The 144,179-nt window shown below is 41.8% G+C and overlaps 3 protein-coding genes across 6 annotated transcripts; 1 reads left to right on the forward strand and 2 right to left on the reverse strand.

The window, feature by feature from the left end:
* Nucleotides 1-16,633: 16,633 nt before the first annotated feature.
* Nucleotides 16,634-17,978, reverse strand: LOC122426895 (uncharacterized protein FLJ30774-like). Its single transcript, XM_043446176.1, has 2 exons — nucleotides 17,581-17,978; nucleotides 16,634-17,343 (listed from the first exon to the last, which is right to left on the reverse strand). Exons 1-2 carry the CDS (start codon nucleotides 17,939-17,941, stop codon nucleotides 17,135-17,137), a joined length of 570 nt encoding a protein of 189 aa, XP_043302111.1. The 5' UTR covers nucleotides 17,942-17,978; the 3' UTR covers nucleotides 16,634-17,134.
* A 165-nt stretch (nucleotides 17,979-18,143) lies between these two features.
* On the forward strand, nucleotides 18,144-118,813 carry KLF7 (Kruppel like factor 7). Of its 4 annotated transcripts, XM_043446173.1 has the most exons (5): nucleotides 18,144-18,268; nucleotides 18,481-18,720; nucleotides 59,001-59,634; nucleotides 104,598-104,721; nucleotides 112,598-118,813. In XM_043446173.1, the coding sequence occupies exons 2-5, from the start codon at nucleotides 18,619-18,621 to the stop codon at nucleotides 112,647-112,649; spliced, it is 912 nt and encodes a 303-aa protein (XP_043302108.1). In that variant the 5' UTR covers nucleotides 18,144-18,268; nucleotides 18,481-18,618; the 3' UTR covers nucleotides 112,650-118,813. The 4 variants fall into 4 exon arrangements, with proteins under 4 accessions (XP_043302108.1, XP_043302110.1, XP_043302107.1 ...); XM_043446175.1 differs by having other exon boundaries at nucleotides 18,154-18,720; nucleotides 59,001-59,429; XM_043446172.1 differs by having other exon boundaries at nucleotides 18,158-18,720.
* An 18,532-nt stretch (nucleotides 118,814-137,345) lies between these two features.
* Nucleotides 137,346-138,043, reverse strand: LOC122426329 (ubiquitin-conjugating enzyme E2 variant 1). The gene has a single exon (XM_043445164.1). The coding sequence runs from the start codon at nucleotides 138,010-138,012 to the stop codon at nucleotides 137,569-137,571; it is 444 nt and encodes a 147-aa protein (XP_043301099.1). The 5' UTR covers nucleotides 138,013-138,043; the 3' UTR covers nucleotides 137,346-137,568.
* Nucleotides 138,044-144,179: the final 6,136 nt, after the last annotated feature.

The following is a 144,179-nucleotide window of genomic DNA, read 5'->3' on the forward strand; positions in this document are numbered from 1 at the left end:
TTATTCTCTCTGGGACTCATCTATGGACTTCCCAGGTGGCTCCATTGTAGAGAATCTGCCTGCCAGTGCAGGAGAGAGGAGACGAGGATCCCTGGATCGGGAAGATCCCCTGGAGGGGGAAAGGGCAACCCACTCCAGTATTCTTGCCTGGGAAATCCCATGGACAGAGAGCCTGGCGGGCTACAGTCCATCGGGTTGCATAGAGTCAGACATGACCGAATGACTGAGCACACACGCTAAGCATGGACTCATCTACCAAGTGGGTTGTGGATACCTAGACTGCAGAAATTCTCAGTGTCTATTATACATAATATATGTAAAATATCTATACAGTTTGGTCACACACTTATTTGGAGTTATTGTTGTAAAAAATTAAATGCTTGGGTAGAAAGAAAATATCTTTTTCTGTGATTGTGTCCTTATCAGGATTATGATGAAAAGTATAACTAGTCAACTGAAATTAATAAAAACGTATAGGTTAGAAGCAAAAAGCAGATGTGTAGCAACTGAAATGAATGCAAGGGGATAACAGTGTCCATTAGAGATCATTCTTACTGATAGGCAGGGCTGGGACGAGGGTAAGGCAGGAGGAACGCCCAGGGCAAACATGAAGATGTGCTGATCCTATGCTGCCCCATGGTGCACGTGAGCGCCTCCTTCAATTTTTCTCCCAAGCTTCCCCTCCTGCCTGTCTAGTGCCTGCTCCCCTTCAGAGACATCCTTCCTGCCTTGGTAACCGCACCTTGCTCTTGCCCCAGTGTTTTCTTTCACACTTAAGAGTATCTGGACACACGACAGGCACTACTATCAGACTTCTTTAACTTCCCCAAGAATTCCAAAAGAGATCATTACCAGATGCCCACCTGTGAAAGGGGACAGAGGTGCATTTAAGACTCTACATTTTAACTGCAGAGGTGATCTCATGTTCAGTCATCAAAGAAGTATAAGGAGGGACTTGCTGAAACTTCCACTGTTGAGGGTTACAAGTCGTGACCTTGTTTCCTCACAATGCAGCCTTCGTATCAATGCAAGAATAGCAAGCAGGATCTTTATTGGCTTGTCAAGAACACCACTGGGGCCTGGAAGACCCAGTTACCTTCAAGAACTAGCAACAAAAGCCAGTTGACTGGCAGTGGGTGGACAGCCCCCAACATACATATTTTTCTTAAACATTGTTTTCTAGAATGTCTGCAGAGGTGCGGTACTTTCATTATTCAATTCGGTCCATCTCATTTTCAATCTAAATCATTTGTACACATAGCTTGATAATAACTAGCACTTTTACTCTGGATTAATTGGTATTATTTGGTAAAATCACGTAAAGCTAGTTCTTTGAGAGTGTGATATATTAGGATGTGTTTGGCTATAAATAACAGAAAACCTGCTACAGGGACTTTTAGCATAAGGGTTAATTTGTCTCTTAGCCTGTTAAAAGATGAAGAGTCAGGAATTTCCTAATGTTGGTTCAACTCCTTAGCTCTCCTGGTTTTTCCCTGTTTATCCCAATCAGACTGCGCAGCTCCAGCTGCTGAGACTGTATGTATACAAGGCAGAAGGATGGCACACCGTGGCTGTCCTGTTTTACGAGGAAAGCAAAGTCTCCCCTGGAAGCCCATGGTCTCCCATGTTAGGGTTGAATTGCACACCCCTAAAAAGGGTATGCTGGAATTGTTGTTGCTAAGTCACTAAGTCATGTCTGACTCTTCGCAGCCCCATGGACTGCATCACGCCAGGTTTCTCTGTCTTCCACTATCTTCCGGACTTTGCTCAAATTCATGTCCATTGATTCAGTGATGCTATCTAAACATCTCATCCTCTGCCACCCTCTTCTCCTTTTGCCTTCAATCTTTCCCAGAATCAGGGTCTTTTCCAACACCCCAGAATGTTTCCTGAATATCTCAGAATGTGACCTGATTTGGAGAGGGTGTTTACAGAGGTAATCAAATTAAAATGGGGTCATTAGGGTGGGCCCTAACCCAATGTGACTGATGTCTTTATGAACAGAGCACATTGGGATACCAAGATGTACATACAGGAAGAACACCATGGGAACAGGAAGGCAGCCAGCTCCAAACTGAGGAGAGAAACCTGGAGCAGATCCTTCCCTCATAGCACGTGGAAGGCACCAACCTTGCCAACACCTTCATTTCAGACTTCCAACCTCCAAAGCAGTGAGATGATACCTTTCTGTTGTTTGAGCACCCAGTGGGCAGTGCTTTGTTATGGCAGCTCCAGCATACTAATCCATTCCACACGACTTCTGTTTACATCTTCTTGGCCAGAAGTGTGTCCCTGGCCACCCCTAACTTCAAGGGAGGCCGGGCAAGTATGTACGCGGCTGAACATACTCCACCTGAAGCATTAGGAGTCTGGGGGCAAATTTTCAAAGGAAGTTGAGCATTGGGTAGATAAGCCAGAGCACTTTTCATAGGGGAGAGTGTTCTCTTGGTAGGTGATGCTGGGGTGGGTAGTTCTCCCTCCGCCACAGCTCAGAGATTTGAGAGAATACTTTGGAGATCTGATTAAGTAGTGGCAAGAATAGAAGGGGTCGGCATACTGGCAGTGATGTTGCTGCTACTCACTGTAGGTTTCACACAAGTTGCTTTACCATCTAAGCTTCAGCTCTTTTATCTGACAAATGGGAATCGTAATTTATGCTCTGAGCATTTTAATGCTAGTTACATCATAGAACAGTTGTGAGGTCCAAATAAAATAGCAGATATGAAAGTGCCTTTGAATTAACATATAGTACATCGTAAATTGTTTGTTCAATATAAAAGGATAATTAAGGAGGAGATATTTCAGCTTCTGTGTCTTGGAAATAAAGGAAAGTTGGAGCAAAAACAGACTTCTTAGAAGTTAGAGGAAGTGAAAGGGGAATGGCAGTTTCTCTAAATCTAATTCTTACCAAAAAGAAGGCACCACCTGATGAAGTGACACCACGGGAAACAACCCGATTATCTCAGGGTAAATAGAAGTCAGGCAGGTGGGTACAGCCAGATAGAACCAGCTGCAGGATTCAGGCAGCCATTTTTAACAAGTGCAGAAAAAGGGAAGTCAAGAGTCCTTGACGTGTAACAGTGCTTCTCAGACTTTACATGCACACAAGTCATCCAGGGATTTGGTTAAAAACAGTCCATGGGGTCACATGACTCCACCAAGGAAAAAACTGTAAGGAATCTAAAGATACTGCTTTGACTGTCTTAGGGTAGCTTCAATAAGTTCAGCTTCTAAAAACAATGTGTAAAAGTTGGAAGAAGAAACGTATAATCAAGGACAATTATAAGCAAATGGTATAGACTTGTCTAGATGGCATTAGGACAGAGTGAACTATTATTTAAAAGTTATTTTAATGTTATTTAAAAATTAGTTAAATTTTACAAAGCAATGTTAGTGTACCCAGGAGGTAGACCCATAGCCAAGAATCCTGTTTCCCTTAATACCATGTGTGTCCTGATAACAATACATTTGGGGGTTTACCAACTCCCCTCCTGGGTCAGACTGTATTTTAAATCTTGACACCATTTCTAAGCAAAATTCTAGAATTAATTATTAAACCAAAAATTTGTGTGGACCCAAAAAGAGAAGCCACAATCCCCAGAATCCAGCATCTATGCCCCAAGATGGAGTCAGACCAAACAGTCCAATGTCCTCATTGAAGTGATGACCTAGCCAGAGGCAGAGGGACTGCAGACATTTATGCAAAGCAGCCAATGAAATTGTTCATGGTATCCTCACGGACAAGATGAGAGATGTGTGTGATAACCAGTCTACTGACATTATAGGTCCCCTAAGTGGGCTTAACTTAGAGGGTAGTCTTTAAATTGTTCAGCATTGTAATCTTGTCTGTTTTAAATTGCCCTGGTAAGATTTAAAGGGGCAAACCATAGGGTAATGACTAAGCATGCAGACTTTGGGTTCAGATTTGGCCTATCAGTCAGGAGCTGTGTGGCCTAGAGTTGCCTACTTAATCTCCCCGAGCCTCAGTTTTTTTGTGTGTGTTTTTTTTTTTTTTTTGTATAATGGATATACAATTAGTACCTAATTCAGGGTATTATTATGAGGATGAAATAATACAAGTAAAGCACCCAGAACAGTGCTGAGCATGAGGGAAGCTTCATATATGTTAGCTGTTATTATTGGGCCTAACCAATTTGTAGGTGACATGGAATTGAGAGGGACAGCAAATGTGTTAGATTACGAAATCAAGAACATTTTAGATTTAGATTTTTGGACAGAAAGGAAAGTTGAGCTGAATACAACAAAATTTCCAGTGAGTATTCCATCATTACCATTTTGCTGTATTTGTTTTGTTACATATATATCTAAATATCATCTTTAAGTAGCTCAAGGTACATTAAAATTTTATTGTGATATTGTCTTTAACCTATAGGATGTTCAGTAGCTTATTTCTTAATTTCCAAACACATGGGGTCTTTCAGTTATCTTTAGCTATTGATTTCTGGCTTAATTCCAACTATGGTAAAATACTCTATTCTGCATAGTTTCCCTCTTTGGAGTTTGCTGAGATTTGTATATGGCACAACATATGGCCCATTTTGGTAAATGTTCCACATGCACTTGAAAATATGTTTTCTATAGGCATTAACTGCCATATTCTCTATTTGACAATTAGGTAGACATCTTGTTGATAAAATTCTTTCTCTCTTTACTTTTTTTTTGTCTGTTTGTTCTATCAGTTACCAAATAAACTGAAAAATAAAAAAAATTTAAAAATTAAACTCAGTATGATTATAAAATTTTCTACTTTTATCCTTCTATTTTAATTTATCATTTTCAGGCAAAATTAATAGTTTTAGAAGTGTTCTCTCTTTTTGGTGGACTCATAAGCTACCCTTTTTATGTCTAATTTATTAACTTAGAGTCTAATTTATCTAATAATCTTAGGACTGATTTGTTTTGGTTACATATGTGAGATTTATCATTTTTCTTTCTTTCACACTCAACCTTTCTTTTTCCTTTAAGTATCTCTTTAAGCAGCATATAATTCTGGTTGAAGAATTTCAAATGGTCAATATTATACCACTTCTGATCTACAAAAGTAGAAATTTCATTGTACTTGAGTTTTGCTTTTTGTTTGACACTGCCTTTTAATTGGGCATTTTAGCTGTTTTCAGTTACTGAAATAAACTGATGTATTTGGGCCTAAAGTATACTGATATACTTGGGCCTAAAGCTACCATCTTACTATTTGCTTTCTATTTGTACCAACTATTCTATTTTTTTCTCTCCTTTCCTAGATTAATAATTTTACTCCTCCTCCTTTATTAGCTTGTTATCTGATATCCTTAAATTACTCTTTCGGCAGTTACCTTAGAAATTACAACATTTCTCTTTGATTTGTTAAAGTCTGATATAATTTGAACTTTTTACATGTCTTGGGACCATGCAAAGATATGAGAATATTTTAACTCTACTTAACTTCCCTACTTTTGTGCTATTTTAATTCCACATAATTTAAAATCTCATAGACCTTATTATTATTGTTTTACAGGGTCACTCACCTACAGCCAGACATCCTGGAGTGTAAAGTTAAGTGGGCTTTAGGAAGCATTACTATGAACAAATCTAGTGGAGGTGATGCAATTTCAGCTGAGCTATTTCAAATCCTAAAAGATGATGCTGTTAAAGTGCTGCACTTATATGCCAGTAAATTTGGAAAACTCAGCAGTGGTCACAGGACTGGAAAAGGTCAGTTTTCATTCCAATCCCAAAGAAAGGCAATGCCAAAGAATATTCAAATTACTGTACAATTGCACTCATTTCACATGCTAGCAAGATTACACTCAAAATCCTTCAAGCTACGTTTCAGCAGTCTGTGAACCGAGAACTTCCAGATGTTCAAGCTGGATTGAGAAAAGGCAGAGGAACCAGAGATCAACTTGCCAACATGCACTGGATCATAGCAAAAGCAAGGAAATTCCAGAAAAGCATCTACTTCTGCTTCATTGACTACGCTAAAGCCTTTGACTGTGTGGATCACAAAAAACTGTGGAAAATTCTTAAATAGATAGGAATACCAGACCACCTTACCTACCTCCTGAGAAACCTGTATGCAGGGCAAGATGCAACAGTTAGAAGCAGACATGGAACAATGAACTGGTTTCAAATTGGGAAAGGAGTATGTCAAGGCTACATATTGCTGCCCTGCTTATTTAACTTATATGCAGAGTATATTATGTGAAATGCCAGGATGGATGAATCACAAGCTGGAATCAAGATTTCTGGGAGAAATACTAACAACCTCAGATATGCAGATGATATCACTTTAATGGCAGAAAGTGAAGAGGAACTAAAGAGCCTCTTGATGAAGGTGAAAGAGGAGAGTGAAAAAGCTGACTTAAAACTCAACATTCAAAAAACAAAGATCAAGGCATCTGGTCCCATTACTTCTTAGCAAATAGATGGGGGAAAAGTGGAAACAGTGACAGATTTTATTTTCTTGGGCTCCAAAATCACTGCAGATGGTGACTGCAGCCATGAAATTAAAAAACGCTTGCTCCTTGGAAGAAAAGCAATGACAAACCTAGACAGAATATTCAAAAGCAGAGACATCACTTTGCTGACAAAGGTCCATATAGTCAAAGCTACAGTTTTTCCAACAGTCATGTATGGATGGAGTTGGACCATAAAGAAGGCTGAGGGCTGAAGAACTGATGCGTTCAACCTGTAGTGTTGGAGAAGACTCTTGACAGCAAGGATATAAAACCAGTCAATCCTAAAGGATTGGCTAATATTTGTTGGAAAGACTGATAATGAAGCTAAAGTGCCAATACTTTGGCCACCAGATGTGAAGAGCTGACTCACTGGAGAAGACCCTGATGCTGGGAAAGATCAAAGGCCAGAGGAGAAGGGCACGACAGAGGATGAGATGGATGGATGGATGGCATTGCTGGTCATGAGTTTGAGAAAGCTCCGTGAGATGGTTAAGAACAGGAAAGCCTGGCGTGCTGCAGTTTATTGCAAACAGTCAGATACAACTGGGCAACTGAACAACAACAATATATGTGTGTGTGTGTATATCTTGTCATTTAATTTCTTGATTATATTAATGATAGTTATTTTAAAGTATCAAGGGAACTATGAACAAAATGAAAATACAACCCACAGAATGGGAGAAAATATTTGCAACCTAAGTGACCAAAAAGGGATTAATCTCTAAAATCTACAAACAACTCAAGCCGCTTTTTGTCAAAAAATAAAAAATGAGCAGAAGATCTAAACAGACATTTTGCTAAGAGGCACATGAAAAGATCCTCAGTATCACTAATTATCAAAGAAATGCAAATCAAAACTACAGTGAGGCATCACCTCATATCAGTCACAATGCCCATCATCAAAAAGTCTACAAACAATAAAAGGTGGATAGGGTGTGGAGAAAAGGGAACTCTCCTACACTGTTCGTGAGAATGTAAATTGGTCAACCACTATGGAGAACAGCATAGAGGTTCCTTAAAAAACTTCAAATAGAACTACCATATGATCCAGCAACCCCACTCCTGGGCATATATCTGGAGAAAACTATAATTCAAAAAGATACATGCATCCCAATGTTCATTGCAGCACTATTTACAATAGCCAAGACATGGAAGAAACCTAAATGCCCATTGACAGAGGAATAGATAAAGATGATGTGGCACATACATACAATGGAATATTACTCAGCCATAAAAAGAAAGAAATAATGCCATTTGCAGCAATATGGATGGACTTAGAAATTATCATATTAAGTGAAATAAGTCAGAGAAAGACAAATATATGATATCACTCATATGTGGGATCTAATGTTAAAAATGAGACAAATAAAGTTATTTACAAAATAGAAACAGACTCACAGGTTTTGAAAATAAACCTAAGGGGAAGTATGGGGTGAAAGGGATAAATTAGGAGCTTTGAATTAACATACACACGCTACTATAAATAAAACAGATAATCAACTAGGACCTACTGTATGGCACAGGGAGCGCTACTCAATATTCTGTAATAATCTATATGGGTAAAGAATCTGAAAAAGAATGTATATATGTATACGTATAGCTGAATCACTTTACTATACACCTAACACAATATTGTAACACAATATTGTAACTCAACTATACTCCAATATAATTAAAAAAATAAAGTGTATGTTGGATAACGATGATGTCTGGATCTCTTATGGGTCTATTTCTACTATCCAATTTTTAAAATCCTGGCTTCAGGGAAATTTTACCTTTTTATACCTCTTGTTTTTAAACGCGTGCATGTGTGCATTCTCAGTGGCTAAGTCATGTCCAACTCTTTTGGGACCCCATATACTATGGCCCGCCAGGCTCCTCTGTCTGGGATTCTCCAAGCAAGAATACTAGAGTGGGTTTCCATTCCTCCTCTAGGGGATCTTCCCAACCCAGGGATTGAAATTGGATGTCCTGTATCTCCTACATTGGCAGGTGGATTCTTTACCACTGACCCACCTGGGAAGCTGGATATTAAATTTTTTTTTCTAATGTAGATTAGTTCAAGGTTTTGGATTATCTTTTTGGCAGAGAGGATTTCGTCTTTTCTTCTGAAGGCAGCTTGACTAGGGGCAGACTACTTTACTCCAATCAAGTATTGTGATATATCAAAGCCAGACTTCAGTCCTGGTAAAGTATTGTCTTTTTCTGCCCTCTACATCTTCTCTCCCTTAACCTCCTAGTCAACTCTGAACTGTAATATTCATCCTCCCAGCCTTTGGAATTTTACTGAATCCTCTGTTCACCTTCCTTTGCAGTTGTGTTTTCTGCTAGCTTCAGAGTCTCTCAGCTTTCTCTCTGGTAATTACTTCCACTGGGATAAAACCATGCTGATTTTTTGGTCTATTGCTTTTTGTTTCCTTTCTCTCCAGGATCTAGGCGTGGTGAGTTATTGTTGCACTGTTACTTCATCATGTAATTTTTACCTTTTGTCTAGATTTTCTAGTTGTTCTCGGGATAGAGAAGGGCTGGTATTTCTCCCGATACCAGCTAGTTGACCTTTGCTGGAAGAACACATGACAATTTTTAAGCTCTTGCTAATATACAGCCAGTGCTGAGACGATTGAGTTTAGAAGTGCTCACTGCCAGCAGCAATGCTGAATCCCACTTTTGGTTAGATTTTAGCTCAATAATTCCTTATTATCTTGTCAGCTCATCAAGACTTATATCCTAGTATTTTGGTTGTTTTTACGTAAAAGGAGTCTGGTCCAATAATCTAGTCTGCCATATTACTCATGTTACTTTTTATTTAAATCTCTTTTCACTTAACATCCTAGTTCCAGCAGGATAAGAATCATTGTTTCACTTAACCTTTTAGTCCCTTTCCCCAGCCAGTGCTTGACAAAATAGGTGCTCAATAATTGCTGAGTAAATGAAATGATGAAGCTTTAAATGAGACCCTCTGGGCACATCTTAGTGGGTCCACCAGAAGTGAAACATATGAAGTTCAGTTTTGCCAGCTTAAAAACCAAATGACTATGTTCACAGAGACAAGATTCTGTGCATTAGTTCACACTAGGCAAATTTACAAGGAACTAGTTTATAAATAAATCTTGATCACCACTTAATAGGAGCTACAGCTGGATTGATAATGAAGTGAAGTGAGGTGAAAGTCGCTCAATTGTTTCTGACTCTTTGTGACCCTATGGACTATATAGTCCATGGAATTCTCCAGGCCAGAATACTGGAGTGGGTAGCCTTTCCCTTCTCCAGGGGGTCCTCCCAACCCAGGGATCAAACCTAGGTCTCCCGCATTGCAGGCAGATTCTTTACCAACTGAGCTATCTCCTTCTTTCCTGATACTTTGGTACTTAACTTCTGTCTTTTCTTTAATGCTAATAGTTTTCTGTATTATGTTTCCTGTGTTTTAATATCTTTATTCATACTTCCCCTCTGGAAGTATAAGAAATAATAAAAAGTAGGTAAATAAATAACATTGATACCACATGTTTACTAAGGGCAATCTTATATAAGTTAGTCCACTCAGAAGACCAAATTACAGATCACAAGGTTGCCATGGTAAAGACAAGTCAGAAAGGGGAAATTCAAGGTTGACAAATCACTTACTTTCAAGCTGCTAAAGTAGATCTTTTTCTATTCTGTCTAAGTGATCTTTAAAGGTCATTTAGCATCAAGGCATCCTCTGCCTCAGGTCAGTATACAAGAAACTCAAATTTAACAAATTCCTATTCTCCAGCTTTCTTTCTGCTAAGGCTGTTACTCGTTCCCAGAAAAGTCTGTTATTACATCACTTTGTGAAATGTTACAATAGTCAAGATTACAGTCTCTCTTAAAATGTAACAAATGTAACAGTGGCTGTTTCCTGATAGACCAGGTAGCACTTTGTTTTAAAATATACTTTATCTCTGTATACCATATTTTTTTTCTCTTTCTGAGTTACTTCACTCTGTATATTAACGTGTATATATGGAATCTAGAAAATGGTATTGATGAACCTATTTGCAGAGAAAGAATGGAGATGCAGAGGTAGAGAATGGACTTCTGGGCACAGCTGGGGAGGGAGAGAGTGGGACAAATGGAGAACACAGCATCAACATATATATACGATCATGTGCAAAGTGGATAGCTAGTGAGAAGTTACTGTATATCACAGGGAGCTCAGCCTGGTACTCTGTGATGACCAAGAGGGGTGGGGGTGGGGTGGGGAGGAGGAGAGGGAGGCTCAAGAAGAGAGGATATATGTATAATTACAGCTGATTGGAGTTGCTGTACAGTAGAAACCAACACAAACTGTAAAAATTAAAAAGAAAAAAGTTAAAGGAAACTAGATACCCCTCAAAAAATACATTATCTCTGAATCACCCTGTAAAGTGGGTTCTTTGACAACGTATCTCATACACTTTATGCAGATTTTGGTATTTTAATTAGAGAATTTTGGGAGGAGCCTGAGATCTTCCTTTCTCTTTCAACCACATTTGACATCATTTGAGATAATGCCATTTTCTCCTGCTTAGGCCAACCTAACAGAAGCCAGTGTAAACAATACAATGCCCTAACAATACTGGGGAAAGAGTAATATTGTTTTTAAATTTTACTAAAAGTATTTTGCATGATCTTTTAAAAGTTAGTTTTTTTTTTTTTTTAAAGCTTGTGTTTATTGTAACAGATATTTGATTCTCTATAGGGAGATCAGACAAATGTTCCCTAGGAATTTATAATCTCAAAAGGGTAATAATGTCCATGAACATGGGGAAAGGACAATAACCTTTGAGAGGGGTTTAACATGGACCTACACCAAAGATCAAGAATGGATGCTGCAGAAAAGCGAAGGACACGATAATGCATGGCACAAAGGAGCCAGGTCGAATCTCACATTTTAGGCAAATTGGGTGGAGCGAGAAAGTCTCTCTCAATTATACTGAATTTTGGTCTTCATCAAATGGGATTTCCCTAGTTTCCCAGCAAAGAGGAAGAACATGTCATATATGGGACTAGCTTGAGTGAAACCAAAATGTGGTGACCCTGATGACTGCTTAGAAAAATCTTTGAGCACTGCAAAGCCGTAGGGGGAGATGATGAGAGCTGGGAGACGGTTTGTGAAGTGTCCTGAAATGGACACTGAGGTGTTTCCTACACATACCTCCCCCATTCTGGGCTGCATAAATGGATGGTTAGGGTATCTGCCTTCTTGTTGTTCAGTCAACAACATTAGTTGTTGTTGCTAAGTCGGGTCCGACTCTTTGCAAGCCCATGAACTGCAGCATGCTAGGCTTCTCTGTCCATCACTATCTCTTTGAGTTTGCTCAGACTCATGTCCATTGAGTCAGTGGACATGACTTGCTTACTCCTGAGAAAAGCAGTAACCAGTATTAAAAACTGTGACTCAGCTGGTTCTCCTAACCATTCAAATAAGCATCCTTCTGGTAAAGAAAATTCAGTGAAATTCAAATGAGCAACCAGTCAGCAAGAAACTGCTGCTGACATTATTAATCTTCCAAACTACTCAGATCTATCATCCACATAAAAACTCATCATTGGGCACTTGTGGAATAGGTATCCCTCACTTAAAGGAATGGGCATTGTCAGCAAAGTTTGTGGTCCAGACTTTCTATCAAATCAATCTTATTCTCCCATTGATTTCCGTTACTAAATCTGAGATGCATTCTGCTGTTAAATCCCATTAAGTGTATACCAAACCCTTTGGAAATGGCATGTTTAAAAGAAAAATGATAATATCCTGAAAAACACCGACAGTGATATTTATATATTAATAGTAATGCTGGGCTGTATTCACCATGTCACAATAGAAATTGTTCAGGATGAAACATGACACAATCCTATAAATTGCCTCACATACTGCAAAGGGCAATAATCCCTAAAACATGAGCAACTTAATTTTTCACTAGCTTCACAACTGCCTTGGCATTTCTATCATTACATAGCCAAAGAAATCCTTCTTTTCATTATTTAAAATCTTTTCTCATTTTCTATTGGCCTCTTTTCCAAAATCATTGTCCAGAAACCCCTGAATAGCTTGTGACTCTATTCTCAGATGGGGAAAATTAGCCAGACTCGATCGTAGTGGTTTGCCTGCTGGGATTTACCCATCACTGGAGCATCTCCTGGAAGGAATGTTGTTGAGGGAAGCGGTAGCTCTGTGAGAGCAGGACTAGAGACTTCAAATGCTTTTTTCTCATGTCTGAGATACAGTTCAACTATCTGACATTGGTAAAGTATATGTGCTTACCATTCTATTTTCAACCCATGCACTTTGTATAATATATGTTAAATAACCAAATGTTTTACATAAGATATGCTGAACGACTGAATGTTTTGCATAATATATGTTTAACGACTGATTGAATTTAGATGATGATTTTGCTTTTCATTAGAAAATATTGACACTTCTGAGTGCTGGTAGCTCAGGCTGGAAAAGTGGCTGTAGACATTAATCTTCATAGGCATTACCTAGCAGAGGTCATAATGGCATTACATGTCCAACAGTCTAAGGTCTGGACAGGAGATTCCTGACAGTGATTTCTTGCTGAATTCTTGAATTCCCTACCTATATCATTATGGTAAGTCAATTTTTATTAAGCAATAAATTGACTACTTGAATCAGAGCAACATGCCCATCACTGGTGATGTACCTCAGGTGTCCCCTTTAATTCCTTTAGTATAATCCACTGCAGTGCAGACTCAACATTCAGGGCCGACTTTAACATCTGATTAAAAAAAAGAAATGCCTTTATTAAACTATGACATACCCACAGAATTCTGAAAAGTCAATGGCAAGAGGCTACATGTTAATTTGCCAAGAATTTTTTTTGTTTGTTTCTGTTGTTTGTTTTTTTACTCATCATATCCACAAACCTCAACATGTAAGTGTCAAAACTGGACACACCTAGGGAATCAGACCCATACTAACTAAACTCACAAGGAACACATGTACAACTAAAAGGATGTGTGTGGACAAAAACAACCAGAACTGTCACAGTGACCACCAGACTCTTGTGGTTGTAACCAGCACATTCTTTCCCTGGAGGCAGAACAAGTAGGAAGCCAAATTATGAGCTGAGAGTAAGTAAAGAATAAAAACAAGAAGAGATGTGTATTCTCAAGGAATATTCTGTCCAAAACATGAGAGGCCTGATGAAGCTGCCATTTTTTTTTTTCAATCATGAAATAACTCTCTGGTTGTATGTATGTATGTCACTGTGTGTATGGCCACATACATTTTCTTTCAGATTCAAATTGCCTCTCACAGAGTCTCTTTGGCACTCTTTGGCATCTCTATTTCCATCTCCTTGGCACTCTTGTTTTCTCTGATACAAGCAAAGCCTGCTTCCTAAGTTCACATTTTCTTCCATTATAGTAAGACTGTAAAGAGAAGCAAAAGTCAATACTATATGAAAGTATTATTAATGATATGGCCACTTATACATTACTGCCCCTTCAAACATCTCTTTTAAACACCACACTCCTCGCCCCTCCCCCCATGATGGTAAACATTTATAGTACAATGCAAATACACTCAATTCTATTACAAAGTGAAGGGGCAAGTCTTGCAAAAGGTACAAGATCAATAAAAGTGAGATCTGGCAAAGCTGGCACATGAGGATTTACAGAGTTAAACAAACAAATGAAGGTAAAATCAACTGGGATGACTACATGGGTGCTTCAGAAGAGAATAGTTTGAATATCAAAGGATTAACTGAGACCCTTGGGAAAACTGAAGAAGCTCTCACACATTTTTACAAATGTTTTTGATTATCCTATTTTTGATTATTCTCTAACAGTCAAACATGAAATAAAGCATGTTGTTAGGTGCTTCATATTGTCCAGGAAAAATTAAGCCAACAATCCTCATCTTGATGTACTATTTATTCATTCCACAATTTGCATCTAGTTGTACTTATAAATTTTGTCCAATATAGGATAGAATGTGTTTTAAAAATGTTGAGTTTTATTTTCAAAAAAAGTCTTGGCAAACCTTTTTTCACTAATTGCTCTGAAATTTTGTCTCTGTTTTAAGTAGACTTACTTTAAGGAAGCTTTCTCAGTGCTAATCACACTAGGATAATAAGCACTTCCCGTACTTACGGCACATAACTTTTCTGGTAGTAACAGTCCGACATCTTGATTGTTTCTATTTACATATAAAATTTTTACTATTTTGGTCATCAATATCCTCATAATAAAATAAACATTATTTACTCTTAGGTGTTTCCTATACGATGATTTTCAAAGGGTGATATTTTTAAAAGTATCATCAGTGTCTTCTAAGGCAACACATGTGGGGGACGTAGATTTTGGAGTGAACTTGGAGTCAGACCTATATTTGAATCAGCTTTTGCCACTGAGACATGTGACAATGGGCAAATTATGTGAACTCTCTGAATACCCTTTGATATTTTCATCTGTGAAAATGGAGCAATAATAGCTCCCTCAAAAGACTGTGGTGAAGATCAGACTCGGACACGTTTAAAATGCCAGGTATAGAGAAAGCATTCAGTATGCAATAGTTCTAGCAGTGCTACTTATTTTTGTTTTGTTTCTTGACTGCCAAAGTTCCCTTGTGATCTTAATTTGTTGATTATTTTGTACCTTCCGATCCTTTGCATGTGCTTTGCAATGTGAACCAAGTGTCTCTAAGCTGTTAAAGTTAGCTAAACATGACTAATTTTGAAAACGTGCCTTTAGGAGAGCCTTGTTGGAAAAAATCTCTTAGAATGAATTCTAGAAACTTTGAAAAAAGTCATAATGAGGGTTTTAGGATTTACACTAAAATTTTGGTTGAATTCTTCTATTAGTATGACAATTTACACGAGAAAAACTTCAATGGAAGCCTCCCTTTTCCACACTGAAGAAGTTTTTTATAAACAAATCTTGACTTAAAACCAAGAAACCCAGTCTTTTACCTTGCAGAAAGCCCCATTCAGAACACAATCTTGGAAGTCAGGTGTTCCTAGGTTTGAACCCCTGTTTGACTGCTTCCTGGTTGTGTAACCTTGAGCAACTTAGTATTTCCAAGCTTGGGTATCTTTATCCATAAAGTTAGGGATAATAAAAACACTTACCTTGGGATTGTCATGAAGATGAAAGGTGAAATTGCATATAAAATGTTTACGTGCCCATACAGCTTGGCACATCATGCTTAATAAATATTATTTGCAAAATCTTTGGACTCCTAAATTAACAGGTATGTCATATTTTGTTCAAAATGGTAATAGCATAATACAAAAACAAAAAAATTTCACTTGAGTTTCCAACATCAAACATTAGGTTCTTTGGTCTTCCCTTGCCTTTTGCCTCCTGAGTTTCCTATATTTGGCTTCCTTTTCTTCCCCTATTACTTTTGAACATATCTTCTGCCCCAGTATTTCTGGGTGGTCTCCTCCCTATCCCCACCCAATCAGAATAGCATGTGGGGGGGGGTGGGGGGGTGGAGGGGAGACAGTATTCCAAATAGGTAAGAGGTTTCTATCTTCCTCCTTCCCTAAGACTCTGGTATATCCCCCCATGAGCCTGATTAGTTCAGATTTATGTACTCAGCTAAAGCCATGAGATAATAACAGCTAACATTTAGTATTCATCTAATAGCATCAGATACAGTATGTCAGGTGTGTTACAAACATTATTTTAGGACATCTTAACTGTTCATAAGGATCAGGCAAGTAGATACCACTATTCCTGTTTCTGAGAAAGGTAGCCAGAGGGTCTGAGCCAGTAATTGGCTCAAAGACACACCGCTAGTAAGTGGCACTATCAATGGTCATAAGGATCCAGTTAATGCATTAATTGGGGTGTGATGGCTCTAACTGGTTTTCTGCTTACAGGAAAGGCCCACATAGCCTTCGCATACTGGCCCTTATATGTGCGCTATCATAATATCACCTTATTTATGTAGGACTTTTAACCTTTTTATACCACTTATCTCCAAGCACCACGAATGTGTATACATAACACTAAATGCACCAAGATCCTTGTGCATTTCTTGTACATACACTTGCAGTAAGCGCACCAATTTTATACACATACACTGGATGCTGTAGATTTGACCAAGAGAATTCAGGACATCAAAAAGTAAATAAACTTTCCTCAACTCAACAATTCCTGTTTAATTTCCTCTGGCAAATATTGAATTTCAAATTGTGTTCGTCCTATAAAGTAGAATCTTTCAAATATTGTGATATGGAGTTCCACATTGTCAGAAGGAGACAGTTGAGAAGGGCGATTAAGACGGATTTGTTTCTTCCATTATGAGTTGAATTAAGCTTCTCATTTCTAAGTACCAAATTCTGCAATCATTCCAAAAGTGGAAGTTCAGCTCACAGTGCATTTTGAGGAAGCTTCAACCACACTAACCATTTAAGGTCAAACAAACAACTGGTCAACCCTAGCAACTGGCATAGTGTAGAGCTTTCAGCTAAGAGTCTATACATCTCTATATGTTAGCTGTATCGAAAACACAATCTGGGTTCTCCTCTCACCACCGCAGCTTGGCTGTCTGACACTTTCTCTCCAAGTCACAAGGGGGGCCTCACGTTTAAGACCCCAAACAAGTTGCCTGCTCCTGCTAGCACCTCACATCTACCCGGACTCCCTCTCTTGTCTTTAACACACACTTCTTGTACTATGTCCCCTTCCAATCAACTCTAACTGGGACTCCGACCCTCGCCGGGTCCCCAGCGTGGGGGCTGGGCAGGGGGTGGGGGCGCGGCGGCGCGCGCCGGGGCGCCGGCGGGCTGGGGGCGGGGCCTGGCGCGGGGCGGGCCCCGGGCCGCTGTCTGCGCGCCGCTCCCCTTTGTTCTGTTCCATTGTGTGGCACTTCCTCCTCCGGCGCTTCTTCTCTGCACCCTGGTAGCTGGTGGGGAATTCGTGAAGGGGTTTTTGGTGACTTTCCCCCCCGCCCCGCTCCGGTTTATTTTTTAGGAAGTGTGGAACTCTTCTGCGCTGCCCCTCCCGCGCGGTTCCCCGCCCCCGGGCCTGGGAGGGAGGCGGAGTGGGAAGTGGCTGGCCCTCTTCCCCACGCCGGCTTCCTCGTCCTCCCTCCCTGCTCTTCCTCCAGGAGGCATCCTAACCCCGCATTCTGGACTTTCACCTCCTGACCGGCCGCGTCCACGCCAGAATGGCGATATGCGACCCTCTCCCTTCTGAGGGGCGCCGGCTCCGGCCGCCCGGGGCTCCATCTGGCACCAAAGCGAAGGTCGAAGGCCGGCGTGCGGCCCGAACCCAGCCGCCTCGGCGTCCCGGGAGCCGGCGCGAGTGTCGCCGCGACCCTCCCCGTCCCTCGCGCTCACGCTACCGGGCCGCTGTGCGGCCGCCTCAACCCCCTTATATAGCCCTCTAAAAATAGCTCGCCTCGCACCGCCTTGTAAGGCAGCGGGGAGATTCGCAGCTCGCCAATCGGCGCCCGCCGCCAGGGCCGAGCCCCGCCCCAGGTCCCGCTCCGCGCTCCCCATTGGTCCTGAGTGACTTCATGAGCCCCCTGTTTACCTTACATGGTCACACGCGGCCTAATGGACGCCCTCCTCCGAGATCCCACGGCTGCGCGGAGAGCGGGGCGGAGGGAGGGAGTTTGGGGAGGGGGGAAGAGCAGGAGGAGGAGAAAAGGAGGAGGAGGGGGAGAGACTACAAACTAGCAAGGATGGGGTGGGGGGTGGGGAGGGAAGGAGAGCGGGGGGGAGAGAAGCGATCGCGAGAAAAAAAAATGCAACCTCCCAAAATAAAGAGCAAAGATTGCATTAGGAGCGAACAGCGCTGCAGAAATAGATGGCAGCTTCGTATCAGTGAGTTTGCATCCCCCTTCCTGATCCACGAGCTGGAGTGATTAGAGCCCTGGAAGGGAATTGTTACTCCCGTGGAGAAGTCCCCTTTTCCTGGCAGCCGTCTGCACTGTACACGCTGGATGCTTCTCTCCATCCACCCCACTCAGTCTCTCCTCTCTCAGCTCCTCTCTCCCTCTCTCCTGCATTGATTTTTTTTTTTTTTTCCTTTTTAGTTGACTGAAACAAAACAAAACAAAAGGGCCACTGGATGTCTGCCTTCTTGGGGGGTGAGCCAGACAGACTGACAAACAAACAGACCCAACTGTGTTCGGGGGAGGGTTTCTCCTCCCGTTTTGCCCGGCAGCAGCAACATGGACGTGTTGGCTAGTTATAGTATATTCCAGGAGCTACAACTTGTCCACGACACCGGCTACTTCTCAGCTTTGCCATCCCTGGAGGAGACCTGGCAGCAGGTGAATGATTTAAATTACTTGTGTAAATCGTGTGGTGGCGGCGGACTCGCAGGGGCTGCGTTGGTGTGGGCTTGGGGTTGAATTTTTTTGTTTGTTTGTTTAATTTTTTTACCCCCTTTTTGGCTGTCTGTTGTTGAAAATGTTTTCGGAAACAGTCATATGCTTACCTCTCCACCCACCCCCTAACCCCGTATAGTGTGCCGAGCTGAGCAGCCGGTCCGAGCTGCCTGCGTTTCAGTCACCAACACACATCCTTGTGCACATTTTGTTGGGCTCACTGTCCCCCAACAGAGACCTGCCTAACTTCTGGGGTTCGGAGGAGCCGGGTGGGAAGGTGGTTTGGGGCTTAACGAGCCATCGCAGACAGCTACCGCGTCCCTACATGCTCTAGCTGTACCTACTTGGTACCTTAAATCAGGTTCATCTCTTTCAACTGGTGCTGACGGCCGTCAGATGCGGGGGGGTGGGGGGGCGGTAAGAGCGAAGCGGGGTGTTTTCCTAGTAATTAGCGAGTGTCAATAAAGAATAGGAACTTGATTTTGAGATTAGAAGGTGGGCAGGAGGACGAGGAACCCAGTTATAAAAGGTACTCAAGGATATCTTGGAGGAGGACGGGAAGATACATCTATCTAGTGCTGACCATGCATTGTAGGTTTCCCCAGTGCAAGATCCACGGAAAGAGATCACTCTCTGCGTGTGTCCTTGCTTCCCTCTCTCGGTTGGTGCCCCTCTCCACTTAGCACAACCTCCGACAAAGGGTGGTGTGTGCTTCCATGCCTCTGACTTTGTCTTAGAGGACTAGTTAAGAAACTCCTAAGATGCTGAAGGGCACCAATGCCAAGTTGGCTAGATGTCCCAAGGAGGGGGAAGTGGGGCTGGTGACAAGTTCACTGGGCTTTGTGAAGTGGAATAATGAAAGTGCTGGTCAGTGGAAAGTGCTAGATCTGCTGCAGAAACAGTGGTTTTTCTCAGTAAGGATTGGGAGCTGCTGAGGGGACATTCTTCAGGAAAGATGGTGGATGGGGGGAAGGTGGAGGGACACGAGTATGCTTTAGTATTCTTTCAAAATTCTACAATGTGTATCATGGAAAGTCCAAGAAGACAATTCAGATTTGCACGGTGGAAGTGTGAGCGTGCACAGTCCGTCTTGGAGAAACGTGCTTGCCCTTGGGGAGGGCTGCGAGAGGCTTGATGTGTGGCTGCTCATGTAACTTCTCTGCTTCGTGACAGCAGCTTGTTAAGGCTAATGAACGGCTGGATTTCCTCTGCCAGGATCCAAAGCGGGATTTGCCGGCTTGAGTCTAAGGATGTAACAGTCGCTGCTTTAGCCAGTGAGGTTTGGTTTTCGGTGTAAGGAGGTGATCCTCTGTACCATTGTTACTAATTGCTGTTACTCCCCTGATTCTTCCAGGCTGGAGTTTCTCCGGATACTGGTCTCTGGTGTCTGTGAGTCCACACATGCATTCCTGCCTGAGGATGCTGGCAGATGTGTTTGACTTTGTCTTTCTCTAAAGGCACACACAGCGCACACTTTTTTTTTAGCATAAGGCATTTCTCCAGTGCATCCTTTCCTCCATCCTTGATGAGACTGCCTCATGAAGGGTCTCACTGGAGCTTTTTCCTCCTTTTATTTCACATGCTAATTAAACCAAAAGGTTGCCAGAATTTCATTTTCAGAAATAGTCTTCGTTTCACACTGTCAGCCCACTGGTGTTGAATTGGTTGCCTATTAACAACTGTCTAGACTGGTTAGGGAAGAGAATCTGTTGACTTAGGCAGCCCCTGTTTGTGACTAACTGTTAAGTAGGGTTGGAGGAAAGAAAGTTGGCTTTATTTGTTACAACGTTCCCTCCTGATGAATCACCCAACTTTGTTTTCCTTCAAGTTTTCACAGTAGTAAAGCCTGCTTTTTGGGGAAGGCCTCTCCAGAGGAAACCTGCCTTTCTAGATCTGGTTAGACCATCCATGAGAACATCTAGATCTATGAGGAAACATCATTGGTTTGATAATTAGAGGATGTATCAGATCTATTGTTTCCTCAGACGCCTTCTCTGCTTTTCTCTCCACCTCCCAACTCCGCTCCTCCTCACTTCATCTCACCGCCTTCAAGGAACCTCTAGCTTAGTTTCTATCTGTGGGCAAAGGAATTTCAGCCCACTGCACCTCCTTCCCTATTTCTTGCCTTAATCCTGTCCTACTGCCTGTTACCCTCACCTTCAGATCGTTTACCATGCTCTTTCAGAAGCATGCTCATCATCCATACTGAAATGTAACTTGTGAGAACACAGTCCTAAGTGAGCTGTCACTCCAAGGAGCTTGCTTCTCTGGACTCCTTAGTCACAAATGCTTTCTGTAAAGATGACTGGGACCCCCAAGTTCATACTGGTGACATACCTCCAACTTCTATCTCTTCCTCTCTCCCTACGCCCTCCCCTGTGCCGCTTCTGAGTATAAAGGAGGGGAATGTGGTTACATGCAACTGTTGGTTCCAAATCAACCATCAGATGGTGAAATTGTAAGTCTCCTTTGCTCAAATCAGCTCAGGAAGGTTGCTACAAAGAACCCCAGGCCGGAGGAAGTTTCCTGATGCTCTGGGGTAATCAGATTTTAGAGGTCAAATGAGGAGCAATTATTAGATGTACTTCTGAAAGTGAACAGTGTACCTTGAGGAGATGAGCGAAATGCAGAGATTCCAATAATCTGATTTGGTTCGTAAGAAAGACTGGCTTGGATGATAAACCCAAGAACATCTGTGCATTTGAAAATTAAGGATGGAGGTTTTATTTTAAACTTTTGCCTGAGATAATTGTCCTGCCTAACAGTCAGTGAGCTTGTCATGGATCTCCTGTCACAGGGATCATCATTTTGACATTGGGTTTTGGGACAATCATGTCTTAGCCACATCCAGTGCCAACTCTGAAAATCGTTGCCGGTATAATTTTTAAATCCAGATGGACATCCTACAGTAACAGCTCTCCATTCCTGGGCTCTGACTGCATACTTAAGCACTTGGCTCAAGTAACATCATCCCTGCCTGTCATATAACTGTAAATTACGCTGTGCTTATGTGGTCTATTATTTTATGGAATTCAGCTGACGCACAACTCCTAAGGCCACCAGCCTTAAGCCCTTCAGAAACTTGCAGGAAATTTTCCAAGAGCTGTCTGAGCAAAAGTAAAAAAAAAGTCAAAGGTAGGACAGAAGCTAGCGTAGTGTATAGGGTACCACCTGATGATGGATAATGGGGGACCCATTCATGAGCTCTGTCGCCATCAGAAATCATGATTTTTCTGGATGCGCTGCTGATTTGGAAGATGAAGAAGGATTTAATACAGTATTGATGGTTATTTTTCTTTGGGAAGCTACAAACACTTTTAGAATTTGGATATATTCTTCACACCTGGACTGCTATTTCATGAGTGCAGGTCAAGTAATGATGTTCTAAGTCTTATTTACACTTAGCCTTGCTTCATGCCATTGAGGAGCATGGTGTGTTTACTGGAAAACTCTTATGGAATTATGTTTGTTGTTAATGCTGATTCATAATTGGCAGATGGGGTCAGTTGCAGGCCTCCCTTGTGCTCAGAGAAAATTTTCCACTGCTACTGGAAACAAATAAATAAATCATAGAACATTCCTCCCTCCTCCCCCACTCTCCCATTGTTTTAAACTAATGGCATACTTGGCTACTGTAAGAACTGCAGCGTCCCCATAACACTGCAGTTTCATCTTGGTGACAGGCACCCTGAACCACTTTTTGCAAGGGCCTTTGGTATGAAGCATCTCTAGGGGACAACCTACAAAAATGGTTGCCTTCCAAGAACAGCCTCATGGTGCAAGGGATAGGGTTTGGTCTGTGAGCTACACTGCTTCTCCTGCACAGGGATCGTGCCTTTGCACTGCCTTCTACAGGCCTGAGCAGCCAGGTGCTGGCTCAGCCAGAAGGACAAAGCAAACTGCAGGGTCCCTGCACCCGCAGGTTTGCCTCTGTCCCCAGTTTGCAGAAAACCTTGTCGTGAATTAGAATTTCTTGGCAACAGCACCACCCAGGGAAATCTGTAGACACAAAGGAGCCTTGCTAACCACACTGAAAGGATAAAATAGCTGGCTTTTTATTTATTTATTTATTGTATGTGATTTGTGCATTCTTTAGTTACCATGAGCCTATTTTTTTAAAAATTTGAAACAGTGACTTGGCAGATGAAAAAAAACAATTGGAACTGCCCCTGTTACCCAGATTTCCTTTATAAGGATGCAGTCACTAAATAAATGTAGCTTTACAAATGAAAGCACATGTGAATGCCATCAATCACACACTTAGCCTTTCTTTAACAGATTTATTTCCATGTTCTTCTAAATAGATACATCTCTGTGTAGATTTAGGGTCTCTCAAACATGATCATTAAGTCTACCTATTTCAGTTTGGTATTTTAAAGTGAATGAGTGTTACAATGCAGATTTTTTTTTTTTTTTAACTACATCTGTCTTTAGTTGCGGGAGAGGGGGTAAAGGAAGTGCTGACTTCTTTGTTCTCCTTGTAACCCCCACCCCCACTCCCTACCCTGAGGAGAATGCGATGTTGGGGTCCAGTCCATTTAAAGGGCAGAGCAGAAGATGCACTGTGACACCTCACCCTGAAATGATTTATGTATGGGTATGTCAGAGACCTTCAGTGTTCAAAATGCGCTCTTCCTCCCTCTCAGCCCATTCTAAATATAAATGCCAGTGGGGGCTATTTGCCTCTCCACTTAAATGGAAATAGTTTAGAAAGGGTCCTAATGGAGCTTTTAGTTGCCATTCTCTTATAAATCTTCAGATTCTTCTCCCATCAGAGAATTCCCGCATTTTAACTTTCTGAGTACGAGAAGGCAATGCAGAGTTCTTTAATCAGCCTATGCTTATTGGGGAGGGAAGGCAGTTTCCTCCAGCCAGCCCCAAATGACTCATGTTGATAGGGTAGCTGGCCACATGGGGTGGCAGACACCCCCTATCTCTGCAGTTTGGCAGTAGCATGCCAGGAGTTTTCAGTCACCTTCACTGGCCTCCATGATTGGCAAATGCAGAGAATGCCTCTGTGATTCTGGTTCACTCAGTCTATCAGTTAGCATGTATGTTGGGACAGAGATTTGCTGAAAGTTTAGGACAGCTCCCCAACGTAACCTGAGCAGTGCCAGAGGGTGAGCGGTGGAGATGTATCTCTCTACAAATAAACGCCTGTTTTCCCAGATCAGCTGAGTGCTTCCTTTGCATGAACAGGTAGAAATATTTTAACCCAGGTTGCCAGATCTTACCAAGAACAGTGATTAGGAAGCTCTACAAGCACTAAAGGTGTTAAAGTCAGTGGAACAAGAAACAGCAGCTAATCATTAATGTTACACGCAACATCTGCAAGTTAAGAAATACTCCTCTGCCTGGATACATTGTGTGCTTATTTTAGAACATCACAGGCCCACAGGAGAAACTCTCCTCATTCAATTTAAGTGTTCCCCAAATCAGGTCCTGCATTACTAGAACAGGTTTTTGCCTAAAATTGGTCATCATCGTGTTCCTCTCCCTTCTTGTTCTTTCACTTTTGTTTTCTGCTGGAAATTTGGAGAATCCTTTCTCCTGCCTTGGTACCTTTTTGTTTTCCTCACTTGGTATTGTGTTGTGACCCTGAGAACTTGGTCCTGCTGAGTGTATTGTGTCTGCTGCACTCTCCATTAGAGCAGCTTCCAGCTGTCCCCATCCACCACGTGCGTGACATACAGAGGGACAGCTGAGGGTCCGCAGCAGCTTCGAGATCCGTCTAGGATCAGCCTGCTTGACATGGGAGTGACTTATGATTTCATAGTGATTCACACTGCTGACTGAGCTGGTCGAGGCGCTCAGTCACACCTCGTGGGCTTTTCTCTATTTATATGAAAATATGGAAAGTATTTCACAGTCAGTACTTCATTCCTTTACTTTGGTTATGTGCAAAATACTGTTTGGGTGATATGAATTTGAATTGGCTATAGGCTCTGCCCTGTCTGAGCTTGACTCCAGTAGGGGAGAGTGAGCGTGTTCAAAATTAAGTCATGCACTATTAGAACACCATTGCCAAAAAAAGAGATTTTAAGTCCAGTATTTGAGTACTGACCCATGCCTCTCTATATAGCCTCACCTTGTTACAATCTTGTTTATAGAACATACTTGAGATTTACTAAGTTCTGTTGTGCTTTTGTTTTTTAGCTAATGGGGTAATGGGGCTGGTGGCCCTTTGAGGGCAGATGAGTAGACAGTGTGAATACACATGTCCGTAATGGCCAGGAAACAGCATCCGTGTCTGTGTCATTCGGAAATGATTATAGGTCATTAAAATAATTAATGTAGAGCCCTATGCAATATCTATTTCTGAATATGGGTTTATTGACATTTCCTAAGGGTCATATTGAAAGTCAGGCCCCCGGCCTGGTATCAAAGCTAGATGCAGATAATCTTAGAATTTCAAATCCTGAAAGAAGGCTCTTGGTTTCTTTAAAACACCAGGCTAGGACCAAGTGCTTGTTGAAGCCAAATGAAACACTGAACCTTCCAAGGTCCCCCAGCTGTTGTTAACATGGATGGCGGTCCTAGGCCCCAGACTCTTTCAGATGTCCACATGATCCATTTGTTTGCTTTTCATCATGTTGTTCTGAATATATTTTGAGTTACTTCTCATCTTTCCTCCTCTTTCCTTCCCTGTCTCCCCTTAAAAGGAGGCAAGAAAATCCTGTTTTTACTTTGAACAGTACTTGTAGATGGAATTTGGGGATTGTCTGGGCCCTAAACCAAGCTATTGAATATCTTGGAGACAGCTTATGTGTGTCATTTTATCTCTTTTCCACTTTTAATAATGTGTGGTAACCTGGAAAATGTACGCTGTATTAAAAAGACAAAACAAAAGCCCCCAATTACAACTCCAGCCCTATGACAAAAAGTGCTGTCACTTAAATGATAACAAATGGAGTGAGAGTAAGGAGGTGCATTGAGATGGATGTGGTAGGGAGCTGGATGGATGGTGGAACTGGGGTTTTATGTGGAAAGCGTCAAGTGCAAAATGGTGAAATGCTTTGTCTCTGACAACTTGCCAACTAAGAGACTGCGTGAAACTGTAGCAGTTATCATGTGCCAATTCAGGAAAAGCTTTTCTGAAGTGTTTTAAGATTTCTTGAGAGGGTTGGATGGGCAGTGAAGTTGTAATGTTTTACAAATTTAAACAAAAAATATTGCACATTGTGATAAGCAGTTGGGAAGAGAGTCACTTCTTTGTGTTTTTAAAAAAGTCCTGTGGGGCTGGAAGGATGAAGCTGGCCTAATTTTCAGTGACCCTAGTGAGGAAAGGAAACTCGGTGTGCTCTTCACGCTACTTCCCTGCAACTTTTGGCCGTTCTCCACCCAATCTCTGGTAGTGATGATGGTGAAAATTCTCTGTTGGAACTTGCCTCACAGACTGGCTTCACCTCTAAGATCTTAGAAACTGAAGTTTGCTTCCCAAATGGAGACTTCTTTATTTTGTCAAAGCTGTAATCTACATGTCCAACTCCGGTATCTTCCTGAGTTCAGGCTCACAGTTTGGAATTGGAAACATGGGGCTGACACTAAAAACTTCTGGGATTGTCCCATGATGACCTCAGCTGAATGTATTCCCAAAGTGTGAGCTCATCCAGTCTGTCCTCCTTTTCCTGGCTTCCCTGTTTCTTTTACTAATCTCCTCTCTTCTGGGATCCAGGTTTGAAGGTTCTATCGTCTTTGGCTCCTCTCTTTCCCTTGACTGTAATTGCTTGAAAAATCCCCTTGATTTGATTCTTACAGTACTGCACCTAGTCTGCTTTCTTCTTGCTCTGCCATTGCCCCAGGACAGCCTGGCCACCTCGCCTGGATTGACTTTCTACCTCAATCACCATGTTTGAAATTGTCAGTGTTTCCCTCTTTTGCATATGATGAAGCCAAGCTTCTCAGAGTCACAATAGTCCTAGACTGAGCCTAGGTAGTAGTCACAAGTCTCCCCCCTGTTACCATGTGAGCTGCCATACAAATGGGATGATTGTACTTCTTCTGCTTCTGTCTTCATTTATGTCATTTCCTTCAGCCTTTTCCCTTCTTTTTCCTTTTCCCCCGTGAGTCTCTTTGTCCAAATTCTACCCATCCTTTGACTTTCAGATGGTTGCCACATTGTCCAGGAAACTCCCTCCCTTTCCCTTTGCCAACAGTAATTGCTACTGTTTCTACACTCTTGTGTAGAACTTTCTACTTCCTCATGATGCTTTTCAGTTCTGTCCTGTAATATAGTTTTTCTTTTTTCCCCATTACCCTGTTCTTCCAGTTAGATTGTATGATTTGGAGCAAAGTCCATGCCTTGGTTATAATTCTGAGAATAAACTTTTAATACATAACCCTTCAGGTTCTTAGAAAGCCATGCACATGGTAGATATTCAGTGGATATTTAGGACTTAAGATATGACTGTGACTTAAGATTTGCCTATGTGTGCAGTGATGATTCACAACTGTGGTTGTACCCCAGAATACCAATTATATCAGTATTCCTTTGGGTGGAACCCAGGCATCCGTGGTTTTTTGTTTTTTTATAATCTTCTGGGTGATTCCAATATGCAGCCAAGGCTTTGAGCTATTAATCTATGGAAGGTAGATATCAGATATATCAGAATTGTAGTTGGCTACTCCTTATATGGAAATATTTTTTTTCTTGTATAACTTGAAAGCTACGTGTAAAAGAGGTTTATAATAAAGCAGGGTAGTGGTGGGTATACTTTATCCAGCTCCTTGGTTAATAGCAACTGTCCAAGTGTTGTTTGATCTTTCTTGTTTTGCTTTCCCTTACCATAAAGTGTTGAGTACAGTCTCATTTAGCTTACATTTCCTCTGACCCACTAGAGGTTTGCTTAACCTGGTCAAATTCCATTTCTGGTACCTTTGTGGTGGTGGGCACTAAACTCCAGCCGTGCCGTGCTTCAAATAATTCATTCTCGGCAGGCTCTCGACCATGATTTTCCACTTACCTCAGCCCGCTCTGTGGTTTTAAAGGGATGGATGCATGCATGAACATCTGTTGGATGATGCCAGATAGGTATTAGGTTCAACAGATTTCTTCCTGACTTTACTGTTTGCAAGTCGACTCTGTTTATAAAGAATTTCAAAGGACCTATGTTTCTAGTAAGAGGAGCAAAAATAAACTGTAGAAGAATTGCCACTGAGGACATTCAGGCAAGGAGGCCGCCTCCTCGTCCATAGAAGGCTTTAGCTCTTGTGGTAATGACTGTGGGCATGTGGTGATGTTCACAAAGAAACCTTAGAAAGGCCTCGATTTCAAACTGTGATGTTTGCAAAAATGTATGTACTGTAGCTGCATCCTTTCATCTATAAACTGTCTTTGATGGGGGTATGGTTGGCAAGAGAGAACATCAGGAGAGGAGCGCAGAGCTCAGGGTTGAAGGATATCTTTTGGAAAGCTCAACCCAGCTGTGAAAACGGCAATTAGCCGTGGAGCAATCGCTCGGCAAGGGAGTGCCTGCCTGCTCCTGACCCTGCGTTCACGCTCACCTTCCAGAGCTCAGGTTGCGGGAATTCAATGGACTGGTCACAGTGCTGGCTCTTATTTTTGGAGAGGCGGCAGATTTGCTTGGCATACAAAGGAGTGGAAATAGATGGCCCCATCCCTCCCTTTTGAGCTCTTAGTGTTTGTTCCTAGGGCCGCTGTAGACCCTGTTCAGAGAGCACAGCTCCTGTCTATGGGGTGAAGGATGTCTTCTGCAAGGAGCCCCCTGTGCAGAGCTGATTCTCCCGTGAGCTCCCTCAGACGCTGCTTGCTCAGTGTCACACTGAGTCTTTGGCTTTGCCTTCTGCTTTCCAAGATGACCCGGCCCTCCCCTGTGCATTTACCTCCCTGTATTAAGTTTCTTTCTTTAATATGGACCAAGAGATGGTTTCCTCTGTGATGGGGTTGTTCATGTTGGCTTGTAAGAGTCTAACAGACATCTGTATTGAGCTTTTGCTCTCAAGGACTCAGGGTGTTTTGATCAGGATCTCTTGTCGCTGGCACCTTCTTTCTGTAACTAAGGAACAGGCAGATATTACAGAATTTCCCATTCAGAGGTGAGAAGAATGGGGCAGAGGAAGATGAAGCAAGTTGTCTTCGTGCGGCTGCAAAGCAGATGAGTTGCAAAACCCGTGGTGGAACATTCTTTCCTCTTCCTTCTTTCAACTTGGCCATTCTATCTATCACCATAGCAAGCATCGTAATAATACCTATGCTAAATTGCTTCACTTGTGTCTGACTCTTTGTGACCCTGTGGACTGTAGCCCACCAGCCTCCTCTGTCCATGGGATTCTCCAGGCAAAGAGTACTGGAGAGGGTTGCCATGCCCTCCTCCAGGAATAATATCAAATAGGTATCAGATACTTCCTAGAGATGATCTCATCTGAGCACGTTATATACATCATTTCATTTAACCCTCACGTCAACCTGGTGAGACACATGTTCTGCTTAATCCTCCTTTTACAGATGGATACATTGAGGTGAGAGGTGACTTGCCAAAAGTCACACAACTTGGAAGACTGGCTGAGCCAGATTGGGCTCAGAATGAGAGCAAGCAGTATGCTCAGGACTCTGAATTTCTACATTTATACCGACTCCTTCTTAGGAAAGAGACACCAAGGCAGAATCCAAAGGTCATGGCTTGGGACTCAATGGAACTGTATGGATTTGAAAGCTTTCTGGCCTGTCTTCTTTCTGGGACTTGCTTTTCTCATCTGAAAAAGAACTGGATTGTTCTAGGGCTCCTTAAAGGCTCAGATGGTAAAGAATCTACCTGCAGTGCAGGAGATCCAGGTTTGATCCCTGGATCAGAAAGATCCGTCATAGAAGGGGATGGCAACCCACTCCAGTATTCTTGCCTGGAGAATCCCAGGGACAGAGGAACCTGGTGGGCCACAGTCCGTGGAGTCACAAAGAGTCGGACATGACTGAGTGACTAACACTTGTGCTAAGGTTTCTTAAGGTCTTAGTGTTTGTATTAGTCAAATTACATGAGGTGTTGAAATCAGGCAGAGTTGGAGCCTTGAGAAAGTCACCCAACACCTCTGAGTCTATACTGTCGTGGGTGGAATGGAGACAGTAATGCCTAAGTAAGGGCAGACATGTTGGCTCTCTGGCCCAGTGTCTGGCACATAGGATCCACTCAACAAATTTTTTTCCCATTTTCAACCATCCTTCCTTCCATTGAAAACAGTGCAGAGTATCACAATGCTCTTTTTCTAAATAGTATCAGTGGTTTCTCTAATGCCCTAGTCATCTTGAGTGTCTAAGAGAAGGTGAATGATGGAAAGGCATGGTATTTTCTTTATCCATCCCACTAGAGCAGCTTTCATGAAATCATTCGCGCTTACTAGTGGGGAAATATTTGCAATATCCATTGCCCCCCCAAAACTCAGCCTCCTTTGATACCCTTGAAATTTGCTTGGCTTGCTCACGCACATGTCCAACTCCTTCCCTTTCTTTCCAGTCTTACTTATGACTTTTCCTAACTTTTTCCAGCATGTGGATATTTTTCTTTGTGAGCCAGAATTAGGCACATATACTGTAATACAGTGCCAGTTACTACACCTGCCTTTTCTGCCTTACCTGATGACTGAGCTTACAGCAGCTTATGAGAGTGAATCAGGTTTTATGAGATCTATAAATATCTCCGATAGGATTTTTATTTCATTTTCCCCCTTCAAATAAGACATAATGGAAGCACTCACATACACAAGGAATATTCTTTCTGTGATAAAGTGGGTGTTTTTGAATTGGCCTCTGAAAAGCAATAATTTGATGTGGTTGTTCATGTTGGGAGTTTTATGGGGGAGGGGGAAGAATCATGCATATGCTGCTATAAAACTCAAAGATTATTTCCTCATATTGAAGGTTTAGCCCAGTACCTATGGAGAGATTTATGTCAGAGACGCAAGCTGTGTGTGCAGACTGCATCTCCTCTTTCTGAGGAGTGTCTGTGTGTTTCTTAGACACAGAAACCAGGGAAGGAAAGTCCCATTGGCTGGCAGAAGGGGGGGCTCCCAGAAAGAAGATTTCCAGTTCTTTGTCTCATCTGCTTCTAGCTGCCCCACGGGAGGATCTCGTCATCCTTCTCTGGACTTCATGGATTTCCTGGGGAGATTTCACACCACTTAATATATCTCAATGAAATTTTTTCCCTTGGAATTTCACTTTTTTTTTTAAGGAGTCTTAAGCTTACCCAATTTTTTAAAAAATGTACATTCCCCAATACCAAGAATGGAAACGATTTTTCTTACCTTGCTTTTTGAGGAGTATCTAGAAGGAACCTTGAGCAGTAACTTTAAAGAATCCTTTAAAAATAAAACCGTGTGGGTTCTATGTCCCTCGTTTTTACTGCCTGGATGATAGAAGTCAGGAACTCCACCTGCCATCTTACTCAGGACTGTTGTGACAAAGATAATTATGGACTTAACACTGGGTTTTGAAAAACTGAATATCTGACTCTGACTACTTAGGATTTTTGTTTTGTTTTTTTGTACAACCTCTCCTTGCGTACATCTTCCCCCAGTTCTCAGTAGCTTTATGTTTTAACTAGATGATAATATAATTTGGCCTCTGAAAAAATAAACCATGTGAACTTAGTACACCTGACCTAAAGGCATGCAGGATTTTTGACTTAATGTCATTTTCATTTTTTTCCATTTAACATCATCTTGGTGTATAATATAATCCTTGCATTTTGGCTCTGCTACACGCAAAGACTATTGCATGCTTATCATCAAATGATATGACTTCTCTGGTCCTCAGTTTCCTCATGTGTAGACAGTAGGGTAGAGTTAGGAGCAGTCAGATGATCAGATACAAACAGGAAGCTCCTAGGCTAAACTGGCTTCAAGAGCTGTTTTATTTGGCCAGCATACCTATTTCAGTTTTCTTTTTAATTGGAATGCTTTCAGACACATCATGCACTTTTCAATTAACCTTGTCTCCACTATTTCTACCTTGCTTTGTTTCTGATCTCTAGCCAGGTGAGCATGCATTTGAGTTTGTGACCCCCAGACTGTTAGCTCTCCAGTCACCTTCCCCTCCAAAAATGCTGTGATTTGGGGGACAGACTTTATTTCTTCATGAGTCTCAAGCTGGCTTGATTTCTGTTCTTACTCGGAATCCATTTTCATTCCTTTTTAGACTTCTCTGCCTTGTTGAATGTCTTTGTTTGGAATTCTATTTTATAAAGCAGATTCCAAATTGCATCTCAGTTTCTCCAAGTCATCCAGGTTCTGTTGTAGATCATCGAAATCTGGGTTGGAAAGACCATCTGGTGTACCCCTCTCCCCGCCTGGGCTGAGCAGTTGCTGCCTAGCATGTTTATTCCTTATTGGTATTTGCGACATTTTCCAATTTGGAAACTGACTCTAAGTTTCCTGAACTTGCAGCCTCTTCTTGGTGGAAATGGGAGTGAAATGAGACAATACCAAAAAAAAAAAGAAAAAAAAAGAAAGTTTTTCTGGTCAGATAACCCTCATTAACAAATGACTGCCATTGTCTGGGTTTCTTTTGTCACTCATGAGACACAACTGATCAGTGGTGGGGAAAAGTCCTTTTTGTGGAAGAAAAACGTGTATCCATTGTTGAGGTTTCATAGTCTTGATATAGAAGCATATTGTATAGAACCCCATTATCTGCTTTAACTGCTAATTTTTTGTGGAAGTGGATTTTATATGACTTGTTTCATTGAGGAAGTGATGCTTTTTGTGTGAAGAACTCTGGGGCATTATAATAAAGTACTTTCCTGAGAATCAAGTAATTGGCTTTTTTTTTGCCCTTGGCACTCAAATACTGCCAGCAAGGCACTTGGCCTTCATTTTTCTAATGCTTTCAGGATGCTATTCTACATTTGGGGTGTTTAAAAAATTTTATTCTTTTGTATTGGCTCCCTGATATTACTGAAGATATCATTTAGGTTGACCGGCTGGCGATTTTCAAGTCATTTTTTTCCTGTTAAAAAAGCCAGTCATTCCATTGAATTACTTGATGCTGGGCATACCTCCTTTGCTACAATCTCCAGCTGCTTTTTCTTTTTAAAAAACTCTGAGTGTTAAGTAAAGGTCCAGCGTCACTATCTTGTTAGCATATATATTAATTATTAATTTTTAAAAACTTAATTGTTTATCTTACTATATGAATTGACAGCTATTAAAATATTTCTGGAAAGTATCTTTAGAAAGGAAGAAAGAAAGGTAGAAAATAAAAGAAAGAAGAAAAAAGCAGGCAGACTTTTATGTGGCCCTCAAATGTCCTTGCACAGTTCTGTGAAAGAGAAACAGAATGCAGATCATTTGTCTTCCTATCCAAGGTGTGTCTTTTCTTCTAGTTTCTGCATTCATGATCTCTTTTTTTCTGCGCCCTATTCATAGAGTTTAAGATTTTACAGATATTAGAATCTGAGGATTATTAGCTATCTCATCGCAATCTCTTCTCTTTCTCCTCGATTTGCAGATAACCTGCCTGGGCTCTGCTGTAGTTTCAGTCGCAACCCCGTGAACTGCAGCACGCCAGGCTTCCCTGTCCTCCGCTGTCTCCCGGAGTCTGCTGGAAAGCCTGAGCTTTAGAGAGTGCTATTTAAGTCCAAGCCAGTATTGGACCTTCAAGTAATTTGCTTTACTTGAAATACTTTATTTAAAAATTTTTATTGTAGTATAGTTGATTTGCAATGTGGTGTTGGTTTCAGGTGTATAGCAAAGTGGTTCAGATATATATATACATGCATATACACACACATACACACATATACACACATACACACATATACACACACATACACACATGTACATTTTTAGACCCTTTTCCATTATAGATTGTTATACGATACTGAGTATAGTTTCCTGTGCTATGCAGTAGATCCTTGTTGGTTATCTGTTTTATATACAATAGTTTGTATATATTAACCCCAAACTCCTAATTTATCCCATTTCAATATCTCAGAGGCCTTCCCATGGTAACATAATGCATGGTGAAGCATGGCTCAAGGCAGGGCTTCTCAAATGTGAGCTACTCTCTGTGGGCTCAGGAGCACAGCGTTAAATAACAACAGAATCACCTTGGGAGGCCTTATTATTATTCCCCTTTCAGTTTTCTTTCAGTCCTTCTGACTAACTAGGAGGAAGTCTCAGCTTTGTGTCCTTAAGGCTTGTTAATCTTTTCCTTCTCTTCCCCCTTCTTCTCTGTCCTGTCCTCCACCCCTCCCTCTCTTTATTCCTTCCTTTTTTTCATTTTTCTTCCTTTCTTTCTTTTTAATGAAGAGAAAAGAGAAACCAAACCCAGAGTTTTTGACAGTCAAACATCCAGCTAAAAGTTAATATTTATCATTTTGGTTATATTGTTTTTAATTTTATGATTGATTTTTATTGATGATCATTTATAGGAAAAGTATTTTAAAATGTATGCAGCCTTAAATTTTTACTGTAGTATAGCTGGTTTACAGTGTGGTGTTAGTTTCAGGTATATAGCAAAGTGGTTCAGATATATATACACACATACACACACATATGCTTTTTCAGACACTTTTCTATTATAGATTGTTATAAGATGCAATGCCTTCATGAGGCATTGTAAGTAATAGGGAAATGATTATACAGATGAAATGCTGATTTGGTCAAAATGTATGAAAGTGGGATGAAATGAAGTATGAAGAATACTGATGTGGTAGAGAATTCAAGGGACTTGGAGTCAGAAAACTGGAATTTAGTCCTGACTTTGTAAATATAAATCAGGGCAAATAGCTAAACTGCATTTTCCCATCTGCAGTGTGGGGTTTATAATAACAGGATTATTATAATCAAATGATATATGACTGTGAAAGTGCTTTGTAAACTGTCATATGCTACATAATGTTATTGTTTTCTATTCTGTGGTAGCGGAGGCTTTAGTTTCAGACTTAAACTAGCGCTCTCTGTTGACTTTCTTCTTCCTTATGATTTCTATTCAGTGTTCTGAGCACGGATATAGTAGCTTCTTACTTGTTCAAGTGGGGCTCTTGTCCGTTACTTACAGCACTTTGAAAAATCTTCCTACTAGTTTTCTGACAGTGGGGACATAATTTCTAATTTCTTTGTGTGTGTGTGTTAGCTTTTAAATAAATTTTGAGAAAGTAAATTTAGTAAATAGTTTATAGTATGTCAAAGCTTCTAGATTAAGATAATACATTTGGCTTAATTGATTCTTTTCAGATAAATTTTTTAAACTTAAAATATTTTATCACACTCATGAAAGAATTGTGTGTGTGTGTGTGTGTGTGTGTCTGTCTGTCTGTGTGTGTTGATGCCCAGAGATGAAGGGTTTTGTGTAGAAAGGAGAACCCTGGGGGCAGTTTGCACCTGAAAGTAGAAGTCTGTGTGGCTAAAATGACTCATTAATGTCTGTCACATGTGGTTCGATGGTAAGATGGGGACTTGGCCTGGTTAGGAAGTCCTGGACTTACCAGGAGCATTCAGCTGACTTCCAGAAAAGCCTGGCTTAAGCTGCTCGGGGATTGGAGTGACAGAGCAGCACTCAAGTCTCACGGACGTGGACTTTGATCCCGCCCGAGGCAACCCTGGTCAGAGATAACTGTAGATGAGAAGGGAGGTTGATCTCTCTGACATGAGGACCACACTGACTGTGTTGGTCAAGCTCCATGAACTCTTCAACTCAGGATGCTCAGATCTCCATGCTGCTTCAGATGGGTGCCACATTGACAAGAATTTGGGAGCTCAGAGTGTGACGTCCCAAGGCCCTCTCTCATACTGCCTCATCCGGAGCACTGGTGGAAATGAGGGAGTATCTGGATCCCTGTCTAAGAGAGGGCCACTAGGGTTTTAGCCCATCCCTGTTTTAGGGGATGGAGTAGCTCTGTCCTTGTTCAAAGACATGCATTTAAAGCGAAGGCTTGCAGGAGCAGCCCATGTGGTGGCTTGGCACAGGCCTCTCTTACTCTCTCTCATCTGGGCTGGATGGCAGACATGGCCCTCTTCTCACCCTTGAGAGAGTTAAGGGGCTCCTTAAAACTCACAGCTCCCAGTTTGCCCTTCTTCAGACTTTTAAGTGGAAATGGAGATGGAGAGGGACAGGAATCTACTTCTGTAGGGATTTGTCAGGACATACCTTTGGCTCAACCTCCCACATGAGAAATTTGATTCTGGGGTCAGGAATGTGACAAAACACTTGAGTATGCAGCTGGATTTTTGCCATCAATATGATTTGCAGGGAAGTGTGGCCATAAAATGCTTGAGATCATGAATTGGATGGACTCCCCATCTGGAGAGCCATACCTTTCTCTGCAAACTTAAATATTTATGTACTTTTAAAGTTTAGTTCTGATTTTTTAAAAGAGGATAGAAACTTACTCAGCTATTAAGAAAAAAACAAACAAACATAAATTGCTTCAGATCTACTGGTAACATTTTCAAGTTTGCAACAAACAGTTTTATTGGAAAACAATGTTTTGTTCTTTAAAGAAAATCAAACCTGTCCTAAGACATTGCAAGAACTGGCCGATGCTACAACCCTAGACAATGAACATGGCGGAAAGAAGCAGCAGAGGCCGGGGCTGATGTTGGCACATTGTATTTTCAGGTTCTTCCACTGTGGTTTTCCCTGTCGAGTGCTAACTTATTTCATTTTAAAAACGCTTTTTATTTTGAAATAATTGCAGACTCACAGTAAGAAATAATACAGAGTCCTGTGTTCCCCACGAGGGCATCTTACTCCATAGCCATCAGATGACTTAGTTCTTTTTGAGGGACTTGCTCTGAGGGAGTGGGGTGGGTGTGGTAAGTGGGGATACCTTGGAATACAGGGATGATGTTCTTATGGGGCAAAAGGGGCTATGGGCAGAAGGCAGGGGGAGTTGAGAAGGAATCCAGGTCATACCTCCCCAGCTTGTTTGTAGCTGGGGCCTCTCAGCTGTTAAAAAGTCAATTAGCTTTTGTGTAAATGAGAAAAAAAGAAATAAAATTCTCTTTCTCTCTCTCTCTCTCTCTATATATATATATATATACACATACATTCAAATAAAAGGATATACTTATTGACAGTTTGAGGGAGAAGGAGGAGAGGGTGCTGGGAATTAGAAAAGGAGATTTTATTTTTTAAACCTTTTCTGTTCTGTTTAAATGTTTTTGACCTTCACGTGTGTTCATTACTTTCAGTTTTTTAAAGAGCAATCCGGTGATGAAGTGATGGGCCACTTGAATTTTCTTTGTGATTTTTTTTTTTTCTTTCAGTCTTATGTTCTTTTAAAAAGAATACCCAGCCTCTTGAGAGGATCAATAATTTGGACTGCTGACAATTGTCTGTAATTATAGCATGATTGCTCTTCTTTTAGTGGGGCCAATAAATTAACTCCACGTCTCCCCTCCCCAACCCATTTGAGAAAATAGATACAGGAACCAGGCAGATTAGAGGTTAAATATCAGGTTTCAAGTGGATAAAACTGGATTGGGACCCAGTTGGGAAGTGCCGTCTCATCCTGGCGTCCCAGTAGCTGCTGCGGTATCCTCTCCCCACCCCCACCCCATGGCTTGTAGGCTGCTCTTCCAGGGGAAGGAAACGTGTGTTTAACTGAGCTTTAGGTCGCCAGCACCGCACCGCCTACCTGGCCCCTCCAGGCTTCCCCCACAGCAGGGGGCAAAGCCTTCCAGTAAGGGGTTAGGATGACGAGAGAGGAGCATGGGCTATAATGTTCTTTTCTTTTTTCTTTTCTTTAATCTTTTCTCTTACAGTATCTTTCTTGGGCAGGAGTAAGGGACAGTGATAAAAAGAAGCTTGGAAGCTTTACTTGCAGGACATCCTGGGAGATACTTGGAAGAGGGAGCCCCCGTGCCTCTGAGGAGTTCCAGCGGAGGAAGGGAGGAGTCCAGTACAGCACGGGGACAGGCTCCAGCCTAGAAGGAAGACAGGAAGCAGCAATGATGGTTTTATCTTGGTCTGACCCAGGGGAAGGGACTCAAGGGACCGTGTGGTCCTAGGCCCTGCTCCTTGAGGAACACTGGCCAGAAAGGGACTGGGAGCAGCTAGGGAAGAGGAGTGACCCAGGGTGTGTTCAGTTCTAATCTGTCCTGAATTCCCCAACCTCACCCTGCAAGTAAAAAATGGAGAGAATTTGAGGACTGCAGGCAGGTAGCCTCAAGGAAGAGTTGGTGGGGGTAGAGAGATGAAAGCAGAACAATCCCGTGTCTCCAAAAAGGCTGGCGTGGAGACTGCTTTGTCCCTTACCTGTCCACCTGTCCACCTGCCTCTTCTTGGCCACTTCACATCAGAATAGAACTCATCCTAGTCCCTGAAGTCAGCTGGCTCTTGCCGGATCAGAGTCTGTCGTCCACCAACAAGGGGTGAAGGGGTCGGAACAGTCATACTCCTCTGTAATTAGCCATTGGGATGCTTGAGAAGGAAGTAGGGAATGCTCAGCGTTTGTAGTTACACTTCAGTTTTCTTCTGTGATTTTCGTTTGGTTCTCTTTCTTTGTGATTGACTCAGTTTCTATCTGATTTCTCAGATAACAACTATTATCTCATGAATAGTTGATAGTTGCTCTTCTTGTGAAGCCAGGAACCACCTATGTTGCTATCCTGGTGACATCACTCCCTTGGTTCCTTTTCTTTAATTGATTAATTTAATTCATCCCTCTCTCCTTCTCTTCCTTCCTCTCTTCCTTTCTTGAAGGCTTTTGATATGCCAAGCATTGTACTTGGTGCTGAGAATGTATTAATGACCCAAACAGATACTGTCCTTGCTAAGAGTCTAAAGGTGGACCCACAAGCTAAATAAATGTGGATGTATGCATTGTGATTGGCATATAAGGAAAAGAACGGGGTGTCAGGAGAGAACATTTCTTCAGTGACTTTCCTGGTCACATCTGAAATAGTTAAGGAATTTTCCTGCTCATCTCATAGCTTTTTTATATACTCCCCAAAATGTTCTTCTCAAAACTTTTTCCTGGAAGTGTGTAGTTGACACTCAAAAAAGAAATCTAAAATGGAACAAACATTTTGGGTTTAGTATACTTATGATCTTTATTTCATTTATTGCATGTATTTCATTTATTATGAGTCTCCTCTTGAGTGTGTAAATTCTCTTCTGTGTGTGTAGCTGGAGTTTTAATCTTGCTAAACGAAAAAGCTGTCACACTCCATATACTATATGTATTGTCAGTGTTTGAGTAAGTGTATTATCGTTCGAAGGTTTTTTTTTTAAACCTTATCTTCTTTTCCAATAGATTTATTTTATTCCTTTCATAGGAAAAAGTGAGGGAAGTAAAGAAAAGGAAAAGCTAATGGTCTTTTCATGTCACATAGCAAATCATGGCAGGCCGGAGATTCTGACTAAGCATGTCAGTTAAAGCTTTAATGGTATGTTACTATGCAGCACTTCCTTATAAAATCTGTATATGTAAAAGCAGTAGGTAATTTATGGTCATCAGTGGTGGCAGTGTTAAAAAATATAGATATGATAAGCATTCTGTTCCTTAAGTTCTGCCCCAGGACTGATTGGTGAGTTGCCATTGTGTCCTGTTGAGTGATATGAATGATACCGATGAACATATCAGGTGATATTTGTTTGATTCTAGCTAAAGGAAAGAAACCTTTCTGGAAAGAGTGATGCTTCTTTAACAGCAAATGGATTGAATTGATGTAAGTATGGTTTGCAACAAGGGATATTTAACCTGTCTAGAATCAAATGCCAGAGTCAGAGACGCTGAAGACAACAATGACTTTACAGAGAAGACTTGCTTAATCTGCATGATTGGAGGAAGGCTTTGGGGATAAAGACGTATCTAAAAACTTACTTTGCTTACCTTTGTGCTGTGTGCTTAGTCGCTCAGTCGTGTCCGGCTCTTTGCCACCCCATGGACCGTAGCCCACCAGGCTCCTCTGTCCATGGGGATTCTCCAGGCAAGAATACTGGAGTGGTTTGCCATGTCCTCCTCCAGGGGATCGTCCCAACCCAGGGATCAAACCCAGGTCTCCCACATTGCAGGCGGATTCTTTACCGTCTGAGCCACCTTTCAGCCTTGTAGTGACAGTTACAGTCATACCTGAAGGATGGTGGTGGGATACTGTAGAGACCACGGTACAGCCTCACATGAAGGGAAGGATGAAATGCACCCTGTTCCACAGGCGTGCATGAAATGTGCTGGTGACGCTGACTTGGTGATAGAGGCAGTTGAATTAGGTCATGTGACCTATGCGAGGGAAGCCGTGACCCAGCTGGTTGGGAGTCCTAAAGCAAATCAGAAGGGACACAAGGATGGGGCTGGTGGTTTCATTTCCATGCAGGTATAACAGAGGCTCTGTGTTCTCTTCTGCTGACATTTGAAAATGTTCATTTTGGTACTTGTCCGTGACCCAGGAAAACAAGGTGAAAAATTAGCAACAGTGGGATGCTCTAAAGCTTGTGACTGAACATTTCTGTGATGTTTTTGAAACTTGCCTTGGGTTAGCCCCTTGGCGTGACTTTTTGGAAGTCTAAACCAAACAATAACTCCTTGTCATTCAGACCTAACTTGTCTCCCTCTGTGACTTCTCCTTGACCAAGGGCATGATTTTTATGGGAGTGGAGGAGGTGCTGTATCAATACTGGGTTCATCTGTAGAGCTTAGACGAATTTGCCTCCCGAGAGTTCAGACTTTAATGAAGCATCCTTTCCCTTGGAGCCAGCCTGCCTTTCTGCTGTCTTCACTCTCCACTAAGGCAGAGAGCAGAGCCTTCTCTTATGATGTTGCAGAGTTAATAATGCTGCTCTATTGATTTTGTGAGCCGCTCAGTCACAGGGGAATGTGGGGGTGGGGATGGGTCCAGCGCTCATAGTATGCTTCCTCCAACTCTCTTTCCAGCCTGGAGCTGTTGTTTTGAATCTGGAAGCTTCTCACCAGGGCTGGATTTCCAAAGGTCAAATGTGCCTGCACATTTTGTCCTTAATGAGTTAGCTCTGCCCTGGAGCCCTCCCCAAACTTGCCAGCGTTCAACCTGAGCGTAGCAACAGCAACTTCATAACCAGGTCCAATTGCTTGACGCTCCACCCTTGAGAGGTGCCAAAAGGAGCCGCTCAGTGTTATTGGCCAGGAGAATGTGGTCATAAATGCATGTCTACAGGAATGGGTGAGGTTTCCTCTTTGCTTAGAAAGCCAGAAAAACATCAACAGACAGGGGCTACAAAGGAGAAAAACACATCCAGGCGCTGAACCTTTGGTCCCCTCACCAACAAAACATTTGATGGTTTTAATGAGGAAATTCCACTTTTTTTTTCCTTAAAAAAAAAAAGGGAGATATACTTTTTAATCATCTCCTTTTTTCCTCTTGTTGTTTCTCTTTTATTCCATATTTTGTCTTCTTCCAGCTCTTGCTTTAAACCTGGTGTACACAGATCAACCAAGGAACTGATGTTTCTTTTTCTTGATGATGAGAGGTTCTTAACTTATTGTTGATCATTTTGCCTTGGCTACCAGGAAACTCAGGGCTGAATTTCATTGTGTGCTTGATATAATAGCATTTTTTAAGCTAAGATTTCTTTTAATAATATTTATCTCTTCTTTCACTCTCATTTGAAGGCTTCTTATATGTGTGTCTTAAACTAGGAGTATAAATCTGAAATGGAAAATGCCTCAGATGACTTTGTAAAACATTGGGTTCAGAAGTGTTACTTGGTAGCATTAATATGACCATTGGGCCTCACTAGTATTTTTTGAGCTCTTCGCCTTTCCCTGAATTGTCCTGGATGCTCTAAAGAAACAGCCATGGCTGTTTAGTAAATTACACTGGTAAAACTCAGCCCAGAGCAAACAAGCGGCGTCATTTTCAGCCAAAGACTGCGTTTTCTAGGCCCTGGAGTTGCGTTTGTTGCCGCCCCTTCATAGCTGCCCCGTGTATCAGGACCATCAGTCTGCTGACCCTTTTTCCAGGCACACAGCGGGGCTTTCGTGTGTCTGCCTGCTCTTTCTAGAATGCTATTACTCCCTTTCTCCACTTAACAGAAGCCCACTCATTTTTCAAGGTCCGGCTCCAATGTGACTTTTTCACGTGGCCTTTACCAACCTCTCCAGGAAAGTGAGTTGGTTCTTTTGCTGTGATGCCATAATATGTCGTTTGTCCTAATTATCAGTCACACACATACTCTCTTTAGTTGGACATATTTCTAACCCTCTGTCCCTGTTATACTGTGGGCGTCTTGTAGGCAGATATTGAGCCCTAGGACTCCCTGAAATCTCTAGCAAAGTGTCTGATGTAAAGCAGAGATTCAGTAAATAATTGTTCAGTTAATTTAAAAGAAGGACAAGACACAGTACCTGCCCCTGAAAGGCCGACAGAGTTCAAATGGGTGTAACCTGCATATATGCCAGCAAAGTTCTTTCTCCCTGGCTGTTAGCCTGCTTGACAAAGCTACCAGTTTGATCTGGTCACTTCTGAGAAGAGCACAGAATGATAAGTAATAGTGGCTCCTAATCAAGATTTTTTTTTTAATTCATTTAAGAAGAATTTACTGAGAAACTACTGCTGATACCTAGCACTGTGTTTAGCCCGAGGGAGGTTTAAAACTTGGTGCCTGGCCTCCAGGCTTCTATAGATTTGTCCGCGCTCACCCTCCCCTGCTTGACATTTCATGGCGACACCTCTGCACATTTCCCTTTCTTGTGTCAGGATTCTTCTCGAGAGCAGGGATTCCAGCTGTGTGGTGCTGGGCAAGGGTAGCTGAGCAGAAGATGAATGAAAGTGCTGCTCATTTGTGATTTCCTCCAGATGGGTCTCTCCTCAAGTAAGCAATTTCATGGAAAAACTCGGTGGAAGGTTTACTGCAGTTCCCACCCATCTCAGTTGTCATATTCTTTACACTAAATCCTGGCCCCTATATGTGCTTGAGTGTGTGAATCCTGACCTAGATTTATCAGGAAGGGCACTGATACCTACTCAAAGTGTGTGTGTGTGTGTGTGCACGCACATGTGTGTGCATGCTCAGTTGTTCAGTCATGTCCGATTCTCTGTGATCGTATGGACTGTAGCCCATCAGGCTCCTCTGTCCATGGGATTTCCCAGGCAAAAATACTGGAGTAAGTAGCCATTTTCCTCCTTTAGGGCATCTTCCTGACCCAGGGATCAAACCTGGTTCTCCTATGGCTCCTGTATTGGCAGGCGGATTCTTTACCACTGAGTCACCTGGGGATCCTTAAAAACAACACCTGTCTACCCCAGCACCTCAAGGACAACTATGTGGCCTTGTTTCCTGGGATTTCACCTGGGAGATTGGGCAGAAACTGCGGTCTACAATCTGAAATGGAGATACCTGAAGACTCCTATAAGCGGAGGGATCAGAATAGTAAAGTTTCATCTTCCACATGCTTTGCTTCCTTTAGACAAGCAAAGATTTGGTCATGAGAACCCAAAGACCAAACAGGAGGGGACTTGAAGAAGGCCACAAAGTTAGTTACATGGGAGGAGCTGGTTAAAGTCCTCCTGACTTCAGTCTGTGTTCTCTCTGTGACCCCACAGTGCCTTTGATATCTGTAAAAAGTCCCAAAGTGGAAAGGTTTTGATATCCAAGATTGATTACGAACCCCATCCCAATAAGATGCTTAATTACTTGATTTTTTAATAAAGATGGTCTTCCATGACCACACCTTTCTGAATCACAATAATGTTGCAGCCATCTTTATTCTTAGCTGACTACCAAATGATTATAGACAAAACCACTTTAAAATTAAGGTTTAGTTTCCATGTAGGGAGCAGGGCCAAGTGTCTGTTTTACCCTTGAGTTAATTTGCTGTCCAAAGTTTGATAGATCTCCTTGGTTAGAGGCGTGTCACCTGAGAAGAGGTATTGGCATCCAGGATTTTTACACAGGAATGAAATGCTTGCTGTTCATCTGTTTTGCATGCTGCTATTTTTCCTCCTCTTCTTGCTGCTTCTGTTCCTTCTGTGTCCTTTTTCAAGCTGCATGTTTTATTTGAATCTTATACAAAAGAAATGAGTGATTGATAGTACTGGTATTGAAAATAGCTTAAGGTTGAGTATTCTGAAGGGCACTGGTTGAGAGGGATGTTGAATCTGGTTTAGTCAAATATGCATTTTTATGTTTATTAAAACTAGGAAAATTTTTTTTTAATGTTGAATGGCAGGTTCAACTACCCCTTTTAAAAAATGTATCACTTAGAGTTTCCATACATTTGTCATTAATCCAATAAAAAAATAAAGCTGGGTTCTTAGTAAACCATAGTTATAAATTTTCTTAGTTCAGATCTTAATGATACTGATTCCATTTCTTTCTGTCTCATTGATGACACTTGATGTTGACAGATTGGAATGACTAAAATTCTAATTACTTTTAACAATCCAACCAAGGTTAGGAACAGCCAGAGAAAACTCAGAAATTTCCTGATAAAGGGTGTCATCAAAACTAAGACCTCTTGTTTCCTTCTTACCAGGAGAAATTACACAGAAATTACACAAATAGTTGAAAAGCTTGTGGAATGAAATTTGGGTATTGTGCTTACAATTTGGGAAGATCCTGAATCTTTGTCAGGAATCCCATTCCTTCAAGCGTACTGCAGATGGTTTGTTGAACTTTTCTATGTTTTGAGATCATGATAGAGTGTTCAGAGTTGGACCAGAAAAAGAGCCTAAGGGAAAAGCCGAAGAATCCTTTGGTTCTGTTTCTGGTTTTGTTGGTAGTACGGCTATAGAAGTATGGAAAACCCAGTTTTATTCACCAGAAAGGCTTCACCATTAATAGGAAGGGGATTTTAATCCTTGTTGTCCTCATAGGAGGACTTTAAGGTGACATGAAAACATTGACAACCATTTTCAGAAGCTTTGCACAAAGCAGTTCTCTATAAAAAAGTTATATGTCATTTCATGTGGATTGGATTGGAAAAGACCCAGTTTCACCTGGCTGCTGTCTTTATGATTTGTTCCTGATTCTGTCAGCCTGTTTTCTAGAGAAAATGGAGGGTTTCTATGGATCTCTGATTCTGTTAATCGTGGGTTCAGAGCTCAGAGTGTGTTTTCAAGAACGACATAGATAATACATCCCTGCCTCAGCAAAAGTAATCCTTTCATTCATATAGTTGTTTGCAAATCCTGATGATGTGGACGTCATTTTTATTTTCTTTTTCCAAAAAGCACATTCAAGAACTCAATTTGTTGAAGAGCAAGCCAAATATGACCAAATTTTATGACAATTGCAAATATAGACACAACATCAGAATATCTCCTTAATTAAGGCTGTGGCTCTGCTGGGGCCCACATTCCAGGATTCTCAGTTGAGAAAACATGTTTTCTTTATAGGGGAGTTTTATTAGCAGCAATGTTCCGGTATGTGATTCAGGTTAATTAATGATGTAGTCACACTGGTGTCTTGCCATAAGTTTTATCCCAGTAAGCAGGGCACTAGGAAATCTCATTGGCATATCCTGTCATGCCAAAATGGAATCCTTAATTTGAAGCATTAAAATACATCTCAGTGAGGTCTGTCAACAAGGTAGTTTAAGAATTTTTAATGTGGATGCCACCTTACACTGAGATTTCATCCGCCATAAACTATTAAAAAGTATGTGCATTGATGCCAGTGAATATATGCCATTTTGAAATATTTTGTTGGCTGATATGATTGAGATCTCACAGACCGAGACCACCCACAAGCTCTGGTGGAGTTGACCTTCAATTGTGTGAGGAGATTTGTACCAAAAACCACCTTTTCCCCATGAGAGTTTTTATTAATTTTAAATCACAGTGGCGTTTTAAAACTTAATTTATGTTGTGCATATGTAGCAACCTTCCTTGGAGGTTGAAACAACAAAGCAACTGGATTGGAAATTAGATTTTCCCCCTTATGCTGCTAATGTAGTTCTTGTTCCATTGGGACTTCCCCTTTGCATGGGCTGATGATTTCTTTGAAACTGTATGGAAATTGGTTCAGACAGGAACAAAGAGGAGAGGGGATGGCAGTGATGATTCAAATTAGTGTCTCTTCTTCAATGAGAAGAATGTGCGCCTGAAAGTGCATGTCATGCAGTACCAGGCGAGCCACCTAGGGTTAAATGAGATGCCAGAGCTACTGGAAACCAAACTTCAGGGCCTCAACACTTGATTCTTCCCTGTCAAGTTGGGTTGAATTGTTAATTTGAAATCTGCAACATGGGATTGTGGTTCAGAAATGGGCCGGGCACAGTTTTTCTTTTCTTTACTTGATGGAAAACCATCTCTTCCTTTCTCTCTCATCTGTTCCCAGCCATCATTGAAAGCTTCCTATTGCCTAACATAATAAACAAGAAAGAGAATGTTTCTGGGACTCTGGAAACAATGATGAGTTTAGGGAAAAGCATCTGAAAGACATGAAAAAGAATTACATTTCATTGTCAGTGACACGTGCACATGCTCACATACACAGGGACCCTGTACAACTTATATTCAATATTTTCACCCTTAGCTCTTGCCTAGTTCAAACACCATACCCTCTTAATTGGATTTTGGCTTACTTCCAGGTTCAGTGTTTGAGGGCTCTGTATCTCTGAGATGATCATCCTGAAATAAATAGTATCTCTCAGTAGAGATATCTTTTTATGTAAAAATCTTAAAGGGAATGGAGAGGAATGAAATGTTTTGTGTTTAGGAATTTAGGGGAAAGTCACCAGAAGGGGCCAAAACAGGAATTTCCCAGGACCTCACATATGTAAGTGGAGAGTGAGGCTATTTAAGATGGCAGAAAACAGGATCCTCGCTGCCTGTGAAATTGGAATGCACTCTTTCATGGAAAGACCAGTGAATATAGGGAGACTCATGTTGGTCACAAATGGATGTGACCCTCAAGGGCTGCAGAGACCAGTGGCCAGAGTTGCCTTTCCCAGGGAGCCCCTTTTGGGTGTAGAAATGGGAATAGATGATAGAAGATGCTTGAGCCTCTACCCTCAGTGTGTTCCCTCAGGGCACCAGTTAACAAGCACCTGTTGCGGAAGCCAGGAGAGGAGGGTGGGTTTGTTCATCTGAGTGACACTCTGAACACATGATGCAATACCGACTTCTGAGAAGAAATGCCCTCCTTGCATCTGTTTGAAATGGGCAAGTGTGAGGACCCAAGACTGATCCCTTTGTCTTGAGCAGAGACTCTGTTCTGCTCAGTCTGATGAGAATGAATCATCAGCACGTGCCTTCCCAGTGCTAACGTGTGAACGGAGGAGAAATGTTGACGGAGCCCTTTGACCTCGTGAGGTAGACTTTTTAGAATAGATTTCTTGGCTAGAGAGACCAGCTGTCATTCTCCGTGGAATTCGGCATTGACTAATGGCTTCATTGATTCCTTTATCCATTAAACTAGTATGTGTAGATGGCTTTTCCAGGCCCTGTGCTGAGTGTGGAGATTCACTGGCACATAAGCTGGAGGTCCCTACTCTGCTGGAACTTCCTTAATAGTAGGGAAGAAAGACAGTAAACATGAAAACAAATACTTTGGATCTTTCCAGGGCTTGGCAAGTAACTGAAAAGCAAATAAAACAGGGTAGTCTGATAGAGAATGAATAGGATGTTTGAGTAATTTAGGCAGATCAAAGGACTCTGAATAGGTGGCAGTTAAACCAGAACATCATAGGTTAAAAGAGAGCAGGTAATAGCAGGCACTGTGGCTCTGAGCTTGGTGTGTTTGTGTGCATGGGAGAAGGGTTAGAGGTGAGGAAGGCAAGACAAGTTCACGTAGGATCTGATTGGCCGTGGCACGTAAGTGTGACGGCAGACCACTGAAGGATTGTCAGCAAGAATTTGAGCTGGAAGGAGTCTTTGCGAGGAGGAAGTGAACTCATTTTGCGGAGAAGGAAGTGAACTCTCTGCTCAGGGCTAGTAGTTTAGTGGGAAGGGGAGAGGCAGCATCAGAAAGGGAGACATTGAACCTGATTCCCAGACCAGGCTCTTTTACCAGCAAAAAAATAAGAATTGAACATAGCAGCTTGTCCACTTGTGTTTTTCTGGCGTCTCTTCCTGGTGGTTTCCGGAGGCCAGAGGAGAAAAGATGAAGTAGCCAGAGGAAGAGGAACATTCTCTGAGATGAGGAAATGACTTTTACTTCCTACACAGGACTGCCCTATGGCCTTTTAGGAATCTAAATATGCCTCTCATTTAGGAACGCTGGGTGTATCCCAGACAGTAAGCATTTAAAACTTTATTTTTTTAATGAAAAACATTGAAGAGACAATATCACCTTTAATTATTAAAATACTGTGGAATCCTACAAGGACTGTTGTTGATTATATATACATGCATCTTGTTTCTGATGTTCTTTTGGTGAAGGAGGAAGAATTTTTGGCTTTTATCATACTCTTGGACCCCTGCCTGACCAGAATTTTGCTCAAATATGTTGGCATTTTGATGGAATTGTTTGAGAGTTGCTTCATTCACTTATTCATTGCCTCATTCATTCATTCAACAAGACAAACGGATCATGAGACAAAAACAAGTCCAGGTGTCTTTGAGGAGTCCACATTCTAGTGAAGATTAAATGCGAGTGAGGCCGATACCCATGGTGAACCAGAGGATTAGTTTCACAGTATCTGGAAACATGGGTTAGTGAGTGTCATCAGCTTCATGAGTCCCTTGTGAAGAGGCCAAAGACCACCTTTTTTCTGGGTTCTCAGCCTCCTTCCTTTCACCAGCCACTTGGGCAGCAGAGCCACATGTCTGTTCCTTTGAACCTGTTCTCAATGAGCCGTTCCCACCTTTCACCACTTTTACCCTTTCGCCACTGTTTCATGGCATCCTGGACCCTCCAGACGAGTAGGTTCCTAAGACCCCGAATCCATTCACCTGGTAGGTGAGAAAACAGCCCCATGAGGTACGTCACTGAATCTTTTCTGCTCGACAGCGTTGCTTTCCCTTGATGATTGTTTGCTGTTCTTCTTTTTCCTTTCCATGCCCTCCGTGTTCTTAGACATGCAATAAAAAGAACACATTATACTGGCTGCAGCATCCAGAGAGAGTGTTTCAGGCCCTGTTCTAGGCACTTGGCACTTGAGAGTGTTGTAGGTTTTTTTACAGATGAGGAAACTGAGGCAGAGGGGTGAGTAACTTGCCCAACAGTGAGTTGAGCTAGTAAGTAGCACAGCCTGATATTGGACCTCCGCAGTCTGTCTCCAGGGCCAACTCTTAACCCCTTCTCTTCTGCCTTTCAGAGCACTCAGGGCCAGTTTCTTTAACTGGGGTGAGCAGCCCAGTGGCACACTCACGCTGCCACCTGAAATATATGAGAAGTGGATTCCAAGTACCTCAGCTTAAGTAAATGTACAACCTTGTATGTCAGGAAAAGCCGCTCAGGGTTTGGTTTTCATTCTGGTTTTGGTTGTCATTTTTGCCGTCTGAGGAACAGAACAAACATTCCTTAGTACTTCCACCTTTAACATGCCACAGTGGAAGTTCTTGAAAACTCTCTCGGTTTTGAAAATATCCTCTGTGATCACCAATCACTAAATTGCATCTGCCACTGAGGGCCCTGATGAGAATTGAACCTGATGTTCTCGGGAAATTCAAGCTTTGACTGGGTATGTGTATGTGTGTACATTGCACACATGGGCAATTGTGCTTCAGGGTAAAAAGAAGCAATCATATATGTATATGTAATTTTTATGGGAGGTAGAGAAAGGATATATTTAATTTACCCGACTGAGGAGGATATAACAATTGTCCAGAAGGGAGTCCATAAAATGAGTTTGCTTTAAAGAAAAAAAAAAAAAAAAATCCCAGTAGCCTGAGTCAGCCTGTGCAAGTGATTTGGGAGAGGAAGGGGAGATGATGTCATGGGTTCGGCATGTTCCCATCTTGGCCACTCAGTGTGGAGGGGCCCGGGGAGTTTGGGGAGGGTGTGTGCATGTGTGTGCAGAGTTCACGGGAGCGAGTGGGGGAGTGAGTAACAGCGCGTTGTGAAACAGCATTAATAACCCCTTGTCAGACCTTTCTCTGTTACTGTGTTTTTCAGCAATTTTGGTTTGAATGAAGGCTCTCTAGCCAATTAATGTTTATTTGTTTCCTTTGGCAAGAGCCTTTGGGGGAAGGGATGAGATTGGGGAGTTGAAACATTTTTGTTTTGTTTCTGCATTTTGGAAGAAGAGGCAAGTAATGTGAGTCTGGGTTTTCAATGAGGGCTCCCCTGCCCACCCCGCCCCTCAGCCCCAACCCACCCCTTTAAGAGGCAGGAGGCAAGACGTGGCCAGCTGGTGCCTTGAACCGACACAGGTGCAGAGGCTGTGGGGGGTGGGGAGCCAAGAATAATTACAGGTTTTTGAAGCATCAGGCCCCTCCTGACACAGGCGCTCGTTGCAAAAACTGCTCTTTATGGAAAATTAGTGGTGAAGCTGAGCAACTGTCAGGATCACTGTTGTTCCCAGGAAGCATCACTCCTTGGAGGGCATGCCTTCTCCCAGGTCCATGAATTCTTGTGAGTCGCTGGGAAAGGACTTAAAGCAAGGACTGTTGGCACTCCCCTACATGGGGATGGGCTTTTCCTTTAGGGGTATCTCTTCTGCAGTTTTGTCTTTCTTAATCCACACTCTCAACCCAGAGCCAGCCCTTTGCTCTAATGGAGGATGATTTTTAATTGACTATTATTAAGGCATGAATTTTATTTTGTCCATGAAAGTGTGATGACTGAAGCAGAGACATCTCATGAAATTTCTTTTCAAGCTGTAAAGTAACACATGGGATTTCCTCCAGTGTGTGTCAAGCTAAATTGAGGCTTCGTTGGAAAGTATGTTGATAGCGGACCCAAGCATCTTCAGTGTTCTAGCTTCGATGAGCAGTGGTGTCTCTCTACCACTTGTAAGTTGAATTTAGTTTTAGTTCAGTGGCCAAGTAATAGCGAGTGACTCTCCTAAAGGGCTGATGGAGGGTAGTTGCAGTAATTGTGGACAGAAGCCAGAGTGATAGACTTCTAATTGGTGCGTTCTGAAAAGTAACATGTGGAAGAACAACCCTGAGCCAAGATAGGAAGACCTCTTATGCATGGGCCTCCTTATCCCTAGTGGACACTTAATTTTAAGGATTACAGACACTGTGAAGGAAAGTGCTATTCTAAGTTGTTGGAGGTTTGAGGAGCCTTCCTTCAAGGAGCATAAGACCTGGATCCCAGCTCTGCTTAGGTTATGTGACTTTAAAACTCGCCTTAACACTTCATTTGGATTTGTGTTGAGTTGTTTTTTTTTTACTGTACCACAACTAAGACATCCTTGGGAGATGAAACGGGTATTTGAGGCTGTTTATTTCAAAGACATTACCGTCTCCCCAAGCCTTTAATCTGGTCTCCTTTCTCCCCAGCCTCCCCATGGAAATATATACAACAAATACTTTTTTTGTATGTTGAAAATAGTTTGGGGAGTAGAAACACTGAAGAGGTTTTGGTAGAAATTTCCCAACTTTCATGTTTGTTTAGAATTCAGTTAATTTTCATAGTACTGTCTCTCAGAATTTACAAATCACTAGAGGGAAATATTTAATTTGGTTTCAGCTCCAGCAACCAGTTGATGTGAGAAACAGTGGAAAGGAATGTGATGTTACAGTGATTTCAGCACTGTGGTTATTTCGTGGAGTGAGCAGTTCTGGTAGTGATGTGTAATTCTGTTGTACCTCTGGAGTGTGCTATTAATGTGGGTTCTCTTCTTTTTTTTTTTTTTTTAACCTAATAACTGAAAAATGCAGTAAGAGATTTTCACTTACGCCATATACTTGCTTACCCACAATATCTAGATAGAATTTATTCCCTCCTAACCTTCTACCCTAATGTTTTCCCACAATGGAAGTCAAGAGAAAGTGGATGTTGGTTTAAAATCATCAGAGAAATCACTTTCTAGATCTTACAAGGTTAATTCTTGTCACCGGTTCACACATCCTGCCTGCTGTGAGTTAGGTTCAGTGTTACCTTCTCCTCCTCAAACCTGCTTTGAAATGTTGAAACCCAGGAAGATGGGCAAAGAGTTGAGGTGCTTATTATGTAAGGTTCTCCCATATGCTTACTGAGCTTGTCAAGGTGCTTCCTTTCCCTCTTCTAGTTCCTGAGAAAAATGGTAACAGAACTCTCTGGTCGTGCTTTCCACTTCCTTTTCTAAACTCTGACCTAATTTTAAAAGACTAGAAATATGACAGAACCATTACATCATATCAACCTTTGAAGGGAAAAAAAGAAATCACAAAGTTCCCATAAATATCAACTTTGCAATCCTATAGAGTTTTCAAGTTGGCTGTAGGAGTTAGAATAATAAAGATCTTGCTAAAAAGTGTAAAGTGTGAGCATAGTGAAGAGTATGTTAGAAAGAATGAATATCGTGGAAGATGGCTTTACAGAAGAAGGCCAGATTACCCTGTTGCAAGTAACTTGTCTTGTGTCGCTTTGAATTTCCATTCTGGGATGTGTGTGACGATTTCAAATCACAGAAAAGTAATTAAGCTTTGGGATATTCCCAGGAGAAAGGTAAGAGGTTCTTCTCCCTGTTTCTATACTTCAGACTCTTTGGGGACTGTGGCACCATGGTTAATAGCACGTGACAAAACCACACATAATAAATGTCACAGGGAGGGGCTCCCACGGGCAGCCATGTACACGTCACCTGGGTGTGCAGTTACCTGGGTGAGCATTCTTTCTGGGAACCAAAGTTCACCCCTTTCTTTCTAGAAGCATCGTCATCATCATAACCATCAACATCAGCAGGTCAAGGTCTGATCTCAGAAGAAGCATGATTTTGCAGGTTTCCGCAAAGGAGAATGCTGTGTCTCCCCATATTTTTGCATCTGTCTTCTTTCCCCAGATTGTTTTATCTGTTTGTATTTTTAACTCTTACATTTTTTAGAGGAATGAAGTAGGTGGGATACTTGGAATGAAGGGCAGATGGCTAACGGGAACGCAAATGACTGATGATTGATTATAAACATAAGTAGTAGTAGGTGGCATTTTATTTTGATGACTGTATGTTTCCAGAAAGAAATCATTAGCAAAATGCAATTTCTTTTATTTCTTTTTTACTCACTAACTCAAGTATATGTGGATCCAAAGACTACAAATAACTATTCCTAATGACACAGCTATTGAGCCGTGCCAAGAATATTGGACCACTGACTTTGTCTTATGTTCTAATTAAAAGATACAGAAATATTTACAGTGGTGGTGATGGATGGGGTTTGTGAGGTCAACTTAATTTTTAGAAAGTTCTTAACAACTCCACACCACTTCAAATACTTAGATATATCTCCCATCTGAGATAACAAAGGTAGAATTTAGCTCTAAAAGATTATTTTTATTGTTTGAGGCTTAAGTGATTTAAACAATATGATTATTGCTTTTAAGGAGATCATAAATCTTAATAAACCAGACATGTCACCAATTTGTGGCCCCTTAGATTAATTTTGGAGATACTGTTTAATTGTCCAGTATTGAAGAGGAATGTTTTCCAACACTTGGCAGCCAGCATATTTTCTTAACTGTATTTCCTAGACCAGGCTCCTTAAAGAGATAGACTTGATGTTGAACTTTGAATGAAAGGATAATTAGTGGGGGAGAAAATAAAAGATAGTGTCAAGTATATGGGCATGAGGGAAAGTTACGGAGAGGAAAAATAGATGAGGGAAACCCTTTAGGAGAGATGGCAAAAGTGCCTGGAGATGTTTGTAGTCTTCCCTGGCAAGTTCGTGTAAATTATAGTGAGATAAGGACTGGTTGAAAAAGAGCCATTTGGTAACCTTGGCATCATCATGCCCACATGTGACATGTTTCTTGCATACTTCTTGATCCTATGAAAGTAACTACCTCTTGATCCTCTGAAAGTAACTACAGCAGGGAGATTTTGGTGAACTGAATTTGTGCTGCAAGACTTAGATTAGCTTGTTTTCTATCAACTTCTGCCTTTGGATCCTATCATAGAAGTTGCAGATATGGCAGTAATAGATTTGAATTTTTTTTCTTTTTTAGAGACTAGGCCTCGGATTGAGGCTTCCTTGGTGGCTCAGATGGTAAAGAATCCACCTGCAATGCAGGCGACCCAGGTTCGATCCAGTATTCTTGCCTGGAGAAGTCCATGGACAGAGGAGCGTGGCCAGCTACAGTCTTTAGGGCCACAAAGAGTCAGAGACGACTGAGCGAATAACATTAATAACACTGGGTCTTGGATGATGGTTTTTAATAAGCATGTTTCAGCAAGAGGGCTCTGAAGAGAATGGAGAGAGCGTGTTAAAATATTTCAGAGTCATCAGTTCAAAACCAAATTCAGGTTATATTTGTTAGAAAACTCAAGCATGCATTTTGAAATCAAGATATTAGAGAGCCTTCACAAAACTCATCTGTGGCTCATAAATAATAAGAAAGTCACTTTGCACTTGGGCACCTTTCCTTCTCACTGCTGACTGTAGTAGATTTTTGAGATGGTGGAGGCTGATACAGTGTCTCAAGCCTTAAGCTGTACTGTCAGCTCAGGCTGAGCAAAGCCTCATTTCTCCAAGGTGAGGTACCAGACAGCCATGATTTATGTCATTAAATTGACATCTGCTGACTCCAGTTTGGAGTTTGCTGGCTAGAGTGTCTTTGGGACAGAGTAAATCTCTGTTTCTGGTAGAAAAACAAATATTCGAACTCTTATCAAAATTGACAATCTGGGGATGCTCCTAGTTTGCTGATGGGTATTTCTTTTTTCTTTCTTTCTCATTTGAAATTATTTAGACTTAACAAAAGTTGAAAAAAATGTACATAGAATTCCTATATACGTATTCCCAATTTACTTTAATATTACATAACTATAGTACAAGTCCCCTGGAGGCGGGCTTGGCAGCCCACTCCAGTATTCTTCTCTGGAGAGTCCCATGGACAGAGGACCCTGATGGACTATGGTCCGCAGGGTTTCAAAGAGTTGAACACTACTGAAGCAACTTAGCACACATGCACACATGCATGCAGATCTCTGGTTCTGGTAGAAAAATAGACATTCGAACTCTATCAAAATTTGCAATCTGGAGACACTCTGGTTTGCCAGTCAGTATTTCTTTTTTCTCTCTCATTTGAAATTATTTACATTTACAGAAGTTGCAAAAGTTGTACATAGAGTTCCTATATATATTTTCCTAGCTTACCTTAATATTACATAACCATAGTACAGATATCAGAATAAGAAATTAACATTGATAAAAATACCATGAACTAAATCTATACACTTTCTTTGAATTACATTGTTTTCCCCACCCCTGTTCTTTTTCTCATCCAGGATCTATTGAAATAGATCAGGGATCTATTGCATTTAGTTGTCTTGTCTTAGTTTCCTTCAGTCTGTGACAGCTTCTCAATCTTCCTTTGTTCCTTATGACCTTGGTACTTTTAAAGAATACTGGCTAGTTATTTTGTAGAATGGCCGTCCGTTTGTATTGGTCTGATGTTTTCTTATGATTAGATTGAGGTTATTGAACTTTTGGCAAGAGAGGCATAGAGTAATGTTGTGCCCTTTTCAGCCTATCATACCACTGGAATATGATATCAATACACTGCTAAATTTCATCATATGGTTAAGATGGTGCATGCCAGGTTTCTCTGCTATAAAATTATTATGTTTCATCTTTATAATTAATAAATGTCTTATTGGGGGGGATACTTTTAGACTAGACAAACATCTTGTTTCTCATTATACCTTCATCTATTGATTTTAACATCCATTGGTGATTCTTGCTGGAAGTCATTATTTCTTTGTTATTTGACTAGTAGCGATCTTCTATTTCCATCAATACTTCTGTGTTTATTAAATGTCATTTTACTATAAGGAGGAGCTGATCTGTCTCTTCCATTTTTTTATTCAACCATTTTTTTATATCACTGTGGATTCGTGAATATTAGTTTTATTCCATGGGTTAGAATCTGTTATTATCATTATTCATCTTTATTGCTCGAATTCCCTAGATTTGAGCTTTGAGAACTCCTTCAAGTTGGCTCATGTGTCTTTTTGACATACACCCATCACTTTATGATAACTTTTTACCTTATGGTACAACAAGATACTCCAGACTCATCTTTATTTTCTTTGCCTCAGGCCTTTCAATCAACTTTCCCTCCTGGGTTCTCCTTATTGGATAATGATATTTAGAAACCAAGATCTTGATGGCAAGTGTGCTCACTATTATTGGGGTGTCTTTGCTTGTGGATTCTTCTGATTGACAGAGCCAGGAAATACATACATGTATACACATACATACAAACACACCTTTATTACTATATGTATCTCTGTGTGAATATGTATTGAAATCTCTGAATAAATATTGAAACCACAAATTCCAATTAAACATCATAGGTGTTTCTTAAGGGACTTCTTGTAATTATTTTTTTAAAATATGAGAGATAAACTATCTCTTTTGCTTGGAAATAATCTAACAATGAAATAAATACTCCTCATCCTTAATATTTTATTCTCCAGCACTCCTGATGAGTTTCTGATCGACAAAATCTTCTTTCCTAAAGAAAAAAAAAAAAAAAATCTTTTCTATCTAAGCTTCATCACCAGCAGATATTACAAGAAATAGATTTCTCAAGACAACAATATCCCATAATAATTTCAGAGGGCTATCCAGCATATTTTGATCGGTTCTCATGCTTCTGTAGCTCTCAGATGGAATAGAATGCCTTGTATTAGGATTGCAAGAGATAACCTCTCTTCATGATCCAGATTTTCCCATATTTAAGTGATGAGAAGTATCTCCATCCTTAGGTGACTAGTATGATCTGTGTGTTCTGGGATTCAAACTAGGGCATACTGGGAAGGTTAATTTTTATCCTCCCTGAAGAGTGTGTAAATGCATTTATAGGATCTCAGTTCCTCAGAACTCTGAATATGAAGAGATCTGAGCCTCCTATTAGTAACAATCATAATTTCTTAGTGACTTTTGAACCTTTGAGCTAAAAACTGTACAAGAGTATATGACATCCAAAAGCCCTATCCATAGACACTGGTGACTGTGAAATAGTTCCTATGTGTGAGGACCTGTCTCAAGGACCTCTTCTAGCCCATGATTCAGCTGACTTCCCCCTGGAACATATTTGTGCCTCAAAGGTCTGGTTCTACTCTTTGAACAAAGCTAAAGGAGCATTGTGTTCTAGAAGACATGTATTAGTGGTCATATCTAGCTTCGGCGTAGTCCAGATTAAGGTCAGCAGGTAGCTTTTGTACAGTGGAGTGGAATAGAATGATTAAAAATAATAGTATAAAGTTGATTTATCTTTGGTTGATAGACATTGTGTACCTGATGGGTACCAGACACTGTTCTTGGTACGTGATGGTTTAAAAAGGGAAGGGAAGGTTAAAGGAGGTTTTGTGGGGGGGGGGGGGGTAATATAATTCAGAAGTGAATTGACTGGGGCTGAGACTGGGGGTTTTAATGGAAAGAAGTAAATGATAGTTTTTAGCAATGAGATGGGAAAAGGAAAGGAAAAAATCTTTGAAACATAGAATTCAAAAAAGGGACAAATAAGGATAAGAGAAATTTCTAGACCTGAGAAGGTGGTAGTATTGGTTTTAGATATAAAGTGGTGGGAAGCTACTCAGCAAGAGCTATTATTTAATCAATACGCAAAATAGAATCAAGCTTAGTTTTCCAATAAGCTTTCCTTGATTAACACCTCCATAACATAGAGTACAGAATTCATTGTCCACTCATCCCTTAAGAACTTGTCAGCATACTTTATTGTTATGTTATTTGTTATCACTTTGCTTGTAAATTCATGTAAATTTTAGCTTGTAATTGTTTATTCTGTGTGTATGTCACATGAATCTGTTACTATGTCATCCTCTAACACAGAAAGCCTTGCACCTTGCTGTGAACACAGTAGTTGAATGAACACTTGTGACATGAGTATTGAATGAAAATTGGAACCATTCATTAGTTTATACTATTAAAAATCAGCAGTGAGACCCAAAGGTGATTCATCATTAAAAATCTGCTTTTCTTATTCAGTAATGCAGTTTTACCAGAAGGCTGATTAAAAACCAATCTTTTGAAATGTCACCAAAATAAAATCGTTGACAGATACAACACAACCAGGTATATCATTAAAATTTATTCTTAACAGAATAAAAGCCTAGAATCACAACACTGGTTGAAAACATAGAAGTGCTAGAGAGCCAGAGAATTAGGAGCTAGTCAGATTTTAAATTAGCCAGCAGTGTTTCTTTGTTGAAGCCCCAGAAGTTAGAACAAATTGAACTGGTGGCGTATGTTAGGACTGGGCTTGCCAGGTGGCACTAGTGGCAAAGAACCTGCCAGCCAGTGCAGGAGACATAAGAGACACGGGTTCAGTCCCTGGGTCAGGAAGATCCCCTAGAGGAGGGCATGACCCCCCACTCCAGTATTCTGGCCTGGAGAATCCCATGGACAGAGGAGCCTGGCAGGCTACAGTCCATAGGGTCACAAAGTGTCAGACACACCTGAAGTAACTCAGCACACGTAAGTTAGGACTATGGTTTTCTACCAGATTCTGAAAGAGCAGGGTTAAGTGAAGAGCGCTTTCAGATTATAAACTTAAATATCCATTTTTGCCATAAAACACTTCTACCATCTTACAAAGACTTACGAGCACCATGGATGAAAATTTGTTGAAACTCTGAACTTTTCTGATTTTATTTTTCTTACCTCACTTCTTTACCAGGTGAAAACTTTATATTGATATAGATTAGTGTCTTTTTCTTTAACAATTCAAATAGCTGTGTTTGAACTTATTTTTATCACGTAGACAGAGATGTCAAACTATTGTAATGGGACTCAGGCTTCTTGCCACGCAATACGTAGCGATTGTGCTTTGTGATTTGCCAAAGTCTGTTTGAAAGATGAAGTTGGACTGTGGGGAGTCTTACCTTGCTATGAAAACCTCATCTGATTTTGTTTGCTTCATGCTTGCATAAGGCCTCCTAGGGAGGCTTAGAGCATCTCACCTACTGAATTGGGTTGTGGGATGTGAGGTCATTTTAACATTGAATATTCTCAGGGAACTTGATGGTGTGAGACAGCCCTTCTGGGTTTCTAGTTCCCCATTAACTGTAGTAGTTGAGCTCATATGATGTAACCCTTGTGAACCCTTCAGAAGTGTCCAGGGAGAAAAATAACAAGGTCAGACCCTTCACCAAGAAAATTTCAGATACGGGCCAGGAAGCATCCTCTGTTCCTTCCTGTAGATTCCTCCTCAGCCTGTCAACATGTGGTCCCCTGGTGTTCTTTGCTTCTGATGGCTGTTTCTCTCCCTCCCTCCTTGCCCTCTGCAGACATGCCTTGAATTGGAACGCTACCTGCAGACAGAGCCCAGGAGGATCTCGGAGACCTTCGGTGAGGACTTGGACTGTTTCCTCCGCGCTTCTCCTCCCCCATGCATCGAGGAGAGCTTCCGGCGCTTAGACCCCCTGCTGCTCCCCGTGGAAGCGACCATCTGCGAGAAGAGCTCGGCCGTGGACATTCTGCTCTCTCGGGACAAGTTGCTATCTGAGACCTGCCTCAGCCTCCAGCCAACCAGCTCTTCTCTAGACAGCTACACAGCCGTCAACCAGGCCCAGCTCAACGCAGTGACCTCATTAACGCCCCCATCGTCCCCTGAGCTCAGCCGCCATCTGGTGAAAACCTCACAGACTCTCTCAGCCGTGGATGGCACAGTGACGTTGAAACTGGTGGCCAAGAAGGCTGCGCTCGGCTCCGTCAAGGTGGGAGGGGTGGCAACGGCGGCGGCAGCCGTGGCGGCAGCTGGGACAGTTAAGAGTGGACAGAGCGAGAGTGATCACGGAGGGGTAGGGGCCGAGGCGTGCCCCGAAAACAAGAAGAGGGTTCATCGCTGTCAGTTTAACGGGTGCCGGAAGGTTTATACAAAAAGCTCCCACTTAAAGGCCCACCAGAGGACTCACACAGGTAGTGGTACAAGTTGGCCGCACGTGGTTTCTTCTTTTTCCTCCTTTAGCCTCGTGGGGGGACGGGCTGCTCTCTGTTCCGAGACGTGGCATCCATGCCAGCTAGGAGGTGTAGAGAGGCAGGCGGGCCCGGGAGGGAAGCCAAGTGACTCACCTGTTAACCTTAGGATCTCCAGGTGTCCCCGGCACCAGACGTGGGTTTGTCCCTCGCTGGCTTGGAGATCCTTTCAGAGGGCAATGCCAGCCTCAGTGTGGTATCAGACACTGCTGAGGATGCCCGACAGGGGTTCTGGTGGTGTGACTCACAGCCGTACGTGATGTATGCACCTGGCACTTCCCTGACACTTTTTGTTGTTTTATCGGGGTGATTCTGCAGTTTTGATCAACACTGGAATCTGAGAAGTTACCTTGGAGAGAATTCGCAATTGAACAAGGTAGCCAGGGTGTCCCTATTTACTCTTTTTCCAGCATCCCTGATTTTTCATCAAAGTCACCAACAGCAGGAGGGTTTCAGAGTTCATTAGATGTGATCATTCTATAATTAATTGGCATCTCCTCTTTTGCATTGTTCTCTGGCGCGTGCTTTATGGAGAGATGGCAGAATTGCTTTTTAATGAGCTTGTTACAGCGAAGTTGCTAAAGTGATTACATTGCTATGTGTGTGGTAAGGGCGGTGGGGACCAGCAGGGACTGTATAGTTTACTCAGGACTTCCGTGGTGACTCCCCGGACTCATAGTGATCTTGGGAGCGATGGGATAATTTAGAAGAGTGGGGTTTGTGAAGAAAAGAATGAGATTAGCATTTTCCTTGAATCTGCTCTTTGTCCTCTGCTTTGAGGTAGAAACTTAGGGCTGGTGTCTGTTCTTGGGGTTAGCATTGTAGGAACAATTACTGTCATTAGTGGTTTTTAAATGAGTCCCTGAAAGGATATTGCCAGTATGTTTTTTTCAAACTGTGTGCACAATACCAGCTGAACGGGGAAGAGCTCCGAAAGTGTAAGTAGCAGAATCAGAGTGTTGCTGGGAGGAAATGGGTGATTAGATCCAGGCTGGGAGATGTGTCTGGAGAGAGTTCTTCTCCTTGGGCTTGCTGCTTGCCTTCTGGGCGCTCTGTGGTGACTTGCAGAGTGTGTTACCAGAGAGGTGTGCAGTGCACGGATCATTGGTTGGAAAATGGGGAACCCTAGGTTCTAGTCCTAGTACTGTCACTAACTAGCTTTGTCATCTTGAACACAGCCCTTTACCTCACGGGTGGCCTCATTCTCTACAGCTGCCAAACAATTTGGCTTTTGAGGCCCCTTTCAGCTCTAATGTTCTTGGGGGAGGCAGTTTTGGGAAATGTCTTTGTGTAGAACAGAGGAGCTTCCCTGAGGTAGGAGTGTATAATGTGTGTCTTGAAACCATCACCACCTTGAATTTCAAGGTCATTCCCATGGGAGGATGATAGCGGACAGTGTTTCGTCACAGCATAAGACTTAGGCATGTTTTCCTCTCATTTCAAACTGACTTTTGCTTGTGGTCCTTGCTTGGTTCATGGAAAGTTATCCTAAGGTTACTTTTGAACTCGTGGCTCAGGTTCAAGTCCCACTCATGGTTCCTTTTGGAGTTTGAGTTCGCGTCCTCCAGTCCACATACTTCAAGGCAAAAGCTTCCTGCTGCTGTCAACTTTTTCTTTTTTTCACCTGTCTGGTATTGTTCTGGAGGTTAGTTTTATTTATTTGTCTTTCTCAAATCAGTGAGTAAAGTAACTAGAAGACATTGCAGGCTCCCAGGATTCAGCCGTGACTCATCTCCTGTTCCCCCCAGGAAACCAAAGAAGGCAGGATGAGGCGAGAAGGTTGAGCTTTGTTGGGGGTATGGAATTCATGGTTATGAGCACATTTTTCAAATTATTGACATGAAGACAGGCTATGTCCTGCCTCGTTTGGAGGCTGGGCATCTCTGGGGAAGCAGAGATTCTTTTGGGCGGGCGGGGGGGGTTGGTGAGTCCAGAGCATTTGCTTCTTTTTCCTGTCCCCTCTTTCTAATGGATGTGTTAGGAGGATAACTCTGAGAAGTGATGCATCTTCTGTGCTTTGTTTTTTGGGCATTGTCTACTCAGAGTGATTATCAAGGTGGAGCTCATTATGTTTCCCAGCACCTGCAACCACTTGCCCTATAGTGGATTAAAGTGGAAAGAATCCTCCCTGTGGGGAATTTATCCAAGAAGACACCTTGCATTATTGGGAAGGCAGCACTGCAGGGCAGTTAAGAGCAGGGCTTTGCAGTCAGGGAGACTCAGGTTTGAATTCTGGCTCTACAGCTTTCTAGATTTATGACCTGGATACCTGATGCATCTTCCCTGAGTCTCAGTTTCCTCTCTGTAAAACAGGGATAATTTACCTCCTAGATTGTTTTGAAAATTAAATGAGTAAATATATGTAAAGTGAAAGTTGCTCAGTTGTGTCCGACTCTTTGGGATCCCATGGACTGTAGCCTGCTAGGCTCCTCTGTCCCTGGAATTCTCTATGCAGGAGTACTGGAATGGGTTGCCATTTCTTCCTCCAGGGGATCTTCCCAACCCAGGGATTGAAACCAGGTCTCTTGCATTGCAGGCAGATTCTTTACCTTGAGCCACCAGGGAAGCCCAAATATATGTAAACTACTTGGCAGATGGTAAGAGCTCATTAAAGACAGTAATAGGGTTGGTTGTAGTCCTGACTATTGCGATGATATTGATTAATGATGATTTTGTGGAAAAAAAGAAAAACAGCTTTATGTAAACTAGAAATAAACCACTTGAAGTTAAATGCCACTAAAAAGCAAGAAGCTTTTCTTTCCTCACTTCCGTAATTTCAGTGTCCGGGTGGTGATGCACGGCCACTCGTCATAGAAGATGCAATTGGACATGCAGACATTGACCCATTGAAGTTGGCAGTAATGTAGAACACAGCTTTCCTAAGACAACACAGGAAGCAATGACCTTGCACCCTCCAGAAGCATTCTGCCAGTAAAACCTTGTGCAGAGACAAACATGGAGGGAAAAGCAGGTGCTGTAAGAAAGAGAAATAGACAGGAGGGGAGGCAGAGGTGGAGATGGGCGATGAGGAGAGGGAATCTGAATTAATTTGGATTAAATAGATGAGAATCAGTATTTATTTGGAATTGGTGTGAAGGGGGCACAGGGGAACTGAAAACAAAAGTGATAATTTATGTGGTGTGGATGAACTAAGAATAATGAAAACAGCATGAAGGATGGAATCAAATTAAGTGCAAACATATCAAGGAAGTGGACTAGCAAAAGCATGGGGGCAAAGGTATATGGTGATGAGAATTTAGGTTGGAGGCAAGGCCACTGATAGAAAGAAATGAAAAAGGAAGGGCTGCTGACCAAGCGTTGAAATGAAGCTCTGATTGGATTCAGAGCTCTGGATTCAGGCAAGCTGTTTTAACACAGGGCTCACTTTAATTCAATGAAAATATTTTCTTATCTTTCAGCTGGGGAAGTGTTTTGGGACATAAAAAGAGAGAGAGAGAGAAAAAAAAAGTTCCAGAGAAAGAGAGGAAATACTGGCATTTTGTTCTCTGGAGTTATATATATGCTCTATCTCTTTTATATGGTAATATGTTGAAAAAGAGACACACTTGCAAAAATGAAATAAACTGTGTGGGTCTCAGTCTATGCATAAAGAAAGACAATACGTTGTTGGTAACATGGATTTCCTTGCAATGAATAATTTTTAAAAGTGTTATTCATTTCATCTTTATATAGATAGATTTTACTGAGCTGGAAAAGATATGCTGCTGCTGCTGCTTTTTTTGTCCTTCTGTGGCTGTTTTTTTTGAGGATGCTGAATCCTTCAAACTTTTTGCCCTGGAGGATGTTAGGCAATGAGGTGATTTTTCTTTTTTTCAGGTAGCAGATGTTCAAATTGGAAGCTAGGGCACAAATACTAGTTGCCCAAGGAGCTGAAGTGAGGGATGGGGGAGCCAGGCTGGGGGTGGCTGAAGATGAGGCAGGGGCTGGGACAAAGGGAATATTGTGAAGTAGCAGAATCTAAGAGAAAGGAAGCATATAAAAATGGACATATGGTTTATTCATTGGGAAGAGCACTTAGTGCTGACATGAGAGTAAAAATGTCCTTTAGCAGCCAAGCCATTACAGACCTTTCTCTTCCACTCTGTTTTCTGGTCTTTGTATGATATGTTTTTCTTTCTCAATAAGTCAACCATTATGTTCACAGTTTTATTCGTCTTCTTGGAGACAGCTAAATAATCCTAAAATTTTGTTGCAGGGAAATCCCTCACTTTCTGTTTTTAAAATACCACTTTATTATGTTTATTTTCAGCAAAAATCAATTTGTTAAAATGTTGGTAGTTTCTATTCAAAAAAAACAAAGAATAATTTTCCACATTTCTTCTTGATCATTTCTGAGAAGGAAAAAAAGCCTGTGATTGAAATGGAGCTTTATGTTAAGTGAGCAGACGTCTGTAATATGAAAATTCATATAAAATCATGTTCACATTTACACTGTTAAGATGAGTCATATTGGTAAAGTCAGGACAAAGGCCAGCGGTAAAATCTTTGATTCTTGGTCATAGAGCAGGGAGCAAGGAGGCCATGTGCTGTCTTCTGCTGCTTGGACAAGGGCTCTCCATAGACTGGAGTTGCTTTTGCCTAATCCATGGGTGGTGATAGAACATTCTAGGTTTTGCACTGAAAGATATAAAGGTATCCTTTTTAGGTGAAAAGATAAAATGACTGCAATTTACTTAGCATTTGATACCTGCTTTGAGGCAGGTCATAATGAATCATAATGTCACACAATCTCTAAGTTTAATTAGGATTTAGGGAAATTGTTTTTAAATGGAAAGGTGGCTAAAAACATTATGAACAAAAAGATGGGTATCAGTTCAGTTCAGTTGCTCAGTCGTGTCCAATTCTTTGCGACCCCATGGACTGCAGCACACCAGGCCTCCCTGTCCATCGCCAATTCCTGGAGTTTACTCAGACTCATGGCCATTGACTCCGTGATTCCTTCCAACCATCTCATCATCTGTCATCCCCTTCTCCTCCTGCCTTCCATCTTTCCCAGCGTCAGGGTCTTTTCAAATGAGTCAGTTCTTCGCGTTAGGTAGCCAAAGTATTGGAGTTTCAGCTTCTGCATCAGTCCTTCCAATGAATGTTCAGGACTGATCTCCTCTAGGATGGACTGGTTGGATCTCCTTGCAGTCCAAGGGACTCTCAAGAGTCTTCTCCAACACCACAGTTCAAAAGCGTCAATTCTTCTATGCTCAGCTTTCTTTATCGTCCAGCTCTCACATCTATACATGACTACTGGAAAAACAATAGCTTTGACTAGACGGACCTTTGTTGGTAAAGTAACGTCTCTGCTTTTTAATATGCTGTCTAGGTTGGTCATAACTTTTCTTCCAAGGAGCAAGCATCTTTTAATTTCATGGCTGCAGTCACCATCTGCAATGATTTTGGAGCCCAAAAAAATAAAGTCTCTCACTGTTTCCATTGTTTCCCCATCTACTTGCCATGAAGTGATGGGACCAGATGCCATCATCTTAGTTTTCTGAATGTTGAGCTTTAAGCCAACTTTTTCACTCTCCTCTTTCACTTTCATCAAGAGGCTTTTTAGTTTCTCTCTTCACTTTCTGCCATAAGGGTGGTATCATCTACATATCTGAGGTTATTGATATTTCTCCTGGCAATCTTGATTCCAGCTTGTGCTTCATCCAGCCCAGCATTTTGCATGATGTACTCTGCATAGAAGTTAAATAGGCAGGGTAACAATATACAGCCTTGACATACAGCTTTTCCTATTTGGAACCAGTCTGTTGTTCCATGTCCAGTTCTAACTGTTGCTTCCTGACCTGCATACAGATTTCTCAAGAGGCAGGTCAGGTGGTCTGGTATTCCCATCTCTTTGAGAATATTCCACAGTTTGTTGTGATCCACACAGTCAAAGGCTTTGGCCTAGTCAATAAAGCAGAAGTAGATGTTTTTCTGGAGCTCTCTTGCTTTTGTGATGCTCCAATGGATATTGGCAATTTTATCTCTGGTTCCTCTGCCTTTTGAAATTCAGCTTGAACATCTGAAAGTTTACGGTTCAACGTACTATTGAAGCCTGGCTTGGAGAATTTTGATCATTACTTTGCTAGCGTGTGAGATGAGTGCAATTGTGTGGTAGTTTGAGCATTCTTTGGGATTGGAATGGAAACTGACCTTTTCCAGTCCTGTGGACACTGCTGAGTTTTCCAAACTGGCTGGCATATTGAGTGCAGCACTTTAACAGCATCATTTTTAGGATTTGAAATAGCTCAACTGGAATTCCATCACTTCCACTAGCTTTGTTCATGGTGATGCTTCCTAAGGCGCACTTGACTTTGCATTCCAGCATGTCTGGCTCTAGGTGAGTGATCACACCATCATGATTATCTGGGTCATGAAGATCTAGTTTGTACAGTTCTTCTGTGCATTCTTGTCAACTCTTCTTAATAGCTTCTGCTTGTGTTAGGTCCATTACCATTTCTCTCCTTTATTTTGCCCATCTTTGCATGAAATGTTCCCTTGGTATCTCTAATTTTCTTGAAGAGATCTCTAGGCTTTCCCATTCTATTGTTTTCCTCTATTTCTTTGCACTGATCTCTAGGAAGGCTTTCTTATCTCTCCTTGCTATTCTTTGGAACTCTGCATTCAAATAAGTATATTTTTCCTTTTCTTCTTTGCCTTTCGTTTCTCTTCTTTTCACAGCTATTTGTAAGGCCTCCTCAGACAACCATTTTGCCTTTTTGCATTTCTTTTTCTTGGGGATGATCTTGATCCCTGCCTCTTGTACAGTGTCAGGATGGGTATAGTGTTTAAGAGATAAACAAAAGTGCTTTAATGAAATATTGAAATATAATTTATTTTATTTATTCAGTAAGCACTTATAAAAACTTATTATATAATGTCAGATAATGTTCAGAGTATTAAGAAACAAAATTCAACTGAGTAAATTTTAAAGATCTCACTGGCTTTATTCAGTGATTCATGAATTGGGCAGCATCTCATCTAGCATTTATAGGGAGGAGCTCTGAAATGCTATAAGGGACTTCCCCAGTGGTTCAGCTGGTAAAAGCATCTGCCTACAATGCAGGAGACCTGGGTTCGATCCCTGGTTTGGGAAGATCCCTTGGAGAAAGAAATGGCAACCCACTCCAGTACTCTTGCCTGAAAAATCCCATGGATGGAGGAGCCTGATAGGCTACAGTCTATGGGGTCGCAAAGTCAGACACGGCTGAGCGACTTCGCTTTCTTTCTGATATGCTATACAAAGTGAAAGACTTTTTATAGGGGCAACCTGGACAAGGAAGTTATACCAGCAAAGAGCTGGTGGTTTGTGACAGGGTCACCTTCCTTTAGGGAATGGTAGGGGTCTGTGAGTCAGATAACCTCACTAGTTCTGACCTGGCCATTCCAGATTGCCTGATTTAAGATTCTATTCCTGGGAGAGGCTGAATCTATATTAAATTTGTAAGTTTCAGCTTGGTGAAGTAGGGCTTAGCACAAGTGACTCCATTTTGGGCCAGTTGTGTCTTTTTTAACAATTCCCCTATTTTGATCAGACTTAGCCTGAGATATGTGATAAAAATTTAAAGCACCACATGCCACTCCAAGCTACTGCTCTGAAGGTCTCCCAGTTTTTGCTGATTCTCTGTGTGCTATTCACAGATCATGACTTCAGGTTCACCTGTTTTAAGTTGGTCATTCTCTTCATCCGTTTTCTGCCATTTCTTTCGTAGGGTATCGTTTGGTGGTCAGTGGCTGCAAACATGCACTTAAACATGCATTTAAAGTGCATTGGGAAGACTGTTAGGATTATTATAAGCAAGACAATTCTCAGTGTCTGGAGTGCACTTCAGAGCCATGGTCCCCAAGACCCAAGCCAATCAAAATTAAATATGTCAGAGAAAGGTCTTATTAAAGCAATCACTTTTTAAAGCCGAGTAGCTTGTTCCGTGATTTTATGAAGCTGAGTTTCAGCTTCCCCAGAAGGGTTAACGCAGGTGCAGCAAGTGGTGTGGGATGCAGCACAGACACCTTCTTGTTAAGCTACGAGATAATCAACGGCTGTCCCATCCTTAAGAGCAACCTTGGTCAGAAAGTCTAAGAATTTTTCTTGGGCAGCTTCAGCAGTGGATTCTGCAGTACTTTCAAAAGTTAATGATGGTTTCTGATCATTTGTACTCACTCCTAACCAGGGAAGTAGGGTTTGATCTGTGAGTTGGTAAGATCCCCTGGAGGAGGGCATGGCAACTGACTCCAGCATTCTTGCCTAGAAAATTTCATGAGCCTGGCAGGCTATAGTCCATAGAGCTGCAAAGAGTCGGACATGACTGAAGCAAGTGAGCGTACACACACACGGGCATAGAGAGACAACCGAAGAGGCATTGCCTGGTTACACGCCAGCCATCAAGGCACGCATAAGCCCAAGGAGAATGATCATCAACACAGACAAGATTAATCATGTTGGGGCACAAACCATTCCTACTAATGGATTCATTTGCAGGAATTTGTTACACTTGCCCATTCAAACCAAGGGTCAGTTAGGTTTTGAGTGCATTTGGAAAGTAAATCTCCTAGCTCAAAATAGAACGTTGTTCTAAATTTCTGGCAAAGATGGGTGCTGCTGGTAAGATCTTTTCATGACTGGGGAAGAATCACAGATAATCATAAGAACCTGGGAGTGCAGATATACTGCGATTTCTCTCGGTATTATGTCTAGTTGTGTCTAGTGCACCTATAATAAGAGAAAAGTAAAAACAAGGCACTAGTTGTTCTGGCCATAAAAATCAGACCCCCTAAAATGATTTCTAAGGGAGTTTCAGTTGTAGTTTACAGGACATTCGGAATAGATGAAAAAGTGGTCATAGGGAAAACCAGTGGTTCTCTAGCATTACGGATAAATTGGTATTTTTAATGGCAGAGCCAGTAGTCTAAAAGCTTATCCACCTTAGTAATGTCCTGGGAGATATGGATGATAGTGTTGTCTTTTTAGGACAATGCCAAAGTAAAAGAAAGAAAAGAAGAAAAGGTTTTTATTGTTTAGTTAAAGTATGAAGTCTTGATCCAGCATCTTGGGTGGAGGCAGTCTACATTGATTTCAGCTATTTCTCTCCCTAGTCAGTTTTATTTGCAGGTCTCCAGAGTTTGCCCAATTCTAGATGTCATGTGGAGGCTTCTTCAGCTGAAAGATACGTACTCAAGGTTTATTACTTTCTAGTTTTGTAGCAGTGTCAGTGGTCAGGAGCACTTGGTAAAGTCCTTTCCATGAGTCTCATTTTTGCAAAAATATTAGAGTAAAACAGTAGCTGTCTGTAAGTTACAAAAGACTTTAAAATGCCCATTGTTGCAGATCTGATGCCAACTAATTTGCTAAGGAAGTATATTTATTTCTGTGATATACAGCATTTTAAGATAATAACTAAAATTGTGACTGATAGTATTTTGCCAGAACATATAAGAGTTCCAGGAATGTTATACAGTTTCTGGAACACTTGTAACATATACCTATACAAGTACAAAATAAAGAAGACTTAATATTACTTATTTGACAGTGCTTCTTGGTTAATTTAACATAGTAAATAAGCCTATTTAGTTTAGCATCTTTTTTTTTATAAAGAGAGAGAACAAATCTCTTGAGATGTTCCAGAGGCCTTCTAGAAAATTCCAAAAAAGTTTGAAGTCAAGAAACTTCATTTAGAATTTGGTTTGGGGGAAGTTTGTCAAAAATATCCATTTAATAAAATGATAGTAGATATTGTTAAAGGCAAAACAGAAAGTTACATAATTGTGAGCAAATCTTAGCTCTTAATCTTGAGAAGATTGGGTTTTCTTAAGTGAAAGACCTGATGAAGACAATGTGAAGCACAGAAAGTTATTTTGGTATGACATAAAATCTTCACTGTTCAGGCAGATTACTTAAAAATGAAAGAAAATTTCACAGTCTGTTATCAAAAGTAGACCAAAAGTCCAACAAAACCTTAGTAATTTTAACAGAGAAAATAAAATTCTAATTTTGCACCAGTGTACTTTTGATAGTAAAACTCATTTTTGAACAATTAAATAAATTTATTTTAATCCTAGCCATCCTGACTACACATAAAACCAAGGTTCCTCTTACACAAACTGTCTACAATTTTGTTCTGTTTTTTCTCTCTTATTCTAAAACAATGAGTCATTTTACTTTCCTTACCTACTTTTCATACACAGTTATTTCCCTTGACGTTTATTTTTCTAAGTAGTTCTAACTACATACATGATTAGAATGTCTCTTAGAATGGTTAATTCATAGTGAAAACTGAGATGTAGGAAGCTTAGGACTATCTCTTACATGGGCATGCTGTGGATTGGCAAATTTAGAAATACACATCATAATTTCTAGAAATACACGTCATAATTTCTAGAAATACATGTCATAATTTCTAGAAATACATTCCTCCTCATAATAAATTTTCCAATGTGGTAAACAAAAAAAAAGTTTACTAATAAACCCAAATATCTTAAGTTTCTCAGTAATAGGAAGCCAAAAGTAGATAAACCTACATTCAGGACTAATGTTCCAATATTTATTGGGAAACAATCTAGGTATTCAATTCAATATTCATCATTTAAATTAACATAGAAAAACTCTAAGATTTCAAGTTACCGAAAAAATTGGGGGAATATATTTAAATAAACATACCATAAACTATAGTTATTACTGGAAAGTGAAAATACTTACCACACTTACATCTATTCAGATCACTTGTTCTTAGTAGTTATGTTTAGATTACTCATGAAAATTTTAGTACACCAAGTTATTTTTCTTGGTGAAAAATTCTGTAATAGAGATAACCCAGGTAGAATAAAAATGGTATGGCTGCATCATTTTTCAGTGTTGATAACTTTATAGACATGTCTATTTTAATTAAACCAACAAACTTAAACTAGCCTTTATTTAGTGGAGATAATCCTAGGTCTTGTGAACTTGAAACATTTAGGATAGTTTTTTTTTATTTCTGAGACTATGCTTAATTTATGTAGCATTTGTTTGTTTTAAAAGCAATTGAATAAAGCCCTTTACAAATTAAAAATTTTAGCCTTACTATCCAAAGGTAGTATGTACTATACCGCACATCTATAACACATATACAGATGACCTTTGAATAATGTGGGGTTAAGGAGAGCTGACCCTCTGCATAGTCTAAAATCTGTGTATAACTTATAGTCTGCCCTCTCTCCATGGTTCCAGTATATCCGCAGATTCAGCTAAGTGCAGATCATGTAATACTGTAATACCAACTACTGGAAAAAACCTACACATAAGTGGATCCACACAGTTCAAATCTGTGTTGTTCAAGTGTCATCTGTGTGTGTAGATACACATAAAGACAGATCAGTACAGTTCAGTTGCTCAGTCGTGTCCTCCTCTTTGCGACCCCATGGACTGCAGCACGCCAGGCCTCCCTGTCCATCGCCAACTCCTGGAGTTTACTCAAACTCATGTCCATTAAGTTTGTGATACCATTCAGCCATCTCATCCTCTGTTGTCCCCTTCTCTTCCTGCCTTCAGTCCTTCCCAACATCAGGGTCTAGCTTCCATTCTCAAATTTTAGCCACAAATCAAGTACAATAATATAAAACTCACTAGTTATATAAAATAAGTTGGATCCAAATTGTGTATTTGCCAGGTAAAATAAATTACGGCTCAAATGGCTAAAGCTTTTTACTAATATTGGTGGGGAAGACAATTAAGGTTTTTCATTTGTCTAAGTTCCAAATAACTACATACCCCTCCCCGCTTTTTTTCCTTTAATAGGAATTACCTCCCTGGAGTTTTCATTTAAGAGATGGCCTAGATAAGATTTCCTAGAGATGACCAGGTAGAACATTTACATCTCAAAGCCCAGGGAAAGAATGCAAGTTCCTCCAAGAAGGACTCTTGTTTCCTAAGGCCAGGATTGCAGAACCTGCAAGTCTTTTGAGATGAATAAGAGTGGTTTGGGGATTGGACTTCATATTGTTTCTAGAGCTGCATTTCTGGTTTTGCAAAAATTTGTAAGATGTAGACAATTGCTTTTAATTTCTATTTCTCTAAAGAAGTTATAGCCTGAATGATTTTATTAAGGGGTTGATTTGCTTATCCAACCACATTATCTTCAATTTACTTTTTTTATATTGGGGAGAAGATTTCCAACTAAAATGGAAATGAAAATCTTTGGAACATTTTAGTAAATCCTTCCATAAAACCATCAGAATTTTGTTTTTTTAATTTTTTTCCTCCTTCTGGGTACATGGTTTCATTTTATCTTAGGGGAGAAGGTTTAAAATGTTTTTTCCATCAGGCTGTGAATATCAGCTTCTGGTTTGGCCAACATCTGATCACAGAGCTACTTAAAAAGTGCTTTCAAATATCTTGTCAATTTTCAGCTGAAACAAACAATAAATATAAATAAATAAATACTGGCAGTATTGAATAATCCTATGGACTCAAGAGGTGTCCCCAAAGAGAGTGCAAAAGATATACCCTCCCAAGATGCAGAGCCAAAGATAGCCAAAGGAAAAAAAGGAAGGGAAAAAAAAAAAAAAACAATTCCCCTGAGGACTGGCTATATACTGGAGCTGCAGATGAAGTTCAACCATATTTCTGTCCAACCATATCTAACTGCAAATGGGGATATAACCTACATTTTCTGCCCAGTCATATCTTGGGGCACCCAAATTCCATGGTAGATCAGTCGGTAAAAATCTGCTTGCAGTGCAGGAGACCCCGGTTCCATCTCTGAGTCAGGAAGATTCCCCTGGAGAAGGAAATGGCAACCCACTCCAGTATTCTTGCATAGAAAATCCTGTGGACAGAGGAGCCTGGCATGTTCCTGGCAGGCAGTCCGTGGGGTCGCAAGAGTCAGATACAACCTAGTGACTAAAGGGAAAGTTGTTCAGTCGTGTCCGACTCTTTGTGACTCCATGAACTATACAGTCCATGGAATTCTCCAGGCCAGAATACTGGAGTGGGTAGCCTTTCCCTTCTCCAGGGGATCTTCTGGAGTGGGTAGCCTATCCCTTCTCCAGCAGATCTTCCGGACCCAGGAATCAAACTGGGGTCTCCTGCATTGCAGGTGGATTCTTTACCAACTGAGCTAGCTGGGAAGCCTAAACCACCACCAAATTGACAAACCAAGCTCTCAGGATGAAAAACAAGACAAACAAGAAGTTAACAGCTGCCCTTGGGAGAGAAAGAATCAATAACCAGTGTATCTGGATTTAGAAAGGAAAGGACCAGGTGAAATTTCAGTTTCCTTTTTCATCTGGACATAACAGGCATTCAGGAGGGCTGAATCTGTTAAGAATTCTCACCCTTTGCTGATCTCCCAGTTTTCCCATAAACCCATCTGCAGGCTTCGCTGGTGGCTCAGATAGTAAAGAATCTGTCTGCAATGCATAAGATGCTGATTCCATCCCTGGGTTGGGAAGATCCCTTGGAGAAGAAAATGGCTACCCACTACAGTATTCTTGACTGGAGAATTCCATGGATAGAGGAGCCTGGCAGCCATTGTTGTAAGATATTCATAGCTTCTGGAACCATAGTTCTTAGACATAAAATAAGCAGGTGTGCCAGAATGTAGTGTACTCAATTCTTTGGAACTTAAGGATCTCAGTTTTTTTAGCTAAGCTGTGGGTCTCTTGGAGCCAAAATAATACCTGAGAGGAATGTGGCTCTGGATTGGGGATTGTGTGGTATTTTACAGCCTACCTTGTTGTATGGAAGTTTCCTTGGAATTGGCAGGTGACCTGGTGTCAGCCTAACCCATTTTGTGACCAGTTTGTCCTAACACAAGAGTCTTTTGAGGTAGGTGACAAGTTCTTTAACAGCTTTTAAGTGCTCGACCATACCCATCAATTTTGTGACTTTGGTCTTCTGAGATTCCCATTAGCGATAGTCTTTCAGTTCAGTTCAGTCACTCAGTCATATCCTACTCTTTGTGACCCCATAAACTGCAGCACGCCAGGCCTCCCTGTCCATCACCAACTCACGGAGTCCACTCAAACCCATGTCCATTGAGTCGGTGATGCCATCCAACCATCTCATCCTCTGTCGTCCTCTTCTCCTCCTGCTCTCAATCTTTCCCAGCATCAGGGTCTTTTCCAATGAGTCAGTTCTTCGCATCAGGTGGCCAAAATATTGGAGTTTCAGCTTCAACATCAGTCCTTCCAATGAACACCCAGGGCTGATCTCCTTTAGGATGGACTGGTTGAATCTCCTTGCAGTCCAAGGGACTCTCAAGAGTCTTCTCCAACACCACAGTTCAAAAGCATCAATTCTTCTGGGCTCAGCTTTCTTTATAGTCCAACTCTCACATCCCTACATGACCACTGGAAAAACCATAGCCTTGACTAGATGGACTGTTGTTGACAAAGTAATGTCTCTGCTTTTTAATATGCTGTCTAGGTTGGTCATAATTTTCCTTCCAAGGAGTAAGGCTGACTTTATTGTTTGGGGCTCCAAAATCACTGCCGATGGTGATTGCAGCCATGAAATTAAAAGATGCTTACTCCTTGGAAGGAAAGTTATGACCAACCTAGACAGCAGTAGTCTTTACACGCACATTAACATACCAGCAGTAACCAAATTGATGGTACAGCAAGCTGGCCAAGAGAAAGCTTTAGGTGCACACCTCCAGCTATTCCCAATGAGGAACTACAGGCTAAACTAACAGACCCTAACAAATGGGGACTGTGGACTAGCCAAGGGCTAGGGACATGAGTGACCCACCGAGGCCTGGCCTGGGACCATGGACTAACCAAGGGCTGAGGACTGACGCCCTGTTAGAGCCTCCTGTCAGCTCCAGGGCATCTTCCCCACCCAGGGATTGAACCCAGGCTTTCCGCATTGCAGGCGGATTCTTGACCAGCTGGCTTCCCTGGTGGCTCAGCTGGTAAAGAATCCGCCACATTATGGGAGACCTGGGTTCAACCCCTGGGTCGGGAAGATCCCCTGGAGAAGGGAATGGCTACCCACTCCAGTATTCTGGCCTGGAGAATTCCATGGACTGTATTGTCCCTGGGGTCACAAAGAGCTGGACATGACTGAGCGACTTTGACTTCACTTCTTTACCAGCTGAACCACCAGGGAAGCCCCCTGTCAGTCTAGACTGGCCCATTAACCCTAGTGTGGGAAGCAAATTAGATCAGGAGCTCAATGCAAAGAGAGTGGACCTTAGAGCCCAGAGGAACTTAGCCACAGCCCTTAGAAATGATAAGAAAGATAAAAAACTCAAAGTTTACAGGTACCAGCACCTGTGTTTCTTGTTCTCTGAAACTGGCTGAAGTTTCGGCTGAACCCCACCACTGCCCCCAAGTTTGTTTTTTTAAAAAAATTTGACTGAGTAAATTTACGATCTTACTGGCTTCATTCAATGATTCATGAATTGAGTGGCATCCCATCTAGCAAATAGAAAGGAGCTCTGAAGAGCTGAGCTAAATGTGAGACTTTTATAGGCAGAAGATCTCTGGACCAGGAAGTTATACCAGAAAAGTGCTGATTGTTTATGGCAAGGTCATCTTCCTTGCAGAAGATGGCTGGAGTCTATCAGGCAGATGACTTCACTAGTAGTGCTCACCAGGTAATTCCAGATTGACTGGTTTGAGATTTCATTCTCTAAGGAGGATGAAACTGTACTTTGTTGTTGTTGTTATTCAGTCGCTCAGTTGTGTCCAACTCTTTGCGACCCCACTGACTGCAGCATGCCAGGCTTCCCTGTGCTTCACCGTCTCCTGGAGTTTGCTCAAACTCATGTCCATTGAGCTGGTGATGGCATCCAGCCATCTCATTCTCTGTCTTATTCATCTAATTCTCTTTTCCTGCTGCCCTCAATCTTTCCCAGTTTCATAGTCTGTTCCAGCTTCATGGTCTTTCCTCAGGAGGCCAGAGTATTAGAGCTTCAGCATCAGTCCTTCCAATGAATATTCAGGGTTGATTCCCTTTAGGAAACTGTACTTAAGTTAGGTATTAAGTCTTGGTTTGATGATATGGGGCTTAGCACAAATGACTCCATTTTGGCCTGCTGTCTTTTTTCTAAATAGAAGTTTTTTTTTTTTTTACAAATATAACCCTTTAAGCCATGTTAATCTAATGACACTGGTACTATTCTCATTTCAGAGGAGAGAAAAATGAGACCAGGAGAGGTCAAGTAACTTGCCCAATATCACACAACTCCTAGGTGGTTGGGCCAGGATTTGAATCAGATCCTGTTTGATTTTGTTTCTCCATCTTAAGCTTTTAACTTCTTTGCTAAGTCATAAGGGGAAATGCTATCAGTTAGATATTTTTCTTAATAACCCATTATTTAGAGGAAATGAGGAACTTATAGTTTAAATACAAATTGACAGTGAAACTACTTTAAGTATCTTCTAAACAGATAAGAACTGGGAGGATCCTTAAACATATTGCCTCATCAAGTGACTAAGAACCAGAACAAGGAAATTACGAAGGAATGATCTTCCGTTTCCAGTCCCATTATTGTTACTGCAATAGTTACTATTATTATGGTCATTACTATGAAACCATTTTTTTTACTTTAGTGTTAAAGAGACTCTTATAACATTCTCAATTCACTCATTAAAATGATAAATGTTAGTACTCTATTTATATGAAATAATATAAACAAGCATTATCACCTATAGGGAAAACTGAGGACCAAAAATATGTAAATACCTTAACCCAGGCTATACAACCTGCCACTGAATTAAAATTTGTCCCATGTCCCTTAAGCTCACATTCTATTTAGTATTAATATAGTTTAGTAGTATTCTTACTTTGTTCACTCAGCCATCTTACAATCAGGTATTAAGTGCCTGTAGATTTCAGGTGCTGTGCCATGGAATAACCAGCAGTTAAGATAGGAAGGGCCGTTCAGATAAGGAAGGCTAAAGAAAGACAGGGCATTAAATGAGATTAGGGCTCCTGTCAGTGGTCAGAAGCAGCATGGATGATTCTGAGATACAAAGTCACTTTTCTCCTCTGGAAAGGGTGTTTTTTATTGATGCTGTTCATCTTTTAAAATTATGCCAATGTGATAATACACTAATTTATATAAATAGAAGCCCTAATTCAAGGTCAGGCATATCAGCAGGATAAAATTAAATACCTCAGTCTGGAACGGTAGGGGGCCCATCGACCACTTTCAACCTCCTCAGCGCTATAGATAAGAATTCTTTGAATTTATACAATAGCAACTGAAATAGGGCAATTTTAAGACATTAAAGGGCCTTTAATATGCTGAGACACATGGCTGCTAATGAAGTTTATCCATGTGTTGAGGCAGAAACTCATTAAACCCCTATTACGGGATGGAAACTAGCATAAGGGTTAATTGTTCAGTTCACAAGGTGGAGAGAGTTTAATAGGAGGGTTTGGTAGTTTGGATTTAGCATATTCAGGGGCTTAGGAGAAAGAGTTTGGAAGAAGGGGTGTGAATGAGGTGGTGGAAAACAATTGATGGGAGAATCTTAGAGTTTCACCATATGATGATTTAGCAATATGCCAGCTCTTACTATTTATGAAGATAAAATTCAGGTAAACGTATATTGAGTCAAATGGCTTAAACTCAGCATATACACAACAAACACTTTTATTTTATTATTATAATATAGTAGGCTCTGTAGGATGCCTATTCCAGATGTCCTTTTAATGGATAATTGGTAGTCACAAAGTAAATAAACATGTTAAAATGAGAATTGAAGAGAAAGGAAAAACCGTGAAATAAATACTGCACCGTAGACAGTATTTATGGAACACTCACTGTACTAGACACTATTCCTTCCCCATCTCTGAGAACCTCATTTTTTGATGCAAAAGCCTGAAATATGGTTTCATAAAGTCTAAATATAATATTTAGAACCTGATTTCAAAAGAGAGCATGGATTGGGGTTGGGAGGTAGGAAAAGGGAAAAGAGGAACCTCATTTTAGAAAAGGCTGTGGAAGTAATGGAATGTTATAAATTCTAAGATTTAAAAGTTAGGCCAGTTCTGTTTGCTTGAGAAGAGGAAAAGAGGGTCATGAGAAGTTTGTGCCAATGAGGGCTTGCCATTGGGGAGACCAACTTAGAGTGTTCCCTTTAATAAATAAATAATGTATAGAAGTTGTTTCTAATATAATAAGAGTATTAATCACCATGATCATCAGGGTTATCCTGTATATATTATAGTGAGAGGTTGGGAGAAAGTTAAACGAAGCCTTTGTAAAGACTGCAGGTGAAGAGAATATTGTTAAAATCAATTGGTGGTAGGCAGTAGTTCTGTCTCCTGAAGCTGAAACAGTAGTGGATTGATTCTATTTGAATCAGGAAACCAGGGGGAGTTTAAGAAAGTCATGTGTGATAAAACCAAAACCCTTTTTTCCTTTAAACTTTGGAGTAATCCTTTTGAAAAAAAATTAGTTGAAATACAAGGACAGATGAAAAAATATTTGTTAAATAATGTGTCTTTCCTTGAAAAATATACATTTTCAATTCTGTAGAAATTATAGGTGAAGTCCCATAAATAGATCATGAGGAAACAGGCTTTTCATATAAAGAAGCTGATTCTGGGCAGCAAATGGAGCTCTGGGAGTCCAGGCTACTTTGGTTATATGTATAGTGGGACTCAAAGTCAGACTCCTCAGGTACCGAATGAAGAGGGTCTGGCCATTTCTAACAAGGCAGTTTCAGTTTGTCCCCACACTAATGGAGGTGAACTCGCTGGCCTTGGGCAAACCTGTTTCCTAAAAATTTCAGTTCCTTCCTTCTTCATGGCCCACCCAAGAATCTTATACTTGATGCTTTCCTATGCTGAGTCACTTCCTGCCTTTTTGACCTTCCTTTGACCTCTTTGGGGCTTCCGAGGGGGCTCAGTGATAAAGAATCCCGCCTGCCAATGCAGGAGACTCAAGAGACTAGGGTTCAATCCCTGGGTCGGGAAGATCCCCTGGAGGACGAAATGACAACTCACTCCAGTATTCTTGCCTGGAAAATCCCATGGACAGAGGAGCCTGGAAGGGCTGCAGTCCACGGGGTCACAAGGAGTGGGACACGGCTGAGCACAGAAACACCCTCCTTTACATCAGAAAGGATTTGGTGCACTATTGATTGATGGATTACATATCCATTAACCAGTATTTTATAAAATAAAAATGAGAAATCTTTTACTACTTTTTTATTCTTCAATTCTAGGAGCCTCTTCATGGAATTTCAGGAATCTACAGGCAAGTAGGCAGACAAGATGGGGGAGCTGTTAGAAGCTGGAGCAGCATTCTCCACTTCCCACTCATTCCCTTCCCCCTGCTACCAGATTTTCTACATTTTCTAAGAGTAACCTATTTTCAGCCATTTAAAAAAGTAATATATTGAATGTTAATAGAAGCAAGACCATTCAGAATAATCAAAAGGTAGTGGCTTTTTAACGTGCTGGCTATTTGGGCCACTGGTGACAGTCACTCCCCATTTCTGCAGTGTCCCCATATTTGGTTGCCAGTATAAGGACCTGACTAGCTTATGTAATGGAGGTCAGCCCATTTGAATTATTTAAGGGTGTCTGCAGAGAGAATACGCTTTCCGCAGTCTGTCCCATATTTCTCACTTTGTCTCCTCCTTTACCGTCTATGCTTATTGAGGTAGGTGAGTCGGGCACAGATGCAGGATTGGACCCAGTAAGGTTTTAGAGGTAGAAGACTAGGGCACCCCATTACTAGTTCCTTATGGAGCCTAGGTCTGGCTTTGTCTTCAACCAGGCCTGCTTGGCAGACTTTCTTCCTTTTTGGGCCTTGGGTCTTTTCCTTTCTTCCCTTCAAAAGTTATCTGCATTCAGGCTATATTCCTTTTATTTTATTTGCAAGATAAATAGAACTTACAATTTAAAATTCATGTTCTGCAAGTCACTCATCTGGTTTCAGCAGACATATACTTTAGGCTTCTTTTGTTGTTTCTGTCTTTAGAGTGTATCTTCTCTCCATTACTGTAATTGACATTTAATTTATGGAATTCAGTAAAGTGAAAATTCCCTGCTTTAGGAAACAGGTTTGACATTTAATTTATGGAGGTCAGCTTTATGCATACTGTTGTCAAACAAACAAGGTAAAATTTTTAAAAATCCCAAATTTATTGGGATAGAATAGTTTCAACCATTTCACTAGTGAGCTAGATCTGACAAAAGCCATCAATCCTTTGGTGGTGGGCAGGAAGCCAAACACTGTCCTCGGTGGGGAAGGTTCTTTTCCTTCATGGGAGAGCATTGCCCAGTTAAGTGTGTTACAGTGTCTAACATCTTCTTCTGGAGCCTTTGTGGTGTTCATAACAGGAGAATTTTGTAAGAAGGATGATAGCTTGTTCTAAGAAGACACTGTTATGTGAGAGAGGGTCTAGGAGTCTAATGGATGCCTTAAATAAAATATAGACTCACATAAACTGTGCCCTGATGACTAAAACCCAGGAAAATGGTTGATGCCACTACATGTCCTAGTTTATAAGAAGCACAGCATGCAGTAGAAAATATTTTAGAATAGTGGTGCAGAAGGCATGTTTAAACACTTTCTGTCTTCATTTTGTATGTTCATGTGGTTTAACATCACCTCACTGGAATTCATTAGTGTGATTATGAACCTACACATGGTGTTTGAATCCCCTTACTGCAGTATACACGCTCTTCATCTGTACTCCACTTCTATTGTAGCAAGGAAAGAATGATTCCACATGTCGAATTCTCAATTGGTCATGAGCTTATTGAAACCAGTATCGGTATTTTAAAAAGAGCAACAAAAGATACGTCTCCCTTCTCTGATATAGGTAATAAGACATTTTATGTTCCTCATGCTCAGGGGGGAGTGTCAGAAAATCAATATGAATAAATTCCAGGTACACAGAGGATTCAACCTATTCGAAAATGTAGTGTGTGTTAGAATGACGGTATGCATTATTAAATGTTTTTTGCTTCACTCACATGTAAATATTAGCATGAAGAAAAGGTACCGTAGGTTGCTTAAGAGTTTAGGCAGAAGGCGATTTGCTGGCTTTTTTGTTTTTTTTCGTTCTTTGCTGTTGTTGTTTAGTGTCTCAAGGCTTACAGCTAATCTGAATTTGAAACTAAATACTGTCATTACAGGAGATTTTTTTCTGAGTTCTTCCAATTTCTCTGGGGACAAAATAATGGCTGCTTGAAGCAGTGGAGAAACAGTAATTAGGGCAAATAGTAATACTGTGCATGATTGAGGAAAATGTGAGGAAAGGAGGGAGAAAATGCAACAGACAGACTTGTACAGCCTGTTACTAGGAAACCACATCAGCATTAAATACAGTGTGCTAATTGGCTATCCTTTTTCTGCCTGGGTACCAGCCTGGGCCTGCTACACAGCTGTTTCTGCTCCTTCTGGTTGCTAGGTAACTGCATCAATTTTTTTCTCCCTCTTTGTATTCTGGAGGCTAATTGGCTACTTCTGCTCCTGGTGTTGCTGCTGGGTACCAGTCTGGGCCTGCTGCTCTGCTGTTTTCCAAAGGGATTTAATGGGGGGAAGGGAGGAAAAAGGGAAAGAAAGATATGCTGGCAATTAATGAAGCATAAGTGCAAATTCTACACAGTGTCTGGCACCTGCGTCCCCTCAGCCTGCTTTCTCAACTAAATCCTTTTGCTGTGAAAACACATTAGAATCTTGAAGTCTTTCTTCTGCTTACCTTTTGAATATCGTTTAAAAGAAACAAGACATTTGAAGACTTATTACTTCAATGATGGATTTGATCTTCTTAAGAAAGAACTGGCAAGTCATTACACATCTATAATTGATACGGGCACTAATAGAATTTGTGCAAACATGAACTTTCCTAGCTTAGTAACAAAGCTGCATCTTTAACATCTTAAGGAGAGTGCCGTTTTATCTCTTAAATGGACCAAATTTTTTATAGCCATTCTTCTTGATATCACACAGAGTATAAAGTAAGAAATCAAATGGACTGAAAGCAACTATAGGCTTTTCCCAACTGTTTTATTCATGAAGAAGGAGTAGAGAGAAGGTTCTAGACCCATGACTTTTCCATTATGGATATCATTCGTCTGATGTGTGCAGCACATGTTCTAAGTGCTTTTTGCTGATACATTACATCTACATAGAAATAAATATGTTTGCATACCTTATTTTTCTTTCCTTATAGGAAACAAACAAATGTGGTGCAAAGTAAACCTAGAGTCAGTTTTGTGATTTTTTTTTTTAAGTATAATTACTTTCCATATCATTGCATTTCCTAGCTAAGTAGAGGTTTCTATTTCATCATTATTGAAATTCTCCCTGGAAGTGTGGGAAGGAAGATTCTTCAGAAGTGAAGCGATGCTTCAAGGAGGTTTCACTTTAAATGGTTGAGAAAGTGTACGTAAATTGAGGCCCCTTGAAGAGGCAACTTTGTCCCCCTGGGAAGGAGCTGTTTTATTGAGAAAACTCAGAGCATGTTGTGTGACTGTGCACAGAAATAGTTAGCAAAGGCAACTCTTACTCGGTGCTAATGGCTGGTACTGGCTTCCCATGCTAATGAGGTCTACCCTCCACTGTTGAGAGTGAAGCAGAAGCTCTATTCTGAGCAGCAACCCTGTCACTGGTAGATCAGACCAGACTCTATGGAATCATTTCTGCTCAAATTATCCTTAAAATAGGTAGAAGGCCTCACACAAGGATGATGGAGAGGAGAGTGCAGTGTTCATAGTTCTTAGGGCTTCCCCCATGGCTCAGCGGGTAAAGAATCTACCTCCAGTGCAGCAGATATACGAGATGTGGGTTCGATCCGTAGGTCAGGAGGATCCCTGGAGGAGGGCATGGCAACCCACTCCAGTATTCTTGCCTGAAGAATCCTATAGACAGAGAAGCCTGGAGGGCTGCAGTCCATGGGGTCGCACAGAGTTGGACATGACTGAAGCGACTTAGCACACACGCACACATACCAACACACATAAGCATGCTTTGGGGGTTGAGGGAAGGAGATATTCCACAAAGCCATTTCAAACTTTGCATTCTCCTCAATCACAAAACACCCCTGCTTTGCTAATTCTCATCTGCATACAATATTACTGCTTCCTGTATGAGGTGCCTCAGTTGACAGACCTGGAGAAGCGGAATCTGATGGCTGCTAGCCACCCAGCAGGGCTGCTGCTGTCCCAGATCTTGCTTTTGTGCGAATCAGAAAAAGGTGCCCTTCCATGGAGCAGGTGCAACCTGCTTGGGTGGCAGAGCTGGCGTCAGCTCCCCTCCACCCTTCAGCTGGACATCCGGGGCCCACTGCCTCGCATGGCTGCCTCCTCACCACAGGAGCTGATCCACCTGGCCGGCCTTCCCTAACCCTCCATGAACTTGAGAAGCTAATGAGGTTCCGGCAGGAACATGAAAGTCCCATGACTGTTCAAGGGTGGATACTGGGACCTTCTCTTCAGTGGTTTGCTTCCAAGGTGGTGCAGTGTGGCAAAGGATCTGCCCACAGTGAAGGAGACTCAAGAGAGGCAGGTTCCATCCCTGGGTCGGGAAGATCCCCTGAAGTAGAAAATGGCAACCCACTCCAGTAGTCGTTGCCTGAGCCTGGTGGACTACAGTCCAAGGGTCTCAAAGAGTCAGATGCAGCTGAACACGTAGGAAACTCTAAAAGTGGCCGGCCACTGTGTGTGAGAACAAACCTTTCAGCCCAGCCACTGTCCCCAAATATGAGATCATTAGTTGCCTAAAGCTGTGATTCTCAACTTCGGCCCATTTCCCCCCTCTGGGGACATTGGATGATGTCTGGAGATACTTTGGGTTTTCACATCTTCGAGGAGGAGGGGGTTGCTACTGGCTTCTGGTAAGTGGAGGGCAGGGATGCTGGTCAGTTCACTACACAGCGCAGTTCCGTACACAGGACAGCTTCCACCGCGGACCCTCACTGGGCCCCAAGTGTCCACAGGACTGAGATTGAGAAATCCTGGCCTCATGCAACGTTAGCTGGCCTTCGCTTCTTCTCTTTGGGCTCCTCTGCACCACTTGCAAAATATTTCTTCATCCTTTTAAGATTACTGACCAGGTCTTGCCTTCCCTTTTGTGCCTTTTTTTTTTTTTTTTTTTTAAATGTGGACCATTTTTTAAAGTCTTGATTGAATTTGTTAAAATATTGCTTCTGTTTTGTGTTTTGGTTTCTCGGCCGAGAGGCATGTGCGATCTTAGCTCCTCAGCCAGGGATCGGATTTGCACCCCCTGCATTGGAAGGCGAAGCCCTGACCACTGGTCTGTCAGGGAAGTCCCCCTCTTGTGCTCTTTTAAAAATCGACTAAATATGACTATTGTATAATTATTTCTTTTGGGTCTTAGAAGATGTGCTGTCTCCCCTCCCCCCTTATGCTATGAGGGAAGTCTTTCCACCTCTACCCAATGCTTAACTTCCTTAAATTAACATTCATTACTGTAGCTGCTCACAGGCAACATCCCCTCCCTTCTTGCTGAAGGCTTCTGACCTGTAATAATTTGAGATTTTGCTGAGGCAGGGATTTAAATCACATGGGCTGCCAGGCTGGTAGGTGGGAGAGAGGCTTTTAGCCAGGAAATGGGTCCATCTGAGCAGGCACTAACTATAGTTCTCTACCCGTCCTCTCATGTACAGCAGTCTCGCCAAATTGTAACAATTGCTTCCTTATTGTCAAAGAGAAGGTTGATTGTTAGGGCTGAGAATAAATATTTTTAGTCAGAAAGTAGACCAGAATTTTACTGGGGAAACTGTATTGCACTGGTGCGGTCTGTCTCATTGCATTTCCTGTCATTCACTGTTGGGTTCACACCAGTGCCGTGAGGAAAGTACCATGAGGAATGTACCGTGAGGCATTTTGAGTTCTCAGGGAGAAAGGTGCTACCTGAGGTAAAAGGATTTTAAGTGGCATTATCTAATGGACACCTACTTCAGGCTTGCATTTTGTCAGGAGACGTGAATTATGCATTGGCCCTTTCAGCTGCATTCACATGCATAGAAAATAACATTGTCAGACGTGTCATCCCCAGATACAATGGACAATATGCTATTATAATTGTGTGGCATTGTCCTTGCTGTTTGGAGATAATACTGCTGACATTATTCCTCTCATACATGTGAATGTGGCTGTAGGGAAGACGTGACATCTGTGTCTTTCACACAGATTAGCTTATCCCTTGCCACTTGGAGAGATTGCGATTAGTGAGCTAGCCTCCTGGGGTCATGGTGAGTGCCATGTTTTGGATCACAGTTGTTATTGGACCTTAGTTTTTGGTTCAGTAGGGAATTAGTAAGATTTATCTTGATGACCTGAAGAGGCAATGGTTATTTAGTCAGCTCCCCAGAGCAGATGTGCTAAAGAAAGGGTAGGCTGAGACATTCCTACTCAGATTGGAAATGATGAAGGCAGGTGGGGACCAAGCCTGGGAATGGTTGCCTGCACTTGATTGCTTTATCCAAGGAAGTGAGCAGTAAGATATCACTTACACTGATCGTCGTAGCTCACCAAGTGCTTTCACTTACCTCATTTTATTTAACCCTCATTCACCTGTGAGGTGTTCTCATTCCCATTTTATAGATGAGGAAACTGTGGCTCTGAGAATGATTTTTCAAAGATTTCTGTGATGAAGCCTAGTGCGTACCCCATTCTATTTGTCCTTTGGAAATCAAGTTTTTTTGTGGGGCTAGAGGGAAGGGACTAAATTCAGACAGAATATAAATAAGTTTAGTTGTTCAGCAAAGTAAATGGCTTAATACTTAACCATCCTTGTCTCACACATATGCTTAGTAACTGACGAGTTATCTTGGATCCTATATGACAAGTTTAGAATAGTTAAGAAAACTGAATAATTGTCTTATCTAGTGAATTACCTATATCTACCAAATATAGATATTCGGTCTTGATTGAACTTAACGATCTTTGACCTTGGTTTTTGGGTTGGTTTTTTTTTTTTTCCTATTTTAAGAAATAAAGCTAGTTTTGAAGAACCCAACAAATGCAAGGCATTGATTCTCGAGATGATAGCTCAGTACTAATACACTTGCATATTTAAGAAAATTTGAGGAGAGAAGTAAATCATAAATAGGAACTTCTCTCCAATCCCTTAAAAGAATGCACTTTAGCAGTCCTCTTTCCTTACTAAACTGGAAAATCCAAGTGGAGGTGCCTTAGAGAAGAGGTGGGAGAAGCTATGGATAGATAGATCTTGGTGTGTAGGTTGCACGTTGCTGTCTTAGGCGTATCAGGGCTTTGCTTGGGGAGTTTGAACAAATAATTTTTGCTCTCATTTTATTTGTATGATCCTCGTAGAGTTAAAAATAATTGTTTATCTCTTTTTTTTTTTGGCCACACTTTTTGGAGGATGTTTATGGATGTGTAAAATATCTTAAGGAGAAAAACACATGGTCGATACAGGAATTAGAAATCCCCTAGTCAGCAGAGATCCCAACACAGGTGAGGATTCTGCTGCTGTGTGCAATGATCTTCCCTCTGTATTCAGAAGAGCACATGGTGGAGAAGAATAGCTGCTTTCTAGCATTCTGCCTTAAGGATCTACAGGAACCTCCGAGTGACAGGCACTTGCATTGTCTTCCGGAGATCTGAAGAATGAAATGGTTTCAACACTGAAAGACAAATTCCTGGAAGGTGGCGGGAACAACACACGCGACCCCGGAGGGAACAACACGCGTGACCCCGGAGGGCTCTGCTTTTAGCGGATTGTTTGGCTCTGCGTTTTCCTTTGTCTGATCCTGGATTCCTGAGCATCTTTATATTTTCAGATTTACTTCCCCCTTCTATTTATTCTACCTGCCAAAGAATTAAGCTAATAAATCATTAGAACTGGCAGGGCCCTCATCCTCACTTAATATGCATCTCTTGCTTACTTAGAATTTGCCGCTAAGCATTAGCATGCTTTCTAACTCATGTGTGTTTTTCCAGTCCCCCACAATCAGATCTTGAATTTTTTTTGTGATTTTCCTTGGTGTCCATCTTCTCCACGAAGAGTGGTAAATAAGCAGTGACAGGGACTGGAAATAATCCTTTCAACTGAGGAAAACCTTTCATGCCTCCTTCCCACTGCTGTCGTTGCCGAGTTAGGAGAGCCATAGGCACCAAGTTTGCAGGATCAATTACAACGAGCTCACTGTTAAACATTTTTTTTTTTTTAAATCTGTTGTGAGAAGAATAAAGCAATAATTAAAATTAACTGAACAGCTTTTGCTCTATTGAGGCGTTAAACCTTTGTGTAAACACAATCATATTGTGCAAACATGGGTCTTTTCACTTGGCTGATTTAGACAGTGAAACCACTGAAGTTTTGAGGTCTCTGGGTCAAGGGCCCGTTTTGACACGGTTTGAAAGGTCACCTGCTCATTTGTGTCTCCGCTGTGCTGCACACAGGACCGGGAGCGGGTCTGATTCCTTCCCCCACCCCGCGGCACAAAGAGGAGCCGGCTGGCATTTGGCAGATTGTGGGTCTGAGACCAGCACACAAAGCCGGAACGCTTCCCACGGGGCGTGGGGGTGTGTGTGTTGGGGGGGAGACAGTGGTGCCTGCCCGGCCCCTGGGGCCCAGGCAGTGAACTGGTTCGAGCGTGGAGAAAACAGTAGTTATAAAATATAAATGTGTTTATTATTACACTGGGCCCCATGCTATATAATTTTACACATACTCATATCAGTGATTTATGGCTGCAGCTCTGTATGGAGGCGAAGCTTGCTAATTCACCCAAATTGATAGGGAGGACTCTGAAGATGATCAAACTGGAAGAAGCAGTAACTGAGAAAAAATGGTCTCCTAAAACAACCAAAAAAAAAAAAACGTGGCTGCTATGTTAGAGGCATCCTTTGTTCATTTATTTTGATAAGCAGAGCTTCGCCTCAATTATTCACGCTGATGCTTGCTCTGAGAGGAGTGTCCCGCACGTGTCCTGGCAGCCTGGCTCAGTGCTGGGCGCTCTGGGAGATTAATGCCAAAACACTCAGCCCAGCTTTTCTTCAGCTTTTCTTGAGATGGTGTCGTGCTTTCATCTGTGAGAGGTGAAGACAGGTGTGGGGATGGCGGGTGTTGAGTGTGTTGGAGGAGAGGAGAAAAGAGGGGAGGTCCCAGCCCCAGTTTGGGGCACTCCTGTGCAAATCAAATCACCCTGAACCTTCCCAGGGTGGGTGGTGATTTTCCCATCGAAGGGATGAGAAACAGAAGCCTGGGAGAGCCCAGGGGTACCCAACTAGTGAGGGGCTGAGCTGACTTCTGAGTCAGAGTCTGACTCCGGAGCCCATTCTGCTGCAATATTCTGCAGGGTTTTCTAGGAAAGAAGCCAGGAAGGGGCACAGGAGCAAACCACCACCCCTCCCCCCCCCCCACTGCAGTCCATCCCATTTGCTCTGCATTCAGCCCATTTCCTGATCTTAGCAGCAATTATCATCATTTCCTACAGCTTTCCCAAGTGATTCTTGTCTTGGCAGAATCTTGAGTTACTTCTTCTGGGAGCTCTTCAGAAGGAAAGCACTTTGGAACAGCATGCGCTAGTTCCCAAGTACTCAGAGCATCCATGATTCATGCCTCCTGCAGAGGAAACTTCATGCAGACAGAATGCTGAGGCCCTGGGATGACTGGATGGGCCGTTTTTTCTTGGATGTATAATTACTAGACGGTGGTACCAAATGGCCCACCCACTCTATTCAGAGCAGAGCCTTGGGAAGCATCCCTGTACACAACCTTTTGTTTCCCCCTTATTCAGTCGTTTTCTATAGCTTGTTGGCACTACTTTCTAACTATGCTTTTTATTTGTTCAGCTCTCTGCCTCTCTGCTGCTAGGAGTAGAGCCATCCATGTTCCAGCCACCATCTTCTCTCTCCCAGATGGTTGTAGAACATCCAAGAGGGTCTCTCTCATCATCTCATTTCCCTCTGCAGCCCATTCTCCATTTTGTAGCCAGGGTGATATTTTAAAGATTCAAATCTGATTGTGCTCTATGCCTCTGCTTAGCAGCTCACCATGGCTGCCATTGTTTTCAGGATCCTGTCCAGATTCTTAAACGTGGTGTATGAGACCACTGTCTGATAGAAATATGTAATACAAACCACGGGTACTTTATTTAAAAAGTAATTAACTATACTAATTCATTTTAGCACTAGTCTTTAATTTCCACATGTCATCAATATTAACATTTATTAATGAACACTTTACATTTCTTTCCATAGTAAGTCTTTGATAGCCAGCATGTATATTACATTTAGAGCGATCTTTATTCAGATTGCTCACATTTCAGATGCTCAGGAGCCAGATGGGATAAGTGGCTTCCAAATTGGACCAAGCGGTCTGGCCGCTGCCTGATTCTCTCTCCCCATTGTGTCGCCCTCTGCCTGCTGGACTCACACTCCAGATACCTATCTTTGGCTTTCCAGGCTAGATGTGGGAGATGTGCCAGAAGATAAGCGTTTGGGGAACTAGCCCAACATGGAGCTTTCTTCAGTCTATCTTTGAACCTGCAGGGTCTTCAGAAAATCAGAGGTGTGGGTTAAGAATGAAGTCCTCCCTTGTCATTGGCCTTGGGGTTTTCCATTTTGGTTTATCTAGGGCTAAACTGATGCTTTTTTTGGGAAAGTGAAGGGAATGAAATGGAAAACCACTGGTACAGTTGACAGGTGGTATCAGCTTTGACTGCCTGTCCCACACAGAGGTCCTGCAGTGAGTAGTAGCGTCATATGAGCTGAAGATGAGGCCATGGCACCTAACAGGAGTGAGCGAGGGGTAGTTCACACCTCTGGCTTCTAGTTTCAATAGATAATATTCCTTCATTTATTCATTTAAAAATAGCTAGAACAGCTATTGTGTGGGTGCCTCTAAAGATTTGTGACATTCTTTCCAGTTGAAAGATTTATCAGAAAATATTTCCAAAAGGAATATGAACATTTATTTTTATTGTTGACATTTAAATAAGAGGCAGAGTGAGACAGAAGCTATCATGTGGACTCTGAAGGTGAGATTGCCTGGGTTTAAATCTGTGCCACTTTTAAGCTGGTGAACTTGGGCTTAATTTCTTAGACTCTCAGTTGCTCATCTATAAAATGGGGGAGGATAATGGCCTGTATCTCATAGGGCTGTTGAGAGGATTAAAGGAGAGAATAGCCCTTAGTGCCTCGAAGTGACAACACCTAATGAGTGCTCAGTAAATATTAGCCAATAGCCTGTTTCCCCAGGATTTTTAAACCATCATCATCAATTGAGGATTGATAGAATTGGGCCACAAGTCTTGGCTTAGGGTGATCATTCAAGATGTTTTCTCAGGGAAGATACATTTATTGTCTGTCTGTATATACAAACGTTTTGTGTTTTTTTCCTCTCTCACTTGGTTCTCTACTATATATATATACATGAGGAAGGGAAATAGAGACATCTCATCAGGGTTTGATTCTGCCATGCATGTATCCAGTAGAAAACGTTGAACATATTTCGGTGGATGAGATGTGAGACATGGTGAAATGTATACCATGTATTAGTGGTATATGGACTATGAGCTATTTTTCTATTAAAAAAGTTTTGCTCTTTGGTCCAAACACTTTGTCTTTCTAATCAATGACACAGTACCAGTTGAGAAGTGGGGGCTTCGGGTGATATCTCTGATCATTAAAAGAAAGACTAGCCTAGGAGGTGGTCTGCTTGTAATACTGTTAACACTGAACTCTAACCATCTTAGGTAGAAACTGGTGATTGCTGGCCTTTTACTTACCAGGATGGTATGTCTGGGCACTCAGCATTGGTATGAGCCACGTTGCATAAAGAAGGAAGTTTATTTGGGAATATTTTAATAATAACTTTGTTTCCATGGTGTTTCATAGTATACAAAGCACTCGCCCAGACGTCATCTGTCTCAGACTTCATAGTAATCCTGTGAGGCCAACACCAAAGAAATTAGCCCCATTTGACAGAGGAAGAAAGTGAGTGTGTGTAACTTTCTAAGATGAAATGGTAAGTAGGAAGAGTCTGGTTAGAACCCAGGTCTCCTGATCGCAAGTCGTGTATGTGTGTGTAAGTGTGTTATGTGTGTATTTTACACTAAACTGTACTTGCAAGCATGATACTCCATTTTCAGAAGTTCTGGCAACCTTTCTGAATTAAAAAAAGCAAGATTGAGCTGTAAAATAAGGTTTGTACTGTGGGTTTTCCTTTTGGGCATGTATCGTTTTCATTCATTGGTTTCTGTTACCCTTTGAATTAATAAGAACATAAATGAAGCTGTCTGTGACAGAGACCTAAGCTAACAGAGATTTAAAGAAGATGGAAGATTTTTTCCTTTTTCACATAAGAGTCCAGGCTCCCAGACAGGTGTTTTTGGAGAAGCAGTCAAAAGCCCAGATTCCTTCTGTCCTCTTGGTCCCCACCCCTGGGATTTCTGCCCTCGAGGAATAGCCGATATCCATGCAATTCAAGATGGCTATTCCCAGGCCTGCTATCCGGGCATCTAGTTTTCTTTTTTTTTTTTTTTGTTGGGGGCAGCCATCTAGTTTTCATGCAACTATTTGGAAAGTGGGAAGGGGAAAGGATGTCCCAACCTTTAAAGTACAACATGGGGTGGCACTTGTCACTTCCACTCACATCTCACCAGCCAGAACTTAGTTATACGTCGACATGCAACTGCAAAGAAATTGGGAAATGGAATCCTCATTCTAGGTGGCAAGGAGCCCAGCTAAAATCTGGGGAGTCTCTTATGATAAAAAAAGGGGAGAATGAATATAGAAGGACGACTGTCTATTGCCGTTCTGCCCTTAGTCTTAAGAATAGTCTCTTTTAAAGACATTTAAGCATGAAGCACTTGAGTTCAGGAATTCTAAATGTATAATAGGGTAAGAAAAAAAATCCTAGTGCATTTTAGTTTGTGGCACATTGCACAATCCAAATAACTGCAGGAAAACTAGGTTCCTGTGATATGCCAGAAGTTCTGAATGGAAATTTAATTTACATTTTGCATTTATGAGAATATTGCATTATTGGCGTAATATGAAGTGACTGGGAAATGAATAACTTTGAGATAGTAAGCCTGTAGGGTCAAATTAACCTCATCTTAATATTCTTGCACATTTTTCCTTTCCAAAGTATAAAGTCACATTGCATTGACATTTTCGTCCCAGGATGAAAATTTAGTAGGAGAATGAAAAGTATTTTGTAGCTATGGGTTTAGCACAGACAAAATTAAGACTGTTTGAGGTTAGGGGTATATAGGCTGACAGATTGTGTGGGGGTGTTTTTACATATGTGGGTGTCAAGATGTTTGTGCTGAATTGTTTGCAGATTTGAGGGGAGGTGGTTTTGTGTGTGTGTGTGTTAATATAGACTCCACGGGTGGCTTCAATCATTGTGTTTTCTTCCTAATTCCTACTACAGAGCAACAGAAAGAGAGTGTAGAAGGATCTAGGTTACAGAGTTTTGAAGGAAGGTTTGAATAAGGACTAGTCATAGGATGCATGTTTGTTCAGTCGAATTCAAGAGTGTGTGGAATGTCTCCAGTATTCTAAGTCTTGGAAATACTAAGGTGAATAAACCCAGTCTCTGCCCTTGAAGAGATCAGTCTGTGAAGCTGCAGCATGTAAACAAATCCCTCAAGTAGTAAAATAAGACTCTTCTAAAAGAAGTTACAGGAGCAGAGAGGAAGGGGTGCCCACCTCTATCAGAGCTGGCATAGAATCACTTCCCTGAGAAGCCTCCTGAGAGGGGGTGGTGGTGTGTCATCAAGGCCCCGAAGGGCGTGGTCCTTACCTCCGCTCCAGGCCATTCTTGCAATTCTTCACATCCTCATCCTTCACCTCAGCTGTGACAACCCTCTGTTCCTCGTCTCTGGCCTTTTGCACCTCCTGTTCCTGCTCCCTGAAATGCCCACTGCCCTTGTTCCTGACATCCTTCAAGTTTCAGTGAGACATCTCTTTTCTGGGAAGCCTTCCCCGGTGGTTCTGCAGAGTCTTGGGGCTGACCTTTTCCACACATCCACACGCTGATCAGACACATCGGACCTTGTGTCATTTGTGTGCACTTGTAGGGCTTCCCCACCTGGGAACTCTTCTGACACAGAGACCCTTGCTGCTTTAATCTCCAGAATTTTCATTGCTTGCTGCATATTAAAATCAAGAATTAATATTGGTTAGATCCATGTTGTCACACTGAAGAGGCCAATGGTATTTTTCACCATCAGTGAGTTAGACCAGAAGTCTTGCTATTTGACTTTGCCTGCTCACCTGCAAACAGAGATGAGGTGTGTTGGAAACAATGCATATTAGGGTTTGTTCATCTGGAAGACAGTATGTTACTGTTGATTTCTGACTGATCACTGACCCATTCATTATCAGGTGTCATACTGAGTGCATATCGTGTGCCTGAGCTGGTGCTGGACGGTGGGTGATGACAAAGAGGCAAGTGAGAAAGCATCCAGCCCTGTACCCAGACACACATTGGATACTCAGTTGAATTTATTGAGTTGGAGGTTGCTGCTTTAAAAGCAATTTCCAGGTAATGTGGGTAGGGAAAAGTAGGGCAAACGATCAAGGCATAAAAAGATAAATATCTACAGGAAATAGCAAAAAGTGGCCAGAGAATGAAAACTCAGACAAAGCTATAGGTTTCTGAGGGGGAGAAATGCTTGAGCTGGGGTGATGTGTAGAAGACAGACACTTCCTGAGTAGAAGGCATCCCAGTAAGCAGGATGGGCTGGGGAGGAGGGCTGCTTGGGGATGTTGGAGAGTGAGGGGTTTGTGGAAAGAGTAGTGGATAGATGAGGGTAGAAAAGGAAGTCAGATGGTTTTGTGGACATTTCTTCTTAAATCCAGGCAGTGATATTTGAAGAGCATCTTGTTTTGGTTATCAGTTGTCAAAATAAGAAACTAATATTTTCCTTTTGTGTTAGTCTTTTCTTAAACTTCATACCTGGATAAAGTGTATATTTGGGATGCCTTATCTAGTGGGAAAAGTCAGTCTCTGGACAAAAAAAAAAACAACTGGGGTTAATCTTGGAAGGGAGTTAAGTTATATAGACAAATTGATGTTTTAAATCTTGACTCAAAATCTCTAGGGAATTGGATTCATATCTATTCAACTTGAATGGTAACTGGTCCAGGGGAGGGCCCATATCTCCATCATCTGTATGTAAATGATCAAATTTGGGCTTTTTGAGGATTGATAAAGTTACCTTTTTGTTTATTGATTTAAGGCAAATTACCTTATCAAATATTGATTTGCTTAGACCACTTCTCTACCATCTCTACCGTCTACATTAGGGAATAACAATTAATGATTGCATTAGCTTAATCAGAACAAATTCAAGATGCTGACACTAGTCTTTAGATAATTACCAAAGTCGGATTTAACATGGTTTTTGGATTATCCACTTTTACGGGTTTTCTATACCACTGGTTCCTCTCTTTTCATGTATACCACCTGTGTAGCAGAAAATTAATTCTGTACTCTTAATAGTAAGTGTTTTGAGCTTATATTATCCAATTTTTCATTAGGAAAAAAAGAAAATTACAGTTTTTCTAAGACAGTATGACTGCCATGTGTCTGGGATCTGGTCAGATGTGTTGTAGCCTCCCCTCCCAACACATTGGTACTGGACCTCCATATCTCTAATTTTGCCATGACTCCCAGATACACAATCCTCCCCACTGTCCTCAGGCTCCCCCAGATCCTCCCCAATATCAGGCCAGGTCTACTCTCCTTCAAAACGCTGTGCTCCACAGTACTCTTTTTCTTACTACTTCCCTCCATGCAAGAAGAATAAATTCCTGCCGATTTTCACTTGAAGTTTTACACCTGAGTTCCCAGCCTCTGAAGCATACTGGATCGTTGGTGGGGAGGGGTCCTGTTCTATGTTGGTTTGCTTCTGAAGGGTACACTCTTGTATTAGAGATACTGTTACTCTTAACAGTGGCTTGGTGATACTTTTCATGTCAGTTAAGCTTGGAACATGTTGTTTATGGCTAAAGTTACACTGTTTTCCTTGTTATTTTTAAAATTAAATTTTTTTAAGTGATTAAAAAATGAATAGCCATGGTTGTAGTAATAGACTGTTTCTGCATGTATCCTTTGCAATCATGCTATCTTTATATTTGAATGCAAAAATTGAAGATTGGCCATGAGTTTGAAATTCATAGGTCTTAATCAAATTCCTACCTAAATATCACATTGAATTGTGGGAACTTGATTTACAGAGTAATATCTTTATTGCTAAATGGAAGAAATGTCCTATGAATTAGCTTCAAATAATTCACATGGTGTAGTTATAGTGACATAGAAAGAGACGAATGTTTTAACAACTTTTCAAATCTAATTTCTATCTAGCTTTTAACTTTGTTGTAACTTTGGTAATCACTAAAATGTACTTCAATTTCCAAATTGGTATTAAACTTTCTTTGAATTTATCCTTAAAAAGCTGACAAAACTATTTTTTAAAATTAATATTGGGCAATAACAACCAAATTAAACCAGTGAGAATCAAAGCAAAATAAGAAAAAAATACAGAAAACATTAACCACGTTGCCAGGAAATAGTTTAGATCCCCACGAGTAAAATATGAGAAACGACTTGTTTTAAAGCTTGAGCACATATAATTTAAGGTATGAGTGTTGAAGTCTAAATTTTTAAATGAGTTTATAATCGTATGAGAATTATTCTCTTAAGAGTTGCAGGGGTTTGTTTTTGTTTTGTTGGGGGAACGGAATTAATTGTACCTCACTGAAAATATTAGAATACTATACACATTTTGATGAAATTTTAAAAAATCAATTTGACTTTGAGAATATTATGATATCCCTAGCCTTAGGGGAAAGTGAAAGTGGCTCAGTCATGTCTGACTCTTTGTGACCCCGTGGACTATGCAGTCCATGGAATTCTCCAGGCCAAAATACTGGAGTGGGTAGTCTTTCCCTTCTCCAGGGGATCTTCCCAGCCCAGGGATCAAACCCAGGTCTCCCGCATTGCAGGCAGATTCTTTACCAGCTGGGCCCCAAGGGATGCCCAAGAATACTGGAGCGGGTACCCTATCCCTTCTCCAGCAGATCTTCCTGTCCCAGGAATTAAACCAAGGTCTCCTGCATTGCAGGCGGATTCTTGACCAACTGCGCTATGGGAAACACACTGCAGTATCTAAAAATACTTATATTGGAGTCGCAGGTTGGACACTTGGAAAAATTCTAATTGCTGAGGGCTGTACTTGCTCCAGCATCTGTGATGGTTGCCAGTTTCATGACCAATTCACTCTTCCTTCAGCATTTCAAACAGATTCACCAAGAATCTAACAGTTCACCTCCAAAAGGAATGTTTTGGAAAAAGTGTGTTAGTTGCTCATTTGTGTCTGACCCTTTGTGACCCCACGGACTGTAGCCCACCAGGCTCCTCTGTCCGTGGAATTCTTCAGGCAAGAATATTTGGAGTGGGTCGCCATTCACTTTCCCAGGGGATCTTCTCCACCCAGAGACTGAACCCGAGTCTCTTATGTCTCCTGCATCGGCAGGTGATCCTTTACACCAGCACCACCTGGGAAGAAGTTAACATTTATTAAAATGGAATCTGTCCCCAAAGATTTGTTTCATCCTGTGTATTTCCTGGCTGTGTTGCACAAAGCTTGGTGGGTCTGAGGAGTGGTTCGGTGTGATGCTTGGGCTCTAGCGTAGGTCTCGTGGAGGAGCCCTTGTGCCCCTGCCTTGCACAGAGGTGACAGTAGTCTCTGTCCCATGGTCTTCCCTGGCCTCCTGCACATCTGTGAATTCCCTTTTGATATCGCCATCATCATCATAACCTTTTATCCATCTGGGACTTGGTAATTGACCAATCACTTCTATGTACTGGATTCCACTGAATCGTCATAATGACAAGGGAAGCAGGACAGATCTTGTAAAATATCTTTTCCACACAGTTAAGGACAGTAAGTCAGGATGAAGAAGTTAACTGACTCTACAGGCCATATTGCTGATATGTAGCAAAGCCAGAATTAGAAGAATCTGTTTTTGGATGCCTAGTCCATTTTTCTCCACCAAACCAGTGATTCAGGTTTCACTGGGACATCAAGGGATGCCTACCCTGATGGTCCTAGAGAGTCTTAGGGATGGTCTCCTCTGCACATCCACACACAGACGTTTATCAGACACATTGGGTTTGTATTATTTGTGTGTACACGTGGGGTTTCCCAACCCGGGACCTCCTTTAATGCTGAGACTTTTTCACTTTAATCTCCAACACTGTCATTGTTTGGTGCATCTTATTAATAGAATCAACAATTAAGGTTGGTTGCATCCAGATTGTCACACCGAAGAGGTTGATGGTATTTTCACCATCAGTGAGTTAGATCAGAAGTTTCATTATTTAACTTGACCTGCTCACACTTGAACAGAGATGAAGTGTTTTGGAGATGATGCATGTTAGGGTTTCTGAATCTGGAAAGCAGGGTAGTAACGTAGCTTTGGGGCTGGGCATTGGGAAGAGTTTAGAAAGGATGAGCCCTTACACTTGAATTAATGGTGGGAATTCCACATGGAAGATATATTTTAACCTGTACTGTCCAAAATAGGAATATATGTAAGCTATATATGTGATTTAAATTTTTCTAGTAATCACATTTTTAAGAAGTAAATAGAAATACTGGTAATAATTTTAATAATATACATTATCTAACCAAAACAAAAGTGTAAAATATTCTTTACATTGCTTCAGTTTTTAAATTTTAATTAAAATTAAGTTAAATTAAAAGTTCAGTTCTTTAGTTGCATTAGGCTCACTTTAAGTGCTCACAGCCATATGTGATTCGTAACTACTGCACTGGATACCACAGTTGTCAAGAGTTGTGGGATTAAGTCAAAAGCCTTTCTCACCCTCTCCGCATTCTGAAATAGGAGCTATACCTACTTAAGGACATAAAGTTTAAATTCTAGATTATAGATTTTTTTGTTTGTTTGTTTGAGGCTTGCAAGGAGCCTTTATTTATCTAGCGCAAAGTATACACTATCACAGTCTTCTCTGTTACTTTTACTAAAATAGTTCAAATCAATGTTTTTACCACACTATCAAAAAAGTTCTATTTCTTTTTCTCTCCCCAAATCAAAGTGGTTCAATAGAAGGTAGAAACGGGCACAGGAGTCCAGGGCTACCGGCACTGCCCGGAGCCGGGGAGGGGTCGGCCCGGGGTAGATTATAGATTTTTAAACAACTGTTTTAAGGTGGTGATCCAGGCAATGAAGGGGCTTCCCAGGTGGCACTAGAGGTAAAGAAGCCACCTGCCAATGCAGGAGACATGAGTTGCAGGTTCGATCCCTGGGTTGGGAAGATCCCCTGGAGGAGGGCATGGCAACCCACTCCAGTATTCTTGTCTGGAGAATCCCATGGACAGAGGAGCCTGATGGGCTTCAGTCCAAGAGGTTGCAAAAAGTCAGACACAACAGAAGCAGCTAAGGACACATGCACGCCAAGTGATGAGGAGTTAACATAGCCTAGGGCAGTTTTTATTTTACTAGTTGTTTCAAAAATTTAAAAAATAGAGTAAATGTTTGCATGCTCTGTAAAGTGACTAGTGCTTTTTGTAAATTCAGTAACTCGGGTCATAGCATCTATTTGGCCTTTTGGATGAGCAAGTGATTAATGAATGAAAAGAATCAACATATAGCATAAATAAAAGAGTATGTGTCTTATTTTATGTAGTCATTATAAATGCTTTTCAAATTATGGAAAATAAAGTCCTTGTCTCATTTTTCCATCAGTCACCTAAAGAAAGTATTTAAGATTCATTTGGAATCTAAGAGGATCTCTGAGACAATTTTCCAAAGCAGAGTTAAGAACTTGCAGTATTTTCTTGTAGCAGATACCGCCTGATAAGGAATTGCCAAGCTATGGAGTGATGTTTACTAGTTACTCTTTTTCCAATGTTAAGAAAGCATAGTGACATTTTCTCTCTCAATGTCTTTATTCCCCAGGTAGCTTAAATTCTCTAGTGCTGCTGAGTGTAATGTGAAAGCAATTGATAGGTCTTTGCTGGTTCCCTCTAGATGTACTTAGTAGCAATATAAACCCATTACAGAGTATTCTTCCTGCTTTCCATTTTGCTTTTCTATTTCCTGATCCGCAGAATTACAAATTCCTAATCCAAGTCCTAAGGGGACTAGGACCCTAACATGCCCAGACAACAGAAATCTAGTAGCTACATTTTTTTAAAAAAGAAAAGTAAATAAATGAAATTGGTTTTAACTGAAACCCGGGTACGTCAAGGTCCTAGTGTCCTCAGGAATTGGATTAGGAACTTGAAATTTTTCAGATCAGGAAATGAATGCAGAAAATTTGCATTAGCAATGTTTATTTTCAAGAGACTTTTAATGCAAGATTCTGACACCTGTTCATACTTCATGCTACAGTCTTTGTCTTAAAGGCAAATGTATAGTGCAATACATTTGACATATCACTTAGGCTCTCCCAAACTCGTCTTCAGTGAGAACCTTTACAAATGAATTCTGTAAAATGACGCATGTGGTTTCCCAGAGGAGATGTTGCTCAGGAGACCGATCCCAGGCGTGTGTTGAAGGTTACAGGAAGATTTTCAGGATACTCCTTTTTTTTAGGCTCAGGTGGATAGGGAAGAAGTGGGGAGTGATCTATGATGGTGAAGGAATACTTAATCCATTGTAGGGTTTCACACTGTGGTCCCTGACACAGAGGTATGGCTGGGTTTAAACAAGCCAGCAATCATTTTCTGCTCTTAAGTCAGGTCAGATCATAGAGACTGAGATCGCTTCGACTGTCCTGCTCCTCTGTGTGGTCTTGGGTCTTCGTTGCAAATCTGAAAGGATGCTTCATTCATGCAGTGTGTTCTGCCGGGTTGAGCCAGGCCCCGCTTTGGTACGGTTGGTATCACAACGAACCAAAGAGATGCCTGCGTGAAGCTTATACTCTCCTAGGGGAAGCAGACAGTACTGCACACAAACAATATGCAATCTCATTTCAAAGCGATTCAGTTCAGTCCAGTCGCTCAGTCGTGTCCAACTCTTTGCAGCCCCAGGGACCACAGCACACGAAGCCTCCCTGTCTATCGCCAACTCCTGGAGTTTACTCAAACTCATGTCCATTGAGTCGGTGATGCCATCCAACCTCTGTCATCCCCTTCTCCTCCCGCCTTCAATCCTTCCCAGCATCAGGGTCTTTTCAGATGAGTCAGTTCTTTGCATCAGGTGGCCAAAGTATTGGAGTTTCACCTTCAGCATCAGTCCTTCCAGTGAATATTCAGGACTGATTTCCTTTAGGATGGACTGGTTGGATCTCCTTGCTGTCCAAGGGACTCTCAAGAGTCTTCTCCCACACCACAATTCAAAAGCATCAATTCTTCAGCACTCAGTTTTCTTTACAGTCCAACTCTCACATCCATGCATGACCACTGGAAAAACCATAGCTTTGACTCGACAGACCTTTGTTGGCAGAGTAATGTCTCTGCTTTTTAATATGCTGTCTAGGTTGGTCATAACTTTTCTTCCAAGGAGCAAGCGTCTTTTAATTTCATGGCTGCAGTCACCATGTGCAGTGATTTTGGAGCCCTCCAAAATAAAGTCTGTTGCAACTGAGTGGTCCCAGCAGAAGACAGAATCTGCTGCTGCTCAACAGAGAATGCCCCAGGGTAGATCTCTCTGAAGTGGAGACAGTTGAGCATTGACCTGACGGCAGTGAGGGGGCAGGAGCATTCCGGGCAGAGCAGGGAGCAAGTGCCAAAGCCCCGAGGTGGGAGCAGCAGGTAGGCCTGAGTAATCGAGTTGGCCAGGGCGGATCATGGGCATTCTATACAACAGGACCTTACAAGCTTTTGACTTCTATCCCAAGAGCAGTAGGAAACCACTGGAACATTTACATTTTAATTTCTTCTTAACCTTTTTTGGGTCATGAACTTCCTTAGCAGTCTGGTGAAGCCTGTGGAACCCTCTGCAGAATAAATGTTTTTCAATGCATAAAGTAAAATCCCAGAGGGTGTTAAAGAAAATAATTATATGGAAATAGAAAGATTAAAAGTCTCCTGTAAGGGACATGCATGCTCCAGTTTATATTTTCAAAGGGTTCTTCTGGCTGCTGCAGGGAGAATAGACTGTAGGGACCAAGGCTGGAAGTACAGACACCAGTGAGCGTGGAGCTAAGATCTTCTCATTTACCCTGTAGGGCCGTGGCCTCACAGTTGTGCAACACTGTCATTTTGAATGCAGGAAGAAAATTTGATAACTTCTGTTTATATTTGTGTGTGGGGCAAGGGGGTTAGGTGCTCAGTCGTGTCCAGCTCCTTGTGACCCCATGGACTGTAACCTACCATGTTCCTCCATCCACGAATTCTCCAGGTGTTTCTAGAGTAGGTTGCCATTTCCTTCTCCAGGGAATCTTCCCAATCCAGGGATCGAACCTGCGTCTCCTTCATTACAGGCAGATTCTTTACTGCTGTGCCACCAGGGAAGCCCCTGTTTATATTTAAATGACCCTAATTCTTTTACATTTCTATATTGCGTGTATTTTTATAACGTGAGTTGGTGATGGACAGGGAAGCCTGGCGTGCTGCAGTTCATGGGGTCGCAAAGAGTCGGACACAACTGAGTGACTGAACTGAACTGACTGTGTTAGGACATTAGTACATTTATATAATTTGTGGATTAATCTACATGTATTGGAGGTGCATGTTCAGAAGGCAGTGGTGACAGTATTTTTTGATCAACCAAATGTGATGATCATGATGTAGGGAGAGTTACTCTGTAAAAAACTGAATAAAAGGCCATTCTGCTTTGGACCACATTGCATTTCAGAGGCCATTTTGTGGGAAAGCATGAATTCATGCCCTGCAGCATTAGTAAGCTTTAAATGTGAAATTGTATTCCCCATTCTATTTTTCCTGTCCCTCTGATTTCTGAACTCCCCCTGTTTCAGGCAATACTCCTTCATTTGGTTGAGTTCTTTCCTGGTTATTTTAAATTTTTTATGACCATCTGCAGAAATGGCAACTTGTGGGTTAATTAATCAGACATTGGAAAAAATAGCTTGACGAATCACTATAGCATAACTTGGCTAAACTGGCAGGGCAGAGGGGCTTGTCCTCAGTGTTGTTCTGTGTAGCACCTGCTGAAGCAGGAGACAGTGTTAGGTGACACAATTCAGAGCCAAGTCCAACTGCGTGTAATTTCTGTCTTTGCAGCTGCAACAGGGACACAGCCACTGGAAGGATGCTGTAAAATAGCTACTGGGGAGAGGGCGCTTGGTTTGTGCCAGGAATTAACAGAGCATCCACATTATTTTCTGGGAAATAACTAAATCCTTGACATTATTTGTCAGCATAAAACAGAACGAAACTAGTTTTAAAAAATTCAGCAAGGGAAAAAGCAAACACTTAGAAATTAAAAAAAAAAAAACAAACCCAAAGACATCCACTTTAATCTCCATTTTGTCCCTGTCCTTCCTGTGTCCTTCAGAGTGTGGTTGCCTATGATGGACGGGCCTGTTCGATTGTGGGATTGATTTTGGGGACTGGATGTCTCTGCTTGTTGCTGCAGAATGTCGTGGCATCTCCAGAGGCCTCGTTGTTGCTTTTGAGGTGTGTTAGGTCCCCAAGGTTCCAGGACCCTCCAATGTTACTTGTACGTGAAGGCCTTTGGGAGTAAGGGGCACTTGGAATTCTGAAGTCTTTGGTGCTTCAGTCTCCTTTTCTTGTTGTTGTGTTTGCCAGATTGCCCAGCAGTCACAGAGGCTCGCGGGTGATCAATAGCATTAGGTAAATGATGCCACCAGGCCTCTCTGGTACTCCTCTCTCCAACTGGGGTCTCTTAGTTCCCCTTTAAGATCCCACTCATTCAGAGCAGATCTAAAGGACATGGTCTTTCTGGTCCATTCTCCATCAGTATACTGAGGTAACACTTCAGACTTAAAAAGACTCTCCCATTTTTCAATATTTAGGTTGCCCAGAGTGATTCCAGGCTCAGCAGCTGGAGCCTGAGTCCTGGAAGTTTGTATTGACCACCACTTAGACCTGTCTCTTCAGCCGCCTCTGAGAATACAGGCGAATGGGGAGGGATGGGCATTCAGATTAACTAACCATTTGCCTTGCGCCAGGCTCCAGAAATGCCTGATACACAACGCCTTACATCAGCCTCACCATAGACACAGGAATCTCACCCCCATTTGACAGACGGGGACCCTGAGGCCTGGCGTCTGTAACGAACAGAATAAGATCCCAGCTGTGCTAACTCCGAAGCTGACCTGACCCCATCACGCTTCACCTTCTCTCTCTAAAATTGTGGCTGTAAGGATCCAGAAGGTGAACTTTTAACACCGCTTAGTGATTTTTTTTTTTTTTTTCTGGTTTCCAAAACTGAATGGGTTTCCTCCTGTGCCTCTGGCCCTCCTTCATGTCCTCTTGGTTCAGTTGAAAAGAGATACCTGTAATTCTCATTCCTCTTCTCCATGGGTCTTACAGAGCAGCAGCTCACTAGGGCACCGATTTAATGAAATAAAATTTTCAATCCTGTTTGGTTCCATTCTAGGTGATACAAATAAAGAATTGTGAACACTTTGTAGTTAGATTTAAAGGGAAGGAGAAAGGTGGAAAGAAGAAAGTGGGTCAAGTATAGTATCTGGGCAAGGTCTCCTAACTGCTGCCTAGTGAAGGTTGAGCTATTAAAAATGGAGAAATAGTGGGGCTGCCGTACAACTTTGGCACTTGTGTATCTGGAGATTTTGGGTTTGGCAGTTTATACCATTTACCAGTTAGGTTAATCATATCTATGCCAGGCATTGTTCTGATAAATATATAGTGCATGGGCACATTAATTTATCCTCTCCCTTTGAGGTACATACTACTATTATCTGTAAAAGAAGACAGAGGCACAGAGAGGTTTATCATCTTGCCCAAGGATAGATAGTTAAGGGCTGAACCAAAAGTTGAGCCTAGGAAAGTTGGCTTCAGAGAACTGTTGACCTCTATGCTAACCGGCTTGTCAGTGACAGGGTTCGGTAACTCATGATTTCCAAGATCATTTTTCTTCTTATTAGAACCAGCCCACCATACAGTTGGAAGGGTAAATATTTGTCATGTTTGGCGACAGACGTTGATGGGTTAAAAAAAAAAAAGGTCTTAGGAAAAGTCATGTACTTTCTCTCCCATATTCCTCCATCTGTATTTACTGAGCAAAAAGGTCACTTGAGCACAGAGCTGGATTTCATGCTTCTAAGCAGCTTCAACGTGGCTGAAACCTTGCTCTACAAATTGACTTTAAAAATATTTTGTAATAGTGTGTATCGGTCTCAAATATGAATGCGCTGGAGTCGTTAAGTGATGATCTTCTTAAATGGGACTTTTGTGACTATATTTTACATAAATACCAGGAATCGTTAAGTGATTTTTTTGTTTTTGTTTTACGCTCAAATTGTAGCCTTTCCTCATCACTGTCCATCCACTCACATTTACTGGAAGGAACTGAGGTTCTGGGAGCCCTGAGCTCTTTGCCTTGTCAGTCAGCTGCCTGGCTACACTTTGTGGTAGAAGGGAAGAGAGGGGAGAAGCCTAAAAAGGCTGAAATGGTAAATTACTCTAGGTTCTGGAGAAAAATAGAATTAGAAGCATTTGTGGTTCTGATGAAAACAGCACATTTCCTTTCTGCTTGGAGTGTGGGGGGTCAGAGTGCTCCAGAGGATAGAAAATAAATAAAAATTGATCCCTCTCCAGTCAAAGGAAATGCTTTGACTCTGGGAACTGAAATGACAGCTCTAGATTTGAAGATCTTGTGAAACCACTTTTGAAGGTTAAAAAAAAATAACAACAACAAAAGCACTAAGAGGCTTTAAAAAAAAAAATCTGACACACTATGTTAGGAAATTTAGCCTTTCAGGAATGATTTTATAGCCCTTTTCCAAGACTGAAGAGTAGGTAACAGACCCAGATCATTTTGTTCCTGTCACTGACCATGGTCATTCCATCTCTCCTTGCAGGTGAGAAGCCTTATAAGTGCTCATGGGAAGGGTGTGAGTGGCGTTTTGCACGAAGCGATGAGCTTACAAGGCACTACAGGAAACACACAGGTGCAAAGCCCTTTAAATGCAACCACTGCGACAGGTAAAGAAACTCAGCAGCTGGCGGGAGGGGAAGGGGAGATGGTGAAGTGGGTGGGACGGTGGGGTGGTCGTGTGCTCCTGGCTTCCTCACAAGCCTCTCTCGAAGAGACTCGGGCCTGGGGGTGCCTCTTACTTCTCCATGGAGAAAACCAGTGAGATAAGGGTGCCTCCTTGCATACAGTCAAGAGATGATACGGACTCTCGGGTCAGTTACATGAGTATTTCATGAACACCAGCACTGTGATGATCTCTAGATATCAGTGAGACCTAACTCCTGCCCTCAAGGGGATGATGTGACAGATCATTTTAGTATAATAAGAAAATTAATAGGCTAGAGAATGGTCACCGGTAGTTTCTGATCTTTTTATTAATATCAATCGATTTTTCTCAATGTGAGAAGTAGAAAGCCTGCATGAAGGAGGGGAAATTAGTTATAAGACTTTCCTTTGAAGCATTGTTAGAAGTGAATTTACTGAAGAGAGTTCCCATTCTTTTGGGGGGCCAGAGCCATCCTTTCTTCTTTGAAAGTAGGTACAAAGGTCAAGATGGTGAGGCTTTGAGAACTCATCCTATAATTCAATTTCAAACTTTCAGCATTTGAGAGTGGAAGAAAGAGCACATAGCAACAGACACTACACAAGTAATAGTATCTGACAGCCCTGGCATTATCAACCAATAAACCCCAAAATGGAGACTCTGCAGGCCAAGGTGAAGGCAGGATTAGGTTTAGACGTAATCAAATAATGGGCTTGCATCTGAGCGTGTTATCCTTCTAATCCTATTTCTGTGTTTAAAAGGAAGCTTAAGAAAATTAACCATCTTTTTAATGCAATATTAAAGGTCTCAGTTATGATGAGAAAAATGCTTCTAATACGATAAAAGCCCTGAAAGCCTCAGGGTTCCCCGGCTCAGCCCCTCGCTTGCAGGGTGGCAGGAGGGGTGTGCAGGATGTCCGCAGAGGCCTGGCTCTCTGGTGGAGGAAATGCGATCGCTTTTGCATCCTGCCTCCCCCAGCCCCCTCACCAGACCTTCCTCTGGTGCAGAGCAGGACAGGAGTGGCCACGTTTCATGGGTGGCCAGTTGCCTTGGTGCTCCTTTAAGATGCTTAGAAAGAAGCATTCACGTTGTTCCTCCCTTTTTTTTTTTTTCCTTTTTCCTGAAGAGCCTATTTTCCTCTTATCTTCATTCTTGAAGAACTAAATAAAGCCCCCATGCCTTCTGGAGCCCAAAGATAACCTCCCACCCCAAGGCTGAGGAAGTACACTCCATGAAGCTATTGTCTGTCTGTCCCTTAGACCTCTCTTCTGTTACCCCCAAATACAACCTGTTTGTCATTTCTGTCCCATTCACCTCAGAGTCCCCCTGAATTTATAGAAATCAGCTGCTATTCTCCTATAGATTATATTTCAGTGATGTTTCTCCTTATTTGAAACTTTCTCTTGATGCCTATATCTAACCCTGGTTACTAATTAAAGAAGCTATATAGGTGGTGACTCTTTGACCACAGTCCTTTGAGGAAGGGCATTATATCAGTGGGGATGAAGATATATCTATCCTTTGTGAGTTATCAGAGTGTGGTGGTAATAGGTACACATGAGTTGTCCTTCCCTGAAAGATGGTGAGGCTATTGCTTTGAAATATGGATATTGCTTTGAAATATGGATAGCCATAAGCCTTGGAAACAGGCGAAGAATTCTTACAGGGAAACTGCCAGACTCAGTATTCCTCTTAAGTCAACTGAGTTATTAAGCAGTATGCAACTGTCCATACTGGAGAAGGGGATGACAGAGAATGAGATGGTTGGATAGCATCACCAACTCAATGGACATGAACTTGAGCAAGCTGCAGGAGATAGTGAAGGACAGGGAAACCTGGCATGTTGCAGTCCATGGAGGCACAGAGAGTCAGACACAACTGAGCGACCGAACAACAATGTGTCTGTCCAGCACTTGACTTCTTAGGATTAAACCTGACTGATGTATATGGAGAAATAATTTCAAACTGACCGGGTATTTCAGTGTAGGAGATGTCAGGGATGGGTAGTTCAGTTAGTCTTTTGCTTGATTTTCCTCATCAAAATACACTCTGGCTTCTAGAGCTAGAAGTTTGCTGAGCAGATGGTACCAACTGTGACATGGTATTTGGGGCAGCTGGCAAGTAGCTCAAACTTCTGCAGCAGGAGAGTCGGTGCCTTTCACCAGTGTCAGAAGCCAGGGGGTGGAGCCTCGTTAGTGGCTCCTGACAGGCAGCACCTTGTACTTCAGCTTCAGGAACTGTGCTAAAAATAGAGCAGGTCTGGGAGGTGGCGTGGGGAGCTGGAGTGGTCCCAAAGTGATGGAAGAAAAGCCTGGCGTGACCGCGGACTTGGCATTCCCTAGAAGACTTTTACCTTCAAAAAAAGAGTACGTTTATAGCCCTTAGCAGAGCACTGGATCCTGTTGGTGCCTCAATATGTAGGAGCCTGAGAAATCTATCTCTTGCCTCATATAATTGAATAATCAGGCTACCCTATGGGCATGCTTGCTAAGTCACTTCAGTCGTGTCCGACCCTTTGCAATCCCACGGACTGTATAGCCCACCAGGCTCCTCTGTCCATGGGATTTTCCAGACAAGATTACTGGAGCAGATTGCCATTTCCTCCTCCAGGGATCTTCCTGAACCAGGGATCAAACCTGTATCTCTTAGAGGTCTCCTGCATTGAAAAGTGGGTTCTTTACCACTAGTGCCGCCTGGGAAGCCCTCAGACTATGCTACTTAGAGGCTGAACTAAGTAAGATTGGGGTTTCTTGACCTTAAAGCAGGTACTAAATCTAACTTACACTTTTATTTTGCCTATAGGGTAAATTAAAAAATACATGAGTTCTTGTTTGTTTTGCTAACATTTCAAATTGCTTAAAGTCACAAAAATCTCTGTTCCTGGCTTTGAAAAATTGGAAGATCAGGTAACAGTGGACTCACATTCCCAGGTGGCCATGATTTTCTGGAGCTGACTGGTCATCACTGCCTTTGGTAATGGTCCTGTGATTACTTATTTCTCTCTGTTCCCCCTCCCTCACCACGGTCTCCCCCATATGAAGGCAGAACATCAGTTGCCACGTAGCATGTCCAGATATCTCCTCTTAATGAAGAGCAACATTTCTTTATATTCAGAGGTAGAATCAGATGGTCTAAAAATGCTGTGTGTTTCTTACTCTTGACCCATTGCACCCATTTACTTTATCTGCCTGACCTTAAAGACATTCAATTTTGTGACTTCAGGTCTGGGGAGGAAGCAGTGAGGTGTTTATGCTATCTTACATCAAACTACGCAGTACAGCCCACTCAGTGATCAGCTGCTTAAAGGGATGATTGTTGTTTCTCAGCCCACAGAGCAAGAGGCTGCTGATGGTAGTAAGCAGGGCTATTTCCCCAAGTAGCCACATGCAGCTATAACCCAAGGAGCCTGCTCCCAGCGTAGTACCTCCAAGACCCTAGGAAGTTTAGAGGAGGCGTTTTGATCTTTGATCTCTTGGTCAGCCCACTTATAGGTGGTGAGAAACATCAGCCTGTATCTAGCCCTTTGGTGCCTGGTGCATTGCTGTTGGCCTAATGCCCATGTGACTTTAGGGGGCCTTTTTCATCAGCAAGAGAAATGACAATAAGGGTTTGACTAGTTCTCTGCAGTAAACAAATTTGAGTCACTAAGAACTTTCTTATTTAAGGTCATCTGACTGCTGTACAGTCCTAAATACCCTCTGGGGGTATATTACCCTTAGAATTACTCGATTCTGCATTTCTAGATGCAGAGTTTATCTATTACTTTTTACTTTACTGTTCCTATGTGGAACTCAGTAAGTATAATTTAATAAATATAAATTAATCATGACTAAGTATCCTACTGGTATATTGGATTTAAATAAGACCTCAACGGTGAGGGACCCAGTCTCATTCTAAATCCATGCACTTTCTAGAATTTTAACAAATAATGATGCTAGTTTGATTCAGGAGGGGTGCAACCATATTTTATACCATTTTAAAGAATTGGTTGGTTTTCCACTTTTTTTTTTCTGAAAGAATTTAAAGAGTAAAGATAAATGCTTGTACAGATTGCTAGGTACCCAGCACAGGTTAAGCAGTTGGTTAAAGGAGAATGGAAGTGTGGAACACATACATACTGAGTGGTTATTTCAAATGAAGTCCTATGTCAAGAATGCTGTTGTCCCATGTGACTTCCCTGGTGATCCAATGGTTAAGAATCCACCTGCCAATGCAGGAGACATGGGTTCAACCCCTGGTCTGGAAAGATTTCCACATGCCGTGAAGCAGCTCCTGAGCCCCATGAGACCTAATGCTCGTCTCTGCAAAAAGAGAAGCTACCACAGTAAGAAACCTGCATACCTCAACTGGAGAGTAGCTCCCATCTGCTGCAACTAGAGAAAGCCCACGTGCTGCAACAAAGGCCCAGCACAGCCAAAAATTAATTAATTAATTAAAAAAAATACTGCTGGTCCCGTATGTTCTCAGGGTGTGGAAAAGAAAAGAGAAAGGTTTTGTACTAGTAGCAAAGACTTCTGCTTTGCTCCTTACCATCTCGAATCCCCACACGCCTCTTTTGGACACAGGGTTCTTGGTACATGCTCTGTGGCTTTCTCGCAGGGCCTTGCTGCTCAGGCTTGACCAGATTAACTTCTGGATTCATTTTCTAGACAATGTTTCCAGTTGTCACAAGTTTAGTATCACCCTTATTTACCTTTACAGATTTATCATATTACGGTTCCTTGGGTTAGAAGTCAAACACAGATCTCCCTGGGGGTAAAATCAAGATGTGGGTTGCTCTCCATTCCCTTCCTGAGGCTCCCAATTCCTTGTCTTTTCCAGCTTTCAGCTTTGTCCATGTTCCTTGGCTCCTGACCTCATTTCTTCATCATCAGAGCTATCGAGTCCTTTTCACGCTTCCATCTCTCTGGTTTTCTCTTTTAATTCCCTTTTCCATTTTTAAAGACCCTTGCAGTGACATTGAGTCTACCCAGATAATCCAGAGGAAGCTTCCTATTTGAAAGTCAGCTGACCAGCAAGTTAATTCCACCCACAACCTTAATTCCCCTTTGCCTTTGAACCTAACATATTCACAAGTTCTGGGGATGAGGTGCAGGTGTTTGGGGAAGACCATCCATCAATTCTGCCTACTACCAATTCTTTAAACGGACCGTTCAGCTTGACCTTCTGCTCAGCCTGAGAACTGGGTATGGCTGAAAGCATGGGCTCTGGAGTCAAGGCTGTTGGGCTTCAGATTTTGGCTTTGCTTCTTTTTGATGAATATCTCATCTGGTAATGGGGCTAAGAATGGTACCTTCTTTATAGAGTTCTTGTAAGAATGTTAACTTTAGAAAGGAAATACCTACAAAAACAACTTCCCGACTTAGATCTTCTTTCTCAATGCTGTTGAGATGAAGGAAGAAGAGAAGGAAGAAAGGGGGAGGGGAAGGAGGAAGGGAAAGGAAGAGAAGAGGCAGTGGATAGAACTAAGTGTGCCCTCGGCCCAGGACAGTCAAATACTAAATTCCCTGCAGGCTGTACTACTTTTTCTTACACCGGTGACATCAAGTACTTGCTTTTAAAGAAAATTTATCACTGTTTTATAGTAAATCAAATCCCCTTTAGATGCTATGCTAAGGGATTATTCAAGTATCTTGCTTATACCAAATCAGAGCCCGAAATAAGCACTTATGGTTAGAATTACTGTTATTCAATATGTTACTGGATTAGATCACTTTCTACTCATTTTGATAATTTTTTTTTCATTTTACTTTGTTCTGTTTCACTTCATTTTCTTGAGATTCTATCCAGCATGTGTGTCTGAGAAATGAACACAAACATGTGTGGAGAGTGTTGGGGTCAGCAGATAGGGCCAGGAGTTTTCTCTTTCTTTGTTTTAAGAATGAACAAATACAGGGAAATTCTGCCCTGAACAGGAACCCTTGCTGACCTGAGCAGGACAGCTTGCTAATACACCAACTAGAGTTTTGAACTGGAAGGATGTCTCAGGCAGTGTCTCAGGGGACCTCGGAACTTTCTCCCAGGTAGGACGGAGACCAGTTTCTAGGGCTGGATCTGAGGGAGAACTCACACCCAGAGCTCAGAATGACTGCTGTCCGATGCACTGACCTCCCTGGGATTCCAGCCCAGGAACCTGAGACTGTATGTAGGCCTCAGAGATGCGGAAATGGCCACTCTATTAGTTATAAGTAGAGAACCCTGACTAAGTCTTGAGTTAGCTTTCAGGGGTTTTTATTAGCTCCTATAACTAAGAAGAACAGAATTCGATTTGTCTTCACGCTTGGCTGAGTCCAGGTGCTTAGATGTCGTCCTCAGGACTAGAAACTCTTTTCCTTCCTACCCCTTCACCCGTTTTTCTCTGTTGACTTCATTCTCAAATAGGCTCTTTCCCCCATGGCTACATGGACACCTGCAGCTCCTATCTCAGTGTCTATGCCCCAAAGAGCACGTCTCTCTTCCAATAGTTTTAGCAAATGTCCCAGAACTTGCTCTCGTTGACCTTTGTGGATCACTTGACTGTCCCTCAGCAGATCACCGTGGCCATCACTTCAGCCTTAGGAGGCGGGTTAGCCACATACAACTGAGAATGTGGGAGAGTTACTACCCAGGGCAAAATCAAGTGGGTGGTATTAAAAGAAAGGGGAAGGAGTGAAAACAGCCACTGCTTTAACTCTGAGGCCGCCCAAGGGATTCAGTGGTCGACCTTGGGTACCAGAAACTGTACAAAGAGTGGGTTTACACATCTGTCTGGGTTCTCACCCCATGACTGCCACACACTGGCTGTGTGACCCCAGCCTCAGGGGCCCTACCACATGCATGCCCACAAAAAGAGTGTGAAGATTTACCATGGAAGGTTGCTGAGGATGTTTTGTTGTTTCTGTTCAGTCTCTAAGTTGTGTTTGGCTCTTTGCGACCCCATAGACTGCAGCATGCCAGGCTTCCCAGTCCTTCACTCTCTCCCGGAGTTTGCGTAAACTTATGTCCATTGAGTCTAGGGTGGTACTGGAGAAACACCACGCACATGCCCGCATATGACACCATTATCAATAAACATGAGCTTTTCCTCCCTTTGAATGTGGAGTGCCTATACAGACCTGCAGATATCACAGGCAGCATTTCTGGGCCTCCATTGTAAAACTTAAGACTGAAATCTGGGTGTTGAAGCGCTAAAAGTGTCATCATTTGATAGTACAGGCTAATCGTTCTTTGTAGTGTATGAGCATGACACATATTGTTTCCAAAACACTTTTACATTTGTTTCTTCTTTAATAATGACAATCGCAATAATAATAGTTAATATTAATCAAGATTTTACCATGTGCCGGGCAATTTTCTAAGCAGTTTACATAGATCATCTTACTTAATCCTCACTACCCATCTGTGAAGTAAGTGCTCTCGTTTTCCCCATTTTATTGAGGAGGAATTAAGACACCAGGCTTCCCCGATGGCTCAGATGGTAATCTGCCTGCAATGCAGGAGATCTGGGTTGGATCCCTGCATCAGGAAGATCCCCTGGAGAAGGGAATGGCTACCTACTCCAGTGTTCTTCCATGGACAGAGGAGCCTGATGGGCTACAGTCTGTGGGGTCGCGAAGAGTCGGACAGAACTGAGTGACTAAGACTTAAGACCCTGAGAGGTTAAGGTGCTCAGTCACACAGCTGTTGGAGGAGGTGAACCCAAGCAGTTTGACTGCTGAGCTCACCTGCCCGATAAACCTTGTTTCTCAATATACACGCACTGCCTCTCTCTCTTTTAGGGCTGATCATTTGCTGAGGGGTGATGGAAGTTGAGTTCTTGATGCAGATCTCTCTAATATCCTTGTTTTTCTTATCTTCCCTAGGTGTTTTTCCAGGTCTGACCATCTTGCCCTCCATATGAAGAGACATATCTAAAAAACCTGAAGGCCAGAGTTGCCATGGCGTCGGCCGGCCGTTGTCTGAAGGAAATGCCATGAGGCGGGGGCTGGACTTCAGGCGGGGATCCGTTGCCTCGCAGAAGAAAGTTCTCACTTATTAAACCTCTGTGTACACAGACCACACACACACACAGACACACACACACACGCACTCACACATAGACACACACACACAGTCATGCACTCAGCTATATTTAAAATATATACGTCTATCTTTATGCCTTGCCCTAGCCAGATGGTAGAAGAAGAAGAAGAAAGAAACCAGGTGAACTCAGCAAGGCAGTCTGGCTGCTTACTTCAGCACTATTGGAATTATTTCCCGCTGTTGCCAATGGAAATCAAAGAAAATGGATGTGACGTCTCTACAGGTGGACGGCAGTAAGAGGGGCTTATTTAACTTGCTTCTCAGTGCAACTTGATAGGAGAATACAACGTCTTAAAGTTGCATATGTGTAGCACTAATGTTTCTTTTTCAATAGTTGGGGGAAAATGACCTAGCAAACCAAATTGCAGTTTGGTAGCCAAAATTAACTCTCGGTTTATTTGTCCTTTGTGTGTGAAAAGTCCTACTATTCCGTGCGTCCGACTTCCTCACAGAACTGTTGATCAGTTTTGGTTCTTAGTACTATTGAGATCTTTCCAGTCGATACCAACGGCCTTAGCGGCGGCAGACTCCGGAATAACACCTTACACCTTTCTGGCCTGCATTTCTCTAGACTTCACTCTCCAGGTCTCCAGGGAAGAGTGTTCTTTTCTTACTTTTTGACTCTTGCACACCATATGCACTAGGGATTCTGGAAACTTCTAGCATGACTGCAAAGTGGCCAAGAGAATAAAGTCCTTGATGATCAATCACAGTGTATCCCTTGAGCCTCACCTTATTGCCAGTGCTAGATTTTTTCTTTTTAATCTCTCTGTTTTTTGCTAACGAAAACTTGAAAAGCTTATTTGGAAGCTTAAATGTTTTATCTTTTCTCCATGGACTAAACCTCTCCAGGACTCTCTCTCTCGTCACCTGGATGTCCAGCTCTCGAAGCAGCCAATCAGATGGGACATCACACTCTTTTCATCCCCCTTGAGGCATCCTGACCTCAGCTCATAGTGATCAACCCCATGCTGTGTGTCACTGCTCCCCTAACAACCAGTTTCAGCATAGATGTCGCTAGTCTCAAAGGGCAGCTGCATATTGAACGTAACTCTGGGTTATGACCTGACAAAAAAGCCAAAAATATCCCTCTTTCCAGGAATGGGGAGAACGGAGGATGCCTCCCAAGTCTAGTGGCTTCAAAAACCATCACTCTCTCTTCCTGTCTCATACCCACTGAGTCATGTCACCCCACTTGTTAAAACACACAATTCAAAATGCTGTTGTGGGAATAAAGGGTGGACATTTAAGGAAAGGGTTGAGATATTTCTCTCATGGTCTATCTAAAAGGAGAGACATATTTCTGATTTTTAAATTTTTTTGGCTAGGCCCACCATGACGTGTGCCCTAGAGCACCTGGGATCAACAGAGGCCTCACTTTTACTCTGCAAGCTGACTCCGAGGGGGTTCCATGCCTCACTTTCCATCCCCCACACACATCCAATATCGGTCTCCATCATCTACCCGCGTTCTTAGCTAGCTGGCACTGGCCTCAACTCCAAAGACTGCCTTTAGGACCATTAAATGGCCTATGCAAGCAAGCGGGGTGGTTATTAGGGCAGATTGTATATTTTGTATATTCTGGGACCATCCCTTCAAGACACGTCTAAAAAAACAAAAATGGCATTTGGTCCGCCCATGGTTGCTGCTCCTTCATACCAGCTGGCTCCTCTCCTGCCCTCCTTTGACTGTTTGACTCATTGACTGTTAAAATGCTACCCCATACCTATTTGGGATGCAAAACTGAAGTCTTTGAAAGGAAATATAAGAAACACAGATTCATTTATGACAGCAAACTTCAAGATCCTTGGCATTTGGTTTCTCAGCTTTCTGCAAACTTTGATTTCACTGAAATGTTGAAACTACTCGTCTGAGGGCAGAGGAGCCTCCTTATCACAAATGCTGTAGCTGCCAATTGGACACTTGGGGCATTCTGAGGTCTGGCCCTTCAAGTTCTCTTTCTCTTTTTTCCTTTTTTTCAATTTAGACCAAAAACAAAAAAAAAAAAAAAAAGAAAGAAAAAACCACCCTAAACACACACACAAAATCTGCCCATTTGCCAGAGGCAATTATGTATATGTTAGTCAGAGGGTATTTAAAAAAATCAGTTTTATTCCAAAGATTTAAAACTAGACATGACTTAGAAACATTTCTGGAGCACTGCTTGCTGACAATCTCGTAGTTCTCGACTGCATTCGAGTGCGTTTGTAGCCAGTCCATCAGGGCGGACCATGGGATTATAATTGAATGTGTGGCTCATCCTTTCTGGATGAAGGATGTGTGAGGGACCTTGAACCTCAGCTGTATTAAACTGTAGCGCCTCCAGTCAGTGCACTAGATGAAACTTTAGACACCCCAGATTTTGTTGGTTCATTGATTTCCCTTTCTAGAGCAGCCTCCAGCATGACTGCACGCACAGTCCCAGTGATGGCATTAGCCATAGCTGCCACGATTTACAAATGTTCTCTCCCCCGCTGGAGCTGCTCTTGCCTCTCGAAATGCTATTATTAAGGGTTTATAATACTTAATTTAATTTTTGAACTGACCAATGCAAGGCTCTATTAAAAAGAAAGTTTAAAAAAATGCAAAAGAGTAATCATTGCTTGTTCGCTCCCCGTTGTCACCTGTGGTCTTGAAAAGATCTCATTTGAATGTGACAGAACAAAGGCCCTTGGGTCTTCATCAGTGTCTGAAATATTGGGCAATTCCTCTCTTTTATATCAGTGAATTCCTTTGTAATCTGCTCCTGACCTTTCTCCAAGCAGGGTGCACTGAACCTCGATGGTGGGGCTTGCTGGCTCCAGGCATTTGTTGACCGAGAATTGGCCTGAGAATTTGGTGGGTGCTAAGCGTATGGCTTTGAAACTGTTCTTCTGTAGCTCAATTGACACCTCTGAACGATAACCAGTCCTGTCTGTTGTGGGGTGGGGAGAGTGGTAGCCCCAGTCACTTGGGCATGTTATCAAGTATCCATCCTCTCTGAAATGGCAGAGATGGTTGGAAGGAGCCTGCTGGAGTGAACAGGCTTTCTGAGAAATAACCTGAAGCTAGTTTGCTTCCAAGAGGACAGGTTATTCAAAGCAGTGATTTAGTGGACAGTTGAAACACATTAAACCATTTTCTTGTTTAAATTGTTAACTCCCAGCATTCCAGGAGATCTCCAATTTGAAAGGAAAAACCTGTCATGGTGTTTCTTGTAGTTGTCCTCCGAAACACGCTTTATCCAGGGTTCAGAGTGTAATGTATAGAAAAAGAGTGTTTCGAAGCCATTGACAGTTTTCTTTATTTCAATTTGTGCTTCTTTCTCCTACCACATGACTGTAAGTCAAAGATGTGGAAACCTGAAATTATAATACTGCTCCTTGTTACTGGCCCTGCCCCACTGATGGTTCATTGGCCCAGCTTAATGCCTGGTGGTGATGAGTATTATGTCCAGAAAAAGAGATGTTTGGATTCTATGACAAAGCTGCGTTTTATAAATATATCGGAGACCCCCCCAAAATGAACTTCATGCTGACCATTCCCTTCTCCTCTCTGTGCTCTCCCTTGCAAAGCCCTTCAAGTATCCCCTGTCCACCCCATCTGCACCTCTTGTGCCCTCTTTACATCTTTGATTGCCTGACGATAACAGGGTAAAAAAGACAGCCAACCTCACGCATGATTAGTAGAACTGATTCCTGTGTTTTAAAAAAAATCTTCTTTGAATCTAGAAGCCAGAGAAGATTTTTTTTTTTTTTAAGGACTTCAGTTTGGGATAAGCTTCCAGATTAGCCATGTCTATTTGCATCAAAGGGGAAATAAATGGGACTTGCAGGGCTGCTCACCCAGTGCATTCAGGACATCTGCCTGTAGCCCCAACTCCTGAACTCTATGGCAAAGTCAAAAGACGTGAACTCAAATGGCAAGAACAACAGAACTTAGTGATTAATGTTACTGGTTCATAATGGTTTCCTGTATGGAAGTCACTTCATAAAATATAAAACACAGTGCAGAGTGAAAAATTGCTTCTCTTTTGCATGAGTTGGTTTTAGGAGAAGGAAGAAGGTTGGGAAAGGCTGAGATGCAACATATGTAACTACAAAAACCAGGTTCATTGTTTCTTTTTTGTAAAAAAAAAAATTCTTAGGAGGTCCAGCATTTCTGGCCACAGTTTTGCACCCAGATCTTTGCCAAAGTGAAAATTCATTAAGTAGAACCTGGTTGACATCTACCTGGGGACGCTTTCCCTGGCATCTTCCGGAAGTGGCCACTGCCAAGTGGGGGGTGGAGGCAGGAGGAGAGAATTTGCATTCCAGCTCTGGGTTGTGTTTCGGTAAACATGGTGATATTCATTGAAAACTGGAGGGGCTGTTCTGAGTGTACATCAATGCCTCTTTGATGGTCTACTTTCCTCAGTGAGGATCTTTGGGAATACTTGAGATGGAACAACGAAAATGTGTCAAAGGAAGCAAAAACTCCTTGTAAATGTGAGATCCCATGACTAACTGCCTGAGGCTTCAGGGTTTTCTCTTGCTTTTAACACTCGCTTAAATCTCCTCTGTTGGTTCCTAATGGATCCCGGTAAAGGGAAAAATAAAGCTGCAATTTAACTTTCTTACGTGCACCCTTCCAAGGTAGTACTGTATTCTTCAGGTGTTTTGCATTTACGTATAAGTGCTCGGGAAACAGGTATCAAAAATGGAGAGAGAAATCCCAGGCCGTCACTTCACAAATATCCCAAACGAGATACTCTTTTTCAAACAGGGCTCCCTCTCAGCAGTCACGAGGGGACGTTGATGCGTTCTTTGTTGGGGACTGTTTATACAAGTTTTTTTTCAACTGTGAGCTTTGGAATCGTAAACTGCTTTGACTCCAGCTTCTGTCTACTGCCATTAAAAAGGACCCCACATCAGAATAATGAGGGTGGTATGTGTGCACACAGCTAGACACGTGTGCACATGTACCTAATGTACCTTCGCAGAAGGAAAACAGTTAGGCTACTGACATTTACGAGGAGTAGCCACCAGTGCCTAATATCTTTTGGGGGGATGGATGCTTATAATTGCCAGTATATTGAAAACACACTGGGAGTTCCACATAGAGGGGAGGGGCTGAGGGTGGGGAGAGGGGACATTTTAACCCTAGGCCTTTGGACTCCAGGCAGAATGATTTCTGCAGATCTCGGTCCTGAAAGGCTTTGGGGCTCATTGGCTGGTCCTCAAGCTTTTTATTTTTGTTTTTCTCAGCATGCATTTTCGATCTGAACCCAGACTTAGTTGAATTTCTTTATCTTTCACTTCTGCTTCATTCCAGGGAGGAAAAATACACCTGTTATGGCCAAGATCTCCTTGATAACACAGAGGCAAAAATAAATGTTTAATGTTTTTGAAGCCTCCCCCTTCCTTTCCATAAATCTCCCCAAACTCCTTCTCTCTTGCACCCCCTCCCTCCTCCCACCACATGGCTTCCTAGCCACCACCGCTTTTCTTTCAAATCTCTCGTATCCTCTTAACAGTTGCTTGAAGAACTTTGTTTTTGCACTATACATTTTCTTTTTGCCAGATGTGTCTAACAAGTGTGTTTGGAGAGACCTACTCCCAGCCCCCACCCCTCCCCCACCTCCCTCGGTCACATGCTCTCAGGCCTTCTCTGGTATTTATAATATATCACAGAAGTACCCAGTCTTATAGCCCTCGGTTATGCCTTTTTTTGACATTTTATTTTTTTTAAGCTTTTTATATATATATATATAAATATATTACTTTGTCAAGTTTTTTTGCTGTACAAAAGTCTTAAGATTTAAAACTATTATTTGTATTATATGATGGTGGTATGTTAATGTTACAAAATTATTAATGAAGAAAAAATTTATTTTTGTTACTGGTCTGTTTCATAATTCTTTTTTAAATTGGTATATTGTAAGATATCTATGCAAAAAATGTTATGTGACGCATTTTTATTTAAGAATGTAATATGTGTAATAAACAGTAGAATGTGTTTGGCCTTGGAATGCCTTACTGTATTTCTCCTTAGCTTATTTCATTGGAGAGGGAAAAAAAAATCCTCAAAGAGACTAAAATGGGCCCTTATATGCCTCATGAGAGTTTTCTTTCTCAGAGAGAGAAAAGGAAGGCGAAAGATTGTATTAGGTCATGTTTCTTCGTTTTGGGAGGCTGTTCGGTGTGTATGTGTATACCCGCGTGTGTGTGTGTATTTTATGATTTCAGTGAGGTAGCTCAGAGCCCAAATAAGAAGGAACACTGAAGGCAGTTTATTTCTTCAAGGAGAGGAAGAGAGCAAATGGTTGGAAGTTATGAAAAGCAATATTTTAGAATGAAGTGGATTGTGGGATGTTATTTGTTTTGGGGGTTAGGAGCAACTTATTGAAAGCAGTTTATTTGGCGAGAGAAGGGGAAAGATTGTTATGGGATGGCATTAAATACAGCCATTGGACACGATATTGGAAATGATAACTTGAAGCAGTTGGTGGAGGAGGGAAGAAGAACAGAGGTGAGTGAGAAGAAATAATTGAGGTAAGGGGTCGGAGAGTCAATTTATAGGGGAAGATCAGTGACAAAGTGGGGACGAGATGGCTCACCAGAGATAGAACCATGTATGTGACCAGGAATAGTACAAGAAGGTAGGTGCAAACATAAGCAGCCTCAAACACTGAAGAGGAGGAACTGGAGAGCCTGGGAAAGATTCTCAGAACAGAAAACAATACTCACTAAAATTTTTCTTCCATACACTTCCAGGAAAGAACATCCACGTTAGCACGAAGGCAGAGAACCTAGTTGATGTTAGAATCCTGGGACCCCTCACAGAGCGAATCTCTGAAAAAGTGCTGTCATTAACTGGGAGCAGCAATGAAGTCCTCACTCATCACCTACCCAGGACACAGGGCTCTCAAGATTTCTTTTCACACTTTGGGTTTACAGAAACAATTACAATGGCGAATCACTTCTATCCCTCCTCAGATGAATCTGATGAGAGAATTTTCTATTTTCCCATTGAAGATCATGACTATAGTGACTGAACTTGCTGCGTGGGGCACAGGCATGTCTCTGAAGGCAGGAACACGGGTGTGAGGAGTGTTGCAGTGAGCTGGGAAGGGAAACAGTGATTGTGGCCTCACTCTAATAAAACTGAAGGGAAAAGAACAGTAGATGCTTCAGGGGTCAGGAAAATGATTGTGACAGTTGTAAACATCTGCGCTCACATCTTTCAAGTACGCAGGTGAGCTGGGCAACAAGGCAACCGGACAACTCAAAGCCTTCTGACGAAAAAACTACAGGCTCCAGTGGGAAAAAAAACACTGGCCCCAGAGTCCATGGCCCTATCTCCTGGTCCTTGGTCATTTAGTAGATCCATGATTTGTGAAGTCATTCAACCATCTCATACCCAAAGTCATTGGCTTAGAAATCAGTTTGTTCAAGGAAGGATAGGATAACATTGCTGTATTACCTAGAACAAGGCTTATTTTTCTGTAAGAATGAGCCTGACATATCAAAGCATATCAAATTGAACATTTCAAGTGGGGGACAACATACAGTGTGCTGAGATAATAAGAGGGGAAGCTGGTAAGTCTAATCTTTTTGCCATAAGGAAAGGAGATCGTTTACATAATTGAATATTCTAGGTTCAGTTCCGTTACTCAGTCGTGTCTGACTCTTTGTGACCCCATGGAATGCAGCACACCAGGCCTACCTGTCCCGCACCAACTCCCAGAGTTTGCTCAAACTCATGTCCATTGAGTCAGTGATGCTGTTCAACTGTCTTATCCTCTGTCGTCCCCTTCTCCTCCCGCCTTCAATCTTTCCCAGCATCAGGGTCTTTTCAAATGAGTCAGTTCTTCTCATTAGGTGGCCAAAGTATTGGAGTTTCAGCTTCAGCATCAGTCCTTCCAATGAATGTTCAAGACTGGTTTCCTTTAGGATGGACTGGTTTGATCTCCTTGCTGTCTAAGGGACTCTCAAGAGTCTTCTCTAACACTACAGTTCAAAAGCGTCAATCATTCAGTGTTCAGCTTTCTTTAGAGTCCAACTCTCATATGCATACATGACTACTGGAAAAAGCATAGCTTTGACTAGACAGACCTTTGTTGGCAAAGTAATGTCTCTGCTTTTTAATATGCTATCTAAGTTGGTCATACTTTTCTTCCAAGGAGCAAGTGTCTTTAATTTCATGGCTGCAATCACCATCTGCAGTGATTTTGAAGCCCTCCTCCATAATAATTCCATTGTTTCCCTATTTGCCATGAAGTGATGAGACCAGATGCCATGATCTTAGTTTTCTGAATGTTGGACTTTAAGCCACCTTTTTCACTCTCTTCTTTCACTTTCATCAAGAGGCTCTTGAGTTCTTCGCTTTCTGTCATAAGGGTGGTGTCATCTGCATATATGAGGTTATTGATATTTCTCCCAGCAAACTTGATTCCAGTTTGTGCTTCATCCAGGCCAGTGTTTCTCATGATGTGCTCTGCATATAAGTTAAATAAGCAGGGTGACACTATACAGCCTTGATGTACTCCTTTCCCTATTTGGAACCAATCTGTTTTTCTATGTGCAGTTCTAATTGTTGCTTCCTGACCTGCATACAAATTTCTCAAGAGGCAGGTCAGGTGATCTGGTATTCCCATCTCTTTAAGAATTTTCCACAGTTTGTCGTGATCCACACAGTCAAAGGCTTTGGCATCATCAATAATGCAGAAGTAGATGTGTTTCTGGAACTCTCTTGCTTTTTCAATGATCCAACAGATGTTGACAATTTGATCTCTGGTTCCTCTGCCTTTTCTAAATCCAGCTTGAACATCTGGAATTTCACGGTTCACATACTGTTGAAGCCTGCCTTGGAGAATTTTGAGCATTACTTTGCTAGCATGTGAGATGAGTGAAATTGTGCAGTAGTTTGAACATTCTTTGGCATTGCCTTTCTTTGGGATTGGGCTTCCCTGGTGGCTCAGAGGTTAAAGTGTCTGCCTGCAATGCAGGAGACCTGGGTTCGATCCCTGGGTCGGGAAGATCCACTGGAGAAGGAAATGGCAACCCATTCCAGTATTCTTGACTGGAGAATCCCATGGATGGAGGAGCCTGGCAGGCTACAATCCATGGGTCACAAGAGTCAGACATGACTTAGCGACTAAACCACCACCAACAGTATTATGAGTCTTTCTGAGTCTGAATATTCTAGATGACTGAATTTTCCATATTTAGAGATATAACTTTTGTTTAAAATATGTCTAAAAATACATTACCCACTTCACAACACTTCAAGCATCTGTTTTGGTCATATAACATAAATTCAGGTATGACTACAGATGGTCAGGTTGTCTGACCCAACACTAAATGACTCCAGTCTTAACAATGAGTGATTCTACTTCTTCTGTTACATCCTCCCTATTTGTAAATTACAAGTTCTTTGTGTTTCCCTCTAGCAATGTTTATCTTCTCCTCAATGCACAGATCAAGAAAGCAAGCTTGGTAACTTAGTAAGTGCAAAAAATAACTATAATTCTAGTTTCACAGGCAACAGTCACAAAGTGTACCCTGGGCAACCTGGGGAGTAAAGCGAATAGGTTTTGTGACGGCTCTAATCTGAGGCTACATATTTGATTGGAAATTCTGTGCTAATAGAAAGGAACCTTGTAAAAAGCAAAGCTCAGTGGAACGGATAAATAATTTTGTATAGTTGGCTCATCTTCAACTTAGGATTATAGGTTTAGAAGAGAAAATGTTTAAAACTTTTAATTGAAAGAGAATTTTGAGGTGACTGGTGAATGATGATGGTTTTGGGGGTTACTCATTGTGAACCAATTGGTGATTCCTTCTTCAGCATTAAACTTTTTATCCCTGCTGTTCAAAACTATCGATATTGACTCACTTGAATGTAACCTATCGTTTTCTTAAAAATTCAGCTTAACCATCATATGGTTAAATACCACCCAACTATACTTAAAAATACTGAAACAACAAAGAGCTACAAGAGGTAGTGGAGAACAAGATTTATATTTGATCAGAACTTTCCCTTCTCATACACTGCATATGAGCCACGCAATAAGACTGCATGATAACGGCATAGGTATCATTCACTACCATGGCCCTTTGCCTTCACAGATAGAGACACTGGGACTCAATAGATAGAGGGCATGTGACTTTGATAGAAGGCCCACAGATAAAGGGCATGTGACTTTGTGAAGGTCCAGGGGACAGCGTTGGCACATAGGTCTTCTCACTCTGGATTTTCCTCTACCCCTTACTCTTCTTTGGTGACCCAGGAACCAAATTGCTGCTTCTGCATGTCTAGCCATGTCATCCTCATTGACAACAATGACTTAATTTCCCAATTTCCTTCCCTTTAGTCACAGACAGTGACCTATGCTGCTGCTGCTGCTAAGTCGCTTCAGTCGTGTCTGACTCTGTGTGACCCCATAGATGGCAGCCCACCAAGCTCCCCGTCCCTGGGGTTCTCCAGGCAAGAACACTGGAGTGGGTTGCCATTTCCTTCTCCTATGCTTGAAAGTGAAAAGTGAAAGTGAATTCACTCAGTCATGTCTAAATCATCACTTGCTAGAATTGGAACAGATCTTGGTGATCTCTTTTAATGCCACCATTGTATTTGAGTATACTGGTGCTCCTAGAGGAGGAAATGGCAACCCACTCCAGTGTTCTTGCCTGGAGAATCCTATGAACAGAGAAGCCTGGAAGGCTGCAGTCCATGGGGTTGCAAAGAGCAACTTGGCAGGCATGCATGCACGTACTGGTGCTCAGAGAGGTTTTTTACCCTCCCAGTGTCATCCAGCACACCCTTTGCAGAACAGGGGGCAACCCAGGGTTGTTGATATGCAGTAATGATCAACTAGCCTTGGCCATGCTTCTTAAACTTTCGTCGCTTGAATACAGCCTTTGAGATTCTTGTGATAACCTTGCACAAATACTTCCTTAATATTTTTCTTCAAGTCAACCCCATTTTTAAAATCTTAAACATCTATTTTAGCTTTGTCCTAAGCAAAAATTTCCTTTGTCTAAGTAAAAACACTGATTTGACTGTTTCCCCTTTAAATATAATTGACAATAAATGTATAACTCAAAAATAAAAAATTCACATAATTGTGTTATAATTGTAAGACTCAATTACTACTGGCGGTATTGGAGAGGCATCATTCTGTGCCATTCTCTAAAATCTATTCTGTGCCATTTCTCTTTAGCTAATTATTTAGTCCATATGATGCTCCTTGGAGCACATTTCAAATTGAATCTAAGACTAAGTGCATGTGAAAATTTAATAAAGACTGATTTGATGACTGGGAAGTTACTTAAGGACCCAGAGGTCTCTTAGGAGGAAGAAGATAATGTAGCCGTGAGTGGAGTGAGAGTGTATTCTCTGCCTTGCTTTCCCATCCTTGGAACACCATCTTCCCTCATTGAAAGGCGCTTTCAGTGGACGGGCTCATGGCCAGGTCATGCCATTATTCTGGGAATGGAGCCCTGAACATCATGTGTTGACCGCATCAAGGAAATCACCCTTTCCTTGTGTCCCCCAATGTCAACAATCAATGCCTAGAAACAAATGCATGCTATGAAATATGGCATCAAAGATGCGTTTAACTCCACGGCATGTTTCCTGGGATTCCCTGCCCACCACATGTATAGGCACATATACACATGATTCAGCCCCCAAAATATTCTTCCAAGTGGCTTTTGGGAGCCTGGTATTCTACTATTGAAATCTTTTTATTTGCCTAAACACTTCTTTATTTTAAAATTTCAGCCAGTCAGGAAGAGGTAACTCTATCCATGATCTGTACTTTAACGTGAATAAGTGCATTCTGTCATTTCACAAGAAAAGACTTCAAGTGCAAAGAAGATGAGCGACATGGGGACCATGGATAGGAGAGTAGGTGGCTAACCTCAGGACTCAAGAGTGGGGAGGGGGGAAGCAGTCAGTCAGGCAGTTCTCTGTCCATCACTGCAGAGCTACAGGGTAGGCAAATGACTTCACAAAGAGAAGGAAGCAATTATTTTGTTGCCAGCAAAGTCTCCTATGTGATCAAAAGGAGAGTTTACAGGAAATTGGGTCTGCAGAACTAAACATAGGAAACAGCTACCAGCAAATTTGTGGCCTCTCGTTAAACACAACAGCAATGAGAAATTCCTGGTTGCTGGGCTTGATTCTGTTCCTTGAAGCAACTACTTCTGGAGGCCTGGTCTTGTAAGCAGAAAGTCAAGGTCCCTTCATGAAGAAGGAAATGTACTTGAGTCTCTGTGAAAACAGTTTTTAAAAAATCGTCATTAACAGACACTAAGAGACAAAGCAATAATATATTTTCTGCATTTCTACACCATACTATGTTCTTAAGGTTAAGCTTGCAGACTGTTCTGAGACGTACATGGTGATGGGATTACCTTTCAAAGAGCCCAGGCTGTAAGAAATAAGCACCTAATCATACATGCTCTGGTGAGCTCATAGAAACAAAGAAAGATTTGCCACTGGAAATCTTAAATGAGTTGACTCAGTGTCACATCCATACAAAGTCATTTTCTATTCCTGCTTAGAAATATCTAATCACACTCTATTTCTCATGTTAATATGACTATATTAATGAATGGCCAAAATTTGAATATTGTCTTTGGTTCATGGAACTTTTAATATCTTTCTGTCTCCAATCTTTATGTTTTTCTTTTCATTTTTGTTCCTATTTATTCTTTTTTCCTCTTTTCTTTCTCCCTCCTCTCTGCCTCCTAGTATCTGGTATTAGAAAGTAGCTCCCAAGCCCATATTGGACTTCTCTCCGGTGCTGTCCCAAACGCCTGGCCCATCGTCCCATAAGTTCCTCTTTCCTCCTCCCCTTCTCCTACATACCTTTGTACTGTTACTATATCCCAGTTGGATGGGGTCCATTTTCAGCATAATTTAAGATGGCGCTACTAACAGAATGGTTGTGGTTGTTTTCCTGGTTTCCTTGGTACAGTTAGAAACAGAAAACTGTAGGATGACATGGAAGCTTCCAGAACATCCTCATTTGTTAAACACTGTGATCTGCCAGGCAGTGGGTCAGTGACTGGTATGTGTGTATTGTGTAAGATCTGTCAGCCATATACACACCCACTTGAATGTTTCTAAGACACATGTGCAATAATAAAATAATAATAAAATACCTACTTGACGAATCTTAGACAGTCAGGATTGTAGAATACCAAATATAAATTTTTCCCATTTTGATTATGCAATATAATTATCCCTCCCCCACCCCTAATAGAAGTGTTAATCGCTCAGTCATGACCCCATGGACTGTAGCCTGCTAGGCTCCGCTGTCCATGGGATTCTTCAGGTAAGAATACTGGCATGGATAACCATTCCCTTCTCCAGGGAAATCTTCCTGACCGAGGGCCCCACAGTAGAAATTGACTCTTAAATGTACACAGAAGCTGTGTGTGGTGTTACTCAGGGTGCAAACCAATGACCACCTACATCAGAATGACCAAGTGTGCTTCTTAAAAAGACACTTTTCTGAATCTCTTCCCAAACTTGAATCACATTCTTTGGGGGTAAGCCTGGACGTCTGCGGTTAGAGAGGTTTTCTTAAGGTCATTTTCAGAGCATCTCAGAGTCTGAGAAACATACGAAGCAAAGCCGCATTTAAAAGTAGATGATTTGCCATTATGTTCTTAGTTTTGATTTTTAAAAATATGGATTTTCATAGGTACCTATGACTCTGATTTGCTTAGAGTGTGGTATGTTTGTTCATCACACTGCATATGTTTGAGGTCTGTCACAGTAAGGACAGCCTGTCTGTCATCAGTTACACTGGGCGACTTCCAAGGAGGTAGCAGATCAGATTAAGTCCCAGGAACCCTCTCCTGAAAATGTGTTGAGATGGAGGTCTTTGGTAATTCTTTGGGAAAGTGCATTTTGATTTTGCTGGTTTTGATTCAATTCTCTCATTTGGCCTTGGCAGCTCATGCCCCGTGTTGAGACAGTCCCTGGCAGAGTTCCTAACTGGGGCATAGGAACACCAGCCTGTTATTAGGACCTAACAACTTACCCACTTTGGGCTTAAGGCCTCAGTCTGGGCCCTGTCCGTGGCTTTCAAGACACCAACAACACCCTCTCTGAGTCAAGCCTTATTTGTTTCTTAAACCGTTGCAGCCTTTACACCATTGAAGTTAATCCATAGAGTAGAAGCCTCCTGGGACTAAGGGCTTGGAGGAGCCTGTAGGAATCCACTGTCTGTCAGCAAAGCCCCATGAGCTAAGCCCAGTTTCCCATCCAGATTTTATCAACTAAACTAGTGGAAGGAATCCATGTCACAGTTGGAGAATATGGGCTTTTCTATATTCTGAGAAAGTTGTTCTAAAAATAGACCCGTGGAAGACCTAGCAGGGAAAAATAGGAGCAAAGAAGGCATTTTAAAAAATGATTGTGAAATCTCTTCCTGAAAATGTACAGATACAGATTCCTGTTTATCTTCTTCCTCTGACCCGCAGCACCCCACCGATGGGGGGGGGGGAGTGGGGGGTAACTCAGGGAACAGGAAGGGGGAAGGGAATCGCCATAAATCTGAGCTGATTTGGAAAGGGAAGGATGAAGCAGATACTCAGCAATCAATAAAGCAATGACTTGTTTTGCGGTAAATGTTTACGGCTCTGTTGCTGGAATGAAATCCTGCTGCATCAGAACATGGACCATTAGAGGTGAAATGAGTTCACCTAATGCCCGCGGTGTGTAATTGGTATGCATCCCTCCTCCACAAACAGCAGCCCAACGTCCCTGGCTTCCAGCTAGAGAGAAGGTTTTAGATGATTCTTGACATCTTCTTTACCCTTGTATTACTTCAGGATTCCACAGAAAGAGGAAAATGACCAATGTCTCTTTCCTTAGCCCTTGCTTGCAGGACGGGATGTACAAATGGCACTTAACACTTCCTTCCACTCCTGAAAGTGAGGAAATACAAACAATGAGAACAGGAGGTGGTTTGTTCCTCCACTGCCTACACGCAAGGAGTGAGGCCTTGCTCAGCCTAGAGGGGAGAAGAAGCCACGCTTGTGTTTCCTTATCATGCAGAGGGAAGGGTGTGAAAAATGCTTTGATGGAAAGCGGAGTGCACTAATTGATTGTTAATGACTACGCAGCCCTAAATGTCTGGAATTTGGTTTAGATTCAATGTAATTTGACATTTGCCAACCATTATTAAGTCCCTTTGATGGTCTCCCTGCAGCAGTGAGGAGCAGCTGACTGGCTCTTGGGGCTGGAAAACGAGCCTGGCTGGGCACCGAGTCAGCGGGGTATCTGGAAGGCGGCCACCGTCACCCAGCTCCGCTCAGCCTCGCCAGCCGTTCACGGTGCTGGCGTTCCCGGTGCCCTGTCTTCCCCGCCCCTGTCCTGTCTCCGCAAGCTCTCTTCCCTCCCGCTTCCCCTCGTTCTCCAGGTCCTATTCCCTTTCCAGCTCCAGCTCACCTGCCCCTTTAAAAGCAAACAGTCTTCTATTCTCTTGCTTTCTCTTAACTCAAAAGCCAGCCGCTCTCTGGAAACCACAAAAACAGTAGAATTGTATCAACATTAAAAGATGAATAAAATTTTGTAGGAGGATTACATGAAAACCCACTGTGGGAAGAATAGTCCCTGAGAGAGCGGGAGAGTCCTAGCCTCCTTCAGATTTCATTTCTGTTTTCCTTTGCCTGTTTGCTCTGTCCTTCCTTCCTCAAACAAGCTTCTTTGCTTCCTCATCCATTGTATACTGTCCAACGTCCCGTTCACCTGAGCCACCGCCAAATATTAATAAAATTCTGTAGTTCCAGCCTCGGCAGAACCTATCCCCTGGCTTCCCACAGGAACTGACAATGGTCTCAGGGTCCTAATTCTAATTTCCCATGAGAAAGAATTTAATTGGCCAGGCTCGGATCTAGGGCTCATCACTAATGGCATCAGTTGCTGCTGGGGTGGAGTGGGGAACAGAGGCAAGGCATGTAGTGTTCACTTTTCCAGAGCTGAGAGTGGGGAGGTAGACAAGATGGCAGACCCGGTGCAATGTCCAAGAGCCAACCTCTTCATTTTGGGATCAACTATCTCAGAGTATCCAACACGACCTTGCAAACAATTCTGTTTTCTGTGTCATAATTTTATTATACTCCGACACTTGCACTGACCCACTTACTTTACCAGAACCAATCCTTCCCCACCTATACTTCTGCCAGATCTCCTTTCAAAAGATTTAAAAGGCAAAGGGAGGGGGGAATCAGAAGATCCTTCAAGACAGATCCATGAGAATTAAGAGAAGAGTTGCAGCAATGAGAGGGGAAAATCCATAATTCCATGACAGCAAAGACAAAGATGGATTTCCGTTTCAATTTATCTCTGAAGCAGCGTGAAAGGGGTCCAGGCAGAAAGTCAGGAAACATTTTCCTGGTTCTAACTATGCCTCTGATGAGCTGTGTGGCCTGAGGCAAATCACTTAAACTTTCTGGGCCTCACTTTTCTTTTCTTGAAAAATAAAAAAGAATAAATTAGATGAATTTTTAAGTCATTCCCTCTTCTTCAGTTCTGGGATAATATAACTTCAAGAAATATTTGATAGAGAAATTATAGGACAGCCAAAGAATTTGATTGGTTCCAAGAAGGTATTCATCTTTCCATTCATTCTTTTAATTCACTAGGCAAAAATTAGTTTTTCATGTTTTAATTCATTTAATTAGGGCCTTCCATGGTGGCTCAGATGGTAAAAGACCTGCCTGAAATGCAGGAGACCTGGGTTCAATCCCTGGGTCAGGAAGATCCCCTGGAGAAGGAAATGGCAACCCACTCCAGTATTCTTGCCTGGAGAATCCCATGGACAGAGGAGCCTGGAATTTTTTAATGCTAGCTCATCTCTGGGCTAGGCTGTAGATGTGCAAATGGAAATATGCAAATATGATCCCTACACTCACCAAAGGCACAATTTAGCACATTAAGGAAAGTCTTTATCATCTGCATCACAATATTTCTGAGATAAACCTTCTTTTATGTAAATACAATGCTGTTTTCTCCTGTAGCACTCTTCATACATTGATGATGTATGGCTTCTTTTTCTTTGTCTAACTGGGCTAGAAGCCTTCCCTCTCTCAGTGAGACACTTTGAAACCCTAACACTCAGCTGCGAAGGAAAAACATGGCCATGACCAGATAGGGAAATTTCCCTGCTTTTCCATTTTCTTCAGTATCAGGTCTTTCTAAGCAGACTTTCTCTTTAGGTTTGGAATTTCCAAAAACAGCGGAAGCCTTTATGTTGAAGGATAAATATAAAAGCATTGTGGAACACCAGCAGACAGTAATTACGAATTATCCCCCATGTGGACTGTCTTGGTCTCTCTGAGCCACTTGAAGATCATTTCAAGAATTACACAGATGAATCCATGGCAATGATGGGAGTGGGGCCTGGTGAATGTTGCCTACTCACTAGGTGCTGGAGGCATTATTGGTACTAACAGAAAGCTGACATATTTCAGGACAGAATTTCTTAGTGTGTGTTGCTCAGTCATGTCCAACTCTTTGCAACCTCATGGACTATAGCCCACCAGGCTTTTCTGTCCATGGAATTTTCCAGGTAAGAATACTGGGGTGGGTTGCCATTCCCTTCTCTAGGGGATCTCCCCCACCCAGGAATGGAACCCAGGTCTCCTGCATTGCAGAGGGACTCTTTACCTCTGAGCCACCAGGGAAGCCCATGGAATCTAACTCTAGCACTTGAGAAAGTGGATCCACTGCTCACATTTACCCCAAGACTTGGATCAGGGGCCTCTGCTTTGGGCTCAGGGAAGGAGCCTCTCTCATCCCTCCTCTCCTGCAGCCACCCCAAATGTGTGCCCCTACTCCTCGGCCAGCCCGGATTCCCCATCCCTGGGGGGACCAGTGTTTCCCAGGCTCAATCCCGCTCTTCATCCCCACAAAGCGAATCAATGTGTTCTCAGAAAACACAACCCCGGTGGAAATGTTTGCCATTTTCTTGGCTAAGTGTTATTTTTTCCATACTAGAGGTCTGATTTCCTGCCATTCTTGGAGAGTACCGGGAGGAAGAAGGGTCAGGAAGCTGAGCCCAGAGGGGAGCAGTGATTAAGCGCCCACTCATTTCCATCCTTTTCCTTCACAACTGCGGGAAAGGACTCTGCGGTGTTTCTGCATTGGTTATTTTTGTCCAGAAAAGGACAGTGTCTTTGTTAAGAGATCCTAGATGAGATGCACAGCAGACTCAGCATTTTCCCTTTGGTTCTGTCACTCACCAGCAGTGTGGCTTTCCTGAGCGCCGTCTCCCTGGGCGAGTTTCCTCAGCCCTTAAAAGGAGACAACACCAGCCTGAGAAATGACTTGGATTTCCTTCCAAACAAAATGTCAGGCGAGTCTAACATACTATTATTATTGTAAAAGGCTTCTGTCTTGGGAAGTAGCACTCAGTTAGAGGTGAAGAAAAGAGAGGGCAGCCTTGAGAAGGGAAAGGCCCGGGACAGGGTCATGGAAGAAATATTCTGAGACATTGTCTCCTCCAGCCCTCCGCTCTCTCTAAGAGGAACTTAAGAGTAGTTTTCACCAACCAGTCACAGGCTGCACTGCTTGCAAGAGTAAATCTGTTTTAGTCTAATGGACCTGATTGATTTGATTATGTAGATTTTCAGTTACAGCTCTCCACTCATGTGGTTCAGTGCTAAAGAATCTGCCTGCCAGAAGGAGACTTGGGTTCAATCCCTGGGTGGGGAAGATCCTCTGGAGAAGGAAATGGCAACCCACTCCAGTATCCTTGCCTGGGAAATCCCATGGACAGAGGAGTCTGGCGGGCAACAGTCCGTGGGGTCTCAAAGAGTTGGGCACAAAATCAGCGACTGAACAACAACTCCACCCACAGGTACAAAATACAGAGAACGTGATTTATCCAAGTGTTCACTAGTGATATAATGAGATAATGGAGAAGGCTATATACTCTTTTGATGATTGTTTTAATACCTTGTCCAAAACTTTAATATATTATCTCGTTTAATGTTCATAATAAACGTGTAAGGTCAGGAGAACAGATCTTACCCAAGTCCAATTCCCCATCTCCTTTTTGCCTTTTGAATGAGGAAACTCATGCCCCAGGGAGCTTGAGTGACTAGCCCAAAGTCAAAGAAGTGCTAACCAAAAATCAGCGAAGGGGTACATGACTCTGAACCAAGGGAGGGAGAGGCTGTAAGAAGGGGGAAGGGTGCCAACCCCAGGAGCAGGTGGTAGAGATTTGACCCATGAGGACCACAATCGCCCTTGAGGCTGCATACTTGGGTGCTCTCCCATCTCCCTCTTATTGCATTTGGATGCTCCTGCTACTTATCTGGTCTTGCCCCCACAAGCTCCACAAGCTCCAAGTCACCAAATCATAAGATTGTATCCAGTGTCAAGGTCCTGGAGCCTGAGTGATGGTTGAGTATCCTCAAAAGAGATAACAATCATGTGAAAGCCAGTACACTGGCTGAAAGAGTAGAAAAGAACCATACTTCACTCTTGTTAATATGATTAATATGGAGCCTGTTCTGGAAAACAGACTGCTTCTCTTGAATAGTAAACTCTCAGGGACCCAGATTCCTGGCATAGAAAGGAAAATCTATTTTCCGCCCAGCTCATAGCACCTGAAATGTAGTAAGAGTTCAGCAGATGTTAGCTGTTCTTATTAATATTATCATGAACAACTTTCCCCCAGGGGGATAAAGTCGTCAGCCTAGAAACCTCATGACTGATATTAGACCGCAGGGCTGGTGATCATTACAATAGTAGTCCAGGACTTTCTATGGGAGGGCAGAGGGAAAGAGGGAGGAGAGAGAAGGCAAGATGACTGGCAGCCTGGGCTTCTCTCTAATGAAGAGGCTCAAATTGATACTTCAATCATTTCATCAAATGAGATGGTATCCTCAAGTTCAGAGTCACCCTGGCAGAACTGAACAAAGCCATTCATCAAACAGTTTTAAACTTGTGTTCTATTTTCAGATCAGACTGCCTATGGTTCCCCAAGAATAAATATTTTTCATAAATCTTTAATTATCTTGTGAGATTAAATTGCATTATAATCCTATTTAACTCTGATTAGGTTAAATATAAACACAAGTTATGGGATTCAAGATGTGCTAAATTTTTTAAAGATTCTGAAGCCCCATTTTGACTTTCCTTCATTTTAAAAAATATCACATAGGTGCTCCCAAATGTCAGAATTGATTCTGAGAGTTCCTGGCTAGAAATTATCTAGTTTAGTGATTTTTAATGAGAACACATCTGAGCCTCTAGGAGAAATTCTGGAAAAACAATGCCCCACCCACCCCAAAAGTCTGATTCAGGAGGTCTAGGTGTGTCTAAAGCTGCACCGATTCTGAGTTTCTGGTATTCTGACCTCCAGTTTTGATTAAGGTCCAGTGATGGGGTCTAGTAGGCTCCGCCACGTCTCGGTCCAGGGCTCCTCCCTCTAGCTCACGAGCAGAGTGTCAGGTATCCATATATGACCTGGAGGGCCTGCGGCAGGTGTCTTTGCGCTTTTCCAATACTGTCTTTGCGCTTTTCCAATATTAGCAAGCCAGTCGTTTGTTTCTTGCCTTCCTTATTAAGTCAGAGCCCCGAAGCAAGACACAAGGCGAGGGGGCCTCTTAAAAGCCATGTGTATCTGATTTCAGAAACAATAAAAGGAAAAAGCCGTCTCTCTCTCTGGCTTGAAACTTGGTTTGGGAGGCTTATGTCCCCAAACTTGAATTGCTGATGAACTGGGAAGCTTGCTTTACAAACGGACTTTAGTTCCTAATGCCACTGGGCACAAAATAGTGAGAGGTGAATTTCCACTTTCTGAGAGCTCAGCCACCACCACTCCCCCCAGCCCCAACTCTTGTCTTGCCCTAGGGTCACCCCTCCGGAAGAGGGGCTGAAGTCAATAGGCTCAGCTTCTCCCCTCCAGGACACATAGGACAGCTGGGCTTTGTGCTCCAGGAAAAGATGGGCATTTGTTGCTGCGCCTTGGATTCCTGAGGGAACGGTGCAGGACACAGATGCTGCCAGGAGAGAGGGACTGTGTGGAATCCTTGTGCTCTCAGGGGGTCATGGCACATTAGCATTGGTCTTGGTGACTCTCAAAGGGACAGGGCATTCTGTCTCCAGATTTCATTCAAATTCTGGACTTCATGTCTGCATACTTGACACTAAATCATATCCTGCCTCATGAAATCGATGATTGTGTCTTCTGTTGTCCTGTAACTTTGTATGAGTGACTCTCACCGCCCGCATCCGATGGTGGGCTCCCCCAGCAGGAACTGTAAGCTGTTCGTCTTTGTGTCCTCACAGGCTACTGCACAGCGTGGGTGCAACTGATTTCAGATCAAATGAATAAAAGAGTTCAGGAATTAGTTCCAGTTTAATTCCTAATTGCTAGCACTAATAATATTAAGTCACATCCAAAGATGTGATCCTTAGGCCTTGTCTTTAGTTGGCAGAAAAGTGAAGATCAGGAAAGCAGATCATTGAATACAGCACTGTCGTTAAGGGTGGGACTTTGCCAATAAATAAGTCCGGGCTTTGTCCATTATCAAGGAATCTTCAATGGACATCACTATTTCAAGTTCCTGAAGTTTCTTGAATATTGGAAAAATGAAGAAGAAAGATAAGAATGGATGGTAACTGAGGTGGTAGGCTTTGGATTTTTCTTACTTTTAGTCCAGGCTAGGTTTACATAGATGATCTGTCAGTTGCTGAGGGCCTGAGGAAGTGGCACTCTGAAACATAACTGGTAAGAGTGTAAATCAGTATCACCCCATGCAGTCAAGATTGGCACATTTAATCCATCAGTTCTACTTCTAGAAATTCAACCTGAGGAAGTAACAGGACAAGTATGCAAAGACAGACATTAAGGAAAGTGTTGTGGTACAACTCTACACAACCTCATGGACTGTAGCCCACCAGCCTCCCCGTCCATGGGATTTCCCTCCTCCAAGGGATCTTCCTGACCCAGGGATCAAACCCGGGTCTCTTGCATTGCAGGCAGATCCTTCGCCATCTGAGCCACCATTAAGAAACTTCATGAAAATTTGAAAATATTACAATTTACAATATTACAATTACAATTTACAATTACAGTATTACAAAATGTATAATTACAAAAGAAACAATACAAATGTCCACTAGTGGGGGATTTGTTAAGTAATTTATGATATAGCCATACAATGCAATATGATGCAGCTCTCAAGAAGGTTAAGTAAATTTTAATACTGTATGTCATTATTTATAAGATACCTGTTTAATATCTTAACATCTATGAAATTAGGACATGTCTTAGAATCCATAAAGGGCTTCCCAAGTGGGGCAGTGGTGAATAATCTGCCTGCTAATGCAGGAGACACAAGAGACATAGGTTTGATCCCTGGGTTGGGAAGATCCCCTGGATGAGGAAATGGCAACCAGCTGCAGTATTCTTGCCTGGAAAATTCTGTGGACAGAGGAGCCTGGCTGGGTTGCAAAGAATCAGACACAAGTGAGCACACACAGAGTCTACAGAACCTGCTGATTATAATCTATAGCAGTTTTTCCTTCTTACATACAATGTGCATAATCTTAGAGTCACAAGCATCTTTCACTCAATGAAGTGTGGCATATTGACATGGAAGGATGGCCATTGCACATGAAGCTGAAAAGGGATCCTATAGAACACTACCTAGATAAGATCCCATTTATGTTCATGCTGCTGCTGTGAAGTCACTTCAGTCATGTCCTACTCTTTGCGACACTGTGGACCATAGCCCGCCAGGCTCCTCTGTCCATGGCATTCTCCAAGCAAGAATACTTCAGTGGATTGCTATGCCCTCCTCCAGGGGATCTTCCTGATGGAACCCAGGTCTCCTGAGGCTGCTACATTGCAGCATGATTCTTTACTGCTGAGATACTGGGAAATCCCATTTATATTCATATGTATGTTGATTTCCGGAAACATGCATAAAATTCTTGACAGTGATGGTCAGGTTAGGGTCATGTAAGCTTTAGCTTTCTCTGTATTTTGGGGTGATAATTTACAACATTCATGTACTATCAGGGAGAATAAAATATTTTCAAATTTATCCATTGCTTTGCCTTTTTTTTTCCACTCACTGTAAGAACTTTTGGATGGATTGCTCATGAGTCCGGGGAGCAAAATGTCTCTCTCTCCTCCAATGACCATCAGCAATGTAGTCATGGCCACAAGGCTATGGTTCCTGGCTCTCAATGATGTGATCCCAACAGCTTTTTGTGCAGGGAACCTGCAAGGCTGTATTATGTTTAGTTTAACAGGATTGGCACCACGTCTTTCTTATAACGACAGCAGGGAGGTGTTGTCAGGGGACCTGCTTGGTGAGAGGAGGAAGAAGAAACAAGGTAGTCATTTGAGGAAAGAAGCCACCTATTCTGACAATGGAAAAAAGAAAGATGGAGAAGAAAAAAATAAGGCATTTAGAAGCTAAGTTTGCCATTATCTTCTGATTCAACAGCTACCTCTGTTTGGTAAAAATGTAGTCAGTAGAGTATTATTACCTTTACCAGGACTGCAAGATTGAACAGCAAATGCTTCAGAGGAGAATTCAGAACATAAGAGTGATCATTTGAAATTATTAAGGCTTTTTTTTTAAACATTTAATTGTATCATATTATTTAAACAACCATAATTAGATGATAACCAGAGTCATTTAAATTTATTTAATGTGTGATTTTTAAATTCCGAAGCATTGTGCTAAGTATAATGTTATTATCAATTAAATTAGCATTCTTACCACTTTTGCTCTCCATAACTTTTCAGCTGCTATTATCTGGAATTTTAGTAGCATCTCATCAGTAAAGTCTCATTGTGGCTGGCCCGTCTGTTCCATTAATAATTTCTTAATTAAATGAGATGACAGCTGTCCCTCCTTGTCCTCACTACCTTGTCACTCTCTTTCTTTCCAAAGTAATTTTTTTTTTCTGGTCTTTCTTATTTTTTTTCCCCTACAGACAGGCTTAGCTCCTGTTGTCGTTCACAAATGGATCTGGAATTTCTTCTCTGATCCTCACTCCGCCTACCCCAATCTGTTCCCTCTCTGTCTTCTTGATTTCAGTTCCATATTCATTTCTCCCCTTCAAAAGCTTTTCTCACTTTTTGCCATCTCTCATCCTTTCAGTTGTCTTCTGTTTCTTTTCTGCTGAGCTCTCATTTTTTTCCCCTCAAACAATTTAATCATGTTACCTTCCTTTTCTGTCTATTTCTCTGTGTACTTCACCTTATGTTCTAAGTATCTGGTAATAGGAACACAGTTCTTATACAAAGAGACAAAATTAGTGCCAGCTTCATCATGGAAACCCCTTATGACCTGGCAACTGTCAGCATCATATAAACAATCCCCACTGCAGCCATCATTTATTTATTCAATTCCAAATATTTTTCCCCTGGTGATTTTTCTTAATGAGAAATGGAGAATGTTAACTTTGGATCAAGTATTATACTTGATATCAAAATATAACTCCCAAGAGAATGTATTCCATAAGTAGTTCATCTTCTAGGATTGCCTTTTACTTGAGACTGTGTTGTCATTGTTTTTTTTTTTTTTTTGTTATAGCACAACTTATATATTTCAAATGGACAAAAAAATTAGTATCATTTACAGTATCTTAAGATAAACTGCCTTTGAATGGGAGCTTTCTTTCCAGTACTTTGAGGTCTACAAGACGAATCTAGAAAATTTACTACTGTGGAAAATGAAGACTGCTTAAATCGAATGGGGGGCAGGGGAGGGCCTGTGGTTTTTCTTTTTGATTAATTGCTGTAACACTGTCCTTCAGGTGGCTGAGGGAGTTTCATATTTTCTTTAGACATCATTAGGCGCCGAAGCTCTTGCAGGACAACTTTGATGCTATATGAATTCTGCCATTTTGCTAGCACTGATATGGCTCTTGGGTCCACCACTCCATTAGAACTATTAACTCCATTCATATTAATTTTTGTTACAAATCTTACAAAGGGGGGTGCTTCTGGGTATTTAGGTCCACATTCTATTTTAAGGCTGTATATTCGGTTTTCATAAATTGTTCTTGGAGGCCCAATTACCATCCCTGTCCATCTGGTAAGTGTCATGTCTTCGTCATCTTCTAGACCCCAGCTAACTGTGCCATCTCCTACTCCTTTCTGGCCTTCTTCGAGTTCTTCCAACAGTCGGAAATTGCGAGGGACTTTTACTCCCGAGCCCGTGGTGGCTGCCATCTTGCGTCGCTGTCGCTCAAAGGCCGGCCCCTTCTTCCTGTCATTGTTTTAAAGTCTTTCCTCTTGTTGATAAATAAACCAGCTATGAACTTTTAAAAAACACATATGATTATCTTTGATTTGAGAATAAGAAAAGTAACTCTGGATTCAGCTTTTATTTTATCCAAATTGGCTTACCCATTTCTGAATTGTGTATGTAGAAGCAGAGATAGACCTAGAAAAGACCTTAGTGGTCCTTATCAATAAAATGAGAAAATAGAGCTTTGGACTTGTACTGTGCAATACAGTAGCCAGTAACCACATGTAGTTATTTAAATTGAAATTTTAAAAATTAAAATTAAACAGAGTGTTCTTTTGTCACACTGATCATGTCTCAAGTACTCAATAGCCACCATGACTAGAGGCCACCAAAGTGGACAGGAGAGATACATATTTCTGTTTCAGCGGAGTGGTCTATTGGACTGCACAGGTTTTGACTATACAGGGCAGAGGTTCAAGAATCTGGGACTCAGTCTTCCTGTAAGCTGAAGACCCCAATGTCCTATAATAAAATTTATTTTGTGATATTGTCTTACAGTATAGGAACCTGAGAGGTCGTGTACAAAGGGAAACTGAATTAAATACAATTTCATATAGTTAATCGCTCATGAAAAGATGCTTTTCAGCTTACAAAGCATTTTCACATACATCACCATGTTTGATGCTCACAATAACCCTGTATGGTAGAAAGGACAGGTGTTTACATCTTCATTCCCCAGAGGAGGAAGCAGAAGCTCAGAGAAATTAGAACTTGCCCAAAGCCCAAATCCCTTCTTACATACCAAGACATCAACCCAAGTCTCCTGCTCCAAATCCCTTGATCTTTTCATCATGTTGAAAAGTACCAGAAGGATGAGTATTAATTTTAAGAATGTGTATTAAAAACATTCTTGAAGCCAGGTGCTGTGCCGAGGGTTTATGTGTGTTATCTCATGTAACCCCCAGCTGGAGATTTAGTTTTAAATGTTCGACTTCCTACCTTATCACCTCTCCCCTTGAAAGTCTGGTCAATTTTCACACTTACAGTGTCTAAAGTAGCCTCACAATAGCTTAGATCAGAAAAGACAGATTAGAGTGAAAGTCACCTAGTCGTGTCCGACTCTTTGCGACCCCGTGGACTATAGTCTGCCAAGTTCCTCTGAAGAAGGGAAGGGCTACCCACTCCAGTATCCTGGCCTGGAGAATTCCATGGACTGTATAGTCCAAAGGGTCGCAAAGAGTGGGACATGACTGAGGAACTTTCACTTTCACTTTGCATGTTCACGCTCTTCTCCCTGGATCTTTGTCCAAATGCCACCTTTTTAGGGAAGGCTTTTCTTACCATTCTGTCTAAAGCAACCTGCAAGTCCACAACTGAGTCTGCGCTGCCCTGATTATCTCCTTCACAGGGCTGTGTCACAATTACAATGAGCTCATTCACTGATTTATTGCCATGTTTATTATCTGGGGCCTCTGTCACCTGTGTTTTCTGAGCTATCTTTCTGAACTTTGAACAGTGCCTGGCATATAATAGGTGCTCAATAAAATTTTATTCAATGAATAAACAACCTTGGGAGCAAGTTCCATTATTCATTTCACAATTAAGGAGATGGAGGCTTAGGTAATAACTTGTCGATTGTTGCTTACTGAATAGGTGGTACAGCCAGAAATTGTTCCCAAGTATATCTGACAACAAGGTCTGCTCTTCACCATAGATCTATATTGTGTTATTATTTTAAAATATTTCTTGTGTTCATTTACTCATTCATTTATCAAACATTTATTGAGCATTTATAAAGTAAAGACCAGTTACAACAGCCATGTCAGGCAAATTCTGGCTCTTGAAAAATGTGATATATTCCCTGTCTTCATGTAGCTTAAAATCTAGCAGGGCTTTTGTTAAGGTGAAACTTGATTACCAGTTCCTTTTATGTATTTATGAGATCTGCTTAAACCTTCATGTACTGGTTATAATGAAAGAATCACAGGAATGGACAAGTTATTGAAAAGTCATTTCTTTGTCCTCTTCCCCTCCTATTCCAGGTGACAAGGCTCTCTCCTTTCATATAATTTTCTTAAAATGGAGGTTTAGCAAGATACTTTAATAAATGACTGAAATTAAATATATACAACTCATTTGGGACCATCAGAGTGGTTTGTCATAATAATCCAAATGATCAGTGACCCAGGTGTGATCCCTTAAATTGGCACTAAAGAAAACCCCAAGAAGAGGCAGAATGAACACCGAGTTGGGAATTGAAAACCTGGGTTCTAGTTCTGGTTTTATCCCTAAATGAACTTTGGTCAAGTCATAGTCCTTTAAAATTTCTTTTCTCATCAACAAAATAGGTGGGGCATGGGGGCGGGGAGGTGAGTTTATCTACATCATGGCAAAATTGTGTGAACCCAATGAAAGAGTTAATGTGAAAGTGCTCTTTTTTTTTAATTTATTTTTTAATTGGGGCAAAATTGATTTACAATGTTGTCAACACACCATTTGTTTTTGCTGTACAACAGGGCAAATCAGCCATAAATTATACATAAATCCTCACCCTCTTAAGCCTCCCTTCCCTCCCTTCATCCCACCCTGTTAGGTCATCTCAGAGCACCAGGATGGACTCCCTGTGCTATACAGAAAATTCTCACAACACTATTTGCAATAGCCAGGACATGGAAGCAACCTAGATCTCCACTGACAGAGGAATGGAGAAAGAGGATGTGGCACATATACACAGAGGAATATTACTCAGCCATAAAAAAGAACAAATTTGAGTCAGTTGCAGTGAGACAGATGAACCTAGAGCCTGTTACACAGTGTGAAGTACGTCAGAAACTGACAGTTTTCTTTACATAAAAAAGCTAGAAGGGCCACACGATGCGCCTCTATCATTTCAGAATCTCATTTGCTCCTCAGAGGATGGAGAAGGTGGATGGGTCAGAGGTACGAAGGGCTATAGGACTCTGTTCCCCTTTCCAGCCTCACCTTTTCGCTCCTTCATGTCATGATTTCAAGCCCCCAAAACTTTCGACGTGCTGGTCCCTCTGCCTGGAATGCCCTTTCCTCCTTGATGATCCTCTTGCCATTTTTTGAGACTCAGCTTGAACCTGACTTTCTCTGTACAAACTTTCTGATACCCTCTGTTTTTAAAGCCATCTGATATAGTTCTCTAACTGAGTTCCTGTAATGACAGTGTCATTATCTGTGCGTAGATCATGAGATTGGAAGCTTCGGGAGGGTAAGGATTGTCCATTCTTCATGGGATTGTCTTTCCCACCTTGCTCTTCTAGTGACAGCTTGTTTCCCCTATAGCCATGTGGTCGTCAGAGGGTCCTCCATGCTAGTCCAGTGTAGTCCCTCCCCTTTACCTGCATGGATGGATGGATTGGGAGTGAGTACCTTCCTGACGCAGAGTATCCCATCTTGAAGGGCAGAATCATTTTGTTCAGGTTGAGTTCCTTTTCTCAGTTCCAATTCCCAGATTGGACCAGGAGCTCAACCTTTTTTGGTTGTGAAGCAGGAAGCTTTAGCATTACTGGCAGCCATGATTTCAGACATGAGAGCAAAACAATGGGAGTCTTGAGAAAGAGAAGGATGGAATAAATGAGCTGAGAGGAAGAGAGCTGAGGTGGGGGGCCCCGAGCTCTTCCGTCCCCGTTTTCAGAGTTCTAGAAGTCGTGTTCCACTTCTAGGTTTCCACAAAGATACTTTAGTGTTCCTATAATAAATTATGTTGCTGTTTAGTCACTGAGTTGTGTTCAACTCTTTTGTGACCCCACGGACTCCTCTGTCCATTTCCTTTTCCTGGTGATCTTCCCAACCCAGGGATTGAATCCATTCTTCTGCATTGCAGGTGGATTCTTTACTGCTGAACCACCAGGGAATTATACCCCAATCCTTATCATGAATTCCCCTTTGTGTGCAGACCACAAGTGGAATTTCTGTCACCACCAAAAATAAATAAGCAAACATAAACATACAGAACTAAATAATGCAGACTGCCTCAGACGTCTCTTGACTCCCAGTGTTGAACAGTCTTGTGTTCATTAGATAAGTCAGTACATTAAGTAATCCTTATCCCAATTCTTGTGCCATATAGTTTTCACAATACTGAATAAAAACACCTGGTCTTATATCATTCTCTCAGAAACTGCTCCAAATGGTGAATGTTACAAAAAGTTGGATAATTACTATATTTCCCCCCTTCTGTTTTATCTTCCCTTCCAGCGTAAGTCTTACCTTCTCCTTGAAGCTTTCTGTGACTTACCCCTGCCTGAGATTGTAAAATTTCACATTTGTTCATTTCATTTTGCAAAGATGCACTATCCTTTTGTAACCTTTACATTCATCCCCACCCTTCCCCTAGTCGATTGCCAGTATCCTCAGAAAGTTACCTTGACGTATTCTTTCATTGTTGTTGTTTGGTTGTTAAGTTGTGTCTGACCCTTTGCAACCCTATGGACTGTAGCCCACAAGTCTCCACTGTCCATGGGATTTCCCAGGCAAGAATAGTGGAGTGGGTTGCCATTTCTTTCTCCAGGGGATCTCCTTGACCTAGGGATTGAACCTGTGTCTCCTGAATTGGGAGGCAAATTCTTTACCACTGAGCCATCAGGGAAGCCATATATTCTTTAATAAACAGGTGCTTATAGGAATGTAATTTGAACAGACTAATTCACTGACTATGACAGTTTCCTCTATGATACTGGGATCTTAGAAGAGGGGAAAAAAAGTTCTTGGGAAAATAAGAAATGTTTAGTCTAAGGAGAAATCTTATCTCCTTAGGATGTTCTAAAGTGCAAATATGGCCCATTGTTTACCCCCGTGCTACAAATCAATCTTCATGGAATTTCTGGAAGCCTTAGGGAGAGATTTTGGATGAAGGTATCCTACACAGTGTCTCCACCGGGATCCAGAAGGCAGGCACCAGCCACTTCCCAGAGACCAGTTCTTGCCTTAGGCACATTTGGATGCCACCCATCAGGCACGCTGGCAGGTCTGAAATGGTCCCCATAGCGCAACGCCCGATGTCTGGGTCTTGTTGACAGGCTCACAGAGCTGGGGAATATGTTTTAATTTCAGGTGATGCTGGAGCATTGCCCAGTTCTGAAAAGCAGATTTTTCTGTTGAAGGCAGTCTTTCTCTTCCAATTTCCATCCTCCCAACTCTAGGTGCATCAAGGCCAAACTTGCAATTCAGAGAAAGAAGAGCACCAGAGGACCCAATGGGATTTTTATTTCTTAACTGCTTGTGCTGTGAGAGGTCGAAGCGGGTAAGGGAAGAGTGTTTGGAGGAGGCAGAGTAATTGTCACCTGGGAAGCCAGTTATCCACGAACTCCAGGAAATAAAAATGAAAAAGCCCTTTTATATCAATCCCCGTCTCCCCCTGTCAGGGCAGAATACACCAGTAATAATTGCTACTGAGGTGAGCATCTCAAAGCTGAGACATCATTTATTCCTCTTTCCTTTGTCTTTCAATCCACATTAAGGTTTCTTCAGCTTTCTCCATCTGCTAGTTCTCTTTTTAACAATAATTGATATAGCAGGCAACTATCTTCTGTAAGGTTTATCTTTGAATTTGTTTTTTTTTTTATTTCTTCATCCTTTTATTTATATGAAAATGCTGTATTTTCATAAAAACTGCATTTTCCATCGTTCTTATGATCACAGTGTTCAGTCATCATGGCATTTGTTAGCTTTGGGTGTGAAAAGATGTGCCCATAGGGCCTCTCAGGCACTAACACACATGTACCACTCACCAGTTTGTGAAAGGGTCAGCAAGAATATCCTCCCACTCCCCTTTCCTCTCTTCACACAGTCAAATTGAAAATATGGTGTCTGCTAAATGCAGAAATCTAAACAGGAATTTATGGATAGGGTCACCTATATCTACTGATTTTTTGATATTCAAAAACAACCTTTTGTGTACTCAAAAAAGAAAAGAAAAAAAAAAAGGACAGCTAAACAAGCAACACCAGTGTTGTCAAGAAACCAGTGAGTAACAGTAGACCAACCTGCTAACACTGGTATTTCTCAAGTCTTTCCCATTGCCCACTTTTCTGGAAGAAGTGTTGAAGGCAAGTAGCTAGTGGGAGAAACAAAATCAAAGGATTTCCATCCACCACAGACTGGGTAAGCTAGCCCCCCACCC

This window comes from Cervus canadensis, chromosome 24 (genome assembly GCF_019320065.1).
Source record: "Cervus canadensis isolate Bull #8, Minnesota chromosome 24, ASM1932006v1, whole genome shotgun sequence".
Lineage (NCBI taxonomy): Eukaryota > Metazoa > Chordata > Mammalia > Artiodactyla > Cervidae > Cervus > Cervus canadensis.

Coding starts and splice junctions, on each gene's coding strand:
- LOC122426895 (XM_043446176.1), bottom strand. CDS start 17,941: ATGGGGAGCGCGGAGCGGGACCTGGGGCGGGGCTCGGCCCTGGCGGCG. Junction 17,344..17,580: donor TGGACGCGGCCGGTCAGGAG/GTGAAAGTCCAG, acceptor ATTCCCCACCAG/CTACCAGGGTGCAGAGAAGA.
- KLF7 (XM_043446173.1), top strand. CDS start 18,619: ATGGACGTGTTGGCTAGTTATAGTATATTCCAGGAGCTACAACTTGTC. Junction 18,721..59,000: donor TGGAGGAGACCTGGCAGCAG/GTGAATGATTTA, acceptor TGCCCTCTGCAG/ACATGCCTTGAATTGGAACG. Junction 59,635..104,597: donor CCAGAGGACTCACACAGGTA/GTGGTACAAGTT, acceptor CTCTCCTTGCAG/GTGAGAAGCCTTATAAGTGC.
- LOC122426329 (XM_043445164.1), bottom strand. CDS start 138,012: ATGGCAGCCACCACGGGCTCGGGAGTAAAAGTCCCTCGCAATTTCCGA.